The 135,147-nt window shown below is 38.7% G+C and overlaps 21 protein-coding genes, 3 long non-coding RNA genes and 1 pseudogene across 36 annotated transcripts in view; 9 read left to right on the forward strand and 16 right to left on the reverse strand.

The window, feature by feature from the left end:
• Window positions 1–15,307: 15,307 nt before the first annotated feature.
• Window positions 15,308–20,011, forward strand: LOC103432596 (UDP-glucuronic acid decarboxylase 2). Of its 2 annotated transcripts, none has more exons than XM_070818523.1 (7): window positions 15,308–16,308; window positions 16,705–16,847; window positions 17,292–17,371; window positions 18,084–18,167; window positions 18,260–18,334; window positions 19,189–19,281; window positions 19,390–20,011. In XM_070818523.1, the coding sequence occupies exons 1-7, from the start codon at window positions 15,677–15,679 to the stop codon at window positions 19,606–19,608; spliced, it is 1,326 nt and encodes a 441-aa protein (XP_070674624.1). In that variant the 5' UTR covers window positions 15,308–15,676; the 3' UTR covers window positions 19,609–20,011. The 2 variants fall into 2 exon arrangements, with proteins under 2 accessions (XP_070674624.1, XP_008369016.3); XM_008370794.4 differs by having other exon boundaries at window positions 15,308–16,303; window positions 16,700–16,847.
• Window positions 20,012–20,252: 241 nt separating this feature from the next.
• LOC103432595 (caffeoylshikimate esterase) lies at window positions 20,253–26,839 on the reverse strand. Its single transcript, XM_029100413.2, has 8 exons — window positions 26,445–26,839; window positions 26,235–26,325; window positions 26,037–26,069; window positions 21,999–22,145; window positions 21,777–21,907; window positions 21,291–21,428; window positions 20,915–21,013; window positions 20,253–20,755 (listed from the first exon to the last, which is right to left on the reverse strand). The coding sequence occupies exons 1-8, from the start codon at window positions 26,463–26,465 to the stop codon at window positions 20,372–20,374; spliced, it is 1,044 nt and encodes a 347-aa protein (XP_028956246.2). The 5' UTR covers window positions 26,466–26,839; the 3' UTR covers window positions 20,253–20,371.
• Window positions 26,840–30,530: 3,691 nt separating this feature from the next.
• LOC103427440 (outer envelope pore protein 16-4, chloroplastic-like) lies at window positions 30,531–32,316 on the reverse strand. Of its 2 annotated transcripts, none has more exons than XM_008365492.4 (6): window positions 32,131–32,316; window positions 31,985–32,036; window positions 31,862–31,893; window positions 31,741–31,774; window positions 31,590–31,657; window positions 30,531–30,950 (listed from the first exon to the last, which is right to left on the reverse strand). In XM_008365492.4, exons 1-6 carry the CDS (start codon window positions 32,200–32,202, stop codon window positions 30,816–30,818), a joined length of 393 nt encoding a protein of 130 aa, XP_008363714.3. In that variant the 5' UTR covers window positions 32,203–32,316; the 3' UTR covers window positions 30,531–30,815. The 2 variants fall into 2 exon arrangements, with proteins under 2 accessions (XP_008363714.3, XP_028956248.2); XM_029100415.2 differs by having other exon boundaries at window positions 31,586–31,657.
• Window positions 32,317–32,435: 119 nt separating this feature from the next.
• Window positions 32,436–34,217, forward strand: LOC103427451 (large ribosomal subunit protein eL22z). Its single transcript, XM_070818529.1, has 2 exons — window positions 32,436–32,809; window positions 33,845–34,217. The coding sequence occupies exons 1-2, from the start codon at window positions 32,577–32,579 to the stop codon at window positions 33,987–33,989; spliced, it is 378 nt and encodes a 125-aa protein (XP_070674630.1). The 5' UTR covers window positions 32,436–32,576; the 3' UTR covers window positions 33,990–34,217.
• Window positions 34,218–36,115: 1,898 nt separating this feature from the next.
• On the forward strand, window positions 36,116–39,775 carry LOC103432597 (magnesium/proton exchanger). Of its 2 annotated transcripts, none has more exons than XM_008370795.4 (9): window positions 36,116–36,343; window positions 36,775–37,200; window positions 37,783–37,958; window positions 38,086–38,204; window positions 38,331–38,488; window positions 38,568–38,701; window positions 38,785–39,001; window positions 39,113–39,242; window positions 39,349–39,775. In XM_008370795.4, exons 2-9 carry the CDS (start codon window positions 36,840–36,842, stop codon window positions 39,644–39,646), a joined length of 1,593 nt encoding a protein of 530 aa, XP_008369017.3. In that variant the 5' UTR covers window positions 36,116–36,343; window positions 36,775–36,839; the 3' UTR covers window positions 39,647–39,775. The 2 variants fall into 2 exon arrangements, with proteins under 2 accessions (XP_008369017.3, XP_028956251.2); XM_029100418.2 differs by having other exon boundaries at window positions 36,122–36,316.
• Window positions 39,776–40,100: 325 nt separating this feature from the next.
• On the reverse strand, window positions 40,101–42,682 carry LOC103432598 (blue-light photoreceptor PHR2). The gene is made up of 4 exons (XM_008370796.4): window positions 41,445–42,682; window positions 40,741–40,970; window positions 40,553–40,642; window positions 40,101–40,412 (listed from the first exon to the last, which is right to left on the reverse strand). The coding sequence occupies exons 1-4, from the start codon at window positions 42,426–42,428 to the stop codon at window positions 40,337–40,339; spliced, it is 1,380 nt and encodes a 459-aa protein (XP_008369018.3). The 5' UTR covers window positions 42,429–42,682; the 3' UTR covers window positions 40,101–40,336.
• A 1,235-nt stretch (window positions 42,683–43,917) lies between these two features.
• On the forward strand, window positions 43,918–47,095 carry LOC103408128 (O-methyltransferase 1, chloroplastic-like). Its single transcript, XM_029100421.2, has 8 exons — window positions 43,918–43,960; window positions 44,193–44,565; window positions 44,746–44,897; window positions 45,703–45,823; window positions 46,105–46,229; window positions 46,335–46,463; window positions 46,556–46,720; window positions 46,850–47,095. The coding sequence occupies exons 2-8, from the start codon at window positions 44,370–44,372 to the stop codon at window positions 46,919–46,921; spliced, it is 960 nt and encodes a 319-aa protein (XP_028956254.2). The 5' UTR covers window positions 43,918–43,960; window positions 44,193–44,369; the 3' UTR covers window positions 46,922–47,095.
• An 80-nt stretch (window positions 47,096–47,175) lies between these two features.
• LOC103432600 (gamma-tubulin complex component 4 homolog) lies at window positions 47,176–52,055 on the reverse strand. Its single transcript, XM_029100420.2, has 16 exons — window positions 51,711–52,055; window positions 51,347–51,617; window positions 51,122–51,258; window positions 50,910–51,008; window positions 50,624–50,744; window positions 50,181–50,453; window positions 49,924–50,004; window positions 49,766–49,849; window positions 49,492–49,578; window positions 49,330–49,385; window positions 49,019–49,195; window positions 48,606–48,831; window positions 48,322–48,410; window positions 48,060–48,213; window positions 47,728–47,850; window positions 47,176–47,637 (listed from the first exon to the last, which is right to left on the reverse strand). The coding sequence occupies exons 1-16, from the start codon at window positions 51,866–51,868 to the stop codon at window positions 47,569–47,571; spliced, it is 2,205 nt and encodes a 734-aa protein (XP_028956253.2). The 5' UTR covers window positions 51,869–52,055; the 3' UTR covers window positions 47,176–47,568.
• A 1,352-nt stretch (window positions 52,056–53,407) lies between these two features.
• On the reverse strand, window positions 53,408–58,435 carry LOC103408157 (uncharacterized protein C57A7.06-like). Its single transcript, XM_029100422.2, has 11 exons — window positions 57,954–58,435; window positions 57,535–57,658; window positions 56,882–57,351; window positions 56,243–56,464; window positions 55,763–56,104; window positions 55,250–55,621; window positions 55,079–55,159; window positions 54,888–54,971; window positions 54,417–54,800; window positions 54,095–54,226; window positions 53,408–53,879 (listed from the first exon to the last, which is right to left on the reverse strand). Exons 1-11 carry the CDS (start codon window positions 58,269–58,271, stop codon window positions 53,691–53,693), a joined length of 2,718 nt encoding a protein of 905 aa, XP_028956255.2. The 5' UTR covers window positions 58,272–58,435; the 3' UTR covers window positions 53,408–53,690.
• A 1,109-nt stretch (window positions 58,436–59,544) lies between these two features.
• On the forward strand, window positions 59,545–61,650 carry LOC103432602 (large ribosomal subunit protein eL13z-like). Its single transcript, XM_008370800.4, has 5 exons — window positions 59,545–59,675; window positions 60,117–60,232; window positions 60,343–60,476; window positions 61,011–61,169; window positions 61,263–61,650. The coding sequence occupies exons 2-5, from the start codon at window positions 60,124–60,126 to the stop codon at window positions 61,482–61,484; spliced, it is 624 nt and encodes a 207-aa protein (XP_008369022.1). The 5' UTR covers window positions 59,545–59,675; window positions 60,117–60,123; the 3' UTR covers window positions 61,485–61,650.
• Window positions 61,651–71,523: 9,873 nt separating this feature from the next.
• Window positions 71,524–77,366, reverse strand: LOC103432668 (poly [ADP-ribose] polymerase 2-like). Of its 4 annotated transcripts, none has more exons than XM_070818535.1 (18): window positions 77,174–77,366; window positions 76,820–77,099; window positions 76,557–76,675; window positions 76,374–76,455; window positions 75,799–76,031; window positions 75,503–75,629; window positions 75,259–75,314; window positions 74,773–74,846; window positions 74,512–74,558; window positions 74,369–74,418; window positions 74,156–74,218; window positions 73,972–74,052; window positions 73,756–73,866; window positions 73,545–73,620; window positions 73,266–73,408; window positions 72,912–72,985; window positions 72,518–72,623; window positions 71,524–72,405 (listed from the first exon to the last, which is right to left on the reverse strand). In XM_070818535.1, exons 1-18 carry the CDS (start codon window positions 77,255–77,257, stop codon window positions 72,310–72,312), a joined length of 1,902 nt encoding a protein of 633 aa, XP_070674636.1. In that variant the 5' UTR covers window positions 77,258–77,366; the 3' UTR covers window positions 71,524–72,309. The 4 variants fall into 4 exon arrangements, with proteins under 4 accessions (XP_070674636.1, XP_028956262.2, XP_028956268.2 ...); XM_029100429.2 differs by having other exon boundaries at window positions 75,769–76,031; XM_029100435.2 differs by having other exon boundaries at window positions 76,814–77,099.
• Window positions 71,887–91,730, forward strand: LOC139194148 (uncharacterized). The gene is made up of 2 exons (XR_011578921.1): window positions 71,887–72,000; window positions 91,502–91,730. It is a non-coding gene; the product is annotated as an uncharacterized lncRNA (long non-coding RNA).
• LOC139194311 (U1 small nuclear ribonucleoprotein A-like) lies at window positions 79,893–80,422 on the reverse strand (the record flags this gene model as incomplete). The annotated part of the gene is made up of 1 exon (XM_070818616.1): window positions 79,893–80,422. A coding segment is annotated over one exon (279 nt), but the record flags the coding sequence as incomplete, so codon positions are not given.
• LOC139187748 (poly [ADP-ribose] polymerase 2-like) lies at window positions 79,893–95,485 on the reverse strand. 4 transcript variants are annotated; one of them, XM_070818533.1, is made up of 18 exons: window positions 95,055–95,485; window positions 94,706–94,985; window positions 94,430–94,548; window positions 84,621–84,702; window positions 84,046–84,278; window positions 83,769–83,895; window positions 83,525–83,580; window positions 83,036–83,109; window positions 82,763–82,809; window positions 82,612–82,661; window positions 82,399–82,461; window positions 82,215–82,295; window positions 81,997–82,107; window positions 81,775–81,850; window positions 81,494–81,636; window positions 81,120–81,193; window positions 80,724–80,832; window positions 79,893–80,609 (listed from the first exon to the last, which is right to left on the reverse strand). In XM_070818533.1, exons 1-18 carry the CDS (start codon window positions 95,136–95,138, stop codon window positions 80,517–80,519), a joined length of 1,902 nt encoding a protein of 633 aa, XP_070674634.1. In that variant the 5' UTR covers window positions 95,139–95,485; the 3' UTR covers window positions 79,893–80,516. The 4 variants fall into 4 exon arrangements, with proteins under 4 accessions (XP_070674634.1, XP_070674633.1, XP_070674632.1 ...); XM_070818532.1 differs by having other exon boundaries at window positions 94,700–94,985; XM_070818531.1 differs by lacking the exons at window positions 94,430–94,548; window positions 94,706–94,985; window positions 95,055–95,485 and adding exons at window positions 84,804–84,922; window positions 85,081–85,372; window positions 85,453–85,634.
• Window positions 87,655–90,469, reverse strand: LOC139194312 (U1 small nuclear ribonucleoprotein A-like; annotated as a pseudogene).
• LOC139194147 (poly [ADP-ribose] polymerase 2-like) lies at window positions 91,052–94,138 on the reverse strand. The gene is made up of 9 exons (XM_070818538.1): window positions 94,121–94,138; window positions 93,611–93,673; window positions 93,427–93,507; window positions 93,211–93,321; window positions 93,000–93,075; window positions 92,721–92,863; window positions 92,367–92,440; window positions 91,973–92,078; window positions 91,052–91,860 (listed from the first exon to the last, which is right to left on the reverse strand). The coding sequence occupies exons 2-9, from the start codon at window positions 93,614–93,616 to the stop codon at window positions 91,765–91,767; spliced, it is 693 nt and encodes a 230-aa protein (XP_070674639.1). The 5' UTR covers window positions 93,617–93,673; window positions 94,121–94,138; the 3' UTR covers window positions 91,052–91,764.
• Window positions 95,486–96,095: 610 nt separating the features above from the next.
• LOC139194302 (uncharacterized) lies at window positions 96,096–97,047 on the forward strand. The gene is made up of 2 exons (XR_011579062.1): window positions 96,096–96,435; window positions 96,549–97,047. It is a non-coding gene; the product is annotated as an uncharacterized lncRNA (long non-coding RNA).
• A 2,782-nt stretch (window positions 97,048–99,829) lies between these two features.
• Window positions 99,830–105,171, reverse strand: LOC103419142 (poly [ADP-ribose] polymerase 2). 4 transcript variants are annotated; one of them, XM_070818536.1, is made up of 18 exons: window positions 104,984–105,171; window positions 104,600–104,891; window positions 104,323–104,441; window positions 104,140–104,221; window positions 103,565–103,797; window positions 103,285–103,411; window positions 103,041–103,096; window positions 102,552–102,625; window positions 102,287–102,333; window positions 102,132–102,181; window positions 101,919–101,981; window positions 101,735–101,815; window positions 101,399–101,509; window positions 101,177–101,252; window positions 100,896–101,038; window positions 100,520–100,593; window positions 100,124–100,232; window positions 99,830–100,009 (listed from the first exon to the last, which is right to left on the reverse strand). In XM_070818536.1, exons 1-18 carry the CDS (start codon window positions 105,065–105,067, stop codon window positions 99,917–99,919), a joined length of 1,914 nt encoding a protein of 637 aa, XP_070674637.1. In that variant the 5' UTR covers window positions 105,068–105,171; the 3' UTR covers window positions 99,830–99,916. The 4 variants fall into 4 exon arrangements, with proteins under 4 accessions (XP_070674637.1, XP_028956269.2, XP_028956270.2 ...); XM_029100436.2 differs by having other exon boundaries at window positions 104,594–104,891; window positions 104,984–105,156; XM_029100437.2 differs by lacking the exon at window positions 101,399–101,509 and having other exon boundaries at window positions 104,594–104,891; window positions 104,984–105,156.
• A 1,409-nt stretch (window positions 105,172–106,580) lies between these two features.
• Window positions 106,581–113,742, reverse strand: LOC103427442 (U1 small nuclear ribonucleoprotein A-like). The gene is made up of 4 exons (XM_029100438.2): window positions 113,321–113,742; window positions 112,678–112,771; window positions 112,448–112,536; window positions 106,581–107,007 (listed from the first exon to the last, which is right to left on the reverse strand). The coding sequence occupies exons 1-4, from the start codon at window positions 113,603–113,605 to the stop codon at window positions 106,720–106,722; spliced, it is 756 nt and encodes a 251-aa protein (XP_028956271.1). The 5' UTR covers window positions 113,606–113,742; the 3' UTR covers window positions 106,581–106,719.
• Window positions 113,743–114,042: 300 nt separating this feature from the next.
• On the forward strand, window positions 114,043–114,791 carry LOC103427443 (uncharacterized). The gene is made up of 2 exons (XR_011578920.1): window positions 114,043–114,329; window positions 114,411–114,791. It is a non-coding gene; the product is annotated as an uncharacterized lncRNA (long non-coding RNA).
• A 4,434-nt stretch (window positions 114,792–119,225) lies between these two features.
• Window positions 119,226–120,368, forward strand: LOC103432606 (protein SENESCENCE-ASSOCIATED GENE 21, mitochondrial). The gene is made up of 2 exons (XM_008370803.4): window positions 119,226–119,508; window positions 119,896–120,368. Exons 1-2 carry the CDS (start codon window positions 119,435–119,437, stop codon window positions 120,128–120,130), a joined length of 309 nt encoding a protein of 102 aa, XP_008369025.3. The 5' UTR covers window positions 119,226–119,434; the 3' UTR covers window positions 120,131–120,368.
• Window positions 120,369–124,725: 4,357 nt separating this feature from the next.
• LOC103432605 (uncharacterized protein At5g01610-like) lies at window positions 124,726–125,561 on the reverse strand. Its single transcript, XM_008370802.4, has one exon. The coding sequence runs from the start codon at window positions 125,429–125,431 to the stop codon at window positions 124,922–124,924; it is 510 nt and encodes a 169-aa protein (XP_008369024.2). The 5' UTR covers window positions 125,432–125,561; the 3' UTR covers window positions 124,726–124,921.
• A 1,593-nt stretch (window positions 125,562–127,154) lies between these two features.
• Window positions 127,155–128,031, reverse strand: LOC103432604 (uncharacterized protein At5g01610-like). The gene has a single exon (XM_008370801.4). The coding sequence runs from the start codon at window positions 127,853–127,855 to the stop codon at window positions 127,352–127,354; it is 504 nt and encodes a 167-aa protein (XP_008369023.3). The 5' UTR covers window positions 127,856–128,031; the 3' UTR covers window positions 127,155–127,351.
• Window positions 128,032–134,682: 6,651 nt separating this feature from the next.
• Window positions 134,683–135,147, reverse strand: part of LOC103432671 (uncharacterized protein At5g01610-like) — a 1,712-nt gene continuing 1,247 nt past the window's right edge. The window contains exon 1 of the mRNA XM_017331559.3: window positions 134,683–135,147. This exon is cut by the window's right edge and continues 1,247 nt beyond it. The gene's annotated coding sequence lies outside the window, so the exon portion shown is untranslated.
• LOC103419164 (uncharacterized protein At5g01610-like) overlaps window positions 134,843–135,147 on the reverse strand; it is a 513-nt gene continuing 208 nt past the window's right edge. The window contains exon 1 of the mRNA XM_070819791.1: window positions 134,843–135,147. This exon is cut by the window's right edge and continues 208 nt beyond it. Within this exon, the coding sequence (XP_070675892.1) occupies window positions 134,843–135,147 (305 nt within the window).

Raw genomic sequence — 135,147 nt, forward strand, 5'->3', positions numbered from 1 at the left:
TGACGAAGATCGGCGTCCTCCTCCGCGCTCCATGGGGAGGTAGGCAGCCTGATGGAGGAAGGATAGTCTCGACGACGACATATTAGGAACTCGTCGTTGGAGAAGTCGTCGAGAGCGAAGAGGTACCGAAATACCTCTTCGGCTTGATGGGGAGGTGTCGATCGAGAGGCCAGTTGAGGTCCAAGCGCCTCTGTTGGTGAGAATTCAGCTATGGCCGGCCGAAGGGAGGCGAAGTATACCTGCAACCAGAGTTGGAAGACCCAGAGAGGACCATTCTGGTGTGGGTCGACCTTGTGGAGGGTCGCCTCGGCCAGGCAGCGGAAAAGTTGGGCGAGAATGTTGGAACTCAGTGCCAAGACGTGACCACTAGCCAGGGCTTCGGCTACCGGCATGTTCTCGACCAAACACTTGTTTGACTTGGTACAACAAATGTATTTGTTGTACCAGTAGAAGAGGAAGGCTTCATGCTCTCCCTCTCGCAGGTCCTCTTCTCCTCGGCCGGCGAAGTGAAGATAGAGGGTGTTGTAATTACAGAAGTTCTTGTGGAGCTTCTGAATATCTTCCTTCGACGGGATATGACCGTCACGGTTCAAGGTCTCGAAGGCCCGACGGTCGAAGAGCGTTTTCAGGTCGATATTCGACGGATGCCCAGAGAGGGTCACGTCGACGGGGATCCCGGTCGCCGAAGTCCCCAGAATGGCAGTGATATCCATGATGGTGGGACCAATGGGACCCAGAGGAAGGACCATTGTGTTGGTGGCCGAGCACCAGAAGCACAGAGCGGCTTGGAGAAGCTCCTTGTCGGGGACGATTTCCATAGACGAAAGGAGGATGGCGTCGTAGATGCCAAGGGCCTTCCATTGATCGCCGAAGAGTCGTTCCATTCGAACGACCCAGGCTGCCCAGGATGTGGTCGTCGAGGGCCAGGAGCCCTGGGGTTTAGCCGCATCCCATCGCGACCATTCAAACCCTTGAAGCAAGGGTGTTAGGCAATGCTCCTGTAGAAGGCCGATGATAGTCGGCGGTATTGTAGCCTTGAAGAGAGGACCCAGGATTTGGTACTGAGTGCTCATGTCGTTTTCAAACCGGATGGTCTTGATAGAGCTCCGATCAAAAATCTTCTGATGTTTGTCACATTCCCTGGAAAGCTTGGAGATGAAGGACGCCATTGTGAGAAAGAAGCATGGAGTAAAAGGGTTGTCTGGGTTGGGGATTTAAAGACGAAGACTTGGAATAGGAGAAATGCACTAGAAATCAGTGGCAGAGGATTTCAGGAAGTTTGAGAGCGTAAAAGTACAAATGAAGGAATTTCGGTATTTATAGAGTTATGGGGGGAAGAGCAATCGTTCGAAATTCAAAACAAAGGGCAAAATCGACCGAAGGAATTGTTGATCATGATGAACCTTTGGGAAATGCGGTTGAGAAGACCGAAGGTTTTAGGGTTTTGGGGGCGCATGATTGCGTGTGACGGCGAAATTAATGACGAAAGACGGTTCGACGCCCGCACGATGACAAGTGGGCTCACGGACTGAGGTAGTGGCTCGCGGATTTAGATAGTGGTCATGATGGCAAGACGGTTCAGGCTGCCGCACGCCTTAGACGTCATTATGGGGGATTGGCCATGTTAGAGGACGCCACGTGGCGAGTGGGTTAGCAGGATCAAGATCGTGCGATCGTGCTCAATAAATGCGCCTTGGAACTCGGGTATTAGGATCCTGAGTGGTAGATTCGCTTCTTCAAGGCCGAAACTCGGCCGAAGGTTTCAGGCCGAGGACCTCAGAAGCGAGGGGGCAATGTTTGGGCCCAAAATAATAGTTTGGGCCGAGGGTAGGATCACTCTCGGCCCAGGAGGCCGGGCGGCAAAAGGACCATGGATCGGTCAACACGTGGGCGTCCAAACCTAGGGCGGTTAGGACGAATCCTAGTGCAATGGGGAGTCTCGACGGGATCGGATATCCAGGAAACTAATCCAGCTTAGCTAAGGACTAGGTTCATAGTCCTAGTAGATGTAGGACTGGTCGAGGTGATCCGGAGAGGGAAACCTAGTCCGAGTAGGATTTAAACTCGGACTCAAGGTTCAGTACTATAAATAGGGGACGCTGTGCATCAGGAAAGCCCCCGACAAATCAATACAAAATTGCCCTGCGCAAACTCTCACAACTTGTGATTTTTCTTTTTCCTTTTTCGCTGACACATCTTCCGTTGGCATCAACAGCACTGTGGAAGCAACCGGTGATATCTTAAGTCGGCATAGATAGCTCTGTCACCGTAGAGTCAGTCGGTCTCGCAGTATCTTCCGTTGGCATCAACAGCACTGCGGCGAGAACGATTGATTACCTATCCAAGTCTCGGTCGAGAAGGGTTTCTAAATCCTTATTGGTCGAGGTCATCTCATCAGCCTTATCGGCGAAGTGAGGTGTTACAGTTATTACATTCGGCACATTGAAAGCCGAATTTGATTCTGAACTTCGTAAGAATAGTAACCTTGTCTTCAGGTTCGAGAACCCAAGAGGCCGAGACGTGTTCCTTTCTCGGCCGCAATCGCAAGACGCAGAAGTCAGTAGCGCGACCCAAAGCAACATCAACAAATTTACTCCTCGGCCGAGCTTGGCCGACGAGTTGGCACGCCCCGCATTCACCGAAGGACGTAGTTAGCTCATTAATTACTCGGCCTGCGCGCCACGTAGGCTTTGTAGTTTCTAAGGTCAACAGTTGCTAGACCTAACTGTGAGACTTGTTAATTAATTTTGGATTGATATCATACAACTTCAACGTTTATATCTTGAAATTAAGGACATTAAATTTGAAAGTCTATGCCTTTTCAAGAATTCGACAACGTTAGTTTTGGAAAGAAAATAGTCGAGTATTTTTTTATTGCTAATAAAACAACTGGCTTTGTGAGGTTAAGAATTTGAGTTAGGCAGACTTCAACTTCGATCTTTTTACTTGATAATATTGGAAGTCGTTTTCCAGGAAGAAAATTGACAGCAAGTTAATCGACCTTAGTGCTTGGAGTGCATGGACGGCCCCCATGTCAGTTCATCTTTTGTGTTTTGTGCAGCCTTGATAGGTCAATTTATTTGCAGAAGTCTATATGTCAAACAAATAGAACGGTCAATTTATTTGCAGAAATCTATATGTCAAACAAATAGAACCGTCAATTTTTAAGCATTGGACAGTGTTACCTCTAACATAAAAACTATTTCTACCGGCCGAAAATAAGTGGCAAGTGATGACATAACCAATGTGAAGTGACGGCATCGCCATCGTTAAGTGAACAAAATTATGAGAGGTACGTTTGTGGTTTTACTAACCCGTCATCAATGAACTTTGAATTTCCGAATGGATTCTGTTAGTCAAGTGAATTTAAAGTTTAACTTAAAAAAATGACTGAATTTGGAGATTATTCAAAACTTCGTAGACCACATATCAATAAATTCAACATGCCCGGCCTTTGGTATTTTTCCATGTCATAAATAGTTAGTAACATAACATATATACTGTAACATCCTACATCACCTAGGAAAGTGGATCATGTAAGTCTTATATGTATATTCTCATCTCTACCTAGCACGAGGCATTTTGAGAGCTCACTAGCTTCGGGTTCTATTAGAACTCCGAAGTTAAGCGAGTTCGCGCGAGAGCAATCCCATGATGGGTGACCCACTAAGAAATTCTCGTTTGAGTTCCCAGAAACAAAACCGTGAGGGCATGGTCGGGGCCCAAAGCCGATAATATCTGCGAGAGCAATCCCATGATGGATGATCCACTGGGAAGTTCTAATGTGAGTTCCCAGAAACAAAATCGTGAGGGCGTGGTCGGGGCCCAAAGCCGATAATATCTGCGAGAGCAATCCCATGATGGATGATCCACTGGGAAGTTCTAATGTGAGTTCCCAGAAACAAAATCGTGACTCGTGAGGGTGTGGTTGGGATCCAAATAAGACAATATCGTGCTACGGTAGAGTCGAGCCCGAAATATGATGAAGGCCTGGATCGGGATGTGACATATACAATTTTAAAACGCTATATAGTTATTTTGAATGTTATCCGTATTCGTAAAAAAATAAAAATGGAAAAAACCTAAATATGTAATTTTGAATCTCGTGGGGACCACACCCCAATAAGAATTGGAAAAGCTTAAGGCTTTCTTGGAAAGTTTAGGTGAAGAATATCGTACCATTGAGGCTGTTTGGTTGCCAAGAAAAAGTAAGCAACTTTTGTCGAAATTTTCCTCCACAGTCCATGCATCCTCTTTCTTTTTTCTCTTTTTGTTTGTTCAAAACCTCATGTTTGTAATAATTTAGCTTCATACTAATATACTTGTTAGACAAAGTTGATAATGATATATAAACTAAAACAAGAATAAACAATAAATAATATAATTAAAAGGTACCTAATTGTATTTATTTGCTAAACTTTCACTAATAAACTTGGCACCAAGTGAATGAATTGATCTTATTTTACGTTAATTCAAGTTTGATGTGCCTGATAACCCCAGAATTTCATGTATGAGAAAGGTTGCACATCGCAGTCATATGTGACAATTCTATATATATATATATTTAAAAGCTAACAAATTTATAAAAAAAAAATAGAGGAAGAATTGTTAGGGTTAGGGTATGTCCACTACAAGTTGCCTAATTCTGGTGGGTGGGAGGACTAGTTTAATTAAAAGGCTTGGGTCGTTGGTCATAGAATAGGCAATGAAAACAACCCTTATGCGGAGAAATGATTATTTTGGTAACCCTGTTATGATTTCCGTCTCTTGTTTGCTCCTTGATATCATTTGTTTTAAAAGTTCTAACACTAGTGTTTTTTCTTTCCAAAATGACCTTTGATCTACATTGTAACGAGTTTATAAATTGGTATTCATGAATTTTTAATATATGGACCAAAACTCCAATGGAGCAAACTCTAAACCTACAAATTTTCTCAAAGAAAATAACATTCATAAATGATATTATTCTCTTCGAAAACTAATTATATTCTTATTTGGTAAATAAAAATATGATGGTCTTCTTTTTGCTAGGGCTCAATGGATGAGCATTAAAACCACTCTCACCATAGAACAAAATCCTAACCAATAAAAGGAACCTTCACACAAGGTAAGACTTTATATTTTCATTGTTATAGTTATTTCAACGACATCGGCATGCTTATAGCTGCATTGTGAATGATATTCCTTGAAAAGAGTATGATTGATGATGAGGATCACACATTTAATAAACTTTAGCAATATCGGTAAATAATAGCCTTGTGGACACTATAAAATTATAGTTCAACTATCGGTTAAAGATGAATTTTTGGACAAATCAGATAATCTTCTTACTTTTAGACTTTTATCCATCTCTATTGGAGGAGAGATTTTTAAACGTGACGGGAACACGAGTGGTACACCACGTGTTTTTATGTAAGTGGTGGAAAATTTTATTTTTTAAGAAATTAACTTTTTGACACATAAATCTTACAATTTGTATAATAACATGTGATATACCATCTCGTGTGCCGATCGCACTGAAAAATCTCTGGCATTGGAGATGAATTTAGTGGATCTGCCAGAGTCTGATATGTGAATGGTCAATTTAGTACTATTTTTGTGCTCAATCATGGCGGCTAGTGGCCAATTTTGGCGGAAACGTGGGAAGTCATGCCACGTGTATGACGCAGCGTCATCAGCGTTACTTGCATATGACTGCTACTTCTCCTCCGACGTGCAAACCAAGTCCTGTATTTGTGGGTCTCGTTAACATTCACGATGCACCTAGAAGGCTAAAACCCTACTACTACGACACAACCCACCCTAAATAAACATATAACCAAAACGGCATTCAAACGACATAACCGACAATAATACCAAATGAAATCTGCATAAGTAAATTGAGCTATGAAGGTTCATGTTTACAACCACGTCTAATAAAGGGATCAAAACTCAATTGGTAAAGAGCATTTGCTTATACATGCAATATTCAATTTTAACATCATCCAACAAAAGCAAGCCACCCATGGTACTAAAATAACCCACACGGACACTTAAAAATATTTTTATCCTTTTTTTAATTTTTTTAAAAAATGACACAATTGGTGGCAAATCAAGGTTATCCACAATTTCTAAAGGCCGGGAAGACTCTTAAAGGCATTTCAGCATCTCCCTGACCACAAATCTAGCTTCCACACCGGCAACAGGTTTCGAACCCAAGACCTCTCTTTATTACTGGACCACCAACTTGTACTTATTTTTATTCTTTTTCTATAAAAAGGAAATTAAAACTAAAAAATTAAAATCGAAAAAAGATAAAGAAAACAAAAAAGACCACCACCCAGTAAACTAGAAATTCACCTTCTATCTCATTATTAAAAGTGGTGATATTTTTATTTCAAAGGACCCCCGACCCTAGGGAGGTCCCCCCATTTTGGTTTGTTCTTTTAGTCATATTACTTGTCAAACTTAACTTAAATTCATATTAGTTGTCAACTTAAACTTGAGATTTTCCAATATGTTATGATATTTTTCAATGGCTAAAGTCTTTGTTAAAAATTCAATAATTAAAATTTAACGACTAAAACTTCATGTTTATAAGATACACCGAAGCAAATTTTCACTTAAACTTGGTACCAAATAGTATGAGTCGATCGAGGAGTGCATGGATAATGAAGTGGTAAAGGGAAAGGGAAAGTATCCCTATTGACCAAAAGGAAAAAGGAAGGGAAAAAGTGTCCATATTGACCAAAAGAAAAAAGAAAGGGAAAGTGTCCATATTCATCAAGGGCACGGTGACTAATTGTTAGGTTACGTAAAGGGAGTAAATTAACTTAACAACGAAACCTAAAAAATGAAAAACGTAAACGAAAAATCAAAAGAGTAGGGTACGAATCCGTGGATAGATTCATATGATGAGAGTGAGAAACAGAAAAATATATCACACTGGTTACACTCAAGATTTTGTCAAGTATGTGATCATGTTAGGCATAAATTAACTTAGATGGTGGAACCAAATATTAAGTATTATATGTATGGTGGATGTGAGGGTAAATGAAGCGTCCAAATGACTTCAAGTCTCAACAAATTGCCTTTAATTGTAGGGTTAGGTCATTTGTTGACCTTTTGAGGCGGCATCCTCTTTCTTTAGGGTCACATGTACTCAATTAGTTTATTGTGACCTAATTCTTATTCTTTACAATTTATTTGCTAAAGCCTAAAGATGAAATGCTCTTAATATTGCTTGAGAGATTCAAAAGTAAGACTTTTATCTACCTACTTTTAAAAGCTACAGTTGGTCACACAGTGCCTAAAAGAACCCCGTTCAATAAGTGGACCACATTAGCCACTTGTTTTTAGGTTGAGCAGTAAGAGTCAGAGAAGGGCAATCACCCATTTAAAGGCCAACATTCTTAAGACCGAAAAGTCGGACAGAAAAAAACAACAACTTGGACTTTTATATAAATTACCAAAAAAAAAAAAAAAAACTAAAGCAATTGAGTTACGTGGTCAATTTAAAATTCCAACTTGGTCAAATGTATTCCATAAATTTATGTTAGTTTGCCAGGATATTCATTTTTAAAACACAAAAAAGGCTCAACCAAAATCTCTAAATATAGTGAATAAAACAATTTTGTGTGCGTGTATTTATTGGTGTGTGTATATATATATATATTATCGATAAAGATATTTGTTTCCTATCTATGTGTCTCTTTATGTCAACCTAACTAGTAGAAATTTGGTTAAAAAAAAAACTAGTAGAAATTTGAATTGGATCTACCATCAATTTTTATGAATAAACATCTAGCAAGTGCTTCTCCTGACGTAAACTGGTTAGCGGATAAGTTTACGAGCAGTTTGACAAGCATAGGCCGAAGAAGAAGCAGTTTGGACGAAATCTCTAAGTTCTTCCCTGTGAGGCTCGAGCCTTATTTTTCTTTAGGAGGTAGGGTTTGATAGGAGTGTTTAAACAACTTTCGGAGTTGTAATCACACTTTTTAATTTTTATTATCAAATAAACTTGAGGTTGCCTCGTATCCTTGTTTAGGGTTATATCGTTGAACAATCCCTACTTTTCCCACTGCTTTCGTTGTGTTATCTCATAAACCTAATTTTATAACCCAAAAGATACTTTTAAATTTTTCTAACCAACCTTTTTAGAACGTGATTTGATTCATTTTAACAGCATTTTCAAACAGACGTTTAACTCAAATAATTATGTTGGCTTTTCACGTGTACCACAATATTTTCCTATAGACCGATAGTTTCGATTAATTTGAAGTAAACTATAGCTTGTACCACATATTTTATATTGCAATGTGATCAGTTGCATCAATACGATAATAGGCACAAGCAATGTGTACCAGTTGCGTGTCTATATTCTATAATCCATCGATCTAAAAGTTGATGCGTGACATGTAGCCTGCAGATATAGAAAACTAGAAAAATAAAAAAATAAAATGAAAAATACAAAGAAGTAGAAGAATCCATATTCTGCAGCCAGGAGGATCCTCGCCGATCCTCTTTGTGAGGATTCTAAGGATCTTTCAATCACATTCGTTCATCGTATATAGTGCAGTTAAAAATTATTGTAAATTTTTTTATTTAAAATTCAATATAAACAGTACCTGACAAAAACTGATTGCATGATATATGATGAATAGATGTGATTAGAAGATCACTGGATCCTCACAAAGAGGATCCGGCGAGGATCCTAGTAAGTATATACTAACATGCGCATTCCCTTGTGATTTATGAACCTCCAACTACAAGATCAACATCTGTCCTCCAGACAGCACCAGTTTTATAAAAACTAATTAATCCGCACTGCTGAGGTCCTTAAATCTTTAATACGTTTGGTTAATCTGTAGTGTGTTAATTTTTTAATCATGTTTCCAGTTTGCACACAACTCAAGTCGCCAGCAAGACGACACCACAAACTTATTTTTGGTTTAGTTTTGGAAGGGAGATTGAGATTCACTTCCCATTTTTGTGTCTGAAACCCATAAATCGAGTGTTCCATATCACTTAATTTCCTGTTTAGGGCTCTTATTAGCTCATATCATTAGCTCACTTCACAAAAATTCAAAAACTTGAACTGCCCGAATCTTTTTTTCTCTTCGTTGAACCGTTCGAGTCTCTGAGTCCGTTGCCTTCTTTGAATATAGAGATCCGTCGCATTCCATGAAAGGGAAGTTGTGATTTCACATGTTTACTTTAATTTTTGGTCATTAGATTAGTTAGGTCAAACGAAAACAACAAACATGATTACATATGAATGCGTAAGAGGTAAAAAAAAAGTGTGAAAATGATCTCCTTTTTGGAACTAGAGATTCTACAGTACTTGTCATAAGTTTTAAAATCCATTTTTATCACAAGAAATTTGTAACTTAATTGTTTAACATTTCTTTGCATATAACGTTTTGACTTCGAATCTTCTTTCCTCAATATCGTTTGTATATTAGAAAAATAAATAAACATTAACATTGGTTTTAAGACTCTGAATTGTGGATAATTAATTTATGAGAAAATTTCTTTATGGTGAGTCCTGCTCCTAAATAATAGTGGCACTAATTGTGTACTTTTTGGTCATGATTCTGTGTAAAAATCTTGAATTAAAATCCATAACTTGATATGTGTTGCCTTTATAATGCTCAAAGTAAAATGACACCGTTTTTTGCCACAAACAAACATACATGGATCTTGTTACCAAATACAAATGTTCCCCGTAACGTAAATCATTGAGGTCTTGGTGTGATGTGTAATATGTACTTTCTACTTTCCTTGAATAATTGAGACTACATTTGTCTCCCATCAACCGATCTAGGTGGGTTTTTTTTTTTTTATTTTTTTTTTTGGGGCAAGAAGAAATCCGGGACTCCATTTTGGCTAGTTTCTTTTAAGTTACTCGCTCTGCCTCAATATCTTAATATATTTTATTAAGCATCTTGATCCAACAACAATTACAAGCAATTGCACGTCCGACTTATGTATGGATACACTAGTGCTCACTCCATTTTGTAACCTTAGTGAACTTGGGTTTTTTTTTTTTTTTTTTTTGGCAAACTGAGAAATCCATTCCAGGGCCAAGAGGCCAAAGCAAACACCAAAAGCCAATACAAAGGCAAACACAAGCAAACCAAAAAGACAGCGCAGAAGGGTACAACAAATAAGACGCAACAGCAAAGCTAAGCGTCACCCTCAACACTGCCAAAGGGAGAAACTAATGAGGACAAGGTAAACCATCATTGTTCAGGACAAAGACCAACGAAGATGGGGGTCGATTGACCCAAACAACATTACACATCTCCAAATTACCAAACGACGCAAGAGAATCCGCCGCCATATTGGCCGATCTTGGGACCCAAGACCAGCGACAATTCTGGAAAGATTCACCCAAATCCCAAGCATTTGCCAAGATAGAGAAAACCTCCCAATTGCCATTCAGAAGAGAATTCGAAAGACAAGAGATAGATTATAGGGAATCAGATTCAAAAATGACCGAGCTAAAATTCAGAGAGACCCCTAACTCACAACCACGGAGCAGCACCAAAGCCTCGGCCATCGCAACGCAAGACGCAAAAATGGGATACCTCACAGCAGCAATAAAATCTCCCATAGCATCCCAAGCCACCACCGCAACAAACCCAGAATTATTCACTCGAGACCAGCTAGCATCCACGTTCAATTTAACAAAAGGGGATACAGGTGGAGTCCACCTGCAAATCTGCCTGACCCGACCACGATCCACCGACCGCGAGTTCTCAGGGACCGATCTAGCATTAAAGAATTCAGCAACAGAAATACCGATACCTATAATAACCTTAGAGGGAATGATAGGGACCTGGTTAAAGACATAATCACAACGGGACTTCCAAATATGCCAACACGTGAAAGCCACATAAGTCTGAACCCACTCATTACTCGCCAAAGAACCCAAATTAGAAGTGAAGACAGCATGCAGCCAAGCACCCCAGCTAGAGAAGCTCCCAAACTGGATATTGTACTTAAGAGCCCCATCAGACCAAATTGAAATGACCCATGGGCAGGATAAAAAGAGATGCTCAATAGATTCCTCATGACAAAAACAGATTGGGCAAATAGGGGTTGGAGAAGAACGTCTTCAAAACAACACAGCCACAGTAGCTAAAGCGTTGTGGAGCAAGCTCCAAAGAAAAAGTCTAACCTTGGCCGGCACCTTGACCCTCCAAATACCTTTCCACAGCAACTCCGGGACAGAACGAGAGATGGGGGAACGATTATCTCTCAACGAAAGGGATTGCAACTGTAACCAAAGATAACCCGACTTGACCGAATAGCTGCCATTTCTGCTGGACGCCCAAACCAACCGGTCCTTCCTCCTAGAGTTCCCAATAGGGGTATCTCTAATAGCCGCACACTCCTCCGCTGACAGGAATGGCATGAGAAACTCAAAGTCCCAGGTCTTAGAAGTTGGGCAAATTATAAAACTTACCCGAGTGTTCCTGGTCACTGCCAACACGGTAACGCAGGCAGCCATCTATCAACCCATAGCCGAACCTCCTCCCCACCCATGACCTGCCAATGGGCCCCCTTTTGAATCAAACCCCTTCCCACCAGAAGGCTCGACCAAGCCCAAGAAGCGCGGCCACCTTTGGTAGCATCCAGAAATGAGCAATTCGGAAAATACCGAGCCTTCATCACTTGAGCCCACAACAAGTCAGGTTCAACAATCAAACGCCAACACTGCTTGGCAAGGAGAGTATCATTGAAATCCTGGAAGTTTCTGAACCCCATGCCACCCAAATGCTTTGGTAAACCCATAGTCTCCATAGATACCCAATGAGTTTTCTGTCTCCCACTAGAATCATCCCACAAAAAATTAGCAATCAAAGCATCCAATTCCTTACAAAGGATAGCAGGAAACTTAAAAATATTCATAGGGTAAGCGGGAATGGCCTGGACAACAGCTTTGATCAACACCTCATTTCCTGCTTTAGATAACATGTTTTGCTTCCATCCTTGTAACTTCCCCAAGATCCGGCCCTTCACATAAGCTAAACCTTGTCTCTTTGAGCGACCCCAAATAGCAGGCACCCCCAGGTAGGTACCCGGGTTTTCCGCAACAGTCATTCCCATAATGTTTCCCAACTCTTCGGATAAAGTCGAATGAACGTTATTCCCAAAGAAAACACCAGATTTCTGCATATTAATTGCTTGCCCAGAGGCGTTGCAATAATCCTTAAGGAGGTTGACCAAGTTATTACAATTCTTCCTATCCGCCTTCAAGAAGATTAACGTATCATCCGCAAAAAATATGTGAGAGATGACCGGACCAGCCACACTCAACTTCACCCCATCCAATTGTTTCCTTTCAACAGCCCCCTGAATCATTATGGAAAGAACTTCACCCACCAGGCGAAATAAGTAAGGCGATAGGGGATCTCCTTGACGAAGCCCACGAGAAGGAGCAAATTTCTCACCAAGTTGTCCATTCAGAATGACCGCAAAGTTAACTGATGAAACACAACCCATAATAAGCTTCCTTCATAAAATCCCAAAGCCCATCATTTCCATGACTGCATCCAGGAAGTCCCATTCCACCCTGTCATAAGCCTTATGCATATCAAGCTTAATACAAACTTCGAACCTCCTCTTAGCTTTTCGAACTTTCAGGAAGACACCTCATGGGCTATTCCAATATTGTCTTGAATCTGTCTACCCGCAACAAAAGCATTCTGCATAGGGGATATAATTTCTGTCAAGATAGGCTTTAAACGATTCGCCAACACTTTGGATAAAATCTTGTAAGAATAGTTGCAAAGACTTATGGGACGGAACTGCGACACCATCTCAGGATTCTGCACATTTGGAATCAAAACAATGTGGGTGTAGTTTAAATTTCTAGGGCTGTCCTGCCCCATAATCATAGATCGGACCAGATCATTTACATCCCCCACAATGTTCTCCCAGAACGTATGATAAAACACCCCTTGAAAGCCATCAGGGCCCGGAGCTTTCAGACCACCCATATTTAGAGCCGCAACTTTGACCCCCTCTTCCAAGACTGGCGCCATAAGCACTGCATTCATCTCCTCGGTCACCATCGGAGTTAAGCAGTCGAGAATTGTCCCCCAGTTCCGGACCCCCCGACCTGAAAGAAGTCATAAAATGCTCGTCCACCAGTCTTCTAACCTGATTGGGGTTTTCCACCCAGTTACCATTAGAGTTTCTTATTTTTAGCACCTTGTTTCTTCTGCGTCGTTGAAGCGTAGTCTGATGGAAGAACTTGGTGTTAGCATCTCCCTCCCTTAACCACTTAACCCGAGATCTTTGTTGCCAAAAACTCTCTTCATGCGCCCCTAGGGTATCAATCAACCTAGACTTCTCTAAAATTTCCTCTCTATGCGGTCCCCAATTTTTTTGTAACTCCCCCAGTTGCTCCAACAGATAGTCAATCTGATAGCCTTTCATCTTAAATTTATTTGGGCTCCTCCGGATAAGCTGAGACCGGCAGTCATTAATCTTTTTAAGCCATCTCACTTGGGCACCCCCTTCTTCCCGACAGTCCCAACTCTTCCTCACCACTTCTTTGCAATCCACTTCCTTAGCCCAGAACGCCTCAAAGCGAAACAATTTCCTGCCCCTCCTAGCATCCGGTTCAGTTTGGATAATAATCGGGCAATGATCCGATCCCAAAACCGTCCTGTGAATAACCGTCGTATTTGGCCAAATATCTTGCCAATTCCTATTGCATAATCCCCTGTCTAGACGTTCTTCCACCAGAGATCCGTTTCTCATGCCCCGCCAAGTAAAAGCTGGACCATTAAAGTCCAGATCCAGCAGCTCAGAGGAGTTAAAAAAACTTTCAAGGTACCGGGGCCGATTGTATAGCACCTGAGATCCTCCAGCCTTCTCCAAATCCCACAAGAATTCATTGAAATCTCCTCCACATAACCAAGGCATATCAGAAGGTGAGAAGTAAGTGCTCATCCAATTCCAGATCCTATAGATGTGAACTTGGGTTTTAACTTCGTTGATCTGGAATACTTTAGTATGTACATGTATAATTATATACTGAAATCTTTAGCAATTAAACTCTTAAACGTATATCTAAGGCCATCTCCAACTGATAGCTGACTAGAGGGATCGTTTTAGCCCTTTGGCCCTTCAAGATCCTCAAAGATATTAATATTTTAATGATCAGTACAGAGCCATATTTGCCTCTGTCTCCAACCGAGGGACAGAAGGCTCGTTTTAGCCCTGTCACAAAAAACCGTCTCCAACCAAGGGCCAAACATAATTTATTATTTAAAAATATAATTTAAAAAAATATGAAACAAATTTTGTGAAATAAAAATTATAGGAAAAAATAGAATTTAAAATAAAGTGAAATAGATTTTGTGAAATAGAAATTATACGAAAAAATGGAATTTAAAAAAAATATGAAACAAATTTTGTAAAATAAAAGTTATAGGAAAAAATAGAAGTTATATGAAAAATTTAGTAAAAAAAAAATAATAATAAAACTGTAAAAAAAAAAAATTCAAATGCAACGCTTGAATTTTTTCTTAAGAATTCCTATCGGTTATAACTGACAGGAAATCCGACACGTTTAAAAAAATTCTGGCCAGCCTAGGGCTGGCTGGAAGTGCTCAGCCCTCTAGCCCTTTAGCCCTTTTCAATTCTGTGGGGCCCTCTCAAATTCCACAGCCCTCTAACTTAGCACTCAGTTGGAGACGATTTTTGACCCTTTAGATCTTTCAGTTGGAGAGGGCCTAACACTTTCTTACTGGGTGGTTGCATGGCATATAAGAAATCAAAATTTCGTGGTTAACACGAGTATTGGGTAATGATACAGTAGTGCACCTTCAATCATGTCAAATGAACCGTGCCCAGAAGGATTTGATATGACATTCATAATATCTAACTGAAAAATTAATAATACCCCACCCCCTAAGTAGGCGAGTGACCACCACCAATGTTAAATTGTTAAACCATTAACAATTAGTGGCTTTTTTTCTTTTCTTTTTCGTGATGGTTATTAATTACAATTAGTTAATCAATCAATGAAAAAATCGAAATACAATAACCAAATCCACAGCCTACCAAATCACCCAACTATTAAAAATAAATATTTTTAATACAACAATATATTTGCATTAAGAAAGAAGAATTTGGATTAACTTATAGAATGAAGTTTGAAATCATAAATTGGTATTGGAATTTGTTATTTCGTAATTCAAATTTGAAAACTCTGTTGAAGTTGAAGAAAAACACCAATAGATTGTTCTACTGCATGACAAAGGCAGATAACGTTTTACCTTTATCGCGTTGACGAAAATTGTAATAAATATGTATCCTAATGCCGATTCAATATCCCTCAATCTTTTTCACTAAATAATTACCAATTTAATGCACTAACATAATTATTTGAAAAAAAAAAGGTGACAAACTAATGAATTCCTTTTCCATAAAAATCACACCAAATGACAACCGTTTTCTTTTCAAACAGGAAAAAGGAGCCAAGTGCCGTTTTGTAATTACCGCCAAAAGCCAGACCCTATTTCCCACCCCCTCACTGCTTAAATACCCACAGCACATGCACGAGTGAGACTGCATCACAAAAACCCGGCATAAAGCGAGTTGCCGGAGATTCCAACTCGTTTAACTCAGATTCTCAAAACTCACTCTTCCTCTTCCGACGCAGTTCCGACAAATGGGTTCGGAGCTGATTTTCCGAGGGCACGAAGCCGACCAACAGGTGGCGGACACCTATTCGCCCAAACCCCCAAAGCCGTGGGCCTCCGTGACCCGCCCGATTCACTACTTGCTCCGAGAGCAGCGCCTCGTTTTCATCCTCGTGGGCATTGCTATCGCCACCGTAGTGTTCACCCTCCTCCCGTCCTCCGCCCCTATTTCTCCGTACGCCACCGGTAACGTCCCGATCTCGAACGAGTACGTCCGGTACGACTTCGATTCGTCGGCGACGGCCCATTACAAGCCGGCCTACGACCGACGGTTCGGTTTGAACAGCTGGAATTCTGGCGGCAAGGTGCCTCTGGGGCTGAAACGAAAGGGGCTCCGGATCGTCGTGACTGGCGGGGCCGGGTTCGTCGGATCGCATCTTGTGGACCGTCTGATTGAGCGAGGCGACAGCGTGATCGTTGTGGACAATTTCTTCACCGGAAGGAAGGAGAATGTGATGCACCATTTCGGAAACCCGAGGTTCGAGCTCATCCGGCACGACGTCGTTGAGCCTCTTCTGCTCGAGGTCGACCAGATCTACCATCTCGCTTGCCCTGCCTCCCCTGTTCATTACAAATTCAACCCTGTCAAGACCATTATATCCTTTCCTACTACAATTTATCGTCATTTTTTTTTAAAATTTATTTAACATTTAAGTAGTTGCAGAGTCCTTACCAATCAATTAGTGCAGCGGTCATGGCCGACTTGCTGTTGCGGCCAATTGACTGAGGCGGTCGATAATTGGTCAGGTGGCCAACACTCCTTGATTAATTGGCCAGGGTACAGAACAGTGTCTTTGTCAGTTGGTCAGGCGGTTACATCACCTCGTCTCTTGAGCTTGACAAGAGTGATCCCGCCTGACCAATTGGCCAATGTGACCGCTTGACAATTGCTTGATCGGCAACTGACCTAACTCATGTCTGCATAACGTTTTAGTTCCAATTATTGTTGTAAATTTTTTGGAAGCCTTAATTTTGAATCTTTGGAGATGCACAAAACCAATGTGGTGGGGACTCTAAACATGCTGGGTCTCGCAAAGAGGATCGGCGCGCGGTTCTTGCTGACGAGCACCAGCGAGGTGTACGGCGATCCTCTGCAGCACCCGCAGGTTGAAACCTACTGGGGCAACGTTAATCCAATCGGTGAGTTTCCCAACATCATCTCTTCTCTCTCCGTTTCTTTACCCGTTTCTACTTGTCGTTACGGCGCACGTTAGCGGCAAGATTTTCGTTTAGTCTAAACTGCGCGGGACGGGCGTGTACGTTGAACAAGTTACGGAGTCTAGTGTACGTTGAACAAGGTGGGTTGGGGCCACGTGGCCAAACGTTCCTTGGATCCGGTCGGTTTCCACGGTGAACGGGATACCCGTGATTTGCGGGTCCACTCATCGGACGGTGGGGATTAGTGCTTTCTCCACGTCTCCGCCATGACCAATGGTGATTGGCAGTAAAATAAGTAATTAGGGGAGGGCAGGAATGTAAAATCGACAGGCGTTATGAGGTTTAGAGTCGGTCTAGATCTGACAGGGTGCACAGAGTTTTTGGTCTGTTACCTAACAGGGTAGTTGGCTGTCGAATGGATGACAGGTGTCCGAAGTTGTTACGACGAGGGAAAACGTACGGCCGAGACATTGACCATGGACTACCACAGAGGAGCTGGAGTTGAGGTATGGTAACATTGGCCGTGTTTCACATTTACCGGTCACATTTATAAATGCAAAGTTTGAATGTTTTACTAACGTCACATGGATCTAATGTTCAAAAAATCAACCAAATTATTGATATTTTCGTCAAAAAAAAAAAAAAAAAATAATATAAATGGAATTTAAACAAATAGCTTCTGATACTGTTCACTTTAACGAAAAATCATATTTTAACAATAAAAAATCAATCATGGTACTATTCACTTTACCTTTTATTTTGTTCTTATTGTTAAAATTCAAGGTTTTCAAGCTTTTTTTTATCAGTTTTCCTATATAAAAGGGAGTGAAATGTAAATTTTACCTCGTATCGACGAGATATAGAAAAATCAATAAATATTGACAATATTTAACGATTCACTACTGAAATTTTGCCAAAAGTCATTGCAGATTCGAACTTGAATTTTTATGAGAAATTTTCATACTAAATCTGGACGACTCGATATGCTCACGTATTGCAAATTTTCATAATTTCCATCAAGGGAGATATGGATATCAATATCCATCAATATTTGTATAAATTTGCACATCGATATCTTCACCTATATTGATATTTTAAACACTGCAAGTTTCACATTTATTGATCATATTAATACAGGTGTCTAGAAATCTTTGGAACTTGTTTTTCTTAAATCTTAGAACTAAAGATTTTTGTTTGCAATTTGGTATGTCATTGCAGGTCAGGATTGCTAGGATTTTTAACACTTACGGGCCAAGAATGTGCATAGATGACGGCCGTGTTGTTAGTAACTTTGTTGCTCAGGTAAATTGCTTGTATATTTGATTATCTTTCGTTGAAACAGTGAGCTGTTTGTTTTAATGCTAAATGCGGGATGGTTGGTGGCAATAATGCAGGCGTTGAGGAAAGAACCGATGACGGTTTATGGTGACGGGAAGCAAACAAGGAGCTTCCAATATGTTTCTGATCTGGTGAGTGAGTCTACTTCAATACCATATATTAAGAAGTCGGTGTTGTTTATGTTTGCTTTGTTGCGTTGTGCTTAGCTTGGCGGTTTAATACTTCAAATTGCTTCTTTTAAGGGTTTATAGTATCGAGCCATGTGAAAATTTTATAGTGCAAGATTAGAGACTAAGAAGGTGATTAAAAGTTATTAGTGAATGTTATGTTGCCCATGTGCATCGTACAAAGCATTTGAAATCTGTTTGCGAACTAAAATTTGTACAGATTAGATAAATATAATTGATGCTTTTGTGCACATGCTGCGCACTTCATCTCTGATTTAAGCTTAATTAGGCAATGTTTTGCATTTCGATCAGTTTTTTCGTATGAGAGTAATCATCAACATTCGTTTGTTAATTGCATCTTATGTTGGTAAGTCTGGGTTGACTTGTTTGTGTTCTTGCACCATCGTTGTTTGCTCGGAGGAGTCATATGAATTTTTCAGAATCAAAACTAGTAAACCTCGGAAAAGCAGGATGTTCGTGTCTTTCACGATGTTTCTTTTGAAAGTTTTATAAATATATTGGAGGAAGTAAACAGTCCAATATAGGGTATCTGGCGCCTGGCGGCGATCTGTTTAAGTAGGTATAGAGTAGTACAATTTCCGGTAGACTTTCTTGCAAGTGAGATTTTCTTATGTGCAAGTGTGATTTGGGATAGAATACTTCGTAGTTGGGCATTTGGGGTGTGCTTTTATCTGTTATGCTGGCAAGCGGAAAGTAGTTTCTTCCACGCATAAGTGATTTTCTGGTTTAGTACTGCTTGTTGCTGATGCTGAAAAGTAATATGACACTGCCGTTTTGTGTATCGCAATCCACAACAGGTGGAAGGTCTGATGCGTCTGATGGAAGGTGAACATGTGGGACCTTTCAATCTCGGAAACCCGGGTGAATTCACCATGCTCGAACTTGCAAAGGTAAAATTAAGATCAGATGATATCCCTAATCAAATGTTGCAGCTTAATAATTTTCTGGTTTATCACTTAATTTGTATTTTTTGCTTGTTTGTTGGTTGGTGCTTGCAGGTGGTGCAAGAAACAATCGACCCAGCAGCAAAGATCGAGTATAGGCCGAACACAGAGGATGACCCCCACAAGAGGAAACCTGATATCACAAAGGCTAAAGACTTACTCGGCTGGCAACCAAAGGTGTCCCTTCAAAAGGGTCTCCCTCTCATGGTCTCTGACTTCAGGAAACGCATCTTTGGTGACCACAAGGAAGAAGGCGCTACCACAGCCCTGTAATATATCTCCCGATGTTAATGTCTTGGCATGGCAATTGGCAAATATACTTGAATTCTCACTTGCAAAACTGCAACGGGGAAAGACAGTTCTTTATTTCGTTCTCTTTCCCGTCCAATTCCCAGACAAAATACAGCAGCAAAGATCTCGCAGCAGCAGTAGTAGCAAAAACAGTAGCGTATAAGTTCCAGCACCCGTTTGTATGTCCTTTTGTTCGTTCTGTGTTGTTATCGTCTTAAAGCTTAATAGAACAGCGAGAGCTTCTCTTTTCCGTCTTCCTATTCTTTTCTGTGCCACCGGTCTCCATTAGAGGCGGCATTGATAAGATTACATAAATTTTCATGATATTTACTTCTTGTATTCTGAATTAGCTTCTCAAAATTATTGATCCATTTCATTAGTTACATATCAACGTTCAAACAAAGATGCTTGTATGCACCAAAAGCCCTAGGTTCGGCGAGGTAAATGTATTTAAAGGGAGAGTTTTTAGCAGCTGGTGCTGCTACGTTTGGCAGTGAACTCGCTTTTGGGTAAACCGTATCAGGTTACGATCGTTAAAGACCTTTTGTTCCCCTATGCACCTCTTTTGATTTTTGGACTTCGCATCGAAGACATTAAAGAAGGATTGAGAGAAATAAACAAAGATGTGTGGAAATCATTTTTCTAAAAGTACGATAATCATTAGTTAAGTGTATTTGATATTCGGAGATAGATTGTTATAGAGAGGTCCATGAAGCATCTCTAATGGAAACACCGTAATTTTGAGTTACACTGGCGAGTGATGTAGCAATCTGCGCCCTCGCAACCCACAAAAATATGATGGCTTCCGCGGTCGCTGCTTTTTTTTTGGTGTCTGGGGTGGTGGAGATGCCGTGCCGTTCATTTTCAGAATGCCATTCTTAAACGTGTGGATTGGTTGCACCACGACGGAGTTGTCATCACTCGTGTGCTTCTCGAGCCAAGTTATGATGTCTGCAAAGACGACCTCCACGTTCCCATCGGGCTCTCCCGACGTTAGGCCGTGCCACATTCCAGGGTACAATTTTATGGTCTTGTCTGTGCTGCTGGCTTTCTCATACAGTGATCTGCTCACTTCTGGGTCTGTAACTGTATCTGCCTCCCCATGCAACACGAAGAATGGTAGCCTCACCTGCCCAAATGAATCCCAAAAATCAACGCTAATCGGGTCAATTAGCAATCTAAGTAGTCTAGCATTATTACTGAATCAACTCAGCAGACGAAGGTTAGACCAGTTGGCCAGCATAGTGTGTCGGTCAAAATATATTGAATAAAATGGAAGCGAAAATACCTCATGCAAAGTGTCTTCAAGGGTCATGCTAGTTCTCAGCATTTCCAGTGCTGTTTTAAGCCTTGGCCTGTCTTGATATATCAGTTTGTTGGTCCTTATCTGAAAGGGACACCATCTAAACATTTAAACTCGATCCATTTCCATCTAACATTTCGAAAAAAAAAAAGTTACAAATTTGAGGCTATCTCGTTCCAGCAGCTTTCGCAAAAGATTCACTTTCGTTCCCGTATTTTCGATTGCATCAAAATTGGTATTGAGTTTTGCAAATTGTACAAATCCGAGAGAATCGTTAAACTTCTGTTAGGGTAAATTTGACGGACTCGTAGAAGGAACGTTTTTGGATTGGTACAAAATTTAGAGTAGAGTTAATTGTCACCTTTTCGCGCTTTACAGGATCTTTGAAGGCATAGTCAATGACGTCCTTGGTGGGTACTATCTTCCATTTGGGAATAATCTCCTCCACTCTGGTTAATACATTGATCACCAGCGGGTGTGGCTTGACCTTTTCTGATATCTACCAAAATATTAGACGCAAAAAAAAGGGTCAGTTTAATTTGGTGAACCAAGCTTCACCAACAAAACCAAATCCAAACTTACACGCAAATTGGGATACAACTTGGCTGCTGAAGGAATCAGCAGCACCCCCTGCTAATCACCGATCACGACTGGATACGTGTCGAAGTTGTTGATTGGACACGTGTCCAGCCGTAATTGGGGATCAGCAGGGCGTGCTACTAATTCTTCAGCAACCAAGTTCCGTTCCGCAAAGTGTGAGCAAAACTTCAGCCCGATGGTCGGATTAGGTGAGTAGAACTTACACACGAAATAACTAAACGTAAAATGTAATGTGTGTTACTATTACCTTACACATGGGTGCAACAAGAACAGCACCATTCCAGAATGTGGGATCCTTCTTGTGAAGCAACAGGGAAACTGCCCCTCCCATGGATTCTCCATACAAAAATCTGCACTTGTCCCGGTACTCCTCCTCCGCTGCGATACCATTTTAAAATCGCTTTCATTAAAACTAAAATAACTTTGTATCGTCACACTTAAAAACTTCGTAATTGTATTAGATACTAACCACTAATTGATTTGAAGAATTCATTGCAATCGTTGACTATGTTTTCGAACTTCTTGATGTAACATCTAGCCCCTCTCGAACGTCCGTGGCCCTCGTAGTCGATTCCAAACACGGCATAGCCCGCGTTAGCTAGGCGAATCCCACACTCTATGTACATGACCATAGCACATCGAAGTAATTTATCAATTAATGGTTAACATTAAAATAAAAAAGTAATTAAGGATGTGTATTCAATTGGAATTTTGAGGGATTTTAATTATTTTAATGAATCTAAGAGTATTCAATCAGGATTCTAAGTGATTCTCTGAAATTCAGTGTGTATTCAATTAGGATTTTAAGATAGTTTATTAAAATCCTTAGAAATTCGGGTGTATTCAATTAAAATTTTAAAGATGTTTATAACATTTCAGGTGTATTCAATTAGAATTAGAATTTAAAGAATTTGGAAAAGTTGAGGAATTAGAGGGAATTAGAGAGATTTTGTAGTGTATTTTAAGCATCCACAAATCTCGCATCTTCTCATGAGATTTGGAGGAAATTGAATCAAAATTTTACATAGAATCTCTACAAATCAATTAATGGGAGTGTATTCAATTGAGAATGTGAGATATTTTAATGGATTTATTAATCCATAGATTTTTATGGAGTTTAATTGATTTGTAGAGATTACATATAAAATTTTAATTCAATTCCCTTGAAATCTCATGGGAAGATGTGAGATTTGTGGATGATTAAAATACACTACGAAATTTCTCAAATTCCCTCAAATTCCTCAACTTTATCAAATTCTTTAAAATCAATTTCTAATTGAATACACCTGAAATGTTATAAACTTCTTTAAAATCCTAATTGAATACACCCATATTTCTATGGATTTTAATAAACTATCTTAAAATTATAATTGAATACACCTAGCATTTCAGATAATCACTTGAAATTCTGATTGAATACCCCTAAATTCATTAAAATAATTAAAATCCCAATTGAATACACCCCCATAAACTCTGTAAAAATTCATGAATTTATAAATCTATTAAAATCTCTTAAATTTCCAATTGAATAAACGCTCTAAGTCATATCAATATTTAAATACTAGAGACCCTACGGCCCAAAATTTATTTGCCAACTAAAACCAAACCCGGTTGGCCAAAAATTTCAGCTTAATTTGGGACCTGGTTCATGCGACATGACAGTTGAATGTCTGCATGGAGGGTTACTGTCAATGATGGCCCAAAATAATAAATTTGAAAGTAAAAAGCACACCTCACATTATAATTTTCAAATAGCAAATTTAAAGGTCGAAAATGTCTTGACGAGAAAAATTTGCTTTCACATGTACTATTTGCAACTGTTTCTGTTGCTATATGTACTTATGTGAGTGCACATGTTGTAAATGCAATTGATATATGACATGCAAGGAGTGTAAATGATGCATGCAAGTGCTTCTCGTTGCGTACAATATATTTGTTATGTGTCACTTGTTCATCGTTATCAATCTTTATCTAAAAATTAAAAATGTTCATCACCATACCTAATTAAATTATTGAGTATGGTTATGCTAAAACAAAGGGAAGGGATTCTCGCTGGATCATTTTCTTGGAAATTCTGTGATCGTGACTGTTCATCCTATATCGTATGATCATAAATCATTTTAAATATAAATATAAATAGTACTTAATGAAAATTAATTGTACAACATACGATAAATGATTGCAATCATAAGATATTCATGATACCCAAAAAAAAATCCGAAAGGAATCCAATGAGGATCCTATTCCTAAAAAACAGTGGTCAAACATGAGGGCAATTATTTAAGAGAAAGTCTAAAGTAGATAGGACGTTTTGATAGCTTATTAATTAACATTATAGACAACGGCAACTGACCGGAAAAGGATGCTTCTTGGAAATCCTAGAGATTCTGTGATAGTGATCATTTATTGTACATCGTGCGATTAGTTTTCTTTAGATATTATTTATATTTAATTTAAAATTAAAAATTTTAAAATAATTTTTAACCATACAATATACGATGAATGGTAACGATCACATGATCCCTAAGATGAAAAAAATCGGCGATAATCCTTTTCCCAACTGACCTACTAAATGCCAGTTATAAAGATTCGATGGGATACATGTAGCTGAGCTAGAAACTCTCTCCCCTGTTCATAAAAATCGAAGCAAGATAGTGTCCCTCCCAGCACTCACTGTTTCGTGTCTACGTAGAAACTATTTAAAATTCAACATTTTATCACAAACAGATGAATGCGAGGATCATATCTATCATGACCACTATTTACTGTTCATAATAGCGGAATTTCCTCTAATTTAAGCTATTATATACGACGGCGTAAGTTTAACCCCGTCAGTGATAGTCCAACAAAACTTATCATTTGACCAAAAAAAACACAAACACGTTGTCAGTTGTGCCTCAAATAATTGAACATTGAACCAGAATGGCAGCAGTCATTCAGTGCAGTAGGCATAGGGAGTAAGAAGAGTGTGGGCAATAATAATCCCGCGTAGGTGGGATAGGACATGAAAGGGACGGTGCAACACACATGTTTGGCAATGATTTAAGCTTATCCGCGCTGTGTTTCTTTTCTAATTCTTGTCTCCCCTTTGTGAATCGTAACAAATGCAGGGCACGGATGGCATATGAGACAACAATATCATCAGAATTCACATGCGTCGATTTCCCTATGAGAAATGGTAAGGAGAGACTCTTAAAGTGAAAATTTTCATGAATTCTTAGCTACCTCATAATTTAACGGTAGTTTTCGTGTCAATATGTTAAAATATTATGCTAAAAACATGAGGTTACAAAGAAATAATTGAATGTCTTACTTTTGAAAGAGTCTCCTTAGTCTCTTTCCCTATTTACCAAAAGATATTATCATCTTTTGATTCGATAACATAACTGACTAGACATATGCCCTTTTTGAGAGGCAAATTACTCGATAAAGGTAGTGACTTTCACTCTCGTTTTGTCGTTCTGTGCTTAATTCAACAGCTAGAAAATAATAAAGTACGTTGGGAGAAAAAAAATTGCAATGATTTAAGCGTATCCGCGCTTTGTTTCTTTTCTAATTCATGTCTCTCCTTTGTGAATCGTAACAAATGCAGAGCACGAATATCATATGAGACAACAATATCATTAGAATTCACATGTGCCTATTTCCTTATGAGAAATGGTAAGGAAAGACTCTTAAAAGTGAAACATTTTATGAATTCTTAGCTACCTCACAGTTTAACGGTAGTTTTCGTGTCAATATCTTAAAATATTATGCTAAAAACATAAAGTTACAAAGAAATAATTAAAAGTCTTACTTTTAAAAGAGTCCCCTTAGCCTATTTTCCTATTTACCAAAAGATATTATCATCTTTTGATTTGATAACATAACCGACTAGACATATGCCCTTTTTGAGAGGCAAATTACTGGATAAATGTAGTGACTTTCACTCTTGTTTTGTCGTTTTGTGCTTAATTCAAAAGCTAGAAAATAATAGAGTACGTTGGGAGAAAAAAATTGCAAAAATCACTTTCCTAGGGTTAAAAACCCATCGATTAGCTTGAAAATTATTACCTTGTGAATTGATTTGCCTAATTTTAGGGTATTTTACCTTGAGTGCATTTTTACTCATCACCATTTAATGTGATGTATGCTCACCATCTTATTTATCACTGTTAGATGAGTTTGAATTTTGATATTTGTGTTTATCTATTATACGAATCTCGAAATTCAAACTCATCTAACGGTAATTAATAGAGTGAAAAGCATACACCATATTAAATGATAGTGAGCAAAAATGCTCCCATTTTACCTTTCATGCAGAAAAAAGGTGGAGATGAAGAAAGGTGAAAGTTACCCTAAAACTTTCTTTCCCGTTTTACCGTTGAAGGGGAAATTACTGTCTTAACACTATAATTAAAAGTTAAATGCCAGATTAATTAAAGAAGTAATGGTAATGGAGATTAAGAAAGAAGAAAGAAGGAATGGAAAACGAGGAAGATGAATTATTGAAGATGATATTTAATACCTCTCATGAAACCGCTGCACTCCATGCCATACCCTGCAACTCCATTAATGAGCACCGGTTAATATCCACGCATGCTCCCATCAAACAGGGATGCAGATTCGGACGTAACCGAGTTGGTTAGAACAGTGTATTTGCTCGAGTTTGAAAAAAAACAAAAGAAAGAAGAGAGAGAGAGAGAGAGAGAGAGAGAGGGAGTACCATGGCAAAGAAAAACAAGGGCCTTTGGAGATGAAAAGGGCAACCATCTGCAAGTAAAAAGCTCCACTCCTCTTGAATTCCTTATGTAAACCTTCTCTCATGGAACAAAATAAACACCATTAATTAGAGAAAACACTATTTATATAAACATAATGTATATATCAACATTGTCTAATTCAAGCAAACACATATATATGTATATATACTTACTTCTTGATATTCTCCCTCCATGTTCACGCAAGAGAGCAAATTTAAAGAAAAGAAAACGACTCAGAGATCAAATCGATCCCATGTTTTTTATCCTACTGTGGATCTGTAGTGACGATGATAATTTGGAAAAAGAGAAGGTTGATGAGCGGCAATGTTATAAATTATAATATAATATTAGCCAAAAGAGGGAGAGATTCTGAAAGAAGATGGCGAATAAAGTGGAGACTCTGAAACTGATGAGATGAGAGAGAGAGAGAGAGAGAGGGACCGTGGGTACGTGTTTATCTGGAAATGTGATTTCTTTTCCGAAACCCAAATTGCGAAATATATGAAATGAAAGAAAGTGTTGATTGGCGTAGCAAAGAGACCAATTAGATTCCGAGGATTCTCTCGACGATTCTCAAATCGTGTTCATTCATTATATATTGTGTGATCAGTTTTCATCCTATTATATTTATGTTTAATTTTAAATAAAAATATTTAAAATGATTTCTAATTGCAAGATGTACGATGAACGAACACGATTTCAGGATTTTCAGGATCCTCACAAAGAGGATCGAGAGAGAATCCTCATTCGGGTGCAAAATCTACAAAATTTAGCCTCATATTTTTAATTATTTGTTTTTATGTATGAAGTTAGTCATTTTTTTCCTCCAAGGGTTAATGACCTATAATTCTCACCTCAACTTTATATTTTGTTAAATTTTTGTATTTCTTTAATATTTTTTTGCATGCTAACAACTTCAGAATTAGTTTTTGTATAATCTATCTTATTTTATTTTATGATTGTTTTGATGTAAAAAATTCAAATTCTGAAAATTTTCTATGAAACTTTTTATGGATTACATGCAAATGGATGGGTATTTATAAAATTTTGGCGTTGGATCAAATTTGGATTAATTAATAATATTATTTAAAATGTTGAATTTAAATTTGAGTTGTTGGATTTTATTATTATTGTTAATTGATTAAAATGTATTTTTACCATTGGATTTTAAAAGTAACCCAAGGGCGAGGCTCATTGAATCATTACTCAAGAGGAGTGACAACCGTGGGTGGCAACTCTCATGAAATCACATCCACACATTATTTTAGTCCTATTGTGTGCGGCGCCACACTGGATTAGCCCGCATCAATGGAATTGATGCGCAGGCCCTGCTTTCCGCCTTTTTTACCTGGATTAATTACCATAATAGCCCAATTTTCCGGATCTTCCATCTAATTATTCTCATCAAACAATCCGGATTTTTTAAATTTGATTCAACGACTAAAGTTATTATAACTTTTAACGTAGGCCTGTATTTTTAACCGTTGGATCAAATTTCAAGAGCCCGAATTATTTGATGAAGAAGATTAGATGGAAGATATCCGAAGATGATCAATTTCTCTATTTTCCACCCAAAATCTTTTCCACCCTAGGTGGACACAAGACCCAAATACTTACCACAATCACAAAATCTTGTTTTGTCCACCCCATAATACACCCCTTTCGATATTCTTTTCAAATTTTACTTATATATAACGAGTTTAATATCTAATTATAGATAATTTACTAATAGTTAATCGGAAAGTCACTTCCTCCATTGTCGCTTCATTTGGACCCAAAAAGAAAAATGTCTTTTCCTCCATTGTTGTTTGTATAAAAAAAATAAGCATTAGAGTCGTAATAATTATGTGTTTCGACGTTTATCCAAAAGTGCATCACGAGTCGTGAAAAAGTTGATAGTAAAATTCACGGAAAAAAGAAAGAAATTTCCTCAAAAAGGTATAATTTGTATAGCTGTATGTAAGGAAGCACCATCTTTTGCTTTGATACCTATTTATTAGGAAAACTAATGAAAATAATCTGAAAAATTATGAGTTTTAAAGATAAGGACAAAATAAATGATTAAGAGAATAGTACCAAGATTAACTTTTTAGTGTAAAAAATATAATTTTTCGTTAAAATAAATAGTACCAGAAAATTTTCGTTAAAATTCTCTTTATTTATTTGTGTCACCAACCAAGCACCAAACTTTTTAAAGTCATTTGATATAGTTGCTTTGTACATAGTTAAATTTATAACATCATTTGATTTTTAGGGCACTATTTTCTACTTTAGGTACCAAGAGATTTTGATAAGACTTTAAAATGACTTCAGGGTGACCATCTACCATTTCTACTTTAGGGTGCCCTGTTTAATTTTGAGTGGCGATAAGTCCACCAAACAGTACCTTTTTTTACCCACCTTATATTTTTAGTTACGTTTTTTGAAACTGTATTTTAATTTTACTTTCTAAAACTCAAAATCCGTTTCGCTTCGACTTGTGGACTCTCTCTTCTTCCTTAAACTTATAAATCGCGTCTTAAAACATATGTAAGATCCAACACTCAATAAGACTATGCCTCATGTGCAATAAATTTGATTATAAATCTCCATGAGTTAACTTCTAACAATCAGAGAATATTAAGTTAAAAAAATTGAAGAGATGAAAAAAAAAAATTAGCCTGCACATCCAACTTAAACGCACATAAGAAACTAACAGTAAGACATTGTGGAGCTAATTTTGAGTTTTATTGAGACGACTTTCAAGTTTCAGGGAGCAAAATGAAATCAAAATCGAGTTCTAGGATGCAAAGTGGAACAAACTACCATTTTCAGAAAGTAAAGTGACGATTTTTAAGTTACATAGAGCAAAATGAGATTAAAATCGAGTTTCAAGGGACATAGCTAAAAATAAACCTTATTTCTAATATCGGCCTAACCCTCACAAATACTTTGATAATAAATTTGATAATCTTTCATAAATACTTTGATATTTCACCAACCGCATAACCCTCACAACCAAAATAGGAACCAAATTATTGAGTCGTCACCTAAACAGTTGACCTTGTATTCGTTCATTCAAGCAGAGACCGACTGCTCATGCTTTCTTCATAAATAAAATTAGGTTAACAGGTAGAGAAGATAGTCACTCACCATCTGTCAAATAAAAAGCCTAGGCCCTCATTGGTTCCTAATTACCAAATTACAACCTATATCATCTGCTTATTGTTAATACTTACATATCAAGCAGGAATCGTATCGAAGCCAACTCAAACAAAATCAACGATGCACGAAAACGCACTGTTCAAGTGTAAATAGTTATTTTATGCACTTGGTTTTGAGATGGTATGAACCTACGCGGAGTAGAAACTCCATCTTTTATGCAATCACAAATAGACTTACAGAAAAACGAAGATAAAAGCTCTATAATATTGCAGTAATGTCTAAGTTGACTAATTATAAACAGAGATTTGTCTATTCTTTCGTGTGTGTTTTTTGGTTCTTTTTGGTTTTTCGGGTATCAGTGTGTACAGTGCTCACCTGGTTTAGTTTCACCCATTATTCAAAGACTCAGGCCTGATTTGGTACTGAGTTAATTATGAAAAAAGTGAGTATAAAAAAAAGCTAAGAGCTTTTTTGTATTTGGTAAACATCCAGCTTCAGTTTTTTTTTTCACAATTTTAGGTGAAAAAAAAGCCAAAAACACAAAGCTGCAAAACCCAGCTTTGAAAAACAGATTTTTTTTCACATATGTTTTACATAAAAGTTTACCAAACACCATAATACTGCTGTTTTTTTTAAAGCACTTTTACAAAAAAGTTTACCAAACAGTGCTGCTTTATTTCACAGCACAGCAGAAACAATTTTTTTTCAAAGCACAACAATACCAAACCAGCCCTTAGCACTGAGGTGATTCTGAAAAAAATGGGTATAAAAAAAAGCTGTGAGCTTTTTTGTGTTTAGTAAACATTCAGCTTCAGCTTTTTTTCTCACAGTTTTGGGTGAAAAAAAAACCAAAAAACACAAGCTGCAAAACCCAGCTTTGAAAAACTGGCTTTTTTTCACATCTGTTTTACATAAAAGTTTACCAAATACTATAATACTGTTTTTTTTTTCAAAAGCGCTTTTACATAAAAGTTTACCAAACACTCTGCTGCTTATTCTCACAACACAACAGAAGCAGTTTTTTTTCTAAACACAACAATACCAAACCAGCCCTGAAGGGGTGTATCGGTTGAAGGGCATTCATTCTCGATTAAGTATGCATTAAAAGGAACGTCTGCAACAACACTGAATCTTTATTATCCCCTCTACTGGTGTACAAACCAAACAAAAAACTGAAAGGCATACAAAATAATTGAATCGTCAATCAACAGTCGCTTGGTTCATAGACGCTAAACCTATAGACATAACAGAAAGCATTTCTTTGCTTAGTCATAACTAATGCTAGTGACACAGACAAATGGATCTAAGCAGGGGATGAAAAAGGAAAGTACATGATGTAAGGAGAGGAGAACAACCTCCTCTCGGATGCTCTCCTCCGCAGTTTTCCACCAAGAGGTATTTCAAATTGCTCTAGCATAGTCAGTGGCAACTTTGAAAGCAGACACCAGACAAGCCATAGGAATCACCTGCGTCCAGCTTCGTGTCATAGCGGCAATGGCTCCCCCTGCTACTGCACCAGCAACCAAACCATTCACCTGCCAGAAGGGGGAAAAGTACAGTTCTTTTAGCAGGCCATCATGCTTCTGCACATCATATTATTCTTCAGGTTATTATTGTCCTACTCCTACATATGCAAGAATATCAACGAGCGTGTCGAGCGATAAACATACAATCACAATCATACAAAAAAGTAAGCTGCCATTTCATGGGATTTCAGAGTTTTAAAGCTTGCTTGACATGTCCTTTAGCTTAAAGAATTAGCATTTCAAACTTTATTCTTTAGAGACTCAATGAAGATACAAAATCCGGTTGCACCACCAATATAGACAAATTATCAAGTGCAACCTTTGCAAGTTTTACATAGAAATCCACTATCCAGCTGGCTAGCTGGTGAATCTGGTGTTGCCAGGAAATATGTTAATGCAGCAGCAATGGTGTGTCCCGGATACAATATAGAACCCGAGTGCAAGAGCTTATGAGCAATGCAAGTTGGATTACATTGCGCAAATTACTAACAAGCGCTTCGTTTGAATTAGTAACCATAATCACGATTATCGTTATTTGGACTTTCCAAAAGCACATTTAGATCACAATGACTTTCCAAAAATTGGGTTTCTTCCTAAAACACAGATTACACACATTCGAAGGCAATGTCGATGGATATACTCACTAACCCAATCACTCTTTCCCCGATATCTTTGAAGCCCGCAATGAGTAACAGTACATATCCCAGCAACGAGTCCTGCAACCCAATGCCGCTCAGAACATAACAAACAGAAAACAAAAACAAAAACAAGCAGCAGGATTTATACATCTGAGCTTTACCATATTGCACTCCACACGCTCCAGCGGACCTCGCCTGCTCACGGAACCAAAGCAAACGTATAACTCTAAGGTTTTACTAACAACACAAAGACAACATATTTTTTCACGAAAGAATCTGTACCACGAAAGCCGCCTGAGCTGCTCCAGTCAAGCCTAAATCCGCGGCAAAAAGATACAGTGTAAAAAACCCAAAATTAATTTGCCATTTTTAAGCTAAGAACAATTGAAAAGTTCGGAACTTTACCTTGTTTACGAGCATCGTGGGGACCGGAACACAAGCCCCAAATTGCACCGGCCTGAAATTAATGGGATTTTAGAACAAAGAACTTGGGAGAAATAGAAATTAGAGTAGATTGTTTTCCACTTGAGTTCGGAAGGGGTTGGGTTTACCGTTCCGATGCGGAGGATGGAATCGACGGCGACGGAGGAGCAGGGCACGACGTCGTACGGCTCTCCCTCCATCTATCAGTTCCGCTCCCGCTTTCCGAAGCAAAATACTCAGTTACTCAGGTGCCGAAACGACGCCGTGGACCCATGACTCGTCGGAAGTAATCCGAGACGAAACGAAACGTGGGAAGAGAAACCACCAATACGACAGCGTTAAACCCATCTGGGCTTATGAGATTATTGGGCCGGGTAGACAGGCCCAGACGTGTTTGTAGCTAAGTCTTATACTCGGGCTTTGGGCCCTTACCCGAAATATAAAATAAAAACCCGCGAATCCAAAACCCTAGCACCTTTTATTCTACTGAGAGCTAAGAGCTAACCCTAACATACGCAGCTCCCACACGCAGAGAGAGAGAGAGAGAGAGAGAGGGAGAGAGAGAGAAGCAAAGATGAGTCGTGGGGCGGCAGCAGGGACGAAGGGAGGGAAGAAGAAGGGAGCTTCGTTCACGATAGACTGCGCGAAGCCTGTGGAGGATAAGATCATGGACATCGCCTCACTGGAGAAGTTCCTCCAGGAGCGCATCAAGGTCGGCGGCAAGGCTGGCGCTCTCGGTGACTCCGTCACCGTCTCCCGCGAGAAGAACAAGATCACCGTCACCTCCGACTCCAACTTTTCCAAAAGGTACCAACACACGCTCTTACCTTATTTTATTTATTTGTTTACAAATACCATTTTGCTTTATACCCATTTGTAGATCTGAATTTTGATTAAAACCCAATGAATTAAACCTCATTTGCTTGTGATTATTTGTGGAATATGTTTTTTATTTGTATATTTTTGAGCAAATATTTGATAATGCGTTGGTTTGTTCTTCAATTTGAAGTTTTAATCTTTTGAATTAGTCAAGGTTTTGGATTATTGCATTTTACATGAGTATACATTGCGGCTGAACGTAAAATAATTAGATTTCTTGTACCTTGATTAGTATTAGAGCTCGATGTGTTTTTCAAATAGCTGAAAGCGCTTTTAGTGAAAATATTTTTGGAACCAATCCTTAATCAAAATACAAGGAAATTCGGGAGAAACACTTAAATGCTTCTTGCACAAAGCACATAACTGGTGGTTCTTGCAAAAAGCACTTCAAGTACTTTTGGAACCCAAAAATATTTTCTCTAAAACCGTTTTCAGTCATTTTAGAAGCATATCCAAACGAGCCTTTAATTGCAATTAGAAACTTGATAATTTGCATATGTTAGGCTAATTGATGCAGGTGCTCACTTGTTTGTAACTATTTTTTTTAAACCGTCGATATTATTTACACTAAGGGAAATGAGTAGGTTTAGCCTCACAATGGGCTAGCAATAATGTGGTTCAAATTCGCGTTTGGCGAAAACCGAACCTAAGATGTTTGTAACTAATTAACGGTGTGTAAAACAATATTGTTTCGTTGGTTGGAAATCTTTGATGCTGGGAGGAGAATTTGCAATGGCTTATTTTCTCCATATCTCGGAGTTTTAGATTTCTTTTCAATTGTATTTTGGTATGTTGCATTTCTATGAATGCAAATTGAAGTTCAGCTTAAAGTGTGTGAAAGTCTTATATCTTGACTGGTAACGGTTTCAGCTAAAAAAATGAATACTCTTATGTCGATTGTTGAGCAGTCATTGTCTTCTCTGTTTTCTTTTGTGTGTAACCTTTGTATTGCTCGTTTCTCAGGTATCTTAAATACTTGACGAAGAAGTACTTGAAGAAGCACAACGTGAGGGATTGGCTTCGCGTGATTGCATCCAACAAGGACCGCAATGTTTATGAATTGAGATACTTCAACATTGCTGAGAACGAGGGTGAGGAGGAAGACTAAGCACTTGTCTCCTGTTTTGTGGCATTACCGGTTGGTCTTAGTTGTTCTTTAGACCGTCTTTTGTTTTTTAACCTGTCTTATCTATCAACTTCTGTTTTAGCTTGTTTCATGATTGACACTTCCTATGAAATTAAGCTTCTTCTGAGACTTTGTTTTGAAATTTAGAATCTGGTTATTACATTATCTATGTGCCTGGTGCAATACATATTTCCTCGAGGAATTTGGTTATGGCGGATTGAATTTTTCTACGGTGTTTTATGTACAAGATCTGTGAAAATTTTCACCTTCATTGAACTTTGTTTTATGTACAAGTCGTTAATTGTAGGGATTGAGTTGGACTCATCTTATCTAGTTGTTAATTAAACCGTGTTTAGTTGAGACTGAATTGGGGTTATTTCCGAGACCCGAAGTTTGATTATCGCATTCTCCGATATCGCTTGCATAAAAGAAACATCGTGATGCAAACCTAAACTTAATCAATCAGATTGATTAAGATTATCTGATTGATTAAGTTTAGGTCGCTCATATAAAAGAAAACATATACATAATCTGTGATGTAGACCTGAACTTAATCAATCAGATTGATTAGGATTATTGCTCATATAAAAGAAAACATATATATAATCTTGATGTTGACCTATACATAATCAATCAGATCGATTAAGATTGTGTGTCCATCGCATCATGTAAGTTTAAATTTCAGTTCGGCTGATTGCATTAAATTAGTATATGGCTCGAAAATATCAGATTAAAGTAAGGGAGTTTTAACGAAACATTCTCAGTACTGTTCACTTTTAAGGAAAATGACATTTTTACTTTAAAAAGTATTGTTCTAAAAATCTCTTCTAAAGTCGCCTAGACGTTAGGCATTAGGTAGCTGGTCATCGTCCCCAATCATGCCTAGACGTTTGAAAATTAAGAAATGGCGCCTAGACTAGTTGAGACGCCTGTCTAGATCGCCGAAGCACTCGTCCAGATCCGTTTAGGTTGCGACTCACTTAAACAGAAAATAGATAACTTTCTTTTTGTATTTTATTTTTTTTTCAATAAATTGTAAGAGATTTGTTGAATACTTAAATGAACACACATTATATGTTTGTTCCTCATGTTTTCATTATATTCCAATACTTCATAATGTATATGTCATTTTATTTTGTAATTTATAATGAAATTATATATATTTTAAGTATAAACAAACACTTATTTACACGAAATATAATAGATTTACTTAAATCCACCTAGTCCGCCTACGCACTCGCCTAAGCCTCGCTTAGCCTCTTAGGCGCTAGGCCTCAGCCCACCGCCTATTTCAGAACCTTGCTAAAAAGTTACTTCTGATACTATTCACTTACAAATTTTTTTTGTTATTTTGATTAAAATTCAAAGTTTTCAAGTCATTTTAATTAGTTTTCCTTTAAAATAATTACATTACCATGGTTTAATGAAACAAAAAAAGAAAAGAAAAAGACATGTTTGGTGCCGCAACACTTTGACCTGATTCTTGCCTGCCTTTTTCTACATTGATGCATCTGGAAAATGCAAAACAACACAAATCACAATTACACATGGTTAAGGCCAGACGTCAACAGAATAAACCTAAGCGAATAACCAAAAACATTTAAAGTACTTTCTAGAAGAAGTCCGTAAGTATATAATTGGTGCTTCTTGCAAAAAGCATTTTTAAGTGTTTTTACATACATTACTTACATCTTTATTAAAGATTGGTTCTAAAAATATTTTCACAAAAAACGTTTTCAATCATTTTAAAAGCACATCCAAACGAACTCATATTACCATGATTTCAGTAATAATGAAACCAAAAAAAAAGAAAAGAAAAATACATGTTTGGTGTCGCAACTCTTGACCTGATTCTTGCCTGCCTTTTTGTAAATTGATGCATCTGAAAAATGCGAAAAATGCAACACAAGACAAATCACAATTACACATGGAGGCCAGACGTCGACAGAGTAAACCTAAGCGAATAACACCAATTGGGAAAGTTATAAATTCTTAATCATTCAACTTAAACAATTAATCTTGATTAATGGGGAAAGGTTGGGCCCACCAAACCATGCACGTTTTCGTTTTCCGACTGACAAAAACATAAAATAACAAAAAAGTCAACCGTAAAAATATCTGTTCATTTCACGGATCCCCAAAGCTTTCCGCCGATTTGGGAATTGAGACATTGATATGCCTCGTGACACCATTCATTTCCTATCGCAAATCTCCTACTTTTGATTTGGATTCGCACGCCGCCACTCGCCGCAGGAGCTTCGGCCGCCGGTTGCGGCGGCGCCGACAAGCCTCCTGCGATCCGATCTTACGTATGCTCCGCAGCTTCATCCGTACATGTATTTATTTTTTTCGTTGTTAATTTACCTTTAATTTTGTTTTTCTAATCGAACCCGTTTGTGAGATTCAGTTGTATGTTTGATTCCATAGCTAAAGTTTCTTACTTTTCGCCGTTCGATGGTATCTCATGGATTTTAAATTCGTGGTAATGTTGGGTTTTCTGGGAAAATTTCATTGAGATTTATGTTGCGGAATTCAATTTTAAACTTGTTCTTCTGTTGTAACGGAGAAGGACTTAGATGGTACGGTTACTTGTAATCTTGACTTTTAATCCACAATGATGCGATGTACCCGTGCCATGTAAGCTGTTCTTGTTGAGATGGTAAAGTGAAGTAATGTTGATTTTTGTGTATTAAGAGCTGAATTGCTCAGATGGCAGCTGCTTAACAGTATCTGATGTGCACCATTTTTTTTTTCTTCTGATGATTAGGTTTTCTTACTTCACTGCTCTGTGGTTTCTGAACTTGCAAGCAATTTGACCAAAAAACACAAACCATGCCCGGAATTTCGAGTATAGTTGGGCGAGAAAATTGCGAAAGCTACTTGATTTTCCAGGGTGAAACAGGCCTCGGGGCTGGTTTTCGGACTTTCTTATACTTTCTTGGTCTTGCGTACTGTTTCCTTGGGCTATCTGCTATTACTGCTCGCTTTTTCCGGTCTATGGAGAGTGTTGTGAGCCACTCGCGGAAGGTGGTAGACATCGATCCTTACACTGGTGCTGAAGTTCTTAGGTATGAGAAAGTGTGGAACTTCACAATTGCAGACATTAGCCTGCTGGCCTTTGGGACTAGCTTTCCTCAAATATCATTGGCCACGATTGATGCTATAAGAAACCTTGGGAACCTGTATGCCGGAGGTTTGTTTTCCAAAACTTGCTGAATTATTAATCGTGTTGCTGACTTTGAGATTTTCGCTTCATGGTTCGTATTTTAACTTTTTTCCCCGATGGATTGTATACTCTTTTCGTTGTTGCATGATTTTCATGCCACTGTTTATGTATTGCTAATCATGGTTACTTTGAACATGTTATATTGTCAGAACGTTGAGTTACACATATACGCGTATACACTGGACGAAGCATGAGTTTTCTGGTAGTAGGTAGGATACTAACTTATGAGTTGAGTAGAGTAGAGTTCTGTTGAGGGAAGTTCATGGTTTGTTATTCTTGTTCAGTTTCATAGACGTAAGGAGAAAAACGGGGAAGCACATTTCATCCTTTCTGATGAACATGATCTCCAAAAATCTTCGTTGTGATTAGAGTCAGTGAGGGATGTACTGAAATGTTCATAAGGACAATTACTGAACTATGTTTTTTTGTTTCTATTGCGTGTTTCTGCAATGATTTCTCAAGTTTTCTTTTGCTTTCAACGTAAGGCTGGTTACAAACATTATCTTCTACCACAGTTTTTAACATTCTGCTAGTTTACTTGATTTATAGGTTTGGGTCCTGGAACACTAGTCGGTTCTGCTGCATTCGACCTTTTCCCCATCCATGCTGTATGCGTTGTCGTTCCTAAAGCTGGAGAGCTGAAAAAGATAGCTGATATAGGAGTCTGGCTAGTTGAGCTCTTTTGGTCTTTTTGGGCCTATATTTGGCTATACATTATTTTAGAGGTAATTTAAAGGAATCTTTGTATGTTAATCATGTTTTTTTCTTTCGTTTTGTCTATGAAAACATTTTGATTTATGACTGACATGTATTCGGAACTCTGTATTGAAATGTTTTTACTTAACGCTGCAGGTGTGGACACCGAACGTGATTACACTATGGGAGGCCTTATTGACAGTACTGCAATATGCATTTCTGCTGATACATGCTTATGCTCAAGACAAGCGTTGGCCCTACGTTTCTCTTCCTTTGTATGTTTAAATCTTTAGCATTTGAGATCTTTGTGGTCTTTCTGATTTTTCTTGGCTGCTATCGAAAAAAATAACTGGTTTAACGTTCTCTGTATTCTGCCTTCATTTCGTGTTGTATTTCCTAAGCCCAAGAAGTGAGAGACCAGAGGATTGGGTGCCAGCTGAGGTTGTTACAGGCAAGCATGATACTGATCCCTGCAACGAGTACTCCAATATACTTGAAGTTGGTGAAGACAAAAACAGGAACGTTGACATTTTTTCCATACATTCAGAAAGTGGTTTAGGTACTAAACTCAGCATTTCAGCAACTCACAAGGCAACTTTAAACTCTACATTTCCAATATGAGGGTCTCTCTTTTGCAGGTCCAAAGTATAAAAAAGTTCCTGGAATTGATGAAACTCCCGAATCCTCAAACAAAGATTTCCAAGAGAATATGATATCACAAGACCATCATGTGTTTGCAATTTGGAGACAACAGTTTGTGGACGCAGTCAAGGTGTTGTGTTCTACACTGCATATGTTTAATTATCTGTATCAACATAGGCGTAGTTTGCGGTAACTTCCTTTTTTCTTCAACAGTTAGAAGACACGGAATCAAGAAAACTGAACAACGTCTATTTGCGAGTAGCAAGAATTTTGTGGCAGTTACTTCTTGCTCCGTGGAGACTACTATTCGCATTTGTGCCTCCTTATCATATTGCTCATGGCTGGGTCGCCTTTATCGGCTCCTTAATTTTCATCAGTGCAATAGCTTACGTTGTAACAAAACTCACAGATCTCATAAGCTGTGTCACAGGTTTCGAAGATTGGAAACGATAACTTTACAGTTGACGATCAATATGATTTTGTTCGTGATCTAGCTAGTTCTCTAAAAATCTGTCTTTCCTTTACTTGCTTCTTTTTTCAGGAATAAACCCTTACGTCATAGCATTTACTGCATTAGCAAGTGGAACTTCGTGGCCGGATTTAGTAGCAAGTAAGATTGCTGCTGAACGTCAGCTTACAGCTGACTCTGCCATTGCAAACATTACTTGCAGGTTCACTCTTGATCATATCCATTCGATTTTATTTACTTCTTTTCGAGCAGTATAAAGTACATCATGAACTCAACTTGCTTTTGTGTTTCTTCATGTTATTCTGTAGCAATTCGGTGAATATATATGTTGGCATTGGTGTTCCGTGGCTGATTGACACTGCATACAATTTCTTCGTATACAAGGAACCGCTGCGGATTGAGAACGCAGCGGGTCTTAGCTTCTCGCTGCTGGTATTTTTCTCGACTTCTGTAGGATGTATCGCGGTTCTGGTAATTAGGCGTCTAACGTTGGGTGCTGAGCTCGGAGGGCCAAGGCTTTGGGCATGGATTACTTCTGCGTTTTTCATGTTGCTTTGGTTGATTTTTGTTGTGCTTTCCTCTCTCAAGGTTTCTGATATCATATGAAAGATTTTGGTTTTTGTTTTTCAATTTTTTTTTGTAGAATATATGTTACAATCTTAAATTGTTTTTCTTTTCTTGATACAGTTGATACCATTGTAACATTAATGTATCAAAATACATAAATTTGCAAAATCGATGTTTTTGTTTTTTAGATAACATTGACGGTAGGAGAGTTTTTGCAAATCCGATTAAAAACTGTGACATTTTCTTCTCACACCCCCTTTCAGCCTCTTACACGCCCGTGTTTAACATTTGGTTTTCTTTTATTTTCATTCATTCTCTTTTTATTCTTCCCCCTTCCACATCACCCTCTTTCGTCCCTCCATTTTCCGCATAAACTTTCCTTATTTCTCAAGCACAAGGTTAAAAAATTAAAAACTAAAAATGAGATGATTATTAAACGAGCCGTTGAGTTGTACAGTTTCCTTACATCGGTCGATGAGTACAAACCAAAGAATGTAGAAAGCAGAAGTAGAGATATGTGTTATTTATTCACAAGATAAGATATGAAGAATGGGGGTGGCAAATCTCCACTCTCAACCATCTTATTTGGAGATGAAAACAAAGTTCAACAAGGAACAACTCTTTCACAGGAACCCTACTGCAATATCTAACTGTTACATCTTGGAAAATTAAAAAGAGATGAAAATACGCCATATCTCACCATTTCCTCGTCCGATTTTAAGTTCTTCCTTAAGCAAGGGCACCCGTAGATGCTGTGGCTGGAGCAGCGTTGAGCTGTTTCTTTGCAGAACTGCAAGTGACAAATCTGCATTGGCCAGTCGTGCAAAAAAATCAGTACAGAATGTGTGTAAGAGCCAATCTGGTGGGGTTCGAATTTGAAGATATGGAAGACAAGATGAAATAATAGTTTCATGTGATTTGAGCTTTCGTGGTCTGTCTATTTACCTGAAGAAATCCCTCCACAGTAACTCAAACATCAACCAGTTCATTCCACTGCCACCGTCATCATTTCGGTTTGATGAAGCAGAAATGGTTCTATCAATCATAAAATATCATGTATTGGTGAGCAGAGTACATATCGAATATAAATTTTAGAAACTATAACGCCGTTCAAAAGAAAGGCATTTGCACACCTGCTAGCCGTTTTCTTTAGCTCATCAAACATACTGCGAGGAGAAAGGCATCCCAAGACCAACCATGGCGAGACTTTGCACGAAAAGTTGGCACCAGAGATGCTATCATGACTTCCATCTTTACCCACCTTCGGTGGCTGTGCTTGGCACTCAGCAGTATACTTTTTTAGCCTTTCTAGGGCTTCAGTTTCCCCTCCCACCGCGGAAGCAATGGCAGCAGGCCTTCCATCCTACAAGACAATAGAAGAAAACATTGTCACTTTCTTCAGGGACATGTCAAATAACTCTATTAGAACTAATGAAATCAGAAACCAAAAGTTTCCAACAAATGGCGATATTTTTGTTCTTCGAATCCATTTTACGCTGACCAGCAACGGAGAAAGATGAATTGCTCTACAAATTTACAGAACAAGCTAGAGCCGAACAAGATGTATAAGTTTTTGACAAATTCGATCGATACTTCCCTTTTCATGCCTAAACCGAAAAATTCAAATTGATTTCTCAATCGATCCCTCATGCAACAATTGTTAGAAATAACTCAAGCTGCTGTGAAAGATTGCTCATTTCTAATTAATTTACAACCTCGACATCATACATTCCAAAACACAACAATCTCTAATCCATCCAAATCACATTACACGAAAAAGTACATGATCAACTTAAACATCAATTCATACAAAAGCTCCGAAACCGAAAACACGTACCTGAGACGCAGTAGCAGACGGATTAAGCCCCAAGTCCGTCAATGTTGGAATATCACCAGGCTCCACGTCGCCGCGAGACGGCAGCCCCTTCATCTGATCCAAAGCCTCAATCGTCTTCCTCACCTCCAATCCCTTCACCTTCTCCCTGAAGTCGCCGTATGTCGTCGGCATATCCTCCAACTTAAACGGCAAATCCTCCGCGTGGTACAGAGTGCTTCCCCAAAAATACTTGACCTCCACATTCTCCTCCTTCATCGCCGCCTCAATCTTCTCCTCCTCCTTAACCTCGTCGCGCGAAACCTCTCTGTGCGCATAAATGGCGTCAGCGCCGATCGCCTTCGCCAGCTCCACCAAAACCGTCTCGGGCTTCCCGATTCTGACCACCAGATCGGACCCTCTCGCCTGGAGATTCTTCCGGAGGTCCGCCACCGATTCGACCAAGAACGACGCCCGGTACGAGCCTGTCTTATCGAACCCAGAAGAGGATTTTCCGTAGTCCTTCGGATCGAAGCAGTAGACGGGCAAGACCGATACGGACTCGTCATTGGCCGAGTTGAGGCACTCGTTGTCGTGGACTCGTAAATCGTTTCGGAACCAGACAATGGAAGCTCGACGGATTGCGGCCCCATTGGAGGGGTCGAGGGGGCGGCGCGGACCCAAAGAGAGGGGGCTCTGGAGAGGGTTGGCGGAGATGGTGGACTTGAAGGAGAGCTTGGGCGGAGTTACATTAGCCGTGGAGAGAGAGAGATGGGTCAGGGACGATGCTTGCGTGGGGACCTTGACCTTGGTCGGCTGGGAAGAAAACAAGGTGGAAACTTTGGGTTGCTGGAAGAAGTGGGCGGGGAGAATTGTAGAGAGAGAAAGTGAAAGGGAGGCGGTGGCGAAGGGAGGAAATGCGGCGGCGGAAGGCACAATGGCAAGTGGGTTTTGTTCCTCCTGCGATTTGGATTCTGGGTTTTCTGGGATTTGGGAGTTGGTGTCCATTTTGCTAGGGTTTTGATGGAGAGATTGAGAGCTGGAGGTTGAAGATAAGCCAATGGCTGCCTCTGTTTTGCTTCCTCTGCCTCTCAGTCACTCTTCTCTTTCTCTCTCTAGATTGTATGACTGTTTTTTCGCGGTTGGTGGCATTGTGTGATTTTTTGAGGGGGCTTATAAAGGATTTGGTCAAAAAATACATCCAATTCAGTGTCTAATATTCACATTCATATCTGCCTGCACCTACCACCTTTCCACTTTTCAACGTCAAGCAGCCCCTCAGTCCAATTTGAATGATTGGACGGGCTTTTACGATTTGGCTTCGATATATTCTAGTACCGGTATTACAATTTTTTGGTGGTTAAATCTATTCGCGATCGTACTAAATACTTGTAAGTACTGTAGCTAATCTCGTGTATTTTATAATAACTTGTTCATTATTGTTGTGCAATCTAATTAGAATGAAACTTATGTTTTGTTTATTGAAAAGTGTAGCACAAAGGGTTCGCACACTATTTAGTTAGACTGTTAGTTTATTTGTCGAGTCATTTGTAATTAGCATTTGATGTGTTTGTAGAGTGGAAAGATCAATAAATTAATTTGTCTACTTAATACGTGTTTGTATTGTACTTAATATAGTACTTGTAAGTATTGTAGATAGTCTCGTATTTTTTTATAATAACTTATCCATTATTCTTGTGTAGTTTTATGCTTTTCTTATTTTGAATTCAGCTACGATAAGAATGCATATATTTAGAAACTTATGTTTCGTTTATTGAAAGTGTAGTGCAAAGGGTTCATATACCATCTAGTTAGACTATTAGTTCATTTACCAGGTTATTTTTCGTTTTTAATACGTGTTTGTAAAGTAGAAATAATGATAAATTAATCTATTTACACAAATTTGAGATTCAACTACGATACAAATACATACTCAATTGTAATATTTATAAACACCATTATCATAGCTCGTTGAATTTGTTTTTTTTCCCTTCAAGGGCTATTATACAATCAAGTTAAATAATTCACTATTTGCTTAGTAGTTTGTAAATACTCGTACTTAATGCATATTTGTAGAGTGAAAAAAGTAAAATAAAAATATAAAAAATTGATCGATCCCCACAAGATTTGGGATTGTGGATCAAGTATTTGAGAATAGATAATCTTCAGATCTCTTCCACCAAGGCCACTAGATTATGTGATTCGGATTTTTTAAATTTCATCCAACGGTCCACTTGTTTTGATCTCTTAAAAACTATAATAATTTTGAACTATTGGATGAAATTTTAAAGTTCTTGATCATTTGATCCGATGATCTTAATAGAAGAGATCCGAAAATGATATGTTCTCCAAGTATTTGTTCGCTTGGCTAATTGGTTGCCAAGTCTCTCAAATTGTTAGGTGCATTATTTATTTATTTTTGGGTCGAAGTGTGGGTTAGGTGCATGTCAATTCATGAATAGACATTTTAGGTATCCTAATAACTTAACATCATTTTGGACACCCCAACCCTGAAAAATGGTTTGAGAAATCCTTTAAAAGTGAGATTCTACGTAAATTTTATGTAAATTTATAATTTAACTTTAATTTGTATATTAATATTATAAAATATTATGTAAAAAGTATGAAATGACGGAAAGTCTATTATAGCCACACTTTTAAAAAGCCATCTTAATATTTATCCCCTAATACTATGTTTAAACGAGAGAGAAATATAATTGAAAATTAATTACTAATCTGTACTCTAATTATCCCAAAACCGTTTGATGGCAGTTAAACGCTGTGTCGTTTTGGGCTTTGTTGACTGGAGGTCGGGTCGGGTGCGCGCAACGCGCTCCTTGCGCAGATTAAGAGGCGGATTATGACTGCAACTCAATACTGAGCTCATCGTGAGGACGATGATCGCTCCCATTCTTTCGTAGGCGGAGACTGAAGACTCATCTGAATTGTATGGACTGTTTAGCGGGTTTTTCACATGCTCCGGCGACTGCTATCTTGCGCCGACCAGTGCTCTACAACGCTTTAAGAAGAACAGGTAGAAATGGGGGGTTGAAATTGCGAGCCAAAATCGTCGAGGAAAACGACCCAATACTGAAATCCGCCATTGATTCAGCTTCCCTTCGTTTCCGAGAGACCCATCGACCAGGTAAACCCGTATCCTAAAGGGTTTTGTATTTGTTACTTTGTTTTTTCATTGGGGAATTTATCGAACAGTTGGATGATTCGTGTTGTGGAGTTTCGTTGAGACGCAGAGTTTCGAAAGATGAAATTTTTTAATTTAAATTTGTGAAATTTATCAGTTTTTGATTAATAATTTCATGTGCAGAGCCTCTGTTTGTTGATCCGTATGCTGGTTGCTTTGTTCCTCCTGATGTTCAGATGGATATGAAGCAATGCTCACATCATTATTGCGTTGCTACCAAATTCATGGACGATAAGTTGCTTCGAACAGTAAACCATATTGATGGACTTAAGCAGGTAAATTCATGGACGATAAGTTGCTTCTATCGCAGTTTGGCACGCGTGCAGAAATTTAGCGCCGGTTTGGTATCCTATTTGAAATTTTTTATCATTTCTCAATACATTTCTTAAGAATATTTTTTTTAAAACAATTTTCTTTAAGATTCAAAAATTTGGTTGGTTTGCAATTTAAAATTTTTAAATCTTATGACTTAAACTAGATAAAGAGATCTAAAAAGACGGGGTTGCAAGGGAGGGAGAAACAAGAGTGAGGAGGAAAGAAAGTAAGAGATGATTGAAGGAAAGAGAAAGAAGAGAGAGGATCGGACGAGATAGAGAGGAAGAGGAGTGAGAGAAAGAATCGAGAGAATGAAGAGAGCGGATTGACGAAGAGACGAAAAAGGTTATAAAAAAAAAAAAGGAGAAAGAAAGAAGAAAAGAGAGAGAGAGGATAGATTTGGAGTGAGAGGGGAGGAGGGAGAGAAAAGAAATGATTAGGTTTAAGTTTAAAAACTCTAAAACCTTATTTTTTATGTTTTTAGAGAATAGACTATATTTTTGAGTTAGTCTTGAGTTAATTTTTTTAAAATAGTCCTACCAAACAAATTTTTAAGGCCTAAAACTTAAAAGTTGGATTCAAGTAGAGTACCAAACGTCTCCTTATGTTTTTGTGTTTTTTATGAGTTATTTCTGCATAAGTGTTGAAATGCTTCTTTAGAAAGGAGGAAGGGCTCCTTGAGTGTCCTTTTTGGTTGTTTATGTGGAGATAGGTGAAACTTCATGGACTTGTTCTTTATCACTCATAGTGTTCTTGGTGATGCAGGTTGTTTTGCTAACCGATGGAATGGATACCCGTCCCTATAGGCTCAGTTGGCCAACTTCAACCATTATTTTTAATGTCTCTCCGGAACGGGTGTTCAAAACAGCAACTGAGAAGCTTCGAGGTGATTGCAAACTTGCAATATTAACTGTATGACAATTTGGAGAAGTTAAAGATTTTGCAGCCTGATTGAGAAAGGACATTGTGTTATGGCATAATCTTGAGTTCATTCACTTTTGCACGTCTTGAAAAGTTACTCTAATATCGTGGAAATCGATTATTTTGTTTATGCAGACCTTGTTTCATTCTAAATCATCGGATAATTTTTTTACTATGCATTATCCGCTTGTAAGTAGGCATTAAGCAGTGCAAAAAGTTCTTATCGCACTATCTTTAATCCCTCAGGTGTTGGGGCTAAGATTCCAAGAAGCTGCTTATCCCTTCATGTTCCTTTGGAATCCTCCAACATACAGGAAAGTCTGCGTGCTAAAGGGTTTAACGGCAACCTGCCTAGTATTTGGGCCATGCAGGTATCTTGACTTATCTGCAAACCATTCATTAGTTATATTCTTGTGTGTAGCGATAACTGTTAGTGTTTTCGCGAGTAGGAAAATCATGTTGCTGTGTTATTGTAGGGGCTGCCTTTGATGACATTAGCAAGTTTTGAAGACATTTTGCTTACTGTAAGTGGTTCAGCGATGAACGGATGTTTTTTCATGGGAGAATTGCCGGCTTGGTTGGCAGAAACTGAAGTAGGGACCAAGGTCAGTTTGCTTACATTAAGTGTGACTCAATATCGTAACTGCTTCTCTGTCAATAAATAAATACATCACCTGTTTCCTTCTGTCTTCGACAGACTAGTGCAAGGACATGGTTGGAGAAACTATTCATGAACAACGGCTTTCGGGTGGACATGGTTTGCTATGAGGAAGTTGCAAGGAGTTTAGGCAAGGATTTAGCACCAGGAAGCTATAAGAATATACTATTTTCTGCAGAACAACTGCGGTTCTCTGATTATCAGGTAACATGCTTCTCAATTCATCGTCTCTTCATATTCCGACTTCATATGATTCCCCGCATTTCCTCAAAAGTTACTAATTCGAATCAGTACCATTAGTTCATCAAATCGCTGACCTTTTATCGTTGGCAGATGGAAACTTGGAGGAAGGAATTCCAAAGAACCGAGGAAGAAGGGGATGAGGAAGGTTTCGAAGAGCTCTAATATAATTAGGTGTTTTAGGCTACAAGCTTAAGATGACAGATTTTGCTTCTTAATTTATGGTCTTGCTTTTAATTTAGTCACGCTACGTTGTAAATTAATTTTTAATCAAATTTTGGTTGATCTTTCTCTTGCCTTGTATAAGTTTTGATGTGAATAAAACTTGCTTGTACACTATTTGTTACATGCGTACAACGGAAGTTGGAGTCGATTTCTTAATTCCGTCTACGAAAGAAATTAGGAGAATATGCACAAACTGAACCGGTTACAAACTCGTTTACAACCCAATAAATTCATTCTCTTACAAGTTGGTCACGCATGAATATACAACGATTCTGAAGAATATAACTGTGAACTGGAAAACTGCATGCAACAACGTTGGACTGTTAGCGCCGAGATTCCAAGCCACATCAATCAAAATCACCAACCTAATTTCCATTTTCCATTAAGTCGAGAAGCAAACAACACAAAGAAACCAGACCTCCGACCTTACCAGAATCGTTAACTGACATGTTCATCGGTCTTTCACTCCTAAGTTAACAAGCATGGAGTTGAACAGAACACCCTACAACCCGGCCTCCCCCCAAAAAAATATTGAAACTGCAGAAACTAGCAGGAGGCACTTTTGAAGCAGTTGAGTAGAAACGATGCTACTGTTGATTCAAGACAGAAAGTGTAGGCCGCGGTCTGACAACATTCAGCACGCCTCTCGCTGTTGCCTGTGAGAAAGAGGAAGAATGAACTGTTAGGAAACTGCGGTGTGAAAATTGAAGAATCTAGGATGAGCGACGTGGTATGGGATTGATTACCTCAAAGAAGGAGTTGAAGTTGAGACGCATCAGAAACCGCCTCAGAAATGGGGCTCGCTGGCTCCCAACAAGCCTACTACTGCGCAAGATCGTGTATAGGGAGTTTGATTTCTTGTTAAATTCCTGAACAATGGATAAGAAGACGAATTGTATATAAGTCCACATATACATATAACGCTCAAAGCCGTGTCCTTGGTACACAATGAGTCTAGTGAAAGCAGAACTTGTAACCTAACCATCAATTTATGCAGGGTTAGTCAATTCCCAGGATAGTTGCAGTAATATGTGAAAATTATTCTTCACATTAATTTCAAGAGAATATTTTCGCAAACCTCTATAATGTGTTCCAATTCAGATGTATTTGCACTGCTTTCTTGGTTCTCAATGTTCCAGCAGAACTGAAGGCAAAGTTTCATTATGCTGTCCAGAATCCTCGATAAGGAGCCAATGTCCAAGAAAGATTGTGAAATTAAAGCTGATAAATACCTGTATGAAATATAAAAATTCCGTGAGCATATGCTTTAATATAAAATATGGACATAGTATGACTAGGGAAATCATACCAGGAATGACGAAATCATTTATTCGACTTACTCCTGATGGACGGCCACAAGTCCAGTAAAGTCGTGAGAGTCTTGGATATGCTCTTGCAAAACATTCCATTGGGATTCTATGACATCCACCTGAAAAACAGAAAATACTTTTAAGGTTCTGCACTGATTCTGTTCTATACTGCTTTGTTTTCTACTTCAGTTAACATGTAAGGCGAGAATAACAAGAGTGAAGAAAGTACGAAGCACTTTTCCTCTGCATGGTTTGTGTGCAACCAAACAATTATGAGTATCCGGAAGTGAAAGTTATATGGAATAAACCATAACCTGTATATAAAATTGAAGATTTCTAATCAAGAAAGCCATGTGCTCTCTAATACGCCACATTGGTCTAGATCGCTGCCTTCGCTGCTGAGATACTGAGCACTTTTCATGATCATTCCGATGTTTGGCAAAATCTGTGTGATCTTGTTGCATCACAGAGGCCCATGATTTCTCCAATTCCATTTGTGTACGCTTAAGCCTCAGTAGATATTGGAAGACCCTGCAGTACCTGGGATACATTCACTGTTAGCATGCATGCACATAAAAGAAGTTCAATAGTTCAGATAATAATCAAATATTTCAATGAAAAGAGAACTATTGTAAAGTTTTAAGGACTGTTCCCCAATGATATTGAAACTAAAAGAATACGGAAGAAATAATGGCATCCACAGGTAGCACTAGCAGTAGAGTCTTACTTAGAGAGCACATCCGGAGTAAAGAACAACTGTAGGGGCCAATCAACAGAGTATTCAAGAGCAATTCCATCCCAACCGTCAAGAGAGATTTCTGAGGAAGCACTTGGGCCTGAATTCCCGTCTGCCTTTGGTAAATCGCCTTGGGAGGATCTTACTGTCATTCCAAATGAAGGCATCCTAGCAGATACAGACAGTTAACTGACTAAATACCTTTTATGAAACCTCAAAGTGAAATGACTGGTAAAAAAAATGGCTATGCGATCAAAATTTATTTAATTCAGACGCTAGAACAATCAAATATGGAGTCTAACCTCAAGGATACTCTTGAGAAATACTTGTCTTCCTCACATATAGTCTTAATTGCAGCCTGCATTGGAAGTAGAGCCAAATAAGTTGATTCAAATGACTAGAATTCATTTGAAAATGAGCCATGTTAACGCAATTAATACCTCACAATTTCATAGTAATCTTACCAGCTGAAATGGGACCATAAGGTCAGCCTCCGCAGTTGACTGGCGAGGAGGTAAGCGCATCAACTGGCGACTCTCTTCAAGAAAGCACTGGCATAATGAATCATGTCTAATTAGGAAACACTCTAGGTGTTCACAAGAATTATCAGAAATAGCAATTTCCAGTTTCATTTATATGTTCAGGGAAGAAATACACCATCCCCCCTGCCAAAATAAAATTTGAACTATGTACTTAAAACATAGAAGTCAGCAATCTTTACATATATTCCATCCTTACCTGAAAGAAATCTCCTTTTGCTAAAAGAAAATAGTCTTTCAGTGCCTTCAGATGGCCATTTAAGTCAGCGCGTACAACCACAAGCTGCAGAAATTGAAGGAACACATTAAATTTTTTGTTCTACGACATGGTAGGACCAAAATTTTCACATTCAGCACCTGCCAAAGATGACTGGCAGCAATAGCCCTAATTGAATCAACAGCACATTCAAAAGATCTTTTGTGAAACTCAGATGATTCCTGCACATAATGAACAAATAAATTTACCCATAATTGAAATTTGTAGTAAGAGAGATATATCTTACATAAGGACACGAATATAAAGATTGTCAATTACATCTCATACACCCTATTTCACATAAGCGGTGACATGATAGAGTTAGCAAGCATACGAAATAAAGATACAAATAGAAAACCTTTAGTTCCAGAAGCATAGTTTCAATCTTATCAGCCTCAGACTGTGGAAGCAATTCTTCTCCAATCAATTCTTTATCTGCAAGAGGGTCTTTGAGGAAAGGAAATCGTCCTGAAAATCCTTGAATTTTCTGAGAGCCTTTAGCCACCTGTTGAGGATATACAATGTCCTGGAACCGAAAGGCATGGCTAGGATTGCGAAGAACCCTGATGGCTTTCCCAGAAAATAAAATTGATTCTGCAACACGCATATGGATATACTCGGGCAGCATATCCTACAAAGAGAAAAGGTAAGACAATGCAACATGTAAGTAACATAGTTCCACACTTCGGTTTCTCTTTGAGGCAGTACTAACAAAAATTGAAGTCCTTGCTAAAGGGGGAATAGGAATAAAACATCAGTCCCGCCATGCATGTATATTGTATAAATGCAGTAAAGCTATACCAGATAAATATGAAATCCCAAGTGCCAATCTGTTAAAGATGTATCTTCCGTTGACATCCGTGCCAACTTTTCAGATATGTCTGGATGTGATGAGCCATGCCCTACATCCTTATCTTCCTGCCTGAAAAGTGATACAACCGGCCATATAGACCATTTGAAGTTGTGTGTAACTCAAAAATGGAAGGAAATATTAGAAGGGAAGACAAAAAGCATTGTACATATTGTGGAAGTTCCACAAATACGGTCAAAGCTAAGTTTCTAACAAAGGAGTATATTCAGTCTCTACCTCCTAATGAAAAACTCGCCATGCTGATCTTGAAGAATCCCGTACACCACCCACGCTGCAAGCTGGTTGTACATGACCTGATGTGCATGCCAAAGAAGCCTACGCTACCAACACAGAGAAATAAACGCATCAATAATTGATCAGCTAACGATCCATTTTCCACTAAGACACAAAAAACAGTTACTGACAGTTATTCTCAAGGAGGCATATACCTTTGAATGCACGTCTGCAACTCGGGAACCCCACAATGGCATCTTTTGTGCAAAAGGTTAAGAAGCTGACCACCGCGAATGTCATCCCGCTCAATCTCCAGAACGAGCTCATACAACGGCGGCAAAAGCACAAAAAACTAACAAAACCCAATTGATCATAAGAAAACACAAACAAATATTGCCATCAACAAACAATGTAGCAGCATACAAATTAAAAAATTCAACCTTGTTGAGTCCTTGAGTGACGGTTGCCAGTATGGGGACGGAGTCCGCCAACAGTTTCTGCTCAATGTGGAGCACGGCGGACCGATAAACAGACAGTATCTCCACAATGCCATTGGCAATGGCCCTCCGGTAAACGCTAGGCTTTTCGGTATCGGACGCCGCAGGACTGGCATTTGCAGACCTAATCCAGCTCAAATTCCGGCACCTGACGGAGAAGCGGTCGAGCTCCCTGTAGTAAAACCCTAATGTGATGATCTTCTCTATGAGATCCCTGCAAAAAGTGAAGCAGAAAATGATGGGTGTGAAATTGGAATATGGGAAAGTTGGAGGGGTTTAGGTGAAATATATTTGGGGGTGTATGTACCTTTCGCTGGGTTGGATGAAAGAGATGTCGGAAGCGAGCTTGAAAGTCGGCGAGGAGGAAATCGGAGCGTCGATTCCGAGCGACTTGGAGTGCTCTCTGTCGTCGATTATCAGATCGCCGGTGTAGCCCAGCAGCGCGAGGAGCAACTCGTGCAGCATTGTTGCTTCTGCTTCCTCTGTGAATTCGAATTGAGCGATTGGTGGTTGGACTCGGACACTGGGCAGCGGGAAGATGGAGACGCATGAAACGGCGCCGTTCGCCGGCTGGTTTGGCGGGTTTGTGGGAACCGGCCGTATTTTACTTGATCGAAAAGACGAGGGAGGGCTTTTGGATTTTCAACCATTTTAAGCGGGTTTATTAGGATTTTAATTTTTACTTCTTTCCAAATTTGTTTTCTTTAAAATTAACTAGCAAAGATAACATTTTTTTTTTGTCAAACAATATATATTTTTTTGTCAAACGATAGAGTGTGTAATCTTTGTGAAGCTCAACACCTTTCTACCATTTTGGTAAAAGGCTCCTTGCACAAACGTTACACACTCTATGCGTTGAGAAAATATTTTTTATATTTTTAAATACGGGTTGGCAGTTAGAGAAGAGAGAGAAAGAGTTGAGAGCGTAATAAAGTGATTGCTATGAGGTTTAGAAAAAAACAATAAAAATTTGTTTGTACAAAAATACTTTAATTTTCTTGTTTTTTTTATCTAATATATTCTTTCATTTTTGTATTAAAGAGTATAGTAGTAACTTTATTAGTTTTTGGTTGACAAATAATATTTTATTAATATGTAGTTTATATATTTTTTATTAAATCGATTTACAAAGAGAGATTTGAACTTGGTAACGAAAACACACTTCCCTGACCAACCATTTACTTCAAATTTGAATTCAAGAAAAATAAATTAATGAAAACATGTAAAAACTAACCGATTGCTTATACGGAGAAAGATACAAGTGATGGATTTATTAAAAAAAAAAACTAACGAAAAGTTCATAAAAACTTTAGTTTTAATGAAAAATAACAAATAAACATATAGTGAATAATACCAATGAAAGGTATAAATGTGGTTTTTCATTAAAAGTGAACAGTACCAAAAGTATTTCGTTAAAACTCCCTTTATTTTTTCTTCTCGGGATTTGGATCCTCTCCGAGGCAACTGGTCGAGATCCTCCTGACCAGTGTTCGTGAACCGTTAGATTTTTATCCTACGGCTACGATCATTATAATTTTTATAAGGCCCCTTGTTTGTAACACTGATCACTGATCAGTCGACGCCTCCTCCGTGCCACGGTTCAGTCGACCATGTCCAGTTATTGGTAATGCCATCTGTCATTTTGCGCCTCATACGCCGGCTCTAATAATAGCTTGTCTAAAGACTAGATGCTGGTAATGCCGGGCACGCCTTAAAGTAAAGTGCTCCTCCCCCGTAGTCAATTATCGATGACCCTGTTCGGTCCACGAAGGATCCCCACTAGTTGTCTTGGAGAGGATCCAAATCCTTCTTCTTGTAGCGGCAGTCAAGTCACAAGGGCACCCCAACCCAACCCACAGGGGTAGCAAGCTACAACGACTAACGTGTTTTAACTTAAACAAGAACAACATACTGTTTACATCACAGGAGAAATGAAAAGAATAAAATAAAAACTAATAAAAATGACTTAAAAACTTTGAGTTTTAATGATAAGGACAAAATAAATGGTAAAATGAATAATAACAGAATTGACTTTTTAGTGTAAAAATATGGTTTTTCGTTAAAGTGAATAGTACCAAGAACTTTTCGTTAAAGTTCCCAAGAATAAAAGATACAAAAATTATGGCAACTAAATTTCAACCGGCACGTATAGCTTTAAGTTTCCCTGCTCAATCTGGCTTCTCTTCTCATTCTTTCATCTTCCACGACATAGAAAATTGATGACGCTTACGCCATGGAAAGAATGGAACTGGAAAAAAAAATGTACCCGAAAATAGTTTTGCATTATTCAACTCTTGAGCTTAGTCTTCACCTTTGTCACAATTTTGTCGCTGCCGCTTTTACTCTTATTACTCTTATTACTCTGATTCCTCTTTTTCTGTTTCTTTCCAATCTGTTTGTGATCCTCTACTTTTCCTTGAGGATTCATCTCCTCAAACTCGACCGGTCTTATAATCACACCAGGTCTCTTCATCACCTGCACACAATTGCATTTAAGGTAAGGAATGAGAATCGTCATAGCATCCAACAACGGGCTTAAGGAAACAAAAGACAGATGAAATGTGGCATTGCATAACTTCATCATTGGATGCAACCTCAAGGATATCCTTATGGAATAGTAAAAGATGTAAAAGAGTTACAATTCACTACAATAATTGTCGATCTCCAGAAGAACTGTAGCGAGGCACTTACTTCAGGCCGATTAAGAGCTCCAACCGCACTTGCAGGGTTGAATTCAGGACCCAGGGGCATGCGAATGCTCTGTTCAAAAACTTCTTTGGATGTGAAAGGGTAAGGTAATGTTTTTGTAAAAAGTTTCTCCGCCTGTCAAATTCAAATACAAACAACCAGTTAAGCACCAAAAACAAGCAGAATCGCAGACACTCAACCATTAACCATTGCTCTCTGTCTACTAATTCCTATTATTCAATGTTTCCTGTGAATTCAAACATTAATTTCTATGGGATATCACCAATATAATGAAAAGTGAATGCTGCTAGGAAAAACTCCGAACCTTTTTATCCAACTTTTCAGAGATAATAACACGTTTAAGATGTGCATCCTTCCTCTTTTTAAGGGTTTCTTCTCTCTTCTTCTTGGCATCTTCGTGTTCTTTTTGCATCCAAGAAGGTAAGCCTTTCTTTTTCTGTACATGAGTCCACTGACCCCAGCCAGGGAGTAAAGTAGGCTTTTCAGGTTCAGGATTTTCCTCATTCAGAACTTCCTGTTTCTCCTTCTCAAATTCATCCTCCACATAATCCGCCGCAAAGGCTTGACGAATTAGCTCAACTTGAGAAGGAAGGCTGTATTCATTTTTTGGATTTGAAGAAAGAATGCCATCTACCATCTGCCCCTCGCTATCTGCATCACTATCCTCATCCAAATCCTCCACAGGTTCCTGTAATAGGAACGTGTTTAAAGAGTTTAAGCAGGGCAATCAACCATAAATGTAGGATATCTAAATTTTATAAATGCAAAGTCATACTTGCAAATTTTGATTGCGCTCAACTGATTCCACGGGACGAGTAGACTTTTTACCATTTGCATCCGCACTATTGCTACTTTTTATCTGAATACATCACACAAATACTGGTAATTACCAAAAAGCCCCCAGGGGGGTGGTGGGGGAGGGGAGTTAGGGGGAAGTGCGCATATTCATCAATGAAAGACACTAACCTTTTTCCATGAGCCTGAAGCAAAAATAGAAACCTCATGTGTTGTCCTTGGACCTGGCTCTTGAACAATATCACTGAAGTTCTGTTGTAAACAACACAACATAGCAGATTTCATGCTCATGGATGAAAAGAGGGGTGTTCAAGGACAGGCAAAATTAAGAAGCCTCATTACCTTGAAAAGAGAATCTTTATGATTTTGAGAATCTTCATGAAGTAACGCAGAACTAATGTTGACATCCTTGTGAAAATCACTACTTCTGTCATTCTCGACATCAACATTTTCTTCAGGCTCCAAGTCATCTTCACTATCACTGTTAGCATAATAATTATCTGTTCTCATTTTATTGTCTGTTTTGGTCTTATTACTTGATTCTGGAGCCTTCTTTTTAGATCCATTGAAGACCATTCTACCACTTGGAGGGCCCACATTCAGATTATCTGCCCCACTTGAATCCTCCAACGGGTTTGACCATGATTCGTACTCTTCAAGAGCAAGTTTAGCTTCTTCAGCAGCTGCCTCATTCCTTTTTTTCAATCCACGCACCTATGTCAAAACAAACCAGGAAGATATTTTAATTTACACACATAAAAGCATCCAACTAACAGGCCTTTGTTCTGTGGTAGTTGTAAATTGCTACTAGATTTTTTAATATTCTGAAACTAGTAAGAAAATCCAAAGCTTTACCATGAAAGGTAATGAAAGCACTCCTGAGTTAGGCACTTCATCTTCATCATCATCTTTTAGCACATTACGTGTCTTCTCCTTTGCTTTTTCTAACAACTTCGCTGCCCTAGCATGGCCTGAACCAGGTGAATATACTTCTATATCATCCTCATCACTACTGTCATCACTGCTGCTGCTGCTGCTACCATCTTTCATTGAATTCATTTTTCTTGTCAGCTGAGCATGCAGGTGCTGCTGTTCAGCTATAGCAGCCCGAGTACCTTCATCTTGGACATCTATACCACGCTCTTTGATGCGCTTTGTCCACTTGGAGGTACCTTTATGCCTCAGAGTCATTCTTTCCTGGAACAAGTTGAAAAGGGCCAAAAAGTTAACACATGCCTTGTTGCTTCAATAATCAAACATGTTTCTTGAGGAAGTAATTCATTAAAGACACAATACAAATAATCTACCACCTATACATGGGGAAAAAGCAACCACCTTTGCTCGTTCATACTCTTGCTTCATTGCAAGTTCTTTACTAGCGTCTGGATCCATTTGACCTTGTGCAGATGTTGCTTTCAATCTATCCTTCTTTAACAAACGATGATAAGTTTTGGATTTGATCTTTTTTATGTGCTTTGACTTCATTTCATGACGGAAGAGAAGGCTGCGCATTTTGGCCATTCGATTATGGCGGTCTCTTTCATCTTCAGCAGATACCTGCCAAGCAAACAAGAACAAGACACGTTCAAGGAATTTATATTTAGGTTGGTGCAAGCAGAGACTAGTTCATTTTCAATAGAGATCGTAAAAGACCAAAAAGTAAAAAATAGTCACATAAACATGAGAAATTATGGACAACCATACAGAGGATACAAAAAGCTGAAAAGTAAATTAACACCAATCGTAGTTATAATCTAGGACGAACAAGGTGCCACTTCGTTACCGATCAAGTTAACATGAAGGTTTTATCAACTATCACAATCTCATTTAAATCATCTCATAGAGCTTTAGTGTCAAGTCAACAGTTGCCAGATGAATTAGCAACTGTGAAAACAATAGGTGACACTAAGTTTCCAAAAATTATCTTATAAAACAATAAATTCAATCAAGCGTACTCGCCTGTGAGATACATACCTTATTTAATTCAAGAAGCCTTGAACCGTCCTTTAGGTGAGCATCTTTAACCTGCTCATCATAAACTAATGAAGCAATTTTCTTCTCAAATTCGGTTCTAGGTTTGAAATCAGATGCCCTTGAAGATCGTAAATCCATATCATCATCAAAATATATGGTAGGCGCCTCCCTGTTCCTCTTAATGATTGGTTCCCACTTTCGCAGTTCTTCCTTTGATTTTTCATGTGCTGCCATCCTCTCCAATTTCTCTTGGTCTGCTTTTGGAAGCGGAGCTGGAGTAGGAACGGATTTCTTTTCAAGATGATGTATTCTCTTTCTCAGTTTGCTATAACCAGATTTTCCGTGGAGAGGATTCAGAAGGTCTTCAATACTAACGGGCCCTTCACCATCCAAAGTATCACGAGTAGGGTTATACTCAGACTCGGGATATGCCTCTGATACAACAACATTGGTATTCCTCTTCCTCTTCCCTGACAAAGACATTATATTCACAGGCAGTCAAGTCACTAACAAATATCCTCAAGTCATGGGTAGTTAACTCTGAATGCATAATCGAAGATTTTAAACAAATCCCGTCTTCGAAATTGCATCCATTTAGTTATAAACCATAAACACAATGTAAATTTGGCTGTAAAGTATAAGCATTGTCTTACCTTCAAAAGCCAGAATTCGTGTGATTCCTTGCCTTCCATCATCATCATCATCATCATCTTCACCCCCACCCTCTCCAGCGTCCCCCATGTCATTGTCATCATCATCAGATGACACATTTTCATCCTACAATGAATACAGACAGTATCAATGACAGAAATTCGAGAAAACCGAGCTCAAATTCTTGTTATTATACAACGCAAGACCAAGCTCTGCAAAGTAAGATACATCCTCGTCTTCGAAGAACACATTTTCATCCTGTCGTAAAATTATAAATACAGATAGTATTGATAACAGAAATTCAAGAGAAAATAGCACAAATTCATGGTACTATGCAAATCAAGAACAATCACTACAAAGCAAAATATTACAAAAACACACAAATACACGAATGAGACATTGTAATCCAATAGTAGCGAACCTCAAATTCTTCAGGAAGCTGGTACTCGAGGTTCTCGACCGGGTCGAACCGGCGGTTCTTCCTTTTCTCCTCCTCCGGTAGCTCCTCTTCGTACTCGTAAAAGTCCCGGCCATAAACCTCCGCCTCATCGGAATCAATCTCTTCATCTTCGATAGGGTTTAAGCGTTCGACCTCCTTTCGGAGAACGTTGGGCAAACGAGGGCCTTTTCTATCTCTTGCATCGGCGCCTTTCTGCTTCTTGCCGCCGGGCTTGCCTCTCTTTCCCTTTGCCTTGTCTCCGCCGCCACCGTCCCTGGATTTTCGCTTCGTCTGCGCCATGTCGTCGGTGTGAAGAAAGGAAGGCGCGGTTTCGGGCGGCGAATTTGCAGCCTATTTGTGCAGTGACGGTGAGCAGTGAGGACTCGGCAAACCTATTACTTGGGAACAGACCTCCGATAAATTTAAAAATAAAAAATAAAAGTAAAAGAAGAAAATGAAAATTTGACCCGTGGTCCTTGACCACTAAACTCTATCTCATTAAGAGCAAGTCCACCTTAAAGATTTTGTGCCATCATCCAGTGTATTTATTCACTCAAATAAACAGTAATAGACTCCTGCGTAATACGCCAAAGCATTTTCACCCCTAACAAAAAATAGCCTAGTCTATTTTATTAAAATATTATTATTATTTATTATAAAATAATAATTTTATTTTTAATTTCTGAATTTATAAAAAATAAAATAATAATAATAATATCTAAATTTATTAAAAAATTTCTGTATTTTTTAAAAGTGAAATTCTTAATTTTTTGGGGTAAAAAACATGCACCGTTGATCTGTGATCGAACGGTCCAATTTAAAAGTAAAATTTAATTTTTTTTTACCGTTGGAAATCCAACGGTCTAGAATAACTAGCTGTTGGAAATCCGACGGCTATGAGCATGCCACGTCACTAATGGGGCTCTGGAGCACAAGTGGGCTAACAGCCCTCTGCAACCTTGTCGCCTACTCGCGGCCACGCGCGATTGTCGTGCACGCGCCAGCCAAATAGGTCGGCTTCTTGCTCAGTCAAATTTGGGCTAGCCTAGAGACCAGCTTGGGCTGCGTCCTAGGCAAAAGGGTCGGCTGGAGTGGATTGACAGGCTCCCAGCCTGATTTTTGTACTTTGTGCTGGGCAAATTCCACTCCGGTGGACTTGCTCTAAGTGGCGTCGGCTGTATAAATTTTAGAACATCATTGTGTTCAGTTTTGCGCTAAGTCCTCCTTAACTCTAATGTTTTGCGCCAAGTCTCTAGAATCAACAAAAATAATTAAAGTATTAAACATCGTGTGTGTATAAAGTTGAAAGAGAGTGTGTATTTCATTTTCCAGGCGCTAGGCTCCAGCACACTGTCCGATTAGCTCTAATGTCTTTTAGAACCTTGAATTAAACATCGTGTGTGTATAAAGTTGAAAGAGTGTGTATTTCATTTTCCATCACTTGAATTGCATTTCACAATGTGAGCACTTGAAAATTTCACTGTACAGCAAAAACAAACGCAGTATATGTTTTGGACCATCTTTGTGTATTGGGCCTTCATGGGCCTTAATCAACTGCAATTTAAACTGTCATGAGAATCGAAGCCTGGCCCATGACCCGAAAAGACTCATTGCCATCTTTATAAAATCCAAAAACCCTAGCACACCAGTCCTTCTTACTGCCGCGTGAGAGCGAGAAAGAAGAACATCCGGCGATTTCATCAGGTTCTCCCTCTACTTTCTCTTTCCCTATCTATCTTTCTGTAGAAATCTATCACTATTTCTGTCTCGATTCAGTGTTATTTTCGTTTCGATGTGTTTTTGGGTCTCCATACGAAGATCCAGGTGTTTTAATTTGCAAATATTTAGGGTTTATTGTTTCTGCAATCTTGTGTATTTTCCTTAATTTTGGTTTTGTATCGGTTAGGTCACTGAGTTCTTATCAATATATTGATTGAACTGGAAAACAATTTTATGTTGGAATCTGCTTCTGCTGGAAAATGTATTACATTTTCTGAAAGTTTTGTTTTTTTTTTTTTTTTTAATATTCTGAGCTTTTTGCGTAAATTGTGCATTTGGATTTCTTGGTGAAGTTGAAAAATGAAAATTACGTATTCTGTTCCCATGGATGTTGTTTCTGAATTATGCGATTCGATTGCGTTATAGGTAAGCCATGGTGAAGCACAACAACGTTATCCCGAGCTCTCACTTCAGGAAGCATTGGCAGAACTATGTCAAGACCTGGTTCAACCAACCTGCTAGGAAGACCCGCAGAAGAACTGGTGAGAGGCAGTATATTTGTGTCAAGTATGACACGAAAGTCGAGTCTGCTGAACTTTGTGAACTGTAATTTGTTGTATGACTGACTTTGAGTGTTCTAAAATTTCATCAGCCCGACAGAAGAAGGCTGTGAAGATCTTCCCCCGTCCAACCACTGGTCCGCTCCGTCCCATTGTTCATGGACAGACATTGAAGTATAACATGAAAGTGAGGGCTGGCAGGGGCTTTACTCTAGAGGAGTTGAAGGTCAGTCGGTTGATTTTACGACAATGCTATAACTTTGTGGAACTAGTGTTATTTCTTATGGGTAGCTGATATATTGCTTATAATATGCCTGTGTTGATTTTGGTATGCATGTCTTAACGTGAACTGCTTCATTTCGTTCTTTTGTTTTTTCCCCGTGTCAATTATGAAAACCAGAAGTTTAAACATATCTGGCGTGTATTACATTAGGGGAATGATTTTCTTTGGTTTATTCAATCCAATGGCTAGAAATTGATAGGCGAGCTTAGGAGAAGGTGTATGGAGATCACTTCCCTTACATTAGTTTTTTTTTTTTCAAGTTAAATACAAAAGGTATTATTTGAGTATATGAATTACATATTGTTCCTTTTTAAACATTTCAGTTCCATTGGATTATTCAAGAATGCATGCTATAAATATGGTCTAAAAATAGGCATTCGCAAGTTAACTTTATGTTGGTTTATTTTGCTTAAGATTTCAACGAATGCATTTTTATATGATGGTTTTAACAATTTGTTTACCTTTCTTGCTTATCAGTCTGCTGGGATTCCAAAGAAACTTGCACCAACCATTGGAATTTCAGTTGATCATCGCAGGAAGAACCGTTCTCTTGAGGGACTTCAAGCTAATGTGCAGCGCCTGAAGACATACAAGGCCAAATTAGTGGTCTTCCCAAGACGCGCTAAGCAGTTCAAGGTGATGTTAAGTGGTTGATGTAGATTAATTGAAAGCTGTTTTTCTGTGTACATGGTATCTTATCTACATGTGTGTATTTGTTTTTTGTTACAGGCCGGCGATTCTCCTGCAGAGGAGCTTGCCAATGCCACCCAGCTCCACGCCCCCTACCTTCCAATTGCACGCGAGAAGCCTACAGTTGAGCTTGTGAAGGTTACTGATGAGTTGAAGTCGTTCAAGGCATATGACAAACTCCGTGTGGAGAGGATGAACAAACGCCATGTTGGTGCCAGGCTTAAGAAGGCAGCTGAGGCCGAAAAGGAAGAAAAGAAATAGAGAACCTTTACCCTTTAACGAGCCACTAGAATCGTCACCTGTTCTCGAAGGAGTTTTGTTTTGGTTGATTACCTGTTTTCTGAACTTTTTACTTGGATCCATTAATGTTAGATTTTGTAATGTCACTTGAGTTGGTGGAATTTAAAGAGTTTATGCTTTGTGTTTATGTGCTCGGTTCTTATTGTCGGATTTGGCCTTCTGATTGCACTTGTTTTGGATTTTTGATATCTTGAATGCATTAGTCTGAATATGTACTGAATATATATCGTTTTAATGCATTTTAAGTGATTTTTGGATGGAGAATGACTTATACCGAACAAGTTTAGGTGTTTTCGGCGTTCGGTTTGAATAATGTCACGCGTAAAAATATTTAAATATGACATTATATAACTCACGTTTTCAAAACGATTCTGGGAATTTTTGCATGATTCATTACAAGCTAAATGACTCGCCCTCACATGTTTTTTAACAATATTAGTTTAGGAGAGAAGATTTTTTTACTCATAAAATATAATTGGGGGGCCGTTATTAGTATATCTTATTTTTTCTTATTTTTCAACTTTAAAATTAATAGAAAATAGTTTCGTGATCTAATAAATTGTAAAATTATATCAAAACATTTTCTTAGTTCCCACGCAAAAAAAAATTCTAAAACTAAAAATTTTATTTTATTTTTTTCACAAAAAGTGTGAGTTATAAGTTATGACCCATGTTTTGATAACGATTTTAGTAATTTTTATAAGATTCATCATAACAATTTTAAAATTAGTAGTCCATTGGGAATTTGTTTATTTCAGAGAATAGAGGAGAGCTTTGGTGGTTGGTTGATTGATATGGCGAAAAAAAATAAAAAAGGACAGCTTTGAGTTGCTTTTGGTGTTGGTGTGGAGCGTATGGAAGGCTCGTAACGAATTTATTTGGAAAGGTGTGGATGTTTCCCCAGTGGATGTGCAACTTAAAGCCCAATCTTGGTTGACGGAGTTTAAGAAATGGAATGAGGTTCAATCACCTCCACCAACGGTTCGTGTTCACAAGTGGAAACTTCCGGAGTTTGGATGGATAAAGTGTAACTTTGATGCGGCTTGGGAGGAGAATGGTTTGTATGGGGGTATAGGAATTGTGGTTCGAAACGCCACAGGAGGTTTTATAGCTGCAATGGCTTCGCGGGAGACTGGTATCACTTCGGCTCTGCATGCAGAGGCAGTTGCTGCACGCAGTGCAGCGTTGTTTGCTCGGCATTGGCGTGAACAACTGGTGCAGGTGGAAGGCGATGCTTTAATGGTGGTTTCCGCTATACAGAGTGCGGGAACAGCTTTCTTGGGTCACTTTGGTCATCTGTTTGCTGATACCAGGCGCATCTTGCAAGAATTCAAGCAATGGAAGATTTCTTTCAACCCAAGGGAGACGAATAAAGTGGCTCATCGGCTAGCAAGGTGGAGTCTAACGGTTAATCATCATATTTCTTGGTTTGAAGAACCCCCTGATATTATATCTGATTTATTATTGGAGGATAGTCTTTCTTGTTAATTTGGTGCGGGACACTCTTTTTTCCTTCGATCGGGTTGAAAGCCCTGGCATGGTTTTTATTGAGGCCCATTGTTAGCACCCTATCCTTGAATTGTACGTTTTATCTTCATTTCAATGAATATCGTACTTGCTTCAAAAAAAAAAAATGGAGTCATTCTCGTTCATGTTTCCTCAAATTAGTTTAGAACGTTCCAAAGATTTCGACACATAAAAATATATTTGGGGGGCCCTCTATTCGTTTATATTATTTCTCATAAAATATATTTGGGGATTAGTTTATATAATTATTTCTACTTTTCAACTTAAAAAATTAATAAAAATAGTTTTGCGGTCTAACAAATTGTAGAATCACATCCAAAGGTCTTACAACATTTTCGATAGTCTCACGAAAAGTATTTCCTAAAAATAATTTTTTTTTATTTTTCACAGAAACTGTGAGCTATAACCCACATTTTAAAAGTGATTTTGGGAATTTTACAAGATTCATTATAGCCAAAATTCGAGTCATTCTCGTCGCACCACATGTTTCGTGAAATTGTTCAAGAAATTTTAAAAATTTTAGACAAATAAAAATTTATTTGGTGGATGCTCTGTTTGTTTATTTTATTTTTCTACTTTTCAAATTTAAAAATTAGTAGAAATTAGATTTAGGATCTCATAAATTGAAGAATCATGGCAAAAAGTCTTGCAACATTTTCCTTAGCTCCATAAAAGTATTTCCCAAGACTAAAAATTTCAATATTTTCACAAAAATCGTGAGTTATAACCCACATTTTAAAAGTGATTTTGGAAATTTTTACAACATTCATTATAAGCCAAAATTCTAGTCACTGTTGTCGCATCGCATGTTTCTTGAAATTAGTTTAGGACATTCCTAAGATTTTCGACACATAAAAATATATTTGGTGGACCCTCTATTATTATTCTTTTATTTTTCAACTTTAAAAACCAACAAAATTAGTTTCCAGACCGCAACATTTTCCTTAGCTCCCATGCAAAAATTTCTTAAAATTAAAAGTTTCAATTTTTCCCCCCTCATGTTTTCAAATAGATTTTGTAATTTTTACAAAGTTCATTATAAGACAAAATTTTAGTCATTACCATCGCACGACATGTTTGTTGATATTACTTTAGGACATTTTGGTTTCAACACTTTAAAAATTAAAAATATATTTGGGGAGCACTTTATTTTTTTTCCGAAAGATAGGAATTTTATTGAACTTAAATACGAATTGTTCCATGTGCGTCTTCTACTAAAATATTAAAAAGAAATTCTGGTTCTAACTCATCCCAGCCAAATCTTCCGCCATGCTTAACAACGTACACCACTATCGAAAGGGCTGCACGATTACAATGACGAGGGGTAAGGCGGTAACTCACCAACAAAAATAAGCTTCCCATTCTCCAAATATCTTGGAGGTAAATCTCAAGAGTCGCATCAATTGCAATCTCTTTATTGATCATCTGAATCAATCCCTTGGAATCCAATTCAACCACCAACCTAGAACTATCCCCCATATTTCTCCCCACAATCGCCTCTAATCCCTATCGGACTGCCTCCGTCTTCGCCATAATTGCATCCCCAAACCGTCCCCCTCCTTCCCCTCCCACAAGCTTTGGAAGTCCTGCAAAATCCCGAAGCACCCACCCAACCCCTCATTCCTTCGTATCTTCCCTCCATGCCGCATCATAGTTCAATTTCAGCTCTCCAAATGCCGATTTTTGCCAGCACCTCACTCCCTCCCCAATCCCCGTCCCCATCTGTTGCCTATCCCCAATTCCCGTGCCGTCCTAAGTCCCCACCCCTGACGTCCTAGCCCCTCTGTATTCCCCTCCCTCCCCCACCGTGTCCCCCAAAGTATCCCTAAATTCTACCAATTGCCGCTGCCATAACTCAACAACCACAAGTGGTAAAATCTATACCCCTTTGACGATCACCTCATTCCTACATTTTCAAATACGCCAAAATCCAAACACCACCTGCTGCAACATCACCTCAGCATCCACCTCCTTCTCCAAACGTTGCATAATCCACTGCCATCCGTCTATGAACTCATTGACCCCATCACCATCATATTAATTTGTAATGACATCCCAAACCAAAATGCACGACTAAAATCACAAGCAAAGAAAATACGAGTCTCTGTTTCGTCACCCGCTCCGCACAAATCACATTTATTCACCACATTAATCCGTCGACACTCCAAGTTGTGCCTAACTGCCAAAGCCTTTCTACAAGCCTTCCAAATAAAGAAATGGAGTTTATTTCGCATTGTAAGAGACCAAATCCTCTTCTAAATCCCTCCCAGTGTACCGGAAGAGCTCGACATCCCACTTCCTTTTCTTCCAAGCTCACCATTCTTCATCATATCCATCACAACGTAATATCCCAACCTTACCGAATACAACCCATTCTTTGTATAATGCCAAATTTGTTTGTCCTCACACCCAAGTCTACTAATCAGTATAGTTCGAATCAAATCCAAATCATCCGGAGACACCAATGCCGCAACCTCCTCCAATGTCACATCCCAGTCCTGGCTCCACCGTAGCACGATATTGTCCGCTTTTTGGCCCCTCCACGCCCTCATGATTTTGTTTCTGAGAACTCACACGAGAACTTCCTAGTAGGTCACCCATTTTGAGAATGCTCTCACCCGAACTCGCTTAACTTCGGAGTTCTGATGTAACCCGAAGCCAATGAGTTCCCAAAAGACCTCGTGTTATATGAAGGTGGGCAGACACATATAAGGCACATCACCCCTTCTCCGTTAGTCAATGTGGAAGGTTACATCCAATCTCCACCCCTGCCTATCCGCCCTAATCAACTCGGACACCTTAAGATCTAGAGCCCAAGGATCCGCCACCCTAACCAACTCCTCATTCCCCACCCTCCACCGTAGACCTTGGTCCAAAATTTGTCTCCCCCACAAAATACCTTTTCACCCCTAGGATAACTTATTTTGCCTACCCGCCTCCAAAAAAGATGTGTTGGGAAAGTATTTATCCTTTAACACCCTGCTAAGCATCGACTCCAGCTTCCTTAACACCCTCCAACTAATTTTAGCAAGCATGGCCACATTAAAACCCATGAGATCTCTAAAGCCCAATCCTCCAACCTTCTTACTCTCAGTCAATTTATCCCACGCTACCCAGTGACAAAAGCTAGTCTTTGATTGACTATTTGGGGAGCACCTTATTAGTTCATATGATTTTTAACGTTTCAACTTTAAAAATCAATGAAAAATAGTTTTGGGACCACATAAATGGTAGGAACACATCTAAATGTCTTACAATATTTTCTTTAGCTCCCACGCAAAATATTTTTTAAAACTAAAAATTTAATTTTTTTTTTCACAAAAACTGTGAGTTATAACCTGCGTTTTCAAAGCGATTTTGGAAATTTTTACAAGATTTATTATAAGTCAAAATTCGAGTCATTCTCGTCGCACCACATGCTTCCTGAAATTAGTTTAGGATATTCCAAATATTCTCGACAGACAAATTTGGGGGGCCTCCATTAGTTTAAAAATAAACAAAAATATTTTTAGGACCACATAAATGGTAAGATTACATACAAAGATCTGTCAACATTTTCCTTAGATTCCCGTAAAATATTTCCTAAAACTAAAAATTTTAATTTTTTCCACAAAATCTGGGAGATATAACTAACGTTATCAAAGTGATTTTGAGAATTTTACAAGATTCATTATGTGAGTTTAGAAAATGTCGGAAACATATCTCAACATGTTGGATTTTTTTGGAGTTAAACTCACCTTGATATTCACTTTGTTTTTTTAGGTTACATTGGAGGGTTTCGAAACTAGACCAAGCCTATTTCTACATTTACTTTTATATAAGTTATTCCATGCGTTGTAATTAATATCAAACTCACTTTCATCTAAGTCATTTTGACAGTGGTAAATAACAAAGCATCATGTCAATGTCCATGTCGTCTTCCTTCATGAAAACCTCCATTTTTGACGGTGCTTATTACAAATCTTTACATGCAACGATCATTTCAATGGCAGTAGACCCTTATTTCTTCATATGGTAGCCTTTCTTCATGGAGACATTCACTAGGTATCAAACAAAATGCTAGAAAGATCCCAAATTATTTATGATTCAATCCCATCCTAATGAGGTAATAAGGTGAAATCCATCTTAAACAAGCAAAGTTTTAGTTTATGTTCCAACGAAAGAGGAGAACACCAACCTCTCTTGTTTTCTTATTCCACAATACCTGGCCTATACAACCTGTATAAATTCTAATTAGTCAATCTTTTACATTAGTCCTTGTATAAGTACATAACTTTATAGTATAAATACATCAAAATAACATGAACCCGTCACAAAAGTTGAATTATATCTACAAACATCACGCGGTGTAAATTTGTTTGAACAAATAGAATTTATTCCAATCGTAAAGATTATCACTTGAATTGCATTTCACATTGAAAATCACTTGAAATTTTAAAAAACGTCTGGGACATCTTTCTTTATTCTTTGAAGTGCTCAAGAATCTTACAATTTACTGGTAGGTTTACGAAGTCACAGTGCAGATTAATAAGCTAGGGTCCAGAAAGTTGAGTACCAGTAGAAAAGTAAATGAAAAATGAAAAGAAGAGAGGGAAAAAAAAAAAGACAATTGAATTGCATGGAGCATACGCGCATGCATTCGATAATAAAAAAATGCATGCATGCCCGATAAAGAAAAAGTAAAACCCATTAAGTACTCACACAAATTTTATAAACACCTGCGGAACTTGGGAGCAAATAAATTACGGCATAAGAAAGAGTAGAATATATGTAACAATTGTTTGAGTGGTTGCGGATATTACCTGCACTGTAACAGCGGGAGATCAAGAACTTGCATGGATGTCTGAACTCTGAGTTAGAGAGAGAGAGAGAGAGAGAGAGACAATAGGTGAGGAACCCGTGTTGGAGAGGGGGAGCACGTGCAAAGAACTTATTCGCTCGCATTTGAAGCATAGCCAATGGGGTTTGCACGTGCCCTGCTTCTCCAACAAGGAGTCTCACCCGTTTCAAGCCTTAGCTACTACAATGGAACTCTACTCACTCACTGGAATTGGATGAAGGAAGGAAGAAGAAGCATACGTATTTATAGCTGCAAATGGGGAGAGAGAGAGAGAGAGAGAGAGAGAGAGAGAGAGAGAGAGAGAGAGAGAGGGTTTAGATCGTGTCATCATGGTAAGAGATGAAGGAAGGAGGTATGGCAGAGGAGTAATTAAGATGAAGGTACTGCAGTGCATGGCAGTGAGGAAAACTCTGTCGAGCCACGCCATGCCATGATGTTAAGATTGTACGTGAAGATAATAATAAAATTTCAAAATAGAGATATCTGAGGAGAGACCAAAAGTGAGTCCTGTCTGCCTTTTTTCACAAAATCCGTACATGCAATTATTTTGTGTTGTTCCTTGGAGTCTTGGAGGATTCAGTTTCAATGCCCTCACACAAAGAAGACAAACACAAACCTTTAAAAATTCTATCTCTTCCTTCCGAACCTACCAATATTTTTGAGAATATCCAAATATTGTTCAATCTTTTATTGCTAGCTAGGCTTGGAAATCAAGAATCTCGGGCCATGATGTTTTCCAAGGCCTCCTAGATCACAAGAATAACTTATACGATACGCTATTTCGGTAATATTTTAAGTCGATCATATATTGTCATATGTTTTAACTTTTTTCACGTGCCACTGTGTAACAAGTTTGAAATAATGTTATAATAACATTCTCGTTGCATAACAATCCTGGATCAATCAAGAATATCAGCCATGATGCTTCCAAGGCTGCCCTAGATTACGAGAAAATCTTATAATTTATGGTTCCGATAATATTTCAAATCAACCACGCACTGTTAGCTTGAATGATATTGTTACAGCAACTTCCTTGTTGCATGAAAGTTCTCATGATCATCTATTGGAATTTGAGTGGGGCCAAGTGGAGGTTAAACTAGCCTTTTCCTTTTGGTTGGGAAGAAATATAGTGCAAGCATGGGAAGAGATGAAATGAATAATGTAAGGAGTGCACGTAGGGCTTTGCGTGTAGGGCTCAACCTTTTGAGTGTGGTATTAATTTTATTTATGTTTTTGTTTGATGAGTTTCTGAAGTAGCCAGCTAGGGTTTCCCTACTCCCTACGTAGATATATGATCATTCCCTATATACGGACTAGGCCTCATGCATCTTTTCCCCTTCCAGAATTTATGCTTCTTTCTTTCATAAATAAGGACCTCAACAATTTCACACCACCTGGTCATGGCAAAGCTCCTTCAAATGTAAGCATTAGCTCATACCGTATCCTTGTATTCTGCAACGTTGCACACCCTGCTACTGCAACAAGCGTGCATTTGTTCAACCCCCTTACCACTCTTTCCTGCGCCACGCCAACATTATCAATCTACAAAATCTTTGATGGTATAACTTAATAGGGTTAGCCAACAACTTAGTGGTGAGCAGTGATGGATTCAAGATTCTAACTTTAGATGGTCCTAATCAATGGACATTCGGCGCTAGTCTAGAAACGGGTCGGGGCCTCCTATGCGCCTAGATGGAGTCTAGGCAAATGCATAGGTAGGTTAGGTGGATTTAAGCAAACTTACTATATATTATACAAGTAAGTGCCTATTTACACTTACAAAAATATATACTTATATTGAGAATTTGAGGTTTATTATTCAATATATAACATACAAAATATCATAATTTTTGCTTTAGTATTTTAATGAATTTGATGGTAAGAGATGAAAGTGATAGGGACTACGAGTTCAGAGTACATTACGAAATACTTTTCAGAAGTCGTATGAATTTATAGAGCATTTTTAAAAGTAACGGTGTCAAACATATGATATAAAAATATTTGTTGAGTGATGCATCATCCGTTTGCTAATTAAAATGCTAGGGTTGCACAACTTGATGGGACAATAATTAAAAAAAAATGAGTGTTGGTCACTTGGGAAATGAGAGAAAATTCTTTCTTCTTCATTGTAACCAAGTTCCAAGAACAATAAAGCCATGGTGGTCTTCTGTTTTCCACTAGGTTTAACGTTCGAAATCCTTCAATGTACAATTTCCAGGATTTTGAGACTCTACATTTAACAATGGTTACGCGCATTAAACACCAATGTTAAATACGGAGGCTGGGATATATATCGGTTACAGCACTGGTTTAGTGCAAAAACCTTGTACCAGTTTTCAAGCTGAACCATCTATATGTCCATTCTTTTCTTTCGTTTTTAATGTTGTGGGGTAAGGTAAACTGACAAAGTTGAATATGTAGAAGTGGACATAGATTTCATTTCGTGACACTACTGTAAAATTCAGTTTCAGTCATGATGTTTATTCACTCTTGCTCTTTTTTGCTTTAGCATCCAGATTATAGTATACAACCGGAGATATATTTATTTATTTTAATCCCTCGCATCACAAGACCTAATTTCTGTTTTAGCAAGATAATTCTATTGTGTAATCACTAACTAGTTATTCATCTCCTTCTGTATCTCTCACCATCGCATATGTTACACTCCAGCATTTCTTGTTTAAGTCCGACGCGGAGGTTTGTTTAAGTAAAAATTGAAATTTGAGGTCACCCTCTAAAACCACAAAATTGTGTTAGAAGAACATAGATTCTGGATGAGGTCATGATGAAATCTTAAGTGTAGGAACATAAATACTTGGCGTGTGTTTGCAGCCAGTGCTTGAAAAATGGGGTGTCGTAGTAAATGCTTTATTTGGTCACACACTCATGTATGTATGTAGGGGATTTGAATGTGAAACTCAATCATGCTTCCTTTCCTTCCTTCCCCAATCCCCATAAACTTCAATTTTTTCCACCATACTTGATTGATATGTTTGACTTGGATTCAAGCACTAAAAAGAACAACACCACAAAAGGTACTTGTGGTGGTCTGGGTAGGTCCATCTTTATTGGGATTTCTTCATTTTTTTATCCATTTCTTTGCTTTAATACCGACTAGCTATTAATCTATTGATATTTCCCTCAATTTTATTAGTATTACAAAATAAGGGTTATGCTAATATTTGGGGCAGAAGTACTCTTAAGGTGGAATTCATGTTTAGAAAGAGTAAAACTATAAGATAAATAGTTGTTTCTTTCTGTTGAAATTAGACGTTCCCATTCTCTGTCACTCAGAATACGATATTAATGCACAATTTTTTCTATTTGTGTTTTCGATGAGTAATATATGCATGTGTTAAAATGTGATTTACAAGGAAAGAATAGAGGAGACAAGTTGAAAAACAAAGATAAATAAATAAAGGCAAAATGTACATGACTACAACACCGATCATATCTAGTTCCATATTGGTAGCGTTTGGTACGCGAACCGGATGGGACGGAACATGTTGGTTGTTCTGTTCTGCGTTTGGTACGCGTTGAACGGAACACAAATGACCGCGGAGCCACAGCCGGAGGTGCAGAGACTGCCCGGGAACGAGTCACATGAAACTGATAAATCCACAAACCAGATAATGAAGCATAATAAACTTAATTGCAAAACCCAATTCAGATTGGATCTTCCTGCATCTGATTCAAGAATCTAAAAAGTGTCTGCATGTAAATTCAAGAACCCAGTTCATAAATCCTCGAACATTTTCATCAAAAACGAAAACCCCCTAAAACCCACGAATCCACATGCCATTTCAACAAAAACCAACAGATCTTATCACAAATATTGATCAATAAACAAAATCCAGATCGCCGACTTCGACTTCTATTCCCTCCGATCGCAGCCCCTGATCGGCCACTGCTTCTCCGGAGACGGTCACGGCGACTCTTCCTCCCTCACTATCTCCGAGTCAACTCATCCAACGGCGGCTAGGGACGCTAGCACCACCAAGCCATTGCTCCGATCGCACGGCCTGAATGAGATTGGACCTTCTAATTCTTCTTCTTGTTCGTCGTCGTCGGCTGCTCTGGTTCGCCTTCTGGTGGTAGAGGAAGGCGTAGGTGCAGAAGTAGTTGGCGTAGGTGCAGACGGAAAGGTTACAATTTCGACCCCATGCCCTCGGATGGAAGCGAGGAGGATGAAGGAGACGAAAATTTTATAATTTTGTGTTCCATGGACGTGGAACAAGTCGTTCCACGGGGAGGTGGAACAAGTCGTTCCACGGGGAGGCGGAACGAAAAATTATCTAAAACTTGTCCCGTGGAACAATGCGTTCCACTCGTTTTAGACGCACCAAACGTGGGACGGAATGCCTCGTCCCACTCCGTTCCGTTCCGTCCAACGTACCAAACGCGACCTATATCCAGATGCTAATCATTCTTGAAATTGAACTTAACTTGAACAACGAAGCGCTTCCTGATCTGTTCCACATTGTAAACTATGTACTCATTGTGCCGTAATGAACCCTGCAAGGTGCACGTAAACGAAGATTAATTTACAATGAAGCTGCCTGCCTGGTTCAACAGTTCCAAACCAAATTCACATCCAAAGTAATTCGAAAAAATGATGTATTTCTACCTCGTGGCTTGTATTCTCTTTCTGCTTTCCTAGGGGAACCACGACACCGTCATCTAGTAACTGAGCTTCTGAAAAATCTGGTTCAGTTCCCCCAACTCCTTTAGTGCTGCAATATTATGTTACATGCCAAATTAAGTCATGCAATACACGTCTTAGTTTCGAAAAAAATGGAGATAATGCAACAAGTTTTCGTCAAAAGTTATTTCTCTCACACAATGCAGATAAACTTCTCGGTCTAAAAAAACACAAAGATTATACAGAAGGGAAGATAAACTTCCAATGCAAGATACCAAAAGCATAAATGACCAGAAGAAGCTTCATCACTTAAAACAGTTTAGTTATTACTTAGGAGCAATAGATGGGAGGGTCCAATAAAGAAAACAGAGACGCAAACCTTAGTTTTCCTACGGGTAACTTGTCCGCATCGTAGTTAGCGGTTAAAAGCTCAGCCATGTCGCCCAGCGCAACCTAAATAAACCATAGTTAAAAAGTATTTAGAACATTTAGTGCGAAAAAGTCCCTAGGTATTCAGTTGGGCTTTCAAGTGTAGCAGATCTGCGGTAGGGGAAATTCAAATTTTTAATCCAGAAATATTTTTCTCGTCTCTCTTATAAATCTTGATCTTAATGATATACAATGCATTGAAGGATATATTTGATAATCTGATGGCAAACCACTCTTAACACCAGGTATTGTTGTTTTTAGTATAAAATTTATGTTTTTTACTTGCTGAAACTTGAAAGACTACCTCACATAGAAGCAGCACCCCAGATGTACAGCCATTAGATGCATGGCAATACTTTGCGCTTTTGGAGAACATGTCTGCAAAGTAAACTCCTTTCCCGAACATCTGACCAGTCTCTGGGGCTTCAGGTGGAGCTATGCGCAAGCCTGGGTTGTCACGACACACGTTTAACTAAATTATTAAGCAGTAAAACATTCATACTGTATCTGCACGAGTGTGCACACAGTGACACACACGCAAACACACCCACCCATGATTCGAAGCTAAACCATAAAGGATCACCTTGAGATAATATACCAACCCAGTTTGTAAGACGAGAACCATGCCACAAAAGCATTCTATTTTTTGTACCAGAAAACTGCTCACAAGAGTAAAACACAATTAGAAATTGCTTAAAATAAAAATGTAGGATATTCATGACCAAGAAGGAAATTCCAAGTACTTGTAAAATTATCCAACATTTTATGAAAAGCCTCTCATAGATCAACCTAACCTTCCTGAAGCGTTCAACTTCACCCTCTTTAGATGTGCGGAATATTTGAACGATATCAACAGTGTAAGTTGAATGTCTTTTTGCATGAGTATTACGCATATATTTTTTAATCTGACAACAGCAATAAAATTCACAAGAATCAGCACCAACAGTATAAGTTGAATTAGCTTAATTTTGTTTGTATTTGAATTTCCATTGCTTATAACTCATAGTTACCATATCAAATTCATGAGAATCAGCACCAACTGGTGTCAGCTCACAATGAAGGCTTCGATAACAGGAATACAAGGGATCTCCCTATAATGGTGGCAGAAACATACATTAGTAGGAAGGATAGATACTAGGACATAAGGGCAAGGCCGCAAGTGAAGCATGAGGAACAAGACTAAAAGAGATTTACCTGCATTCCTGTGTCATCCTTCAACAATTTCGTTGTAACCTCAATTTCACCTAGTGCTTCAACCTTCAAGTATAGAAGAGTTAATAAACACACAAATAGCACATGTAGGTGGCACGATACTTATTCAAAGGAAAATAACCTTTGATTTCAGTTTGGAAGTTCTTAGCCGAACTATCCACACATATACATGAAACAAATTACAGAAAGAATTACCATTTCTAGCTTGTGTTTCAACTTCTGAGGAGTATCAATCACAAATTTACCTGCATTACTCATATTTCCAAACCAATTAGATGCCTTCTCTTACAATCACAGAGAGAGAGAGAGAGAGAGAGAGAGAGAGAGAGAGAACTCACGCATTTTTTTAAACCTGATGTCATGAGGAATGACAGTGTAGAACTCTCTGCAACAGGATGATGCCCATCAAAAATTGGAATTCCAAAATTATTTAAGGCTCAAGGTACCAAAGGAAGAGAAGAAAAGAGGTAGATATTAGTCAAGCATTTTGTTAAAAGTATTTTAAAGAATTAACATATGAAATCACTCTTTTGTTGGGGTTTTGAAAGAGAGACAGGGGGGGGGGGGGGGGGATAGGCAGGGAGGGAGAGAAACCTTACCCGCTTAATTGTTCGATTAATTCCCTGTTAGATGAGCCAATCACATCAGAAATCCTCCGCAGGATGTTATAGCCCTATATGTTGCAAAAAATAAAATTATTGGTTCGTTGAATCTTCATGGAGAAACGGATTGAAAGAGAAGACACTATACACGAAACTTCAATGTTTTGTACCAAAATTCATACTGAATTGTTTCAAGTTAATTTAGAGAAAGTCCTGACAGAAGTTTTAGGAAATATCCTTTTCAGTTGTTCAGCTTAACCAGTAACTGAAATACAATTATGGAAAATACACGCCCCCTTGCCTTGGAAGCAGCCATTCCTACTTGCAAATCTCAGTTTGACATGCACACAAAACTTTTTCTTTTCTTGCATAGATGTCAAAATGTGATCTAAAGGAGCCAAGCAATTTCCTACAATTAACTTTCAACAATAAAATAACTAGCATGAACTGGAGGAGACTTCACTTCATAGGCCAAAAGCTTACCTTTAGAATTGTTGATTTGCTAAGCTTACCCAGAGGCAACTTATCAGCGTTGTATCCTACCAAAGAAGAAGAATGTGTCCAAATAAGGGAAAAAGTACATCAGTTAACTAAACAGAATACACCAAAAGAAACGTTTGAGTCTCCAAATAAAATTATTATTCCGATTTAAGCAAGTGAACAGCTTTAGATTATTATGAGCTGTAATTTGCAATATAATATCTTTTTGACAGTGAATCAGACTAACCTATTTCCATCACATGCTGCTTCATCATGTCGACGTTGAAAATAAGAGATATAAAATTTGCAATGCAGGGCTCAAGTTGTGTTTCCAAAGGTTGACGTCCTAAAGCAGAGCCATTCTTTTCTTCGACCTGATAATCATTATCAAATAGTAAGGAGGAGCAAGCAAGATAATTTTCCTTTTCATTAGGTAAGACATGTCCTCAGTAATTTGCAACCAAGAATCGCTTCAGGGAATAAAGAGTATCTCCAGAATTCAGAAATTTATACAAACATAGACCAAGAGTTGTGGATACTGACAGCTGACTGCTCTTCCTTTTCATTGTAATCCATTTCTATCCACATATAGCAGGATGGGATAAGCTGGAACATTTTTCGATTGGACCAATCATTCCCGGTTTTGTCACGGAATTTCTGTTTAAACTCCTTGATCGCGCTCTCGCGGGATGCGTGAGGAGCTAGCTTGTTCTGACCCTTAAAACCTACTCTCCCCCATCTATAGTAAATCCTGAAACTTCCACCAACATCAGATTCTGCATGTTACAAAGAAATAAAATGCAGATGAGTACACATAGCCTGAACTTGTGTAATGCGCCAATGCCATGAGGATCACAACTCAATGGACCAGATGAAACTTTATTTATGTGAAAAAAGCATAAATGATGTTTCTGTAATTTGTTAAACATTATAATCAGTATTAGTTACAAACTGAAATCGTTCTCAACTTCTCAGTGAAATTGTCTATAACTTGATAAGTTTGATTGCTAGAATCACAAGTGTCACCCTAACTCCATCTGCATTGCCATGAATTCAAAATTACGACAATCCAAAGATCTAGTTGACTAATTATTTGTTGAAAGGAGGAAAGGGTTTACCAAGAACTTGAATCAGATAGAATGTGTTATTGTTACGACTGACATTGGTCTGGTTTAACATGGCATCGTATATATCATCCCCCTGCACCAAAAACATCATTAGATAATTCCTAATTAGAAACAAATGGAATTGACACCAATTACTAAGCAAGAAATGAAATTGACTTATCAATATAGACTTGCCAGTTGCAAAACATGATAATGTGCCTTTATGTCATCCGGTAGCCACTGATCCAGTACCGCCGCACCCTTTTTGGTTGCGGTTATTATCTTCTCCTTGCCGCCATTTCCTTCCTCATTAGCTAGCATCACCACAGAGCATAACAAAATAAACACCCAGTTGTAATTCGAAAAACAAAAATCTTAATTGAGACATCTATTACTAGTCATTTCCTACAAAATATTTCTTGGCAGCCAAACACAGAATGTGAAAGTCATACCTTTACCTAGAGGAATGCCATCAGAATGTTCAGAAAGCCTCTCCAGCTTTTTCGACGCAGTTGCCGAAACTCCACAAAGAGCGGCTTCTTCGTGCAATTGCTTCACGCCACTAAACTTTTCGGTGGCCTTCATTTTCTCGGACACAGTAGACTCCCCACCTCCCTCCTCTTCAATTAACTTCCCTTCCCTCTTTCTACTAACCCGTGAAGCTTCTGCTGCTGAACCATCACTTGCGCCTGTGGGTTGCTTCTTCTCCTCGCGAAGAGCAGAATCGGGCCTCTGAACCTGCAGAAAATCAAATCAATACCAGAGAAGAGAATCTTGGAGAGAGAGAGAGAGAGGGGGGGGTGTTGTCATACCAGGGTGGCCTTCGCTCCGGTGGTGGGGAGACCACGCTGAGCCAATTGGTTTCCGAGCTCTTCTACATTGAGGTTGCTTGCCATTGGGGGAGAGATGTTGAAACTGTGAAGAGGAGGAGGGGGTCTCCTTTTCTCTCCAGCGTCCGCAGCAGCGCTTCTTTTTGTAGAAGACGTAGGGGAATTGTAACGAGACGAGAGTGAATCAGATTTACGTTGAAATTATATTATATATACTAAAACTGGGTTTCGGATGACAGCGTTCATTAATAGTGTCGGGACGGAAATGCCCCTTTCTTGTTTTGTGTTTTGGCGTTATTCTCCCTCTTTTCTACATTGAAATGTCGGCTTTGCCGATGATTGGTGGGTGTTTTTCGACTGGCCGAATTACCCCTGGGTTCTCATCGTTTTCGAGGGTTGGTGCAGGGAGAAGGTGGGGATTGCATCTGCCACGTGTTGATCATCGTCCATAGTTGGTGGGTTTCGACCGCCCGAATTGTCCTTTGGGTTTTTAATGGGTTCTCATTGTTTTCGAGGGATTGGTGCAGGGAAGGTGGGGATTGCATCTGCCACGTGTTGATCAGCCTGTTATGCTCTTTTCGCTCTATTTTGTTTCGTTTTTGTTTTCCGTTTCTTATTTTCTTTGTTGCGTCTAGGATGGGCAACGGTTATAATCGGCGGATAACCGCGATTATTTACCCATAATCGTTTATACTTATACCTGCATAATCATTTATTCGTTGGGTAATTACTTAAATGGTTATACACATACATATAACAGTTTATAAACGGTTAACCATACCCATAACTGCATACCCATTTAACCGTAACCGTTTAATACCCGTTTACCCATTTACCCTTTTCAACCCGTTTATCTTTTTTTTTTTTTACCATTACCCAGTTTTCACCCATCTACATGTTTTTTAACAACTTGAAAATTAAAACAAAAATTATCATAATTTTCTTTTTTTTACTTTTTTAAATCCTTATACCATTCCAATAATTAAAATAATAGTTTACGGATGATATTTTTAACTGTTACCAATGAAGGTCAATATAATATTTGCTAAGTATTATTGGGTTACAAAAATTGTTTATAAGACATTTCTGTCAAAACATTTATGTCAATTTCATGGTTACCCGCAAGAAATTTAAATTAATTTGGCGAATTCCTTGATGATGAGAATCATTATTTCTGTAGCAGTGTTATTGAGAGAATGAATGATGAATTCATTGCTAATTTATTGGGTGCTAAGTATTATTGGATTGAGAACATGATTTGTGTTAGTTTTACATATAAAATAAATAGGTAAACAGTTACCCGTTTATAACCTTGGTTAATATTCATAATTGTCCATTTAAATTTTACGGGTAAACGGTTATACCTATAACCGTTTCTTTATCTAAACGGTTACCCATAACCGTAACTGTTTAATTTAAATAGGGGTAATCGCAGTTACCCATACCGATAACCAATGGTATTTGTCCATTCTAGTTGCGTCGCTGTCTTTCGCTCTCGCCTTCTCTTTTGTTTTCTTCTCGCCTGTTTGCTTTGGTTTCGCGCGCTTTTGTGTTTGCTTCTTCTCGGTCGTCCTCTCCTTTGCTCTGTGCCTCTTTGCTACGTCGGAGAACCCTGTGGTGCGTGATTTTTATGTTCGTTTTCATATTTTTATGTTAGTTTGGAAAATGAGTTTTCTTCTGTTGCGTTTAAATATGTCTGGGCTTCGTTCGTTTTTTGGGTTTATCGTTTAATTTTGGTGATGTTGTCCTTTTGAATTATGCGTTCAAATAGATTTTAGGGTTTTAGAATGCTGCAGCAGTCGACGCCTGTGTAGAAAGAGGTCTGGTTATGTGATTTGCTGAAGCAGAGGTTGGGAAAAGAGAGAGGGGTATAAGAAGTGTGGTTAGGCATGAGTGGTGGAGGTAGAGAGTTTGCGTTTTGCTGTTTGGTGGGTTTTCCTTTTGGCCGTCTCATTGTTTTGATCCGTTAGTTATTTAAGCAAATTGTTATGGGTGTGTAGTTTTTTAGAGTCTCCCTTTCTTCGTATGAGGGTGATGCCATTGATTGATGATTAGTCACACTATTAATTGCACTGACAATTTAGTCTTAGTTATGGATTTGCAGTGGATAGAGTTCATTTTGCGAAGTACAAAATTGGATTCACACTTTAGTCTTGGTCTAAAGCAATAATTGGCGTATAAAATGTATTCCTACTATACATTCTATAAGGTACCGTTTGGTACGTGGAACGGGACGGAACGGAACGAGCCGTTCCATCCCACGTTTGGTGCGCCTAAAAATTGTGGAACGGGTTATCCCATGGGACGAAATTTGGTTGATTTTTCGTTCCACCTCTTCCTCCTGGAACGACCTGTTCCACATCCGTGGAACACAAATTTATAACATTTTATGACAAAATTTCTCCTTATCTTTTTCAATATTTACATCATCCGTTCCGTCCTGTTCCGTCTCGTCCCGTTTGCGTACCAAACGGTACCTAAGTATTCTTAATCTCGCAGGATGAAGGTATACTAGGAATATTTAGTACACTATAGAATGTAACTCTTTATTCATATAATCTTACTCATTGACTCAGTCAGAATTCAGTTTATCCCTCAGTAAGGTGTATAAAAAATGGTATACTTATTCTACGATTAACGAAAATAGCCGATTGCCATTTCTTAGATCGTAAAAAATTAGTGTTGCAAAACCAAACCGAAATGTGTTTTCCACCAAAAGGAAAATATCAGATGCAATTAGCACTTACAAGTAGACAGAACATAATCCATGGTGAATCTTGGGATGTTCATATGAGCACACGAAAACGAAAATTTGGCTCCGTAATTTTTTTTTCCCTTTTCTAATATATCCCGGCAATAATAATACATCGAAGCATTGTATCTCAACGGATTAACAACATTCTAGTTAAGGATCCATGGCTGCAGCTTACATGAATAGCGAAGACCTAAATCCTACTTTTTGGCATAGGTAATCAACATCGAACTCTGCGGTGTCAACTTAAAAGCTTGGAGTTCCTGCATTGCTACTGTTGATTGCATCTCGTCTCCATACTCCACAAAAGCAATACCAGGCTTCGCTTCGACCATTCTAACCTCCTTAAAACCAGCATACTGGCAGAAGAGCATTTGCAGCATCATGGGAGTTGTCTCCTGCGGAAGATTCTGAACAAATAGTATGTTGTTTGGTGGAGCAGGAGCCTCAGGTAACTTCACACCACCAACTTTTATGAGTCACATGCAATTTTTCCACCAAATAAACTTCAGAATAAGTTAAGAGTTGTTTCAGTTCAAGCAACACCAATCACGACATGTATCCAGATGCTAATCATAACTTGTAATTGAAATTAACTTGAACAACGTAGCGCATCCTGATCTGCTCCACATTGTAAACTATGTACTCATTGTACAGTAATGAACCCTGCAAGGTGCACGTAAACAAAGATTAATTTACAATCAAGCTGCCTGCCTGGTTCAACAGTTCCAAATCAAATTCACATCCAAAGTAATTCGAAAAAAAATGATGTATTTCTACCTTCGGGCGGCTTGTATTCTCTTTCGGCTTTCCTAGGGGAACCACGACACCATCATCTAGTAACTGAGCTTCTGAAAAATCTGGTTCAGTTCCCCCAACTCCTTTAGTGCTGCAGTATTATGTTACATGCCAAATTAAGTCAAGCAATACACGTCTTAGTTTCGAAAAAATGGAGATAATGCAACAAGTTTTTGTCAAAAGTTAATTCTCTCACACAATGCAGATAAACTTATTTGTCTAAAAAAACACAAAGATTATACGGAAGGGAAGATAAACTTCCAATGCAAAATACCAGAAGCATAAATGACCAGAAGAATCTTCATTACTTAAAACAGTTTAGTTATTACTTATGAGCAATAGATGGGAGGGTCAAACAAAGAAACCAGAGACGCAAACCTTAGTTTTCCTACAGGTAACTTGTCAGCATCGTACTTAGCGGTTAAAAGCTCAGCCATGTCGCCCAGCGCAACCTAAATAAACCATAGTTTATAAGTATTTAGAACATTTAGTGCAAAAAAAGTCACATACAGTGCGAAAAAGTCCCTAGGCATTCAGTTGGGCTTTCAAGTGAGCAGATCTGCGGTAGGGGAAATTCAAATTTTTAATCCAGAAATATTTTTCTCGTCCCTCATATAAATCTTGATCTTAATGATATACAATGCATTGAAGGATATATTTGATAATCTGATGCCAAACCACTCTTAACACAAGGTATTTTTGTTTTTAGTATAAATTTTATGTTTTTTACTTGCTGAAACTTGAAAGACTACCTCACATAGAAGCAGCACCCCAGATGTACAGCCATTAGATGCATAGCAATAATTTGCACTTTTGGAGAACATGTCTGCGAAGTAAACTCCTTTCCCGAACATGTAACCAGTCACTGGGGCTTCAGGTGGAGCTATGCGCAAGCCTGGGTTGTCACGACACATGTTTAACTAAATTATTAAGCAGTAAAACATTCATATTGTATCTGCATGAGTGTGCACACAGTGACAAACACATGCAAACACACCCACCCATGATTCGAAGCTAAACCATAAAGGATCACCTTGAGATAATATGCCAGCCCAATTTGTAAGACGAGAACCATGCCATAAAAGCATTCTATTTTTCGTACTAGAAAACTGCTCACAAGAGTAAAACACAATTAGAAATTGCTTAAACTAAAAATGTAGGATATTCAAGACCAACAAGGAAATTTCAAGTACTTGTAAAATTATCCAAGATGGATGAAACATTTTATGAAAAGCTTCTCATAGATCAACCCAACCTTTCTGAAGCGTTCAACTTCACCCTCTTTAGATGTGCGGAATATTTGAACAATATCAACAGTGTAAGTTGAATGTGTTTTTGCATGAGTATTATGCAAATATTTTGTAATCTGACAACAGCAATAAAATTCACGAGAATCAGCACCAACAGTGTAAGTTGAATTTGCTTAATTTTGTTTGTATTCGAATTTCCATTGCTTATATAACTCATAGTTACCATATCAAATTCATGAGAATCAGCACCAACCGGTGTCAGCTCACAATGAAGGCGTTGATAACTGGAATACAAGGGATCTCCCTATAATGGTGGCAGAAACATACATTAGTAGGAAGGATAGATACTAGGACATAAGGGCAAGTCCACAAGTGAACCATGAGGAACAAGACTAAAAGAGATTTACCTGCATTCCTGTGTCATCCTTCAACAATTTTGTTGCAACCTCAATTTCACCTAGTGCTTCAACCTTCAAGTATAGAAGAGTTAATAAACACACAAATAGCACTTGTAGGTGGCACGATACTTATTCAAAGGAAAATAACCTTTGATTTAAGTTTGGAAGTTCTTAGCCGAACTATCCACACATATACATGAAACAAATTACAGAAAGAATTACCATTTCTAGCTTGTGTTTCAACTTCTGACGAGTATCAATCACAAAGTTATCTGCATTACTCATATTTCCAAACCAATTAGATCCCTTCTCTTACAATCACAGAGAGAGAGAGAGAGAGAGAGAGAGAGAGAGAGAGAGAGAGAGAACTCACGCATTTTTTTAAACCCGAAGTCATGAGGAATGACAGTGTAGAACTCTCTGCAAGAGGATGATGCCCATCAAAAATTGGAATTCCAAAATTATTTAAGGCTAAAGGTACCAAAGGAAGAGAAGAAAAGAGGTATATATTAATCAAGCATTTTGTTAACAGTATATTTTAAAGAATTAACAAATGAAATCACTCTTTTGTTGGGGTTTTGAAAGAGAGAGGGGGGGGGGGGTAGGGAGGGAGAGAGAGAGAGAGAGAGAGAGAGAGAAACCTTACCCGCTTAATTGTTCGATTAATTTCCTGTTAGATGAGCCAATCACATCAGAAATCCTCTGCAGGATGTTATAGCCCTATATGTTTCAAAAAAAAATATTATTATTGGTTCGTTGAATCTTCATGGAGAAACGGATTGAAAGAGAAGACACTATACACGAAACTTCAATGTTTTGTACCAAAATTCATACTGAATTGTTTCAAGTTAATTTAGAGAAAGTCCTGACAGAAGTTTTAACAAATATCCTTTTCAGTTGTTCAACTTAACCAGTAACTGAAATACAATTATGGAAAATACACGCCCCCTTGCCATGGAAGCAGCCATTCCTACTTGCAAATCTCAGTTTGACATGCACACAAAACTTTTTCTTTTCTTGCATAGATGTCGAAATGTGATCTAAAGGAGCCAAGCAATTTCCTACAATTAACTTTCAACAACAAAATAACTAGCATGAACTGGAGGAGACTTCACTTCATAGGCCAAAAGCTTACCTTTAGAATTGTTGATTTGCTAAGCTTACCCAGAGGCAACTTATCAGCGTTGTATCCTACCAAAGAAGAAGAATGTGTCCAAATAAGGGAAAAAGTACATCAGTCAACTAAACAGAATACACTGAAAGAAACGTTTGAGTCTCCAAATAAAATTATTATTCCAATTTAAGCAACTGAACAGCCTTAGATTATTATGAGCTGTAATTTGCAATATAATGTCTTTTTGACAGTGAATCAGACTAACCTATTTCCATCATATGCTGCTTCATCATGCCGATGTTGCAAATAAGAGATATAAACTTTGCAATGCAGGGCTCAAGTTGTGTTTCCAAAGGTTGATGTCCTAAAGAAGAGCCATTCTTTTCTTCAACCTGATAATCATTATCAAATAATAAGGAGCAAGCAAGATAATTTTCCTTTTCATTAGGAAAGACATGTCCTCAGTAATTTGCAGAATCGCTTCAGGGAATCCAGAATTTAGAAATTTATACAAACATAAACCAAGAGTTGTGGATACTGACAGCTGACTGCTCTTCCTTTTCATTGTAATCCATTTCTATCCACATATAGCAGGATGGGATAGGCTGGAACATTTTTCGATTGGACCAATCATTCCCGGTTTTGTCATAGAATTTCTGTTTAAACTCATTGATCGCGCTCTCACGGGATGCATGAGGAGCTAGCTTGTTCTGACCCTTGACACCTACTCTCCCCCATCTATAGTAAATCATGAAACTTCCACCAACATCAGATTCTGCATGTTACAAAGAAATAAAATGCGGATGAGTACACATAGCCTGAACTTGTGTAATGCGCCAATGCCATGAGGATCATAACTCAATGGAGCAGATGAAACTTTATATATGTGAAAAAAGCATAAACGATGTTTCTGTAATTTGTTAACCATTATAATCAGTATTAGTTACAAACTGAAATCGTTCTCAATTTCTCAGTGAAATTTTATATAACTTGATAAGTTTGATTGCTAGAATCACAAGTGTCACCCTAACTCCATCTGCATTGCTATGAATTCAAAATTACGACAATCTGAAGATCTAGTTGACTAATTATTTGTTGAAAGGAGGAAAGGGTTTACCAAGAACTTGAATCAGATAGAACTTGTTATTGTTATGACCGACATTGGTCTGGTTTAACATGGCATCGTATATATCATCCCCCTACACCAAAAACATCATTCGATAATTCCTAATTAGAAACAAATGGAATTGACACCAATTACTAAGCAAGAAATGAAATTGACTTATCAATATAGACTTGCCAGTTGCAAAACATGATAATGTGCCTTTATGTCATCCGGTAGCCACTGATCCAGTACCGCCGCACCCTTTTTGGTTGCGGTTATTATCTTCTCCTTGCCGCCATTTCCTTCCTCATTAGCTAGCATCACCACAGAGCATAACAAAATAAACACCCAGTTGTAATTCGAAAAACAAAAAATTTTCACTCGGATATAAATTGAGACATCTATTACTAGTCATTTCCAACAAAATATTTCTTGGCAGCCAAACACAGAATGTGAAAGCTCATACCTTTACCTAGAGGAATGCCATCGGAATGTTCAGAAAGCCTCTCCAGCAATTCTTTTTTCGACCCAGTTGCCGAAACTCCACAAAGAGCGGCTTCTTCGCGCAATTGCTTCACGCTCATGCCCCTAAACTTTTCGGTGGCCTTCATTTTCTCGGACACATTTGAATCCCCACCTCCCTCCTCTTCAATTAACTTCCTTTCCCTCTTTCTACTAACCAGTGAAGCTCCTGCTGCTGAACCATCACTTGCGCCTGTGGGTTGCTTCTTCTCCTCGCGAAGAGCAGAATCGAGCCTCCGAACCTGCAGAAAATCAAAATCAATATACCAGAGAATCTTGGAGAGAGAGAGAGAGAGAGTAGAGAGAGGGGGTGTTGTCCGACCAGGGTGGGCTTCGCTCCGGTGGTGGGGAGACCACGCTGAGCCAATTCGTTTCGGAGCTCTTCTACTTTGAGCTTGCTTGCCATTGGGGGAGAGATGGTTGAAACTGTGAAGCGGAGGAGGGATTTTGAAGCGGGAGTTACAGTGTGGAGGTCTTCTTTCTCCCCAGCGTCCGCAGCAAGCTTCTTTTGGCGGGCTTTCTGCGGGCTTTTACAAGCTATTTGACTTGTGGGCATAGGCCCAATGTTATGGTCAGGCCCACCGGGTTTGGGCCGAGTTAATTCGGGTCATATAAACCGAGTCAAACAAACACCGAAACGCCATTGAAATCAACTTCCATCTCGCTTTCATAATCTCTCTCTCATTTCCCACGCTCTGTTCTTCGGCCGCTCCCTCGCAAATTCACAGGAGCTTCAGACCATGAACACGAAAACATGAGATGCTAATGGCGGTGGAAGGTGGCGGTACGAGGACCTTATTTACGGATTCAGGATAAAGGGATGGACTTCAATCTCAACACGTCAATGCAGGTTTTCATGGACTGGAGAGGCTGATAGGTAAGAAAAAGGTTTCCCAGGAATCATGGTAGAACAAACTGGTATTGTGCTTGAAGGGTGTATGGAAGGCAAAAAAATGCGTGCCAACACTGCCATGGATAAATGGTGACGAGACCATTAACAAGATTTTCGACATGGGACTCGGACGGCTCCTTCTTGGGATTGTGATGCAAAGTCCAGGAATTTTAGGGCCTGTTTGGCAGTGTACTTGAATCTAACTTTTTAAACTCAAAAACAATTTTTAAGTTTTAGGCCTTAAAAACTTGTTTGGTAGGACTATTTTCAAAAGCTGAACTCAAGACTAACTCAAAAATATAGTCTATTATTTAAAAACATAAAAAGTGAGTTTTTAGAGTTTTTAAACTTAAACTCACTCTTTCTTTTCTCTTCCTCCTCCACTCCCACTCCAAATCTCTCTCTTTTCTTCTTTCTCTATCCTTTTTTTTTTATTTTTTTCGTCTCTCCTCCAATTCGTTCTTTTTATTCTTTAGGTTCTTTTTCTCACTCATCTTCCTCTTTATCTCGTCTGATTCTCTCTCTTCTTTCTTTTTCCTTAAATCATATCTTACTTTCTTTCCTCCTCTCTCCTCTTTCTACCTCTCTTGCGACCTCCTCTTTTTATATCTCTTTGTTATAGTTTAAGTCATAAGATTTAAAAATTTTAAATTAGAAACCAATCAAGTTTTTGAGTTTTCAAAAAAACTGTTTTCAAGAAATGTTCTTAAAAAATGTTTTGAGAAATGATAAAATTTTTTAAATAGGATACCAAACAGGCCCTTAAGAGCTACTTTCACTCTTTGTTCATGGCTAAAAAACATTCCTTTTGCTACTTCATGGTTCCTCTGCCTCCCATAACCTAAACTAACTAGCAATGTCATACAACCAAGAAATTATCGGTCTGACGATCATCGTGCTCAAGAAAATAGATGTTACTGCTAAGTGCCTGTACATATACGTTGTAAGTTTTTCGCTTATTTTGTCATCGTTTCAAATGTTATAGGATGAAATTATCCGGAAGATCGATGTACTGAATCCACAAGTATACCTATCCACAATTCCTTGCATGACAAGTTTGTCTACCTATATAGTACGCCAACTCTTCCTTCTGGTTCAGCAATATGTTAACATTCAAATTTGTCACGGGGTTGTAGAAAATTGTGGGAGTTGATGGTTCTGGACAAGCATCTTCATGTGTGGAAGTTGCGCCAATTCGAAGGACCCTCCTTGGAGGCAGCTCTCCACCCCGCGAAAGGAGGTGGTTCATGAGCATTTCTTTGCAAACTCCATCAATGCGTCCTTCCTGTAGAGATGTTTTAGACTTTTTGGGAATGTAATTAGAAGTCTTGCGGAGTTGTACATACTTACAGGGATATTGAAAATTCTAGTATGTTCCGATGTATACCAGGGGTTTTAGACGTGATATCAAAAATACACACCAGAGCATATGCTAGATCGGAAAGTCTTGTATGTATAAGATCGTAAAAAATTAGTCTTGCAAAACCAAACCGAAATGTGTTTTCCACCAAAAGGAAAATATCAGATGCAATTAGCACTTACAAGCAGAAAGAACATAATCCATGGTGAATCTTGGGATGTTCATATGAGCACACGAAAACGAAAATTTGGCTCCGTAATTTTTTTTTTCCCTTTTCTAATATATCCCGGCAATAATAATACATCGAAGCATTGTATCTCAACGGATTAACAACATTCTAGTTAAGGATCCATGGCTGCAGCTTACATGAATAGCGAAGACCTAAATCCTACTTTTTGGCATAGGTAATCAACATCGAACTCTGCGGTGTCAACTTAAAAGCTTGGAGTTCCTGCATTGCTACTGTTGATTGCATCTCGTCTCCATACTCCACAAAAGCAATACCAGGCTTCGCTTCGACCATTCTAACCTCCTTAAAACCAGCATACTGGCAGAAGAGCATTTGCAGCATCATGGGAGTTGTCTCCTGCGGAAGATTCTGAACAAATAGTATGTTGTTTGGTGGAGCAGGAGCCTCAGGTAACTTCACACCACCAGGATACGGTATTTGGGAAAGCTGCACAAGTTTGTGAGAGAGAAGAGTGGTCAAGGATTGCACAAGAGCATATAATTGAGGAATAAGTTTCATCATTTTAAAATCAACCAAACGGGCTAAGCCGCAGATTATAAACTTATCCAAGGAGCATGCTTGAGCCTAGACTCCCACTTTAATGCGTAATACAATTTTCAAGCCAGATTTAGATATCAAAGTGTAACTTGTAACAGTGAACTCCATGTTCGATAACCCAGCACAGTGCTTTCTACTAATTTCATGTCAAATACACCAGTTTCAATGAACCAATACAAACTTGGAATAGATAAACCATGAAGGGTACTACTTGAATGAAAAAAATTTCCAATCACCGAAATAAACCAAAAAAAACTACTTTATCCGTGTATTTTCATCAACAGTTTCCAGCGGTTATAAACCTATCTAATTTGTTTACGTTCCAAGTAACTTGTCAACTTCCCAACTTTTATGAGCCACATGCTGTTTTTCCACCAAATAAACTTCAGAATCAGTTAAGAGTTGTTTCAGTTCAAGCAACACCAATCACGACATGTGATAAATATGATCATAGATATCCAAATCAAAACATAAATAGTGTGTTTGTACTCAAAATATACCAATTTTTACTTATTTGGGCAATTTGGGTAAAATATGGCATTTAGAGGATTAATGAGCAAGAAGACTAACTTTGAAGATATTTAGCTATCAAGTGGAGGGGTTTGACACTATAATATTGTTTCTCCTATTTGTTTGAGTGGTGGAGGTTTGCCAAAAGAATTGATTAATCAAGACAAATGCATGCTTTTTCATGCAAGTGGATGAGAATGCACCATGAGAGCTTTCGAACAAAGAACATGCGAAAGAAGTCAACTTGCTTCTTTTAAATGTTAGTTTATTACAAGTAGGAAAATATGTGATGAAAGCATGTGGTAGAAATGCAAGTTCCTCTTTTAATATTGTTTCTACATGCAAGTTGGCAAATGCAATGCAAGCTGCCCAAGCTTCTTTCGGGCAAGTACAAAGATCTCAGCAAGGGGGCTCTTCCAGACCTCTATATAAAGAAGCAGATGGAGAATGATTATACACACTCAAAACAACCAATCAAAACTCTACTCAAATTAGCTCATCAGCTTCCTTGTAGACATTTATTTTTAGCCAAGCATCCTTTGCTTTTCTTGTTTATTAGCTCTGCTACTCACTTGTAGTATCGATCTGATTTGTAGCTTTTATGTACAACCCTCTTTCAGTCATTTAATCTACAAGCAATCTGCACTATATTAGTCACTTTCCTCTGTTATTTATATTTCCAAGCAACCTTGTCATTTACATATTGTTCTATCTCTCCATATAAGTAAAGTCCTTATTTTTAAGGCAAATAAAGAACCTTAATTTGAGTAACTCCCACTCAATGGCACAATCTCTTGGTTCGAAGTCAAACTCAGGTGCAACTTCAATCATTCAAATCCCGTCTACCAGCGGCATCTAGTAGTGGCACGCCCATACCCACCAATCTCGTATGTGAGCAAATCCCCAGTATGCCCGCAAGGCCCATGGCGGATTTAAGGAGCAAACATAGTGAAGGTATAAACAAAGCTGAAATTGGGAGTAAGTTATCCCTCGATGAAACAGAAAACTTGCTTACCGGAGGTGCTGAACCATAGGGACCGGCACAAGCAGGAACGCCACCCATTCCGGCTTGGCTCGCATCATGTTGCTCTTTTCGTTTTTTCCCTGCCGCATAAGGAACAGAAAAACAAATTTTAAGATCATAAAAAACAAATGCTTTTATAAACGGAGAGAATGTTTTACCCTTTTCCTCATGCCTCTTTCGTCTTTCGCGTGGAACAAAAGTACCATCAGCCTTTGCTATCCGATTGTGTGTTAGCATATTGTATTCTCTGTATTAATCACATATCAGTAAAATGATTCCAAAAAACAAAACAAATTAAAAAACGGGAAAGTCTTCCGGTAATCACGATTCATCTCCTTCTGTATCTCTCACCAACGCATATGTTACACTCGAGTCTTTCTTGTTCAAGTCCGACGTGGAGACTCGTTTAAGTAAAAATTGAAATTTGAGGTCGCCCTCTAAAACCACAAAATTGTGTTAGAAGAACATAGATTCTGGATGAGGTCATGATGAAATCTTAAGTGTAGGAACATAAATACTTGGCGTGTGTTTGCAGCCAGTGCTTGAAAAATGGGGTGTCGTAGTAAATGCTTAATTTGGTTACACACTCATGTATGTATGTAGGGGATTTGAATGTGAAACTCAATCATGCTTCCTTTCCTTCCTTCCCCAATCCCCATAAACTTCAATTTTTTCCACCATACTTGATTGATATATTTGACTTGGATTCAAGCACTAAAAAGAACAACACCACAAAAGGTACTTGTGGTGGTCTGGGTAGGTCCATCTTTATTGGGATTTCTTCATTTTCTTATCCATTTCTTTGCTTTAACACCGACTAGCTATTAATTTACTGATATTTCACTCAATTTTATTAGTATTACAAAACAAGGGTTGTGCTAATATTTGGGGCGGAAGGACTCTTAAGGTGGAATTCATGTTTAGAAAGAGTAAAAATATGAGATAAATAGTTTTTTTTTTCTGTTGAAATTAGACGTTCCCATCCTGTCACTCAAAATACGATATTCGTGCACAATTTTTTCTATTTGTGTTTTCGATGAGTAATATATGCATGTGTTAAAATGTGATTTACAAGGAAAGAATGGAGGAGACAAGTTGAAAAACAAAGATAAATAAATGAAGGCAAAATGTACATGACTACAACACCGATCATATCTAGTTCCATATGGCAGCGTTTGGTACGCGGACCGGATGGGACAGAATATGTTGGTTGTTCCGTTCTGCGTTTGGTACGCGTTGAACGGAACACAAATGACTGCGGAGCCACAACCGGAGGTGCAGAGACTGCCCGGGAACGAGTCACATGGAACTGATAAATCAACAAACCAGATAATGAAGCATAATAAACTTAATTGCAAAACCCAATTCAGATTGGATCTTCCTGCATCTGATTCAAGAATCTAAAAAGTGTCTGCATGTAAATTCAAGAACCCAATTCATAAATCCTCGAACATTTTCATCAAAAACGAAAACCCCCTAAAACCCACGAATCCACATGCCATTTCAACAAAAACCAACAGATCTTATCACAAATATTGATCAATAAACAAAACCCAGATCGCCGACTTCGACTTCTATTCCCTCCGATCGCAGCCCCTGATCGGCCACTTCTTCTCCGGAGACGGTCACGGCGACTCTTCCTCCCTCACTATCTCCGAGTCAACTCATCCAACGGCGGCTAGGGACGCCAGCACCACCAAGCCATTGCTCCGATCGCACGGCCTGAATGAGATTGGATCTTCTAATTCTTCTTCTTGTTCGTCGTCGTCGGCTGCTCTGGTTCGCCTTCTGGTGGTAGGGGCAGACGGAAAGGTTATAATTTCGACCCCATGCCCTCAGATGGAAGCGAGGAGGAAGAAGGAGACGAAAATGTTATAATTTTGTGTTTCACAGATGTGGAACGAGTCGTTCCACAGGGGAGCAGAACGAAAAATCATCCGAAACTTGTTCCGTGGAACAGCGCATTCCACTCGTTTTAGGCGCACCAAACGTGGGACGGAACGACTCGTCCCACTCCATTCCGTCCCGTCCCGCGTAACAAACGCGACCTATATCCAGATGCTAATCATTCTTGAAATTGAAATTAACTTGAACAACGTAGCGCATCCTGATCTGTTCCACAGAGTAAACTACGTACTCATTGTACGTTAATGGACCCTGCAAGGTGCACGTAAACGAAGATTAATTTACAATGAAGCTGCCTGCCTGGTTCAACAGTTCCAAACCAAATTCACATCCAAAGTAGTTCGAAAAAATGATGTATTTCTACCTGGTGGCTTGTATTCTCTTTCGGCTTTCCTAGGGGAACCACGACAACATCATCTAGTAACTGAGCTTCTGAAAAATCTGGTTCAGTTCCCCCAACTCCTTTAGTGCTGCAATATTATGTTACATGCCAAATTAAGTCATGCAATACACGTCTTAGTTTCGAAAAAAATGGAGATAATGCAACAAGTTTTCGTCAAAAGTTACTTCTCTCACACAATGCAGATAAACTTCTCGGTCTAAAAAAACACAAAGATTATACAGAAGGGAAGATAAACTTCCAGTGCAAAATACCAAAAGCATAAATGACCAGAAGAAGCTTCATCACTTAAAACAGTCTAGTTATTACTTATGAGCAATAGATGGGAGGGTCCAATAAAGAAAACAGAGACGCAAACCTTAGTTTTCCTACGGGTAACTTGTCAGCATCGTACTTTGCAGTTAAAAGCTCAGCCATGTCGCCCAGCGCAACCTAAATAAACCATAGTTTAAAAGTATTTAGAACATTTAGTGCGAAAAAGTCCCTAGGTATTCAGTTGGGCTTTCAAGTGTAGCAGATCTGCGGTAGGGGAAATTCAAATTTTTAATCCAGAAATATTTTTCTCGTCTCTCGTATAAATCTTGATCTTAATGATATACAATGCATTGAAGGATATATTTGATAATCTGATGCCAATCCACTCTTAACACCAGGTATTTTTGTTTTTAGTATAAAATTTATGTTTTTTACTTGCTGAAACTTGAAAGACTACCTCACATAGAAGCAGCACCCCAGATGTACAGCCATTAGATGCATGGCAAAACTTTGCGCTTTTGGAGAACATGTCTGCAAAGTAAACTCCTTTCCCGAACATGTGACCAGTAACTGGGGCTTCAGGTGGAGCTATGCGCAAGCCTGGGTTGTCACGACACATGTTTAACTAAATTATTAAGCAGTAAAAAATTCATACTGTATCTGCACGAGTGTGCACACAGTGACACACACGCAAACACACCCACCCATGATTCGAAGCTAAACCATAAAGGATCACCTTGAGATAATATACCAACCCAGTTTGTAAGACGAGAACCATGCCATAAAAGCATTCTATTTTTTGTCCTAGAAAACTGCTCACAAGAGTAAAACACAATTAGAAATTGCTTAAAATAAAAATGTAGGATATTCATGACCAAGAAGGAAATTCCAAGTACTTGTAAAATTATCCAACATTTTATGAAAAGCCTCTCATAGATCAACCTAACCTTTCTGAAGCGTTCAACTTCACGCTCTTTAGATGTGTAGAATATTTGAACAATATCAACAGTGTAAGTTGAATGTGTTTTTGCATGAGTATTACGCATATATTTTGTAATCTGACAACAGCAATAAAATTCACAAGAATCAGCACCAACAGTGTAAGTTGAATTAGCTTAATTTTGTTTGTATTCGAATTTCCATTGCTTATAACTCATAGTTACCATATCAAATTCTTGAGAATCAGCACCAACCGGTGTCAGCTCACAATGAAGGCTTTGATAACAGGAATACAAGGGATCTCCCTATAATGGTGGCAGAAACAGACATTAGTAGGAAGGATAGATACTAGGACATAAGGGCAAGTCTGCAAGTGAAGCATGAGGAACAAGACTAAAAGAGATTTACCTGCATTCCTGTGTCATCCTTCAACAATTTCGTTGCAACCTCAATTTCACCTTGTGCTTCAACCTTCAAGTAGAGAAGAGTTAATGAACACACAAATAGCACATGCAGGTGGCACGATACTTATTCAAAGGAAAATAACCTTTGATTTAAGTTTGGAAGTTCTTAGCCGAACTATCCACACATATACATGAAACAAATTACAGAAAGAATTACCATTTCTAGCTTGTCTTTCAACTTCTGAGGAGTATCAATCACAAATTTATCTGCATTACTCATATTTCCAAACCAATTAGATGCCTTCTTTTACAATCACAGAGAGAGAGAGAGAGAGAGAGAGAGAGAGAGAGAGAGAGAGAGAAAGTACATCAGTTAACTAAACAGAATACACCAAAAGAAACGTTTGAGTCTCCAAATAAAATTATTATTCCGATTTAAGCAAGTGAACAGCTTTAGATTATTATGATCTGTAATTTGCAATATAATATATTTTTGACAGTGAATCAGACTAACCTATTTCCATCACATGCGGCTTCATCATGTCGATGTTGAAAATAAGAGATATAAAATTTGCAATGCAGGGCTCAAGTTGTGTTTCCAAAGGTTGACGTCCAATAGCAGAGCCATTCTTTTCTTCGACCTGATAATCATTATCAAATAGTAAGGAGGAGCAAGCAAGATAATTTTCCTTTTCATTAGGTAAGACATGTCCTCAGTAATTTGCTACCAAAAACATCATTAGATAATTCCTAATTAGAAACAAATGGAATTGACACCAATTACTAAGCAAGAAATGAAATTGACTTATCAATATAGACTTGCCAGTTGCAAAACATGATAATCTGCCTTTATGTCATCCGGTAGCCACTGATCCAGTACCGCCGCACCCTTTTTGGTTGCGGTTACTATCTTCTCCTTGCTGCCATTTCCTTCCTCATTAGCTAGGACCACCACAGAGCATAACAAAATAAACACCGAGTTGTAATTCGAAAAACAAAAATCTTCACTCGGATAAAAATTGAGACATCTATTACTAGTCATTTCCTACAAAATATTTCTTGGCAGCCAAACACGGAATGTGAAAGCTCGCACCTTTACCTAGAGGAATGCCATCAGAATGTTCAGAAAGCCTCTCCAGTTTTTTCGACGCAGTTGCTGAAACTCCACAAAGAGCGGCTTCTTCGTGCAATTGCTTCACGCCACTAAACTTTTCGGTGGCCTTCATTTTCTCGGACACAGTAGACTCCCCACCTCCCTCCTCTTCAATTAACTTCCCTTCCCTCTTTCTACTAACCCGTGAAGCTTCTGCTGCTGAACCATCACTTGCACCTGTGGGTTGCTTCTTCTCCTCGCGAAGAGCAGAATCGGGCCTCTGAACCTGCAGAAAATCAAATCAATACCAGAGAATCTTGGAGAGAGAGAGAGAGAGGGGGGGGTGTTGTCATACCAGGGTGGCCTTCGCTCCGGTGGTGGGGAGACCACGCTGAGCCAATTGGTTTCCAAGCTCTTCTACATTGAGCTTGCTTGCCATTGGGGGAGAGATGTTTGAAAAAGGAAGAAGGAAGAAAAAGGAAGAAGGAAGAAGGAGAAGAAGGGGAAAAGGAAGAAGGAAGAAAAAGGAAGAAGGAGAAGAAGGGGAAGGAAGAAGGAGGAAGGAAGAAGGAGAAGGAGGAAGAAAAATAAAAAATAAAAAAAAGAAGTTGCAGTCGGAGGAAGAAGAAGAAGAAGAAAGAGGAAGAAGGAGGAAGAAGAAGAAAGAAAAAAAAAGAAAAAAAAATCCCCAATTCGGAGGAAGAAGAAGAAGAAGGAGAAGGAGAAGGAAGAAGAAAGAAGAAGGGGAAGAAGGGGAAGGAAGGAGGAACACGGAGGAAAAAAAAACGTTGCAAAAGAAGGAAGAAGAGGAAGAAGAAGAAAGAAGAAAAGAAAAGAAAAAAAAACGTGAATGACGTGGCGATCAATCATGGTGCCACGTCACAATTAACGGTAAATTTAACAGTTTGACTAACGGATGTATGAGACTGTCCCAAAATTTACACTTTAGGTATGAATCTGAGACGAAAAAACTTGATGTATTAAATGTTGAAAACCACAAAACATGAGGGTAGTAAACAGTTTTTTACCCTTATTTTTATGTTAATTAATCAAACTGTTGCAGTCCTATTAGATTAGGAATGTGATTGTGTAAATCATAGTATATCTTGGAATATGTCTTAGGGTGCTTTTGTTGCATCGGACTGTCACGGACTGAACTAGCTGCAGGGACTAAACTGGATTGGCTTAGACTAGACTAAGCTGGACTAGTTTAGTGAAGCGTTTGGTGCAGTGTCAAGACTAAGAAATAGATTAATAACAAATTCTAATATTATATTATTTAATTCATATTTATTAATATTTTACATTATTTAATAAATATTTAGTAATATTTTATTATTAAATCTGCCTATTTTCTCATTCTAGAAGCCTCCTTCCATTCCCAATTCCATTCATCCCCTTTTTCTTCCTTTTTCTCCGCCCCTCTCCCTTTGTTTTCTTCCTAATTTTTCTTCGTCCCTCTCCCTTTTTTTCTTCGTCCCTCTTCCTCTTCATCTCCTTTTTTTCTTCATTTTGTTCTTTATTCATCTCCCTCTTTTGATGAAAGAAATTAACATCAAAATTAAACCCAGAAGCTATTCATCTCCCAATTTCATAATCGACTGCAAATCTTCACAATCAAACCACAAAGCAAGAAAGAGATTGAAAATTTAGGAGTTGGGAGCGGGTTGCATGTGCGATTGGCTCGAAAGTGGGAGATGGAGAAGGTCTGCAATCAAGGAGTTTCATGTTTTCTGGTTCGGTTTGCCTTTAATCAATCCCATCGTTGATTTAAGCTTATAACCACTGCAGATTTTTTTTATTTTTTTTATTTTTTTGTGTTTTATGGTTTCTGGGTTCTATTTTGCAGGTTGGATCTGAATTTGAAAAAAGGAACGACTACATTTTTTTTTTTTTGAATTTTGCGGGATATGGGTTTGAAAATGGTTGTGGAAGTGAGGAAGAAGATGGAGCAGGGTAAGGAGGGAGCGATGTGCGACAAGTAGGACGAGCGACGTTGGGTCTTGGACTACTAACTCTCTCGCGATTTTCTCTCTATCAGAAGAGGGCTTACGAATCCGGCCGAAATTGGGGATCCTCATTAAGAACTCGTAGCGAGGTGGTTAATCCGAGCGAGTCCGACCTAAGCTCATTAAACCTAATCCTGGTGCAGACCAAACAAAGGACTACAGTCTAGTCTAGTCCAGTCCAATCCTTCCTAATCCGGTCAAACAAACGGGCCCTTATATTCCTATTAGGAGTAGATTACCTATTAAATATTGTAATCCTAAAGGGTAAGGAATTAACCTTCCCTACCACTATAAATAAAGGCATAATGAGGTGGAATAGAACACACCCACAATTACACATCTCTCTTTCTCTCTATTGCCGCACATTCCCTCTCTCTGGCCTCCATAATTGTTTAGTAAATTATGCATACAACACGTTATCAAAACACTCTTGACGCTTCACTAAAGAGAGTTTATTCTTCAATCAGAGGAGTATTACGTTTTAATCATTCTTTTTATGATTACTTTATTACTTTATTAAATTGATCTACATGCTATTGATCCAATTTATTTTTTCTTTGTTGAACATGATACAACGCATTGGAGATGCAATTCCGGCTTTCTGAGAAGAATCTTCTACAAATTCAAAGGCCTTTGTTTTCTGCCAATTAGGTACGCTTAAAATAAAATAAGATATTTGAAACGATCTTGAAGCATGAAAACATTCCTCATGATGCTTGAACCCCCTATTTTTATATTTTCCTTCCGATATATATATTGTATATGTTTATATATTTGTCAATATATATATTTGTTTCATGCATTACACAAATTTTTTTGCTATGTGGAATTTGTGTGTCAAAACATCGAAATAAATTAGAAGTAAGAAGGGTTTTCCAAACCTTAGATGTCGAAAAAGAAAAAAGAAAGAAAACTTAGGGATTTGTTTTTGCGGCTTTGAGCCACGCCAAGCCACATCACCAAGCCTGAAGCTTGGGTCTGCGACATGGTAGCCTTTTGGGTGTTGTGCTACAATTGGGTCCATGGGCTTCACGCCCCAGTTTGTTCTAAAAGCCTGTATCTCAGCCTGCTTCTTAAACGCCAGTAATAGCTGGGCTTACATTGCGTCAACCAAGAAGCCAGCGCATGCTGGGCCTCTTTTCACGCTAATGCCCAATACTAGCCAGCCTCGTACGGCTGGGCTATGTCACCTTTCCCTGGCCCGCTGACTTGCAGCCAATTTAGGCTGCTATGCAGCCGTGGAATGTAACCCAAGGCCTACAGCTTGCTGCAGGGCCGTGCCTCACACTACCAGCCCACCCATGTTAGGCTGTGTCCTTTCAAGTTTTTTTTTTTTTCGACGCAATGACATATTTTGGTATCCCATGCTTCTTAACCATACCCAAATATTTTTAGACGTTTTTGGTTAAAGCCACACTAGGTTATATTTTCTTAATTATTTGGCCCAAAGCCATCAAAAGTGAATATGATCCGAAGTCATTATTTTGCTTCTACGATCGACCATGTTTAGTCCCAATTTATTGAATTAATTAAAAGTGACCCGCAATCCATTAATCTGATAATGAATCCAAAATTATTGACTTGAAGATCACTTTTGGACATTAACGATTCAATCATTTATTTTTATACTTTGAACCATTAACTTACTTTCGTAGTCCTGAAGCACTCACACTTGAGTTCCCGAAGAACCTCAGATCCACTACACTTAGTTGTATATTGCATTATGTGTTCTTGCAGGAACCTCTCTCCTTTATGAACTAAACGTTCATAAACTAAATTGAACCTGTAGTTTCAAATTTAAAGCCTTTGAAACCCGAAGATTTCATAAAACACTACACCCAGGAAAACCCGATGTTTTTCATGAAAACCATGTTCTGACTTTGATGCTTATGGATGATTCATTCCCATAGTCCAGATCACACTTTTGTTCCCTCCAATTTTGTGGATTGTCGAACCGTCACAAGTTTGATTTTCCTTGATTTGGATGTTTTTAATAAAAACCACTTTATGTGGGGTACAAGACGTGAATCTTCACTTGACTATTAAAGAAGCTGAGAAATCATTGACGCCAACAAATGGCATGGAAAAGTTGAATAAGCCTCCGCCATGATCTTCATTTGAAGACTTATGCCCAAAGCATTACAAATGGAAATACCTCCCGAACGAAGATTCCATGGCTCTTTGGTTCGCTTCTATGGACCGCTTAATCATGAAAAACATTGCCTGAAACACACCGTGATTACGTCCATGCATGAGTACAATTCTGAAGTTTATAAATCCGATCGAATTTTGATTGGAGAATATTTTTCTCGTCCTTCCTTGTTTCTAACTCGCCCCTGAAGCAGCAGTGTAGATAGCGGAAGTTTACCAAATTCTCTAATCTGATTACTACCACAAACGTGAGAAAATAGTATGGACTCAGTTCGACTGGAGTCTACCGAATAGCTCAACCTAGTTCGGTCAAAGCCTACCGAATGGTGATGCACTGCTTTGGTAGGGATACACCGAATGGCATATTCTTTCACAATCCAATTTCGAGTTTGTTTTTACATATGGTAAAATCAGGGCCTGCCAAGGTGTGGCATAATGCTAGAAGCATGATCCTTGGTACCTAAGACCTAAAACTTCAAGAATAAGGGAAAATATTCCCAAACCTTAACCCTGCATATCCTATTTTCGTCTTGATGGAATAGACCATTGGTTATGCACCTGTTCGTGCCCCTACCAATGTTGTTAAGAAGTACCATTCTAGTTGTCAATATGTAAGACTAATTTTGTCTGGGTAGGTGCATCTTTATTGGGATTTCTTCATTTTCTTATCCATTTCTTTGCTTTAACACCGACTAGCTATTAATCTACTGATATTTCACTCAATTTTATTAGTATTACAAAACAAGGATTATGCTAATATTTGGGGCAGAAGTACTCTTAAGGTGGAATTCATGTTTAGAAAGAGTAAAAATATGAGATAAATAGTTGTTTCTTTCCATTGAAATTAGGCGTTCCCATTCTCTGTCAATCACAATACGACATACGTGCACAAATTTTTCTATTTGTGTTTTCCATGAGTCATATATGCATGTGTCAAAGTGTGATTTGCAAGGAAAGAACGGAGGAGACAAGTCGAAAAACAAAGATAAATAAATAAAGGCAAAATGTACATGACTACAACACTGATCATATCTAGTTCCATATATCCAGATGCTAATCATAACTTGAAATTGAAATTAACTTGAACAACGTAGCGCATCCTGATCTGTTCCACATTGTAAACTATGTACTCATTGTACAGTAATGAACCCTGCAAGGTGCACGTAAACAAAGATTAATTTACAATCAAGCTGCCTGCCTGGTTCAACAGTTCCAAATCAAATTCACATCCAAAGTAATTCGAAAAAAAATGATGTATTTCTACCTTCGGGCGGCTTGTATTCTCTTTCGGCTTTCCTAGGGGAACCACGACACCATCATCTAGTAACTGAGCTTCTGAAAAATCTGGTTCAGTTCCCCCAACTCCTTTAGTGCTGCAGTATTATGTTACATGCCAAATTAAGTCAAGCAATACACGTCTTAGTTTCGAAAAAATGGAGATAATGCAACAAGTTTTCGTCAAAAGTTAATTCTCTCACACAATGCAGATAAACTTATTTGTCTAACAAAACACAAAGATTATACGGAAGGGAAGATAAACTTCCAATGCAAAATACCAAAAGCATAAATGACCAGAAGAATCTTCATTACTTAAAACAGTTTAGTTATTACTTATGAGCAATAGATGGGAGGGTCAAATAAAGAAAACAGAGACGCAAACCTTAGTTTTCCTACAGGTAACTTGTCAGCATCGTACTTAGCGGTTAAAAGCTCAGCCATGTCGCCCAACGCAACCTAAATAAACCATAGTTTATAAGTATTTAGAACATTTAGTGCGAAAAAAGTCACATACAGTGCGAAAAAGTCCCTAGGCATTCAGTTGGGCTTTCAAGGGTAGCAGATCTGCGGTAGGGGAAATTCAAATTTTTAATCCAGAAATATTTTTCTCGTCTCTCGTATAAATCTTGATCTTAATGATATACAATGCATTGAAGGATATATTTGATAATCTGATGCCAAACCACTCTTAACACAAGGTATTTTTGTTTTTAGTATAAATTTTATGTTTTTCTACTTGATGAAACTTGAAAGACTACCTCACATAGAAGCAGCACCCCAGATGTACAGCCATTAGATGCATAGCAATAATTTGCACTTTTGGAGAACATGTCTGCGAAGTAAACTCCTTTCCCGAACATGTAACCAGTCACTGGGGCTTCAGGTGGAGCTATGCGCAAGCCTGGGTTGTCACAACACATGTTTAACTAAATTATTAAGCAGTAAAACATTCATATTGTATCTGCATGAGTGTGCACACAGTGACACACACATGCAAACACAGCCACCCATGATTCGAAGCTAAACCATAAAGGATCACCTTGAGATAATATGCCAGCCCAATTTGTAAGACGAGAACCATGCCACAAAAGCATTCTATTTTTCGTACTAGAAAACTGCTCGCAAGAGTAAAACACAATTAGAAATTGCTTAAACTAAAAATGTAGGATATTCAAGACCAACAAGGAAATTTCAAGTACTTGTAAAATTATCCAAGATGGATGAAACATTTTATGAAAAGCCTCTCATAGATCAACCCAACCTTTCTGAAGCGTTCAACTTCACCCTCTTTAGATGTGCGGAATATTTGAACAATATCAACAGTGTAAGTTGAATGTGTTTTTGCATGAGTATTATGCAAATATTTTGTAATCTGAAAAAAGGTCGTACCCAGTGCACAAGGCTCCCGCTTTACGCAGGGTCTGGGAGAGGTGAATGTCGGCTAGCCTTACCCCCATTTATGGAGAGGCTGCTCCCAAGTCTCGAACCCGAGACCTACCGCTCATGGGCGAAGACACTTGCCATCGCACCAAGTGTAAGTTGAATTTGCTTAATTTTGTTTGTATTCGAATTTCCATTGCTTATAACTCATAGTTACCATATCAAATTCATGAGAATCAGCACCAACCGGTGTCAGCTCACAATGAAGGCGTTGATAACTGGAATACAAGGGATCTCCCTATAATGGTGGCAGAAACATACATTAGTAGGAAGGATAGATACTAGGACATAAGGGCAAGTCCACAAGTGAACCATGAGGAACAAGACTAAAAGAGATTTACCTGCATTCCTGTGTCATCCTTCAACAATTTCGTTGCAACCTCAATTTCACCTAGTGCTTCAACCTTCAAGTATAGAAGAGTTAATAAACACACAAATAGCACTTGTAGGTGGCACGATACTTATTCAAAGGAAAATAACCTTTGATTTAAGTTTGGAAGTTCTTAGCCGAACTATCCACACATATACATGAAACAAATTAAAGAAAGAATTACCATTTCTAGCTTGTGTTTCAACTTCTGAGGAGTATCAATCACAAAGTTATCTGCATTACTCATATTTCCAAACCAATTAGATGCCTTCTCTTACAATCACTTAGAGAGAGAGAGAGAGAGAGAGAGAGAGAGAGAGAGAGAGAGAGAGAACTCACGCATTTTTTTAAACCCGAAGTCATGAGGAATGACAGTGTAGAACTCTCTGCAAGAGGATGATGCCCATCAAAAATTGGAATTCCAAAATTATTTAAGGCTAAAGGTACCAAAGGAAGAGAAGAAAAGAGGTATATATTAATCAAGCATTTTGTTAACAGTATATTTTAAAGAATTAACAAATGAAATCACTCTTTTGTTGGGGTTTTGAAAGAGAGAGGGGGGGGGGTAGGGAGGGAGAGAGAGAGAGAGAGAGAGAAACCTTACCCGCTTAATTGTTCGATTAATTTCCTGTTAGATGAGCCAATCACATCAGAAATCCTCTGCAGGATGTTATAGCCCTATATGTTTAAAAAAAAAAAAATATTATTGGTTCGTTGAATCTTCATGGAGAAACGGATTGAAAGAGAAGACACTATACACGAAACTTCAATGTTTTGTACCAAAATTCATACTGAATTGTTTCAAGTTAATTTAGAGAAAGTCCTGACAGAAGTTTTAGCAAATATCCTTTTCAGTTGTTCAGCTTAACCAGTAACTGAAATACAATTATGGAAAATACACGCCCCCTTGCCATGGAAGCAGCCATTCCTACTTGCAAATCTCAGTTTGACATGCACACAAAACTTTTTCTTTTCTTGCATAGATGTCAAAATGTGATCTAAAGGAGCCAAGCAATTTCCTACAATTAACTTTCAACAACAAAATAACTAGCATGAACTGGAGGAGACTTCACTTCATAGGCCAAAAGCTTACCTTTAGAATTGTTGATTTGCTAAGTTTACCCAGAGGCAACTTATCAGCGTTGTATCCTACCAAAGAAGAAGAATGTGTCCAAATAAGGGAAAAAGTACATCAGTCAACTAAACAGAATACACTGAAAGAAACGTTTGAGTCTCCAAATAAAATTATTATTCCAATTTAAGCAACTGAACAGCCTTAGATTATTATGAGCTGTAATTTGCAATATAATGTCTTTTTGACAGTGAATCAGACTAACCTATTTCCATCATATGCTGCTTCATCATGCCGATGTTGCAAATAAGAGATATAAACTTTGCAATGCAGGGCTCAAGTTGTGTTTCCAAAGGTTGACGTCCTAAAGCAGAGCCATTCTTTTCTTCAACCTGATAATCATTATCAAATAATAAGAAGGAGCAAGCAAGATAATTTTCCTTTTCATTAGGAAAGACATGTCCTCAGTAATTTGCAGAATCGCTTCAGGGAATCCAGAATTTAGAAATTTATACAAACATAAACCAAGAGTTGTGGATACTGACAGCTGACTGCTCTTCCTTTTCATTGTAATCCATTTCTATCCACATATAGCAGGATGGGATAGGCTGGAACATTTTTCGATTGGACCAATCATTCCTGGTTTTGTCATAGAATTTCTGTTTAAACTCATTGATCGCGCTCTCACGGGATGCATGAGGAGCTAGCTTGTTCTGACCCTTGACACCTACTCTCCCCCATCTATAGTAAATCATGAAACTTCCACCAACATCTGATTCTGCATGTTACAAAGAAATAAAATGCGGATGAGTACACATGGTCTGAACTTGTGTAATGCGCCAATGCCATGAGGATCATAACTCAATGGAGCAGATGAAACTTTATATATGTGAAAAAAGCATAAATGATGTTTCTGTAATTTGTTAACCATTATAATCAGTATTAGTTACAAACTGAAATCGTTCTCAACTTCTCGGTGAAATTTTATATAACTTGATAAGTTTGATTGCTAGAATCACAAGTGTCACCCTAACTCCATCTGCATTGCTATGAATTCAAAATTACGACAATCCGAAGATCTAGTTGACTAATTATTTGTTGAAAGGAGGAAAGGGTTTACCAAGAACTTGAATCAGATAGAACTTGTTATTGTTATGACCGACATTGGTCTGGTTTAACGTGGCATCGTATATATCATCCCCCTACACCAAAAACATCATTAGATAATTCCTAATTAGAAACAAATGGAATTGACACCAATTACTAAGCAAGAAATGAAATTGACTTATCAATATAGACTTGCCAGTTGCAAAACATGATAATGTGCCTTTATGTCATCCGGTAGCCACTGATCCAGTACCGCCGCACCCTTTTTGGTTGCGGTTATTATCTTCTCCTTGCCGCCATTTCCTTCCTCATTAGCTAGCATCACCACAGAGCATAACAAAATAAACACCCAGTTGTAATTCGAAAAACAAAAAATCTTCACTCGGATATAAATTGAGACATCTATTACTAGTCATTTCCAACAAAATATTTCTTGGCAGCCAAACACAGAATGTGAAAGCTCATACCTTTACCTAGAGGAATGCCATCGGAATGTTCAGAAAGCCTCTCCAGCAATTCTTTTTTCGACCCAGTTGCCGAAACTCCACAAAGAGCGGCTTCTTCGCGCAATTGCTTCACGCTCATGCCCCTAAACTTTTCGGTGGCCTTCATTTTCTCGGACACATTTGAATCCCCACCTCCCTCCTCTTCAATTAACTTCCTTTCCCTCTTTCTACTAACCAGTGAAGCTCCTGCTGCTGAACCATCACTTGCGCCTGTGGGTTGCTTCTTCTCCTCGCGAAGAGCAGAATCGAGCCTCCGAACCTGCAGAAAATCAAAATCAATATACCAGAGAATCTTGGAGAGAAAGAGAAAGAGAGAGAGAGAGAGAGTAGAGAGAGGGGGTGTTGTCCGACCAGGGTGGGCTTCGCTCCGGTGGTGGGGAGACCACGCTGAGCCAATTCGTTTCGGAGCTCTTCTACTTTGAGCTTGCTTGCCATTGGGGGAGAGATGGTTGAAACTGTGAAGCGGAGGAGGGATTTTGAAGCGGGAGTTACAGTGTGGAGGTCTTCTTACTCCCCAGCGTCCGCAGCAAGCTTCTTTTGGCGGGCTTTCTGCGGGCTTTTAGTTTTACTAGTTATTTGACTTGTGCGCGCAGTCCCAATGTTATGGTCAGGCCCACCGGGTTTATGCCGAATTAATTCGGGTCTTATATAAACCGAGTCAAACAAACACCAAAACGCCATTGAAATCAACTTCCATCTCGCTTTCATAATCTCTCTTACATTTCCCGCGCTCTGTTCTTTGTCCGCTCCCTCGAAAATTCAGAGGAGCTTCAGACCATGAACACGAAAACATGAGATGCTAATGGCGGTGGAAGGTGGCGGTACGAGGACCTTAACGGATTCAGGATAAAGGGATGGACTTCAATCTCAACACGCCAATGCAGGTTTTCATGGACTGGAGAGGCTGATAGGTAAGAAAAAGGTCCCAGGAATCATGGCAGGAATCATGGTAGAGCAAACTGGTAGTGTGCTTGAAGGGTGTATGGAAGGCAAAAACTGCGTGCCAGCACTGCCATGGATAAATGGTGACGAGACCATTAACAAGATTTTCGACATGGGACTCGGACGGCTCCTTCTTGGGATTGTGATGCAAAGTCCAGGAATTTTAAGAGCTACTTTCACTCTTTGTTCATGGCTAAAAAACATTCCTTTTGCTACTTCATGGTTCCTTTGCCTCCCATAACCTAAACTAACTAGCAATGTCATACAACCAAGAAATTATCGGTCTGACGATCATCGTGCTCAATAAAATAGATTTTACTGCTAAGTGCCTGTACATATGTTGTAAGTTTTTTCGCTTATTTTGTCATCGTTTCAAATGTTATAGGATGAAATTATCCGGAAGATCGATGTACTGAATCCACAAGTATGCCTACCCACAATTCCTTGCATGACAAGTTTGTCTACCGATATAGTACGCCAACTCTTCCTTCTGGTTCAGCAATATGTTAACATTCAAATTTGTCACGGGGTTGTAGAAAATTGTGGGAGTGGATGGTTCTGGACAAGCATCTTCATGTGCGGAAGTTGCGCCAATTCGAAGGACCCTCCTTGGAGGCAGCTCTCCACCCCGCGAAAGGAGGTGGTTCATGAGCATTTCTTTGCAAACTCCATCAATGCGTCCTTCCTGTAGCGATGTTTTAGATTTTTCGGGAATGTAATTAGACGTCTTGCAAAGTTGTACATGCTTACAAGGATATTAAAAATTCTAGTATGTTCCGGTGTATACCTGGGGTTTTAGCCGTGATATCAAAAATATACACCAAAGCATATGCTAGATCGGAAAGTTTTGTATGTATAAGATCGTAAAAAATTAGTGTTGCAAAACCAAACCGAAATGTGTTTTCCACCAAAAGGAAAATATCAGATGCAATTTGTACTTACAAGTAGACAGAACATAATCCATGGTGAATCTGGGGATGCTCATATGAGCACATGAAAACGAAAATTTGGCTCCGTAATTTTTTTCCCTTTTCTAATATATCCCGGCAATAATAATACATCGAAGCATTGTATCTCAACGGATTAACAACATTCTAGTTAAGGATCCATGGCTGCAGCTTACATGAATAGCGAAGACCTAAATCCTACTTTTTGGCATAGGTAATCAACATCGAACTCTGCGGTGTCAACTTAAAAGCTTGGAGTTCCTGCATTGCTACTGTTGATTGCATCTCGTCTCCATACTCCACAAAAGCAATACCAGGCTTCGCTTCGACCATTCTAACCTCCTTAAAACCAGCATACTGGCAGAAGAGCATTTGCAGCATCATGGGAGTTGTCTCCTGCGGAAGATTCTGAACAAATAGTATGTTGTTTGGTGGAGCAGGAGCCTCAGGTAACTTCACACCACCAGGATACGGTATTTGGGAAAGCTGCATAAGTTTGTGAGAGAGAAGAGTGGTCAAGGATTGCACAAGAGCATATAATTGAGGAATAAGTTTCATCATTTTAAAATCAACCAAACGGGCTAAGCCGCAGATTATAAACTTATCCAAAGAGCATGCTTGAGCCTAGACTCCCACTTAAATGCGTAATACAGTTTTCAAGCCGGATTTAGATAGCAAAGTGTAACTAGTAACAGTTAACTCCATGCTTCGATAACCCAGCACAGTGCTTTCTACTAATTTCATGTCAAATACACCAGTTTCAATGAACCAATACAAACTTGAAATAGATAAACCATGAAGGGTACTACTTAAATGAAATTTTTTTCCAATCACCGAAATACAACAACAACAACAACAACAACAACAACAAAGCCTTTTCCCACTAAGTGGGGTCGGCTATATGAATCCTAGAACGCCATTGCGCTCGGTTTTGTGTCATGTCCTCCGTTAGAACCAAGTACTCTAAGTCTTTTCTTAGAGTCTCTTCCAAAGTTTTCCTAGGTCTTCCTCTACCCCTTTGGCCCTGAACCTCTGTCCCGTAGTCACATCTTCGAACCGGAGCGTCAGTAGGCCTTCTTTGCACATGTCCAAATCACCGGAACCGATTTTCTCTCATCTTTCCTTCAATTTCGGCCACTCCTACTTTACCTCGAATATCCTCATTTCCAATCTTATCATTTCTTGTGTGCCCACACATCCCACAAAGCATCCTCGTCTCCGCCACACCCATTTTGTGTACGTGTTGATGCTTCACCGCCCAACATTCTGTGCCATACAACATCGCTGGCCTTATTGCCGTCCTATAAAATTTTCCCTTGAGCTTCAGTGGCCTACGACGGTCACACAACCCGCCGGATGCACTCTTACACTTCATCTATCCAACTTCTATTCTATGGTTGAGATCTCTCTCTAATTCTCCGTTCTCTTGCACGATATATCCTAGGTAGCGAAAACGGTCGCTTTTTGTGATCTTCGCTAGATTGCTCCGATCATTAGTGTGGATAAGTATATAAATGGATATAGATAGGAAAGCAAACACAAGATGTACGTGGTTCACCCAGATTGGCTACGTCCACGGAATAGAGGAGTTCTCATTAATTGTGAAGGGTTTACACAAGTACATAGGTTCAAGCTTTCCTTTAGTGAGTACAGGTGAATGATTTAGTACAAATGACATTAGGAAATATTGTGGGAGAATGATCTCGTAATCACGAAACTTCTAAGTATCGGAATGTGGTATCGTCTTAACTTGCCTTATCTGTCTCATAGGTAGATGTGGCATCTTCTCTGGAAGTACTCTTCCTCCATCCAGGGGTGGTATCTTTAACTGGTGGAGATGCACAAGGTAATGTATCAATTTCACTTGAAGCTTACTTGTAGTTTCAGGCTTGGTCAAGCGCGATACAAACCATGTAGTAGGAGTCCCTCAAGTTGCCGAGCTAGGGGATTTGCTGAAAGAGGTGACAGACAAGGTAAGCAATCAGAGCTCCGGCTGATTGTTCACATTCTCCCTATCTTGCAGGCAGCATGAAGGATAAAGAGAAGAAAAATGAGAAGAGATGATATGGGATACTTTTGCTTTTGAAGAAGTAACTTTCCACAGGCTTATTCTTGAACTGAGCTGGAGGGTTTTCTGGTTTCCTCCAGAGTATAAGGCCGACTGAAGAATTTGAGGGTCAAAACAAGTCCATCAAATCTAGAGTACGTTCGACCCTACTGATATGGGATACTTTTGCTTTGACAGAGTAATGGATGTATCGGCACGTGTGCTGTTACGCTTGTCTCCACATGCTTCCTTGTATCCTTCTCACTTGCCCTATCTGTTCCTCAGGCAGATGCGGTATCTTCCCTGGAAGCATAAGATGTTGAAGATGAGTACTCGAGAGCAATGCCAGGTAAGTAAGTTCCAGGCAGTCAGTTCCTGGCTGGAAGCTTGATTCCAAGTGCTGACTGATTGCTCTCTTTCTCCTTATCTTGCAGGTAAGAACAAGGCCAAAGGAAAAGACAGGGAAAAAGCATGATATGGGATACTCTTGCTTTTAACCCTGATGATATGAGATATTATTGCTCTAGTATAACTTGTTTGCAGAGGTATTATCGGGGGGAAAGAAAGCTGAATATTTCGAAAGGCTTCGTTGAGAGTGCCCTCTCATATATGAGGAAGGGTTGAGCATTTTTGCAGGTCTGTCTGTCCGTTGGGGATGGAGGTTGACATATATAGGAGTCTCCTTAACAACAAGTAGTAATGCTATTCCTTTACCCTGTCAGAGCACTTTGAAAAAGTGGTCTGTGGTATGTGGAAAGCTGATGTTACGTGTGAAGATTACAGACAGCTTTATCCAAGGAGATCCGGCTCTTGTAGTTGGGAAAGTGTTGCCTCTTCGGTTTTCGAACAAGCAATCCTATCAGGGATCTGGCTCTCGAGATTCGGAGAACGATGTCTCTTCGATTTTTGAGAAAGCAATCATGCTGGGGGTCTGGCTCTCGAGATTCGGAGAGCGGTGTCTCTTCGATTTTTGAGAAAGTAATCATGTTGGGAGTCTGGCTCTCGAGATTCGAAGGGCGGTGCCTCTTCGATTTTGGAGCAAGCAATCTTGTTGGGAGTGTTTTCTCGAATGTGAGTAAAGGTTGGGCATGTTTGCTAGTCTACCTTGCCACGAAGCACAGAGGTTGACACACAGGGACTTTCCAATTATCCAGCAATGGTACTGTTCCTTTACCCTCTCTTCGATTTTTGAGAAAGTAGTCATGTTGGGAGTCTGGCTCTCGAGATTCGGAGGACGGTGCCTCTTCGATTTTGGAGCAAGCAATCTTGTTGGGAGTGTTTTCTCGAATGTGAGTAAAGGTTGGGCATGTTTGCTAGTCTACCTTGCCACGAAGCACAGAGGTTGACACACAGGGACTTTCCAATTATCCAGCAGTGATACTGTTCCTTTACTCTTGTGGGTAATAATATGGGGTAGCTAGACCTTCAAAATTTATGTGTCTAAACTTTGTTAGTGCTGTTTCTTTGCTATTCTTTTACCCGTCTTGGTCAGAGCGATGTAGTGGAAGCTGCAAGCTTCACGTGCTCAACTTTGGCAGAGAACTTTGGCAAAGTTATCTGTGATACACATGAGCTACTATTGCGTGTGGGAAGTGGGTGATTGAACAGTAAGACTCATGTGCTTTCTACTTCACCAGAAGTCTTCGACAGAATGCCCATAATTTCCGCAAAGCTGAGTGTGCGTGTGACAGGTGCTACCAAGGCTGGAAAAGTAGGTGCCTTTTCGATTTCTGAGATCGGCCCTCGTGGTCTCTGAGCAGCCCAACTTTTGAGAAAGCAAGCGCCTCTTCGATTTCTGAGATCGGCCTTCGTGGTCTTTGAGCAGCCCAACTTTTGAGAAAGCAGACGCCTCTTCGATTTCTGAGATCGACCCTCGTGGTCTCTGAGCAGCCCAGCTTTTGAGAAAGCAAACGCCTCTTCGATTTCTGAGCAGGCGCCTCTTCGATTTTTGAAGCTCCGTCGAGTGCAGATTTTTATAGGGGCTGGCATTAAGTTCCAAAGCACACTTGAATCTCCACCAGTAGAAGCTCCATTCTTACACTTCTAAGATCTTGATTTGTTCGACCTCTTCTCTCTTCAACACCTTTGAAAATGTCTGGCCCCTCCGACCGTCGTTTTGACTTGAACCTTGTTGAAGAGGCAGCCCCGCCTTCTCCAGACAACATATGGCGCCCATCCTTCGTCTCCCCTACTGGTCCTCTTACCGTTGGGGATTCCGTTATGAAGAATGATATGACCGCTGCGGTGGTGGCCAGGAACCTTCTCACTCCCAAAGATAACAGACTACTTTCCAAACGATCTGATGAGTTAGCTGTTAAGGATTCTCTGGCTCTCAGTGTTCAGTGTGCAGGTTCTGTGTCTAATATGGCCCAACGCCTATTTGCTCGAACCCGCCAAGTTGAATCATTGGCGGCTGAAGTGATGAGTCTCAAACAGGAGATTAGAGGGCTCAAGCATGAGAATAAACAGTTGCACCGTCTCGCACATGACTATGCTACAAACATGAAGAGGAAGCTGGACCAGATGAAGGAATCTGATGGTCAGGTTTTACTTGATCATCAGAGATTTGTGGGTTTGTTCCAAAGGCATTTATTGCCTTCGTCTTCTGGGGCTGTACCGCGTAATGAAGCTCCAAATGATCAACCTCTGATGCCTCCTCCTTCTAGGGTTCTGTCCAGTACTGAGGCTCCGAATGATCCCCCTCCGGTGCCTTCTCTTTCTGGGGCTCTACCGACTGCTGCGACTTCTCCTAAGCAACCTTTGTGAAGGCTCTCTCTTGTTTGTTTATTTTGACTCATGTATATGTACATATTTGTAGCTTATCGGGGATATCAATAAATAAGTTTTCCTTCATTTCAACGTATTGTGTTAAATACACCAAAGCCTTCTTCGCTAAGTTCTTTGAATTTTCTTTTGTTGGAGCTTTGTGAGTGGAGCATGTAGGTTGAGGTAGTGTTCCCTTAATTTCCTGAGTGAGGAAAACTTCTCGGTTGGAGACTTGGAAAATCCAAGTCACTGAGTGGGATCGGCTACATGAATCTTAGAACGCCATTGTGCTCGGTCCTGTGTCATGTCCTTCGTTAGATCCAAGTACTCTAAGTCTTTTCTTAGAGTCTCTTCCAAAGTTTTCCTAGGTCTTCCTCTACCCCTTCGGCCCTGAACCTCTGTCCCATAGTCGCATCTTCTAATCGGAGCGTCAGTAGGCCTTCTTTGCACATGTCCAAACCACCGTAACCGATTTTCTCTCATCTTTCCTTCAATTTCGGCTACTCCTACTTTACCCCGGATATCCTCATTCCTAATCTTATCCTTTCTCGTGTGCCCACACATCCAACGAAGCATCCTCATCTCCGCTACACCCATTTTGTGTACGTGTTGATGCTTCACCGCCCAACATTCTGTGCCATACAGCATCGCCGGCCTTATTGCCGTCCTATAAAATTTTCCCTTGAGCTTCAGTGGCATACGGCGGTCACACAACACGCCGGATGCACTCTTCCACTTCATCCATCCAGCTTGTATTCTATGGTTGAGATCTCCAGCTTGTATTCTATGGTTGAGATCTCCAATCACCGAAATAAACCAAAAAATTATTTTATCTGTGTATTTTTCATAACAGTTTCCAGTTGTTATACACCTATCTAATTTGTTTACGTTCCAAGTAACTTGTCAACTTCCCAACTTTTATGAGTCACGTGCAATTTTTCCACCAAATAAACTTCAGAATCAGTTAAGAGTTGTTTCAGTTCAAGCAACACCAATCACGACATGTAATAAATATGATCATAGATATCCAAATCCAAACATAAATAGTGAAGGTATAAACAAAGCTGAAATTGGGAGTAAGTTATCCCTCGATGAAACAGAAAACTTGCTTACCGGAGGTGCTGAACCATAGGGACCGGCATAAGCAGGAACGCCACCCATTCCGGCTTGGCTCGCATCAAGTTGCTCTTTTCGTTTTTTCCCTGCCGCATAAGGAACAGAAAAACAAATTTTAAGATCATAAAAAACAAATGCATCAATCATACATCAAAACCGCAATTTTTTTTTACAAAAGATATATCTTATTGTCACATCGCTTTTATAAACGAGAGATCATGTTTTACCCTTTTCCTCATGCCTCTTTCGTCTTTCGCGTGGAACAAAAGTACCATCAGCTTTTGCTATCACATCTGATTTCGTCTTGGCATATTGTATTCTCTGTATTAATCACATATCAGTAAAATGATTCCAAAAAACAAAACAAATTAAACAACGGGAAAATCTTACGGTAATCACAATTCATTATATCCATCTAACTAGGATAAAGAATGGTTGTGTGAAACATAATCCATCCATCACTTGACATGCCAATGTGCTTATTCACCGATCAAAAGGCCAAATTCTAGACAATGCAGAAGAACAATCATATGAATGGCAGCGAAAACCTGCCCTAACCTAAACCCTCCCAATCTCCCCTCCCCACTCGCAGTCCCTATGACATTGACAGCATGTAGCCAGTAGAGTTTACGCGTTCGGGCATCATCGAGACTGACTAATAACAAGAGCTGGATCATGCCTAAATATTCCCAAATTTGATTTTACAACAAGTAAATTCCTTTTTTCTACCATTTCTATTCAACTAATTACATACTCTTTTTTCTGCACTATGCTAACAAAATAAATGGAATTTGAGGAACAAAATAAAATCAAACTAATATTAAATTTCTAAATTAAACAATTAGATAAAATTAGGTTAGAATTGCATACCATGGGCTTGTCGTAAAAGGGGAAGCCCTGCATTTGGTGAAGGGCTTTGGTGGCGGAGGAGACGTCCTCGAAGACGAGCCAGGCTTGGCCTTTGTGCTTGAGAGTCTTGAAAGCCAAGACCTCCACAATCTTCCCGAACTGCGAGAACACCGCCAGAAGCGACTTTTTCAGTTCGTCCAGCTTTATTTTCTCGCTCAGGTTGTTGATGTAGATCGTCTGGTTCGCCGAGACTTCTCCACCACCACCAACGCCACCGTCGCCGCCGCCGCTGTTGTTCTCGGCCATGTCTTCTTTCTCAGTTCCCGATTTCGGATTTTGTTTTGAAGCTGTGGTGGAGATGGAAGGGGTTTAAGCTGACTGACGAGCTCGACGGCTACGCGGGCACCCACTGCACCAAGCTAGGGGTAGGCAAACGGGCCCTGGGCCCGCAGGTGGGGCGGGTATTAGTGGTTTGGGGTGGGTTCTAATTTTAAAAGGGTGTGCTATCCATACATCATTTTTTACTTTTTTCATACCCCTTGTTAATTTTTGTCATTTGATTTTCTTTAATTCATCTGATCCGACGGCCAAAAATTAAAAAAGGTGTGAGAGAAGTAAAAAGGGGTGTGTGGATATCACACCGCTTTTAAAAAGGAGAAACGGGGCAGGGCGGGGTGGGCCTTTGAAATTTTAGGTTCGGGAATGTTCCAAAAGTATAGAAAAAAGGGTACCCGGACCGCCCTGTTTGCAAGAATACCCCAGTGTTGGGTACTGTCTCCCAAGCCCACTTCCTATTGTTCCTCCCCGCGACAATTCTCACTCTCGAGAACTCTCTCCACACACACACCCCACTTCCCCGTGTTTCCCCCTCATCCAATCTCTCGAACCTTCTCCCCCCATCTCTGCAACTCTCCTCCTGGAGCACAGACACACCCCCACCCACACCCACACTCCACCAAGAAATGATATGTTGCCGCCGCCCTCCTCCCCCACCAACTCCTCTGTCTTCTCCTCCAATCTCGATACCGAGGTAACTCATTTCCATCATTTCTTCTAATTTCGTCAATTTCTTAATTTTGATTTACAAAATTTGTGAAATTTTACATCGCAGGTTTGGCTTCTGGCACTCCTTGTCTGGGATGAAGATGGTCTTGGTTGGCGGGTACAGGTGCTCGAATGACAGGTTGTGATATCCGCGTTTGAGTCATCCAGCTGCAGGATCTCCACTCGGTTTGGGTACTGCTCGAGGACGCTCCAGTTCATGGCGTAGATGTGCCCCGCCAGCCCCGTGGCCACGTCGTCGAAGCCTTTGTACTCCGTCCACTCTCATATTTGTTTATGGGTTTTGCGTTTTAAGTTGAATCTAGCTCTGTTTGATCTTTAATTACAATCACATTTATACAGATATAGATATAGATAATGTAATTTTTTGTTGAATTGGTGTTGTGAGTGATTGATTTGAAGAAAAAAAAAGATGGAAATTGAAAGTTCACCATACTTCTGTCGAACTTGGTAGTTGATGGACTCGGCGAGCTCGTCTTTTTGCTCTTCCTTCGCAGCAGCAGCCATTGGAAGAGAACCCCGAGGAGTATGACCCCCGCGCCATCCCAATGAGCTCGTCGGGAGAGCTAAAGAAGAAGAGAACAAAACCGATGAGGGTCTTGATGTCAGAGAAGATCTGGAGGATCAGCGAAGGCGATCAAAACCAAGGAAAAAAAAAAGAAAAAAAAAAGTAGAAGGACCCGTGGACCCGTCCCGAACCGGCCCGTTTCAAACGGGCCGAGTTAGGTCTGGTTCCAGTGATCAGATTTGCAATACCCGGCCCGACCCATCCCGTTTCCTTTTTAAGCAGGTCCGGTCTGGTCCCTTCAAATTTGAGCCCGGCCCGACCCATGCCCACCCCTACAACAAGACATTAGCAAAGATTTAGCTCGATTAATGGGCCCGAATTTAACTTTGGGTATATTAATGGGCCTTCACCTTTGCTACTAGATATTTAAGGCCCAATGATTGAGATGCTTTCGGCTCAATAACTATAGCCTCATTTGGTATAGAGATAAAAGAGAAATTTTATTTGAACCCATATAACATTTTTCTACATCCAACTTAAACTTTAATTTTAATTAACAATAAACCTAAAACTTATCAATAAACCCACTCTATAATTAAACTCAACCATCACGTCTTATTTCATCCAAATAATCCATGTAATGGTTTCATCCGGCCTTCTAGTGCATGCATGGTTCTTTCATTTGATTATATCACTACAGATACAGTACCACAGGTGAGACAGGATTCATTCAAGCCATGAAATTGGCTACCATTGAAACTTCATCTACTTCTGGTATGGATAGATTATGTGAAACTTCGCCTGAAAAGCCCTTTAAGAATTTATAAAGCCATTTCAGATGTGAAAGAGTAACAATATACCTTATTGACTGAACTAATGTTAATAAACGAATGGGAGAGAGAAAGAGCTAGAGAATGAGAGAGATTTTAAACCATGGAGAAAAGGGCCATGCTTCAGTAGGTGGTTTGATTTCAACTTCCCAGTGCATGGTTTTTATAGTTTCACAATTTAGTTTAGTGAAACAGAAAAAGAAATATTATTGATTGGTAACCCTATTATAATATAATTGCAAGGACGATCATGTAGATTATGAATTTGTCCATTTTTTTCGTAGTCCTAACTTGAAATGGACTTATGTTTGCAAATTTAGGATTTTTATTTTCTAAATGGGTGTAGAGAAAAATTTATAAATTGAATTAAGTTTGTGATGATAGTTTAGGTAGTATATTTGGGTTCAAAGAGATATTGATAGTTTAATTAAAAGTATCATGGTAGAAAAGAGTAAGTTAGGTGTAGAAAGAGGTTATATAAAATTTCCCAAGATAAAATCGAATCAGATGCTTCGCTAGATTCAATATATATTTAACGAGAAATATGCGTTTGACAAAAAGAAAACAAGAAATATGTCTTAATTTGCAATTTGAAGATAAAAGACAAATTAGTTGTGAATAAGACGTATCCCTATTATAACATGTTTACTTACTTGAAATGAGAATGTTCATGAACTAAGAAAAGGAAAAAGGAATGAGAACAGATCAACTAGTCCCTCAAATTAATAATTGGGTTTCAAGTATTTGATTAAGGATTTTAAGGTGTGACCCACAATTCTTTTCAATTTAATATGTGCTAGTAAACACAGGGGAAGTTAGTAATTAGAATGATTTATAATACCATGTTTTAGTAAAGACGTGGAAGTAAAAAACTGAAATGATTCCCCATCTCATTCCCTATAAGTAAATTTTCCATCAATTTCCACCCAAATGAAAGGATTGAGATGGATAAGTTTTTGTAATTAGTAGTCCATCTTCTTCCTTCATTTTGGACAAAATAAAGAATTTGACATTAATTCTTACTTCAACATGTTTAGTGAATTTTCCAATCTATTAGAATCCTAGACACCAAAAGAGGCATAAGAAACACAAAAATTTAGAGTCAGTTTGGTGACTAGCTAGGGCTAGATAAATTTGGAATTGAGTATGAGCCAGTATTATATAGTTCCATCCATCTAGACGAGATTTGTAAGGTACAATATGTTAAACCACTCATTAATTAATTTTGAACTCTTCGTACATCAGTTCAATTTATTTAAAATAGCTCAAAGCCATAAAAAATAACATGAGTATGCATGTATGTAGATATGTTTGTATGTGGTTAAGGTTGATTGTTATATGCGATCGACGGCATCAGTGCTCTTTTGTGATGAACGGTCCCGTATCTCTGATCATATGCATACAACTCCAACCAATAAAACCCTGAAAATGGCACAACACAGAATGCATGTCAATGACAGAGATGCTATAACGAAAGTAACCACTTTCCTTGTCCTTCGCATACAGAAGGGTACATACACCGTCGACGTAGCTTTTTGTGGCAATAAAACTACACTATGTTGATGAAACTTAAATATACTTTTGTATTGATTACTAGCACGAGACATCACGATATCAGTACACCTGATCTATGAAAAGACGGGCCAAAGAAGTGATTGTTGTGGAGGGAGGGTCCTTGACCTCTCCCACTAGGGGCACTTGCCTGCTCTCATAATTTAACCCCAACCCTTGTGTTCGTTGTAGAGACACATTTCATCCACTTGGCTGGAAATGGATGTATTAAAATAATAGAAAAAGAGAGGATATACAAGTGAAAATTGTTGTTTATCCGGATTCTAATAATTTATTAAAAAAAATATTAAATCGCGTGCCACACCATGTTAAATTGATGGACATGGTCCGTAGCTTTATGAAATGTTCTTGAAGTATCTAGAAAAAATAAATGGTCAAATAATCCCACCAACTTAATGGTACCTTCTTTTGTCTTTTGACCAATGCATATATATTTCCTAGGGTTTTCTAGAAGCACAGACTGCACGCACACGAGTGACTTGACACAACACACAATAACAAGAAAATATGTAAAAGAGCATGCATGGCACGGCGGCTGGTGACGCTTTTGCTGCTCTTGCTGGTGGCAGCTGCATTGATCTAATTCCTCAGCAGAGCAAGTTGTAACAAAACTGCTCATCAGAAAACCGACTAAATTGATCTGCTATTTGGGGAGGTTATGTGATTTGATTTCCTTTTAGTTTGCACAGCTGTTTAAAGGAAAGAAAAAAAATGAAAACGATAGATAACCACGAAGACCAACTTGATAAAAGTTGGAACTTTGTTCATGATCACATCACGAGAGTCATGACTCCTAACCCTAACAAGTAAGACCCTTGACTTGGACCCTTCCATAAATCACGAGGCCAAATTGCCTAAAACCTTCCAGAACATAGCAAGGAAACTCCGCCACCACTTCCCCTTTCTTTCTCCTGCTTACGACTCTCATTTCATACTTATCCATCTATTTAATATGGATCAACGACATGGTTTACTATATGTTCACTGTTTTAGTTTAAAAATAATAGTAATAAAATATGATGTGACGTGTTCCGAATAAATTTTTAATCAGTAATACAATGTTATATGGATAAAAGTGTCATACATGCATTTTTATTTTCACACATTATTATTAATTTTTTGTCATTAATCTTCTTCAACTTAATTGATTTGATGGTCGAAAAAAGAGGGGTGCGTCATATGTAAAAATAGATGTATGGACAATCTACAATTTTTGTATTATTTTCACAAATTATTTTTTTGAACCAATGATATTAACTACACTATGAGAGTGAATGAGTGGGCTAAATTAGGGACAATCATAATAATATTGTTTAAATTTACATTTGACGATAATTGAACATACTTATTTACAAGTAAAGAAGAATACATGTAGCTACTCAGTATTATAATCTGATGGTTTTCTTCTTTACTTGAAAGTGAGTGATCTTATATTCAAATTTCGTAGATAACGAATTTGATACCAAATTACTCTTTCAATATTTTCTGTCATCGATGGCCAATATCCCTCACATTCTAGACTCCGCACTCACGCCGACATTTCCTCACCTTTTGACGTTGATTGAGGTGAAAGAAAAATGTCCTCCACTCAAATCCCCACTCCCTCTCAACCGTCCGATCTCAGTTCCAAAATCCAAAATGGATTTGGATCCATCCGAATCCAAATTATGAAAATCATAAGAATCTACATATTTTAATTATTAATTATATATAATACGGTCAGAAATTATTTGATATTTTTTTATTTAAAATTAAATATAAATAATATTTGACGAAAACTGACCATACCGGTTAGAATATAGAGATTCCCACAAAATGAGTCGGGAAGATCCTCTTCCCTTCGAAAGAGCAACGGCACTTCGCATTAATCCCACGTGGCAACAAACTACAGGTTAGTCAACTGGCCGCTCCATTTTAACAGCGTTTTCTTTTGTTTGGATTCCACGCGTCTCTTGTTTTCCTCCCCTATATAAACACCTTCCCCCCCTCTCTCTAAGCCCATCTTCGCAATTCCAGAGAGTTTTTAGAGAGAGAAAGAAAGAGCCGTAGCAAAAGAGCTTCTTGTTTCTTCTCGCTGCTGTAGAAGGCGAAGGTTTTCTCTGCTACTAAGCTTTCTGCAGCGGTGTTTAGATTCCGATCTCTTTCAATTACCAAAGAAAAACAATGGCTCGTTCTTTCTCCAACGCTAAGTTTCTCTCTGTTCTCGTCGTCGACGGTTTCTCTAGCTCCATCTCCAGGTACTAACCATTTCTAACAATCGAATCCAAGTTTTGTTGTTTTCGATCTCGGTTCATCTCTCGTAAGAGAGAAAAAAAACCATATCTTTGTGACAGTATCTTAAGTTAATCATGCACGTCTAAGTTTTGTTGTTTTTCATTTCTCCCCGTGAGAGAAATCCCATGTTTATAATATGGTATCCTGTATTATTCATGCACAACCATTCTCCGGCGAAGAATTAGTAATTAATCGGCTGTTAATTTCGGTTTTCTTCTTAAAGCGGAACACTTTCGGCGCACGTTAGTCCACGTGACGTGAACCGGAAGCGATTAGTTGATAAACGTGATTAACGCTTTGAAATTTATATCAATTAAATGTTAATGATGTTTTTTTTCATGGAAATGCAGACGTGGATATGCGGCGGGTTCGCAAGGAGTTGCGTCGAGCGTGGTGAGAGGAGGAGGTGCTACGAATCCCAGAAGCGTGAACATAACGAAGAAGAATTCCGGGGAAGAAAAGGTGGGCTCCACCTTCAAGGTCTCGTGGGTCCCCGACCCCAAAACCGGGGTTTACGGACCCGAGAACGGCACCGCGAAGATCGACGCCGCCGAGCTGCGCGCGGCGCTCTTGAAGAAGCACTAATAAGATTAAAGATCAAAACAAAATTCTTGTAATTTTTCTGTGGTGGAAAACATACGAGGAGATTTGTACGAGGAATGGGCTGTCGGCGTGTTTGTGTTTGAATTCTTCGGAGTTTAGACGTCGCCGGAAAATATGTATGATTTGTGGTAATAGCTGGTTCCTCCGTCCTCTGATCCGACTAGGGACTTAAGCGTGTATTAATTTATATTTACAATGAAAGGTTTATTCAATTCTCTAATCAATCGTTTTAATTTAATTAATATTTTAAGTCACTGCACATCCTTTTGTGTGGTTGTGATTTATACTAGTTTTGGTTAAATAAAATGGTATATTATATTCTTAGTGGGGAATGTCTTAGAATGGCGGAGGATTTTAAGAGTGCTCGGAAAATATTCATTTTTATTCAATTTTTTAAATATTATGATGTACCGATTTGCGTTCTAGACTGAAAAAAAAACGTTTAATTTTAGGAAAACCCACAAGGATGAAGGATGGATGGGTGCACACATATTTTCCTTATTGATGTTCATCCAAAAAGCTCCATGATTTAGTTGGTTATTTAAGTTAGTGGACTTTTATATTTAATTAGGTGTTTGATTAAGATGTATCATCCTGTAGAGTACTGGGACATGAGGGTACTAATTCAACGAAACAGCTATATTTAGTAAAAATTTATAATACGTGTAGAGAGGGTGTAATATCTTGGGACGGATGTAAAGCTAAGCAAATTGCCTCCCAAGAATATAGGGCTATGTCAGTTGCAAGAGAGTGAATTTGCCTGTCCTGCAAATTTGCTAAGAGAAATCAAAATTAGTTTTGAGTTGGAATTACCAGACCAAGTAATCCTATAATGAATTTAATCTCTAATTTTTCAAGCATTTGATATCGATGTAAAACTCATATATTTTCGGTCTTATAGACGCATTAAAAATTAATAACCAAAATTTCAATGCTAATACTTTTAACAAGTCATGAATTAGAGTCAAGTGCATGTCAATAAGCATATGCAAGTTGGGTTGATGCGTACACGTAATATAAATTTGAAGGTATCTCGCACCACATAATTAAGGAGTTGATTACGTTGCACACTAAATGCTCTTAGTTAATTCTATATATTTTTGTCTATATAAAGCAATGATTGTGGTGGGAAATGATTGTTCGGGAGTGTCGGTCCATTAGCTACGCAACCACCGGCCAAACATCGGGCGGCACCGTCTACGGCAGCCATGTGTGTTATCGTGTGCCGGCAGCCGGTCCAACCAATTAAAAAAAAATTAATGAAAATTAACTGAAAACTTTGAGTTTAAAAGATAAAATGAATAATACCATAATTAAATTTTTAGTATAAAAATATAATTTTTTATTAATATAAACCGTACCGAAAATTTTTCGTTCAAATTTACTTAAAAAAATTTCAATGGCGCTGAAAAGTTGGCTAACTATCCAAAAGCAAGATCCACTAATAAAATTCTTAAAAATGGTTGGTAAGTGCGTAAAGAATAATGGAATGGATTGCTGCTGTTAAATTACGGCCGACAATTAGTGGCTTTTGCTTGTAGGGAGATTTTTAGTTCACATTATCTTTTTAATACAAGGTCTAAACGAACTTAGTTTTAATTTATTTTGTGTAAAGATGATCTTTATATTTAATTGATAATATGAACGGTTTTGATTATATGCACAAAGCTTAGTGATTCAAACACTAAAAAATTTTAGTAGGAGTTCATACTCATTTTTGAGTAGCTAAGTAATGTTCTTACTTAAATTATATTTACATTTTTTATATATCCGTAAGTATGAAATATTAAAATTTTCGTCTACTTTTATTTTAACACGTGAAGTGAAGTAATACATCACAAACGCTTTTGATACACATGAAAATAGTCCCATGAGCAGTGGTAGAGCCAATATAGAATCATTAAATGCTCATAACCCAAATAACTTTATAATCGCAATGTATATAATATATTACTCGCTACAAGCTGAAAGAATGAGTCAAAAACACGAACTTACAACATGTTACTTCTTTGTCTTTTTTTTTTTAATCTTATTTCTTGTATAACCTATGGTCTATAACAAGTATTTGATAAAATGCGTCACTGAATAGATATCGACAGAATTCAAAAGAACAGATAACTCGATAGCTACCCACTAAGGACTCCCACGAAATTATGACCACATTGTTATAAATACTGGCTCCGCCACCCTAAAGAATCTGATGATGACAATGGAGAATTATTAGGTTAGGTCCAAAACTATTATAGGCGCAGATAGAATGGGGAATCAATATCAAACTGTGTCACCTTGTTTGGCAATGCCAAAGATATTATAAACTTTAGGGTGGGGCCAAATTTGAAGCCTCATATATATACACACACACACACAATCTATATGTTGGCCAAAGCCAGCTACTGGTTCAGCTAGATGTGGTGAATTGTCGAGTCTCTGCTTTGTTTGAGTTAGTCAAAGGGAGATGACGGAAAAGAGATAAATACATGAATGTATACTCGGGTTCATTCAAGTTTAAAAGCAATACGACGCGTGTAAGTTGTCCACTTGTTTGCTACGAAGAAGAGCCAAGCCAAGCAATATGCTTCGATATCGACGTTGACGTGACAGATTCATTTACTGCCACGTGCTGTTTCGGTTCAAAAGTTAAGGAATTGTGAAGAAAAACTTACACATATAAGATATTATTGGACCGAAAGAACTAGAGCACGTCTTCCATCAGAAAGCTTCCGCAACACTGTACCCTGCATAATAAAACTCGACACTATGCTTGTCCCACCTGTGTGAGAGTTGTTCTAGCTAGGCAAAATTTTCTCCCTTGCAGAATGTAGATAATCCTGCATTCGGGTGGGAGGAGTTTTCTTACAGAGTAGTGGGTGTGCTTGCCACACGACTAACAAACTAGAAAGACACCATCTAAATTCTAATCACAATTTTTTGCTCCTTGTTCATATGACTTGCAATCCTTGCCCAAATTTACAAGCATCCGTAGTGTGGAAAGAAAAAGAAACCAGGCACGTAGATATAATTGTTCAATGACACCAACCATAGCCAGAAATGATCACCGAAACCTACTAACAGACACCGAAAGAACGGTTTCAGGCAGCACGGCCACGCCGCTTATTATCTCTCGAGGATGTACCTATTTCACGCAAAAAAACAGGCAAATGCCCTAGACCGAGGGACACTGTACGGAAAACTTTGTCAGGCAAACCATAATCCCAATTGACAAGGCTCCAACACAGCTTGCAAACCGCTAGGGAAAACAAATGCTAAGCTAACAGTGGTAAGAGAGGAGGGATAAGGGTTAGCTCGGTATAGGAGGCAACTAAATACAAAGAAACTAAAGTCGGAACGAAAGACTTTTACTTAATGTATCGAACCTGAATTCCATGTTCTCCGAAACCAAACTACGAACTTCCTTAACCAAAATAACAATCTCCAAGGTATATCAACAGCCCTGAAGGTCCAGTGTCTACCTGCGCAGTTAACACCTAAACTCCAAAGAAGGCCATTTTCACTGATACATTAAAAAAAGGGAACTTTAACAAAAAACACTCAGTACTGTTCACTTTAACGGAAAACCACATTTTTACACTAAAAAGTCAATCCTGGTACTATTCACTTTACCCTTTATTTTGTCCTTATCATTAAAACTCAAAGTTTTCAAGCCCTTTTCATTAGTTTTCCTTTAAAAAAAAAGCATGAAACACAGAACATACTGTAATCTGCTCACTACATCCCACGGACTCTTAAGTCCGTAATGCAAACCCAAACCTAATATGAAACTCTCAAGCAGAGTACTATTCAACACGCCCTTCTTCATCACCACTGAACCCACATTTGCAAACTAGCCACAGAGTATACGACAATAAAGAAACATGAATTAAAATTCCCTACTAACATAAAACCTATGAACACGCATGCAAATCGGGTTACTAGACAACTTCCCTCCTGAACCAGAATAATAAGAAAGTATAAGACTTACAAGCGGAAAGAACAACACAAGCAATGTATCGCTTGTTTTGGCCTAAACCATATTGCATAAAGCTCTAACAATCAAGATACAAGCTTTTAACACTCTAAAAGCCACCATAACCAGCATATGTGCAACCGATACAACAGAATTACGCCCTAAATTAATCAAACATAAGATCTAACAATCAAAATACAAGCTTTTAACTCTCTAAAATCCACCATAACCGCCATATGCACACTCTATACAACGCTGTTACGCCGTAAATTAATCAAACATAAGCTCTAACAATCACGATACAGCTTTTAACTCTCTAAAATCCACCATAACCGCCATATGCGCAATCAATACAACGCTGTTATGCCCTAAATTAATCAAACATAAACACTAACAATCAAGATACAAGCTTTTAACTCTCTAAAATCCACCATAACGGCCACATGAGCAATTGATACAACACTGTTACACCGTTAACTAATCAAACATAAGATCTAACAATCAAGATACAAGCTTTTAACTCTCTAAAATCCACCATAACCCCCATATGCGCAATCGATACAACGCTGTTACGCCCTAAATTAATCAAACATAACTGCATTTTTTCCTTCACTTGAGCCGATTGAACATACATTATCATTAAATCATTAATTGTCCACAACAAAACATGTCACAAACGCATAAACGAAAATTATTGAAAAGCATAAAATTCATAATCTTCAAGAAATCAAGGTGTGAACCAACACTGAACACTACCCGTAATTCCAAATCCCTAAAATCCTCCCTCCTCTACAGCCCCAATTCCCATTTCAAACCGAAGAAACAAGAGGCATTTTAATCTTCCTTACTTGTCCGCCATTGAAGCAATCCAACCCGCACCCGCACTGCGGGCACTCGTAAAAATTGTCGATTGGAAACGCCGCCGACGCTATCCCCACCGAGAACTCGAGGTTGTCACCTCTCCGGGTGACCTCGACGATGTCGAGCCACAGGAACAGGACCTTGACGCTGACCCCGGTCAGCGAGGAGAGCTTGTTCGGGGAGATTGTGCCGGTAATGGTGGACTTGTACTTGAGCTGGTACGAGCCTTCCAGCGAGAAGCTGCAGGAGCCGTTCAAATACGCGAGGAATCGGCCGTTGCCATTGTCGAGCTCGTATCCGGTGACGCCCTTCGGGAGCAGACCCATCGGAAAGTTGAATTCTTGGATTGCATCGTACACAGACAGCGAGCCGTCGCCATCGCCGTTGGCGGAGGCGGTTGATGACGTGGACAACGGTGATAGGAGGACGAGGACGGCGAGAGTTGTTGCGAGAGACATGATTTTTTTTTCTCTCTCTCCGAAATTTTGTTTTGTTGTTTTGTTGTTCTGTTTTTCCGGGAAAGTAGTTTTGTTTGGCACAGAAAGTCGGCTAGGTGTGAGTTGACTGACAGCGGTGGACAAGATCAATTTGGTTGGTAGAAAGGAATATGAAATTTGTTAGTGGGCACGTGGTGCTGCCTTGGCCAAGCACGTGGTGACCATTGCGGTGATAAGAAAGACGCGCTAAGGAACGATGATACTGTCCAAATTCTCTTTATCTATTTATAGTATATCGTTCAGTTAATTTTAGTTAAATACTGTTTATATTTAATTTTAAATAAAAATATTTAAAATAACTTTTAACACACGATATACAATAAATAGACATGATTTAAAAATCACTAGAACCCTCATAAAGAAATTCATTCTCTAACCTCGTTTTTTACCTCCCCACGTTTAATAATCAAGGAAAATAAACCGTGGACCAACCATCTGATTTTCAATTTTGGACACAAGATTTATAGATTCAAGAGAGAATTTTATGTTTTTTCGGATTTCATATGCGTGGTAAAAAATATTTTAAGTGAAATATAGTAATACTGGTATTTTAATAAACACATGAAACTTAAAAATCAAAATTATTTTCGATAGGTAATCTATTTTTCTTTCAAATATTACATAGTTCTTAATTTTTCTCTTCTTGATTATGTATGTTCTAAAAAACACGTAGGAATTAGGAATCCAAATAATTCAACATGAAGAATAATAAATACACATTCTTTTGTGCATCACGTACTTTCATGTCTAATTATCGTTATTTTCAATTGATTCAGAATGGTACTATTTACAGACTCTCATTTTTACTTTTCACAACTTATTAATTTTGGTTCTTTGATATTTTATTCTTCAATTCATTTGACCAGACGGTTGTAAATTAAAACGTATGTAAAAAGTAATAAAGAAAATGTAAATACCATTATTCTTGATTATTCAATACAATGACCATAAATAAAATAAAAATAGTGGAAGAAGCTAACATCCACTTTTTATGCATGTTGATAATTACGCTTTTTCTTCCTTTCTTTTTTTTCTTTTTCGTTCTTTCCCCACATTTTGGCCTCAATTGCTCAACCTATAGTCTGCAAGCCAAAATGTTTTGCAACAACCATTCAAACTGGTATACTCAAGTTCGTAACCTTGGCGGCCTCCAGATCGGAGTTTCATAAATCATACAGAGAAGCAAGTAAACATTCACTAACAACTGACATAGTCGTACATTTATTTATTCACAAATCGTATTTAATCTTAATTTTGATCCAACATCATTGCCCAAACCCACATTTTGGCACTAAAAAGCTAAAGACTGACCTAAAGGAGCAGACACCAAATTCTTAATCATTCTTTTCCCATTCACACAGTCGAAACCACAACCACAGGTCGGACTCTCATCGAAATTACTCACCGGAAAGTTTGCGGAGGCGATGCCGACCGAGAGTTCTAGCTCATCGTCGTCACGAGTCACTGAGACAAGGCTCAGCCACAGAAAGAGCACCCTAACTTCGATGCCACTCAAGCTAGAGATCTTGTCAGTGGTTACAACACCGGTTATGGTGGACTTGTACTTCAGCTTATACGAGTCGATGGTAAATCTACAAGTGCTGTTCAAGTAGACTGAGAGCTCACTACGTCTTTGGGGAGTACGCCCTAAATTAATAAAAAATAACTGCATTTTCTCCCTCACTTGAGCCAATTGAACATACATTATCATTAAATCATTAATTTTCCACAACAAAACATGTCACAGACGCATGAACGAAAGTTATTGAAAAGCATAAAATTCATAATCTTTAAGAAATCAAGGTGTGAAGTTGTGAACAGACACTACCCGTAATTCCAAACCCCTAAAACCCTCCCTCCTCTACGGCCCCAATTCCCAATTCAAATCGAAGAAACAAGAGGCATTTTAATCTTCCTTACTTGTCCGCCATTGACGCAATCCAACCCGCACCCGCACTGCGGGCACTCGTAAAAATTGTCGATCGGAAACGCCGCCGACGCGATCCCCACCGAGAACTCGAGGTTGTCGCCGCTCCGGGTCACCTCGACGATGTTGAGCCACAGGAACAGGACCTTGACGCTGACCCCGGTCAGCGAGGAGAGCTTGTTCGGGGAGATTGTGCCGGTAATGGTGGACTTGTACTTGAGCTGGTACGAGCCTTCCAGCGAGAAGCTGCAGGAGCCGTTCAAATACGCGCGGAATCGGCCGTTGCCATTGTCGAGCTCGTATCCGGTGACGCCCTTCGGGAGCAGACCCATCGGAAAGTTGAATTCTTGGATTGCATCGTACACAGACCGCGAGCCGTCGCCGTTGGCGGAGGCGGTTGATGACGTGTAGAACGGTGATAGGAGGACGAAGACGGCGAGAGTTGTTGCGAGAGACATGATTTTTTTTCTCTCTCTCTCTCTCCGAAATTTTGTTTTGTTGTTTTGTTTTTCCGGGAAAGTAGCTTTGTTTGGCACAGAAAGTCGGTTGGGTGTGAGTTGACTGATAGCGGTGGACAAGATAAATTTGGTTGGTAGAAACGACGACGTAGAAAGGAATTTGAAATTTGTTAGTGGGCACGTGGTGTGGTGACCATTGCGGTTATAAGAAAGACGCGCTAAGAGCAAGTCCATCCCTAAGGACTTTGTGCCAGCACCTAGCGCATTTATCCACTCAATTGAACAGTAATAGACTCCAGTGAACAATAATAGACCAAAGCATTTCCGCCCCTAAAAATACGCTGGCACCCAGTCTATCTAATATTATATTATTTTATTCATATCAATTAATATTTTATCATTTTTTTTATTTTTTATTTTTTCTTCTTTCTTCCTTTCCCTCTCCGATCCTTTCTTTCTCTCTCTCTCTCCCTCTCTCTCTCTTTTCCAACTCACTCTCATGAGCTCTCCTTCTCCTTCCTCTTCAAAACCTTCCATTTCTGCACGCCATCCACCCCTGCATCTCCGACGCCATCCACCCCTGCATCTCCGACGTCGTCGACGCCGTCCTCCTGCATCTCCACACCTCCGATGCCGTCGCTTCGTCCTCCCGTCGTTCTCCCTCCGTGGTTCCTTCCCTCTCGACATCTTTTCCCTCCTCGACCAGCTCCGCTCCTCAGCCTCCACAACAACTCCGTCTCTGACGTCATATGCCCTCCGACGCCACACTGACGTCAGATAGGCCGGTCCCAAGGTCTATCGATTTTAGGTCGGCCTGTGGACTGGCTTGGGCTGGGTGCCAGTCGATTTCACAGGCTGGAGTGAATTGACAGGGTGCTAGCCTGGTTTTTTGACTGGGTGTTGGGCTCTCTTCTTCCTGGTGGACTTGCTCTAAGGAACGAGCATCCTCACCGGATTCTCTTTATGATTATCTTGAAAGTCTTGAATTTGAATCTGTTTATCATACATTGTGAGGTTAATTTAGTCAAATACTATTTATATTTAATTTTAAATAAAAATATTTAAAATAATATCTGACACACGATATACAATAAATAAACACGATTTAAAAATCTCTAGAACCTTCGTAATGAAATTTATTCTCTGACCTTGTTTTTTCCCTCCCCCCTGTTTTATAATCAAGGAAAGTAAACCGTGGACCAACCATCCGATTTTCAATTTTGGACACAAGATTTACAGATTTAAGAGAAAAATTTAGGGCCTGTTTGGTATCCTATTTGAATTTTTTTATCATTTTTCAAAACATTTCTTGAAAACAATTTTCTTTAAGATTCAAAAACTTGATTGGTTTGCGATTTAAAATTTTTAAATCTTACGATTTAAAAGACAAAGAGATCTAAAAGAGGGGGTCGGAAGAGAGAGAGAAAGATGAGAGATGAAGAAATAAAGTAAGAGATGATTGAAGGAAAAAGAAAGATGAGGGAGGATCGGATGAGATACAGAGGAAGAGGAGTGAGAGAAATAACCGAGAGAATGAAGAGAGCGGATTTGAGGAGAGACGAAAAAGGTAAAAAAAAAAAGAGGAGAGAAAGAAGAAAAGAGAGAGATAGATTTGGAGTGAGAGGGAATGAGGGAAAGAAAAGAAAGCAGTGAGTTTAAGTTTAAAAACTCTAAAAACTCATTTTTTATGTTTTTAGAAAATAGACTATATTTTTGAGTTAGTCTTGAGTTCAATTTTTGAAAATAGTCATACCAAACAAGTTTTTAAGGCCTAAAACTTGAAAATTATTTTTGAGTTTAAAAAGTTGGATTCAAGTAGAGTACCAAACATGCCCTTATATTTTTTCAGTATTCATATGTGTGGTAAAAAATTTATTAAGTGAAATATAATAATATTGATATTTTAATAAACACATGAAACTTAAAAATCAAAATTATTTTCGATAGGTAATCTATTTTTCTTTCAAATATTACATATTTCTTAATTTTCCTCTTCTTGATTATGTATGTTGCAAACGTGGAAAAAAATGTATTTGGTAACAATACAGTTTGATGTAAGTTGCAAACGTGGAAAAAAAATGCTTCCTATTATTAAGGAAATATGGATATCAATTGTGGAGATAACTAACTGTTGACCCTAAAAACTACCAAGCCTACGTGGCGCGTAGGCTGAGTAATCTATGAGCTAACTACGTCATTTGGTTGTGTGCGGGGCGTGCCAACTCGTCGGCCGAGCTCGGTCGAGGAGTAAAATATGTTGATGTTGCGTTAGGTGCGCGGCTGACTTCTGCGTCTTACGATTGCAACCAATGAAGGAACACGTCTCGGCCTCTTGAGTTCTTGAACTTGAAGACAAGGCTACTATTCTTACGAAGTTCACAAATCGTCGTCGTCGGATTTGGTCACAGTGATGGTATTCATCAGAGTGAACTCACGCCGAATCGACACCAAAGTGTAAGGGCACAAATACTCAAAGCAGATATAAGTCTTAACAATAAATGTGGTTCAGCCGTCGGAATGCCGAACTCTAAATCCCACTTGAGAGTATCCAATCATAAAATAACTCGGCGTGCAATGTGCCGAGCCCAATAAACTGTAGCACCTCACTTTACCGAAAAGGCTAATGAGATGACTTCGACCAATAAGGATTCAGAAATTCTTCTCGACCGAGACTTGAATAGATAATCAGTCGCCTTCGACGCAATGCTGTTTATGCCAACTGAAGATGCGGCGAGCTCGGCTAGTTCTACGGCGACAATGCTATTTATGCCAACTGAAGATATCACCAGTTGCCTTCACAGTGCTGTTCATTCAAACTGAAGGTGTGGCGGCGAAAAGAGAAAAGAAAAAATCTCAAGGTTGTTGAGAGAATTTGTGCAGGGCAGTTGTGTGTTGAATTGGAGGGGGGTTGTTTCGATGTCTTCTCTTCCTATTTATAGCAGCCAACCTGTATTGAATCCCATTCATTCCTGGATTAGAACTCCTTCTCATAATCCATCTTTATCTCGACCAATCATATTCCTACTAGGACTTTGAACACAACTCATTATCAAACCGTGTTCAATCTCAACATCCTGATCCCGTCGAGACTCCATCTCATAACAGGATTCATCCACATTCCTCTTTCCGATAGGATATGGCCTACTTCAACCGCTCGGCCCATGGGCTGAATATCTTCTAATGACACCTGTTTATAACTTCTGGGCCGAGGATGAATCTAACCTCGGCCTATCCCACACTGGGCCCAAAAAGATCTAACTCAGCCCAAAACAATATTTTTGGGCCCAAACACTAACATCTCACTTATTTGATGAAACTACTATTACTGACAAAAACCAACTCTCCATGATAGAGGGAAATTGGTGAATGTTAATCTATATAAGGACTCTCTGCTCGTAAAGAAAAGTTTTGCGTTATTGGGTTCTATCACCTTAAGAACATTAAGTCTTTCAACGAGTAGAATATATCATTTTCCTGTTCTGCAATGGCTACCTCAGGTATCATGTTGACATATGTTAGTAATCTAGAAAACCTGTTAATATTATGTACTCCTTGTTTTCCAACATTTGGTATTAGAGCCAAATTAACAAATCCTAGATTCAAATGTATGTGTCGAACTGCATATGTTTTCAGCATGTGAATTTTTTTATGAAATGTGTTGAACCAAAGCACATGACAGCATCGGCGGCAGCACTTATGCTTTCCATTATTCCATCCGACAACACATGACAGCACCAATACTTCCAATAAAATGCCTGAGGTAGTCTTGCCTCATAAGTTTTTTAATATCATGCAACACTTACGATAATATTTTGAATTCACCAAAGTGAATGATTTGGATGTATATTCTGGCAAAGAAGGGTTTAAAGATTCATTGCATATTCATACTATTTTCCAAATGAAAGAATATATAAAATGCGTAAGGTTTCAATGAATCATTCCTTGTATAATCTTGTAATTATCTTGTCCAAAGACTTGATATATCTGTGCTAAAAGATGATTGAAGTGGTCAGAATGTACATGATGACTTTGAAGGGGTGTTTATATTTTTAACCTAAGAGGGATATATAAACACATGCAAGTGATGCATGAAATTAAAATTGTATTTAATGTTTTATTTGGCTGCCTCAGCAACATCATCTGCACTTAGCCTTTCATCGATCGAGCCTCTTAATGGGGGAAACTTTAAATTGGTGGTAGTTTTAATCAATGTATGGTATCATGTAGATCAGGTAATATTCTTGTCCAAAGACTTGTAATAAATGCATGATAAGATTCTTGAATGATGGCTATACAATGAAGGTCAATGGCAGCTTATATCTCTTGCCCAAAGGTGTGATATAAACATGCATTTAACAATCACTAATGGTTGTTTCAAGTTTTTCATGTCTTCAACAGCCAAATTTTTATTCACTGCAAGAAAAGGAAAGTCAAAGGCTCTTCTTGATGGGTGTAGAGGTTGCGTACACCCAAGCGCACCAGATTGTAAGTATCACTAAATTTTGATGTATTTATGAGTGATTTAATCTAATTGGCATCTGAATTTTGATGGAATCAACCTATCACTATTTTGGTTTAATCTGATCCAAAACCCCTTAGTTTTCTTGTTATCAAGTTATCAATTGCTCAAAAATTGTATGTGTGTGAGTAACTGAAGGGAAAAATAGAAATACTTGATATCGTTTTGTAGTGCATGTAATTGATTCATCTATGGGAGTAAGAATCATACATGTTATTTCTATATGTGATTGATGCCTGACATAACCCTTACATGGGTAAGTCTGTTGCCTTTGATTTCCATTTGAATGGGTAAAGTAAATTCATGTAAATCAAGTTCTTAGCCTGCTGTGCTCTATGATAATGTATAGTTAATATATATTAACTGAATTGAATAGCCATATTATTGGTTGCTGTGGGAAATAATCAATATGGATTAAAAATCTCGAGTTCTGCAAACATGAAGCAAAATTGACATATTGTGTGTTTAAATAAGGAATGAGTTGTCCTACATTTCTTAAGCTTGAGATGAACCAATGCAAAGGCACAAATATATGTATAAAGTATAACCTTGTAGTATCAACTTGTGTACAAATGTTTTTCACCAAAGTGAAGAGACTTCAGGAAATGGATTGTGTAAATTATGAATTTAAAACTCAACACATGTCAATATTCTTTTCCAAAGAGAGGAATGTGTGAATGGTTTGTGATCTTTTAGGGTATAACATTTTTACGGCTATTGAAATGTGGGAGTGCATGATAAGGATGCCCACGTAGCAAACATGGGTGTGCATGATGGTTTTGAATCAACTGAAATGTGGGAGTAAAGAAAGCGCTGCTGCGTAATTTTGATAGTATCTGGACCTGATGCTTGGCTTATCTTATTTTCCCTATGGTGATCCTTGGCTTATCTTATTTTCCCTGTGGTTATTGTAAATAATGCCATGTTGATTCAATTTATAATATATATTAGTACAACTAACTTATGTTCCAAAGAGCATGTTGGTTTTGTATGAGTATGCAGGAAGCTTGAAAAGCTAGTATCCAGTGATTAAGGTTGAAGGCAACATAAAGTTAGCTTTATAAAGGTACACTGGGTAATTGCATGTATGAATGTGTAGTATTTGCATGATTGTCAGTATGCCATTACAATTATGAAGTGATGGTTGAAGACTGAGTTGCAATAATAAATATGCATGTGCTGAATCTTTATGATTATTCCGAGTTATATAGCTTATATAACACAAAGTGGTATATGATTTTCAATTCAGTAAAGGAACTGTGATTATCCAAAGATGATCCATAAAGTTGATTGAATTGATTCATAGAAAAATGAATGTTAAGTTCATTGAAAGTTTGACATCATACATATTAGATTCAAATGACAGTGATTTTAGAGTGCATGTGCCAATGAGCTGCACATGGTTTTTTAGAGTTCGACATTTGAACTAATACTAGTAGATGTGGGGAAGCAAGTTACGTGTAACTGGATGTGATCACTAAGGAGTCAATATTGTAATTGTGATAACATTTCGATGAAATGATTAGTTTACGTCCAAGTGGGAGAATGTTAGAGACTTAATTGGACTAAACTATCATTTAGTGAAGGACAACATTTATTTGGTAACAATATAGTTTGACGTAAGCTGCAAACATGGAAAAAACTGCTTCCTATTATTAAGGAAATATGGATATCAATTGTGGAGATAACTAACATCCCAATTATTTGATAAAACTGCTGTTACTGACAAAAACCAACTCTCCATGATAGAGGGAAGTTGGTGAATGCTAACCTATATAAGGACTCCCTGCTTGTAAAGAAAAGTTCTGCGTTATTGGGTTCTATCACCTTAAGAACATTAAGTCTTTCAACGAGTAGAAGATATCATTTTCTTGTTCTGCAATGGCTGCCTCAGGTATCATGTTGACGTATGTTAGTAATCTAGGAAACTTGTTAATATTATGTACTCCTAGTTTTCCAACAGGTACTATCTACACACTCTCATTTTTACTTTTCACACCTTATTAATTTTGGTTCTTTGATATTTTATTCTTCAATTCATTTGACCAGACTGTTGTAAATTAAAAGGTATGTAAAAGGTAATAAAGAAAATGTAAATACCATTATTCTTGATTATTCAATACAATGATCATAAATAAAATGTTGTAAGAAGCTAACATCCACTTTTTATGCATGTTGATAATTACCCTTTTTCTTCCTTTCTTTTTTTTCTTTTTCGTTCTTTCCCCACATTTTGGCCTCTATTGCTCAACCTATAGTCTGCAAGCCAAAATGTTTTGCAACAACCATTCAAACTGGTATACTCAAGTTCATAACCTTGGCGGCCTCCAGATCGGAGTTTCATAAATCATACAGAGAAGCAAGTAAACATTCACTAACAAATGACATAGTCGTACATTTATTTATTCACAAATCGTATTTAATCTTAATTTTGATCCAACATCATTGCCCAAACCCACATTTTGGCACTAAAAAGCTAAAGACTGACCTAAAAGAGCAGACACCAAATTCTTAATCATTCTTTTCCCATTCACACAGTCGAAACCACAACCACAGGTCGGACTTTCATCGAAATTACTCACCGGAAAGTTTGCGGAGGCGATGCCGACCGATAATTCTAGCTCATCGTCGTCACGAGTCACTGAGACAATGCTCAGCCACAGAAAGAGCACCCTAACTTCGATGCCACTCAAGCTAGAGATCTTGCCAGTGGTTACAATACCCGTTATGGTGGACTTGTACTTCAGCTTATACGAGTCGATGGTAAATCTAC

Source organism: Malus domestica, chromosome 03, assembly GCF_042453785.1.
Source record: "Malus domestica chromosome 03, GDT2T_hap1".
Taxonomy (NCBI): Eukaryota; Viridiplantae; Streptophyta; class Magnoliopsida; order Rosales; family Rosaceae; genus Malus; species Malus domestica.

Excerpts from the sequence above, each read along its gene's own strand:
- LOC103432596 (XM_070818523.1), top strand. The coding sequence starts at position 15,677 with ATGGGTTCGGAGCTGATTTTCCGAGGGCACGAAGCCGACCAACAGGTG. Across the intron at positions 16,848-17,291 it reads GGGCAACGTTAATCCAATCG|GTGTCCGAAGTTGTTACGAC; the intron begins GTGAGTTTCCCA and ends AATGGATGACAG. Across the intron at positions 18,168-18,259 it reads TTAGTAACTTTGTTGCTCAG|GCGTTGAGGAAAGAACCGAT; the intron begins GTAAATTGCTTG and ends GCAATAATGCAG.
- LOC103432595 (XM_029100413.2), bottom strand. The coding sequence starts at position 26,465 with ATGGAGGGAGAATATCAAGAA. Across the intron at positions 26,326-26,444 it reads TGGAGGGAGAATATCAAGAA|GTTTACATAAGGAATTCAAG; the intron begins GTAAGTATATAT and ends CCATGAGAGAAG. Across the intron at positions 21,429-21,776 it reads TTGTTGCACCCATGTGTAAG|ATATCAGAAAAGGTCAAGCC; the intron begins GTAATAGTAACA and ends ATATTTTGGTAG.
- LOC103427440 (XM_008365492.4), bottom strand. The coding sequence starts at position 32,202 with ATGGAGGGAGAGCCGTACGACGTCGTGCCCTGCTCCTCCGTCGCCGTC. Across the intron at positions 31,775-31,861 it reads CAGCTCAGGCGGCTTTCGTG|GCGAGGTCCGCTGGAGCGTG; the intron begins GTACAGATTCTT and ends TTCCGTGAGCAG. Across the intron at positions 30,951-31,589 it reads ATCGGGGAAAGAGTGATTGG|GTGAATGGTTTGGTTGCTGG; the intron begins GTTAGTGAGTAT and ends CCCTTCTGGCAG.
- LOC103427451 (XM_070818529.1), top strand. The coding sequence starts at position 32,577 with ATGAGTCGTGGGGCGGCAGCAGGGACGAAGGGAGGGAAGAAGAAGGGA. Across the intron at positions 32,810-33,844 it reads GACTCCAACTTTTCCAAAAG|GTATCTTAAATACTTGACGA; the intron begins GTACCAACACAC and ends CTCGTTTCTCAG.
- LOC103432597 (XM_008370795.4), top strand. The coding sequence starts at position 36,840 with ATGCCCGGAATTTCGAGTATAGTTGGGCGAGAAAATTGCGAAAGCTAC. Across the intron at positions 39,002-39,112 it reads TCTCATAAGCTGTGTCACAG|GAATAAACCCTTACGTCATA; the intron begins GTTTCGAAGATT and ends TTCTTTTTTCAG. Across the intron at positions 39,243-39,348 it reads ATTGCAAACATTACTTGCAG|CAATTCGGTGAATATATATG; the intron begins GTTCACTCTTGA and ends GTTATTCTGTAG.
- LOC103432598 (XM_008370796.4), bottom strand. The coding sequence starts at position 42,428 with ATGGACACCAACTCCCAAATCCCAGAAAACCCAGAATCCAAATCGCAG. Across the intron at positions 40,643-40,740 it reads CTAAAGAAAACGGCTAGCAG|AACCATTTCTGCTTCATCAA; the intron begins GTGTGCAAATGC and ends TATGATTGATAG. Across the intron at positions 40,413-40,552 it reads CTGTGGAGGGATTTCTTCAG|ATTTGTCACTTGCAGTTCTG; the intron begins GTAAATAGACAG and ends TGGCCAATGCAG.
- LOC103408128 (XM_029100421.2), top strand. The coding sequence starts at position 44,370 with ATGGACTGTTTAGCGGGTTTTTCACATGCTCCGGCGACTGCTATCTTG. Across the intron at positions 44,566-44,745 it reads CCGAGAGACCCATCGACCAG|AGCCTCTGTTTGTTGATCCG; the intron begins GTAAACCCGTAT and ends TTTCATGTGCAG. Across the intron at positions 44,898-45,702 it reads ATATTGATGGACTTAAGCAG|GTTGTTTTGCTAACCGATGG; the intron begins GTAAATTCATGG and ends TTGGTGATGCAG.
- LOC103432600 (XM_029100420.2), bottom strand. The coding sequence starts at position 51,868 with ATGCTGCACGAGTTGCTCCTCGCGCTGCTGGGCTACACCGGCGATCTG. Across the intron at positions 50,745-50,909 it reads GGCGAGTTTTTCATTAGGAG|GCAGGAAGATAAGGATGTAG; the intron begins GTAGAGACTGAA and ends ATCACTTTTCAG. Across the intron at positions 47,638-47,727 it reads ACTTCAACTCCTTCTTTGAG|GCAACAGCGAGAGGCGTGCT; the intron begins GTAATCAATCCC and ends TCTTTCTCACAG.
- LOC103408157 (XM_029100422.2), bottom strand. The coding sequence starts at position 58,271 with ATGGCGCAGACGAAGCGAAAATCCAGGGACGGTGGCGGCGGAGACAAG. Across the intron at positions 57,352-57,534 it reads ACGAATTCTGGCTTTTGAAG|GGAAGAGGAAGAGGAATACC; the intron begins GTAAGACAATGC and ends TGTCTTTGTCAG. Across the intron at positions 56,465-56,881 it reads GGCTTCTTGAATTAAATAAG|GTATCTGCTGAAGATGAAAG; the intron begins GTATGTATCTCA and ends TTTGCTTGGCAG.
- LOC103432602 (XM_008370800.4), top strand. The coding sequence starts at position 60,124 with ATGGTGAAGCACAACAACGTTATCCCGAGCTCTCACTTCAGGAAGCAT. Across the intron at positions 60,233-60,342 it reads GAAGACCCGCAGAAGAACTG|CCCGACAGAAGAAGGCTGTG; the intron begins GTGAGAGGCAGT and ends AAATTTCATCAG. Across the intron at positions 60,477-61,010 it reads TTACTCTAGAGGAGTTGAAG|TCTGCTGGGATTCCAAAGAA; the intron begins GTCAGTCGGTTG and ends CTTGCTTATCAG.
- LOC103432668 (XM_029100426.2), bottom strand. The coding sequence starts at position 77,257 with ATGGCAAGCAACCTCAATGTAGAAGAGCTCGGAAACCAATTGGCTCAG. Across the intron at positions 76,676-76,813 it reads TGGCATTCCTCTAGGTAAAG|CTAATGAGGAAGGAAATGGC; the intron begins GTATGACTTTCA and ends TGGTGATGCTAG. Across the intron at positions 75,630-75,768 it reads ACAACTCTTGGTCTATGTTT|GTCGAAGAAAAGAATGGCTC; the intron begins GTATAAATTTCT and ends AATGATTATCAG.
- LOC139187748 (XM_070818530.1), bottom strand. The coding sequence starts at position 85,536 with ATGGCAAGCAAGCTCAAAGTAGAAGAGCTCCGAAACGAATTGGCTCAG. Across the intron at positions 82,810-83,035 it reads TTAATCGAACAATTAAGCGG|AGAGTTCTACACTGTCATTC; the intron begins GTAAGGTTTCTC and ends ATCCTCTTGCAG. Across the intron at positions 80,610-80,723 it reads AGAATACAAGCCGCCCGAAG|GGTTCATTACTGTACAATGA; the intron begins GTAGAAATACAT and ends TGCACCTTGCAG.
- LOC139194147 (XM_070818538.1), bottom strand. Across the intron at positions 93,076-93,210 it reads AAGTTGAACGCTTCAGAAAG|TTTTCTAGGACAAAAAATAG; the intron begins GTTAGGTTGATC and ends TCTTGTGAGCAG. Across the intron at positions 92,441-92,720 it reads GGGTGCTGCTTCTATGTGAG|GTTGCGCTGGGCGACATGGC; the intron begins GTAGTCTTTCAA and ends TGGTTTATTTAG.
- LOC103419142 (XM_029100436.2), bottom strand. The coding sequence starts at position 105,067 with ATGGCAAGCAAGCTCAAAGTAGAAGAGCTCCGAAACGAATTGGCTCAG. Across the intron at positions 104,442-104,593 it reads TGGCATTCCTCTAGGTAAAG|CTAATGAGGAAGGAAATGGC; the intron begins GTATGAGCTTTC and ends TGGTGATGCTAG. Across the intron at positions 103,097-103,284 it reads GCAGCATATGATGGAAATAG|GATACAACGCTGATAAGTTG; the intron begins GTTAGTCTGATT and ends CTTCTTTGGTAG.
- LOC103427442 (XM_029100438.2), bottom strand. The coding sequence starts at position 113,605 with ATGGCCGAGAACAACAGCGGCGGCGGCGACGGTGGCGTTGGTGGTGGT. Across the intron at positions 112,772-113,320 it reads CCTTTTACGACAAGCCCATG|AGAATACAATATGCCAAGAC; the intron begins GTATGCAATTCT and ends TGATTAATACAG. Across the intron at positions 112,537-112,677 it reads AAAGAGGCATGAGGAAAAGG|GGAAAAAACGAAAAGAGCAA; the intron begins GTAAAACATGAT and ends CTTATGCGGCAG.
- LOC103432606 (XM_008370803.4), top strand. The coding sequence starts at position 119,435 with ATGGCTCGTTCTTTCTCCAACGCTAAGTTTCTCTCTGTTCTCGTCGTC. Across the intron at positions 119,509-119,895 it reads TTCTCTAGCTCCATCTCCAG|ACGTGGATATGCGGCGGGTT; the intron begins GTACTAACCATT and ends ATGGAAATGCAG.
- LOC103432605 (XM_008370802.4), bottom strand. The coding sequence starts at position 125,431 with ATGTCTCTCGCAACAACTCTCGCCGTCCTCGTCCTCCTATCACCGTTG.
- LOC103432604 (XM_008370801.4), bottom strand. The coding sequence starts at position 127,855 with ATGTCTCTCGCAACAACTCTCGCCGTCTTCGTCCTCCTATCACCGTTC.